General features: G+C 33.8%; 8 protein-coding genes across 11 annotated transcripts; 5 read left to right on the forward strand and 3 right to left on the reverse strand.

The window, feature by feature from the left end:
• Positions 1 to 10,632: 10,632 nt before the first annotated feature.
• On the forward strand, positions 10,633 to 12,570 carry LOC109001205 (transcription factor bHLH96-like). The gene is made up of 3 exons (XM_018978398.2): positions 10,633 to 11,457; positions 11,721 to 12,158; positions 12,315 to 12,570. The coding sequence occupies exons 1-3, from the start codon at positions 10,966 to 10,968 to the stop codon at positions 12,408 to 12,410; spliced, it is 1,026 nt and encodes a 341-aa protein (XP_018833943.1). The 5' UTR covers positions 10,633 to 10,965; the 3' UTR covers positions 12,411 to 12,570.
• A 6,613-nt stretch (positions 12,571 to 19,183) lies between these two features.
• On the reverse strand, positions 19,184 to 21,040 carry LOC109001200 (RING-H2 finger protein ATL54-like). The gene has a single exon (XM_018978390.2). The coding sequence runs from the start codon at positions 20,951 to 20,953 to the stop codon at positions 19,748 to 19,750; it is 1,206 nt and encodes a 401-aa protein (XP_018833935.1). The 5' UTR covers positions 20,954 to 21,040; the 3' UTR covers positions 19,184 to 19,747.
• Positions 21,041 to 31,416: 10,376 nt separating this feature from the next.
• On the forward strand, positions 31,417 to 34,043 carry LOC109001202. The gene is made up of 5 exons (XM_018978392.2): positions 31,417 to 31,987; positions 32,088 to 32,156; positions 32,268 to 32,350; positions 32,470 to 32,672; positions 33,736 to 34,043. The coding sequence occupies exons 1-5, from the start codon at positions 31,785 to 31,787 to the stop codon at positions 33,832 to 33,834; spliced, it is 657 nt and encodes a 218-aa protein (XP_018833937.1). The 5' UTR covers positions 31,417 to 31,784; the 3' UTR covers positions 33,835 to 34,043.
• Positions 34,044 to 40,369: 6,326 nt separating this feature from the next.
• LOC109001204 lies at positions 40,370 to 44,315 on the forward strand. Its single transcript, XM_018978397.2, has 6 exons — positions 40,370 to 40,804; positions 40,901 to 41,173; positions 43,136 to 43,293; positions 43,473 to 43,578; positions 43,719 to 43,847; positions 43,986 to 44,315. Exons 1-6 carry the CDS (start codon positions 40,613 to 40,615, stop codon positions 44,097 to 44,099), a joined length of 972 nt encoding a protein of 323 aa, XP_018833942.2. The 5' UTR covers positions 40,370 to 40,612; the 3' UTR covers positions 44,100 to 44,315.
• Positions 44,316 to 45,489: 1,174 nt separating this feature from the next.
• Positions 45,490 to 47,391, forward strand: LOC109001198 (28 kDa ribonucleoprotein, chloroplastic). The gene is made up of 4 exons (XM_018978387.2): positions 45,490 to 45,954; positions 46,064 to 46,162; positions 46,612 to 46,902; positions 47,019 to 47,391. Exons 1-3 carry the CDS (start codon positions 45,580 to 45,582, stop codon positions 46,867 to 46,869), a joined length of 732 nt encoding a protein of 243 aa, XP_018833932.2. The 5' UTR covers positions 45,490 to 45,579; the 3' UTR covers positions 46,870 to 46,902; positions 47,019 to 47,391.
• A 5,390-nt stretch (positions 47,392 to 52,781) lies between these two features.
• LOC109001199 (blue copper protein-like) lies at positions 52,782 to 54,063 on the forward strand. Its single transcript, XM_018978389.2, has 2 exons — positions 52,782 to 52,992; positions 53,384 to 54,063. The coding sequence occupies exons 1-2, from the start codon at positions 52,827 to 52,829 to the stop codon at positions 53,764 to 53,766; spliced, it is 549 nt and encodes a 182-aa protein (XP_018833934.1). The 5' UTR covers positions 52,782 to 52,826; the 3' UTR covers positions 53,767 to 54,063.
• Positions 54,064 to 60,002: 5,939 nt separating this feature from the next.
• LOC109001197 (classical arabinogalactan protein 10-like) lies at positions 60,003 to 60,764 on the reverse strand. Its single transcript, XM_018978386.2, has one exon. The coding sequence runs from the start codon at positions 60,650 to 60,652 to the stop codon at positions 60,230 to 60,232; it is 423 nt and encodes a 140-aa protein (XP_018833931.2). The 5' UTR covers positions 60,653 to 60,764; the 3' UTR covers positions 60,003 to 60,229.
• A 5,635-nt stretch (positions 60,765 to 66,399) lies between these two features.
• On the reverse strand, positions 66,400 to 100,984 carry LOC109001196 (isoamylase 3, chloroplastic). 4 transcript variants are annotated; one of them, XM_018978381.2, is made up of 25 exons: positions 100,626 to 100,735; positions 100,461 to 100,492; positions 100,306 to 100,360; positions 100,123 to 100,191; positions 99,298 to 99,455; positions 97,470 to 97,563; positions 96,290 to 96,526; positions 95,902 to 96,006; positions 94,022 to 94,126; positions 92,740 to 92,874; positions 92,515 to 92,601; positions 91,818 to 91,875; positions 90,633 to 90,696; positions 74,165 to 74,264; positions 73,045 to 73,145; positions 71,380 to 71,431; positions 71,061 to 71,123; positions 70,160 to 70,249; positions 70,001 to 70,073; positions 68,886 to 68,965; positions 68,490 to 68,594; positions 68,308 to 68,406; positions 68,146 to 68,207; positions 67,532 to 67,640; positions 66,400 to 66,864 (listed from the first exon to the last, which is right to left on the reverse strand). In XM_018978381.2, the coding sequence occupies exons 2-25, from the start codon at positions 100,487 to 100,489 to the stop codon at positions 66,751 to 66,753; spliced, it is 2,244 nt and encodes a 747-aa protein (XP_018833926.2). In that variant the 5' UTR covers positions 100,490 to 100,492; positions 100,626 to 100,735; the 3' UTR covers positions 66,400 to 66,750. The 4 variants fall into 4 exon arrangements, with proteins under 4 accessions (XP_018833926.2, XP_018833925.2, XP_035546777.1 ...); XM_018978380.2 differs by lacking the exon at positions 100,461 to 100,492 and having other exon boundaries at positions 100,626 to 100,984; XM_035690884.1 differs by lacking the exons at positions 99,298 to 99,455; positions 100,306 to 100,360; positions 100,461 to 100,492; positions 100,626 to 100,735.
• Positions 100,985 to 102,655: the final 1,671 nt, after the last annotated feature.

The following is a 102,655-nucleotide window of genomic DNA, read 5'->3' on the forward strand; positions in this document are numbered from 1 at the left end:
GCTCTCAAACCACATGTTGTATAATAAAATTCCTCTAAATCTAGATTAGTTTTGGTATTTTGTTAGGTGATGAGTTGTGCAAACATGTTGTTGATGCCGTGTTTCGCAGGCTTGGGCAACTCCACGCTGGCAGCACTTGGACTCTTCCCTACAACGAGGAGAATGAGAGCTCAGGGTCCGTGGTACCTCTGACGCTCAAATTAGTTTCAATATTGAAGATGAAGATAGAAAGTAGTAGAAATGTATCTAGATGTTCACCTCTTTATTAATTGTACGAGACATGTATTTATACCTGCCGGTCTGGCCTTCATGGTAGTGGGGTGTCGTTCAGTAGGAAATTGGACATCATGTTACCCATCTATCATGCTATAAGATGTTCAGGTCTGATGGTGTCTACTCCTGACACAGGGCCTCTCTCAATGCGTTCCAAGTCCTTGGCCACATTGAATGCGGCATGTCTTCCTCTCTAAGTCTCCTTCTACCTCATTAATGCGGCTTGCCTTCCTCTCTAAGTTTCATATTCTTCATTAATGCGGCGTGCCTTCCTCAGATATATGTCATGTCTGGGTGGCGATATTTAGAGTCGGTAAGTGTACCTGTCCGTCAGTTAGTGGCTTTCCAAACTGTCTTCCCTGCCATATATTTGCCATGGTTTCCTATCTACCAATCTTCTTTAGTTGGGCCTTTGAAGTATACATAGCCCGGCCCAAACCTCATATCTGGGCTAGGGCCCGAGTCTTCTTAGTGTGCTCGGCTCAATCCAGACTTTATGTCTAGGTTTCAACCCGAGCCCTTCTCCTGGTCCGGCCCCCAACCCGAGCCTTTCGCCTGGTCTAACCCAAGGGATAACTCCCCTTGCACATGTATTAATTGGTGTCCAGGTGCAAATGGATTTCATATTAGCCAACTTAAGCCTTAAACGTGTAAATTAGGGTTTGTGTTCTTTGCTTCTTAAGCAAGAACTCAATTACATCACCGAATAATGTTCATTCTAATCATAGTGATCTCTACTAGATTAAGATGAGTACTTCTACTTGTAAGATGGTGTGAAGGACATAGTACCATTTTGACTAGAATCATGTTCACGTGATAAGATTTGATTTAAAAGATTCAAGCTTTTATACTTGAATTAAATCTCTTTTACAAATCAAATCTTGACATGTTATCGACATCTATAAATGTGTGTTCTCCACACCAACTTACAAATAGAGTCTTTCTTAAGACAAATATGTCTTGGATTATCATGAATTGATGCATTTATACAATGATTTGAACCCTTTATATAGATGATAATTCTTAATTCATGTTGAATATTGGTAAAATTCACTTGATCAATTTTTTAATTGTATGTTTACATGCTATAAGACACTGCTTATTTGTAATCAGTTATTTCTAACGAAAATAATTATTTCCTGCCAAAATGAGTTTGTTTTTGTCGCATATAATCGTTATTATCGCAAATGCTTGGGTTGAATCCAAGCATTTGTGACGGATTATTTACGATGATAACAAACTATTTTTGACAGAAAATAAGACATTTTCATAAGAAATAACTAGCTACAAATAGATCATGAAGTGGTGAGGATTATCATTATTGAATCCATACCGTCAACATTGTACTAGATCCTGACTGAGGATTTTTTTTTATTTTTCAAGATAGTGACTGAGAATGTTAAATATATATGCCAATAAATTAATTACATACTTGTACATAAACTTCTTAATAAAAATAGTATTTTTATTAAAATAAAAACCATGTCTTCAACAACATTATTTATTTCAAACGATTAGCAACCAAAAACTCAAACTTATATATTCTGTTCAATCTGCTTTGAATTAACTAAATGAGCGTAGCGTACGTGACTTCCATTTTGGTTTATTTAATTTACATTCATAATTCGTGGAACTGTGGGCAGAGTTGCAATTAAATATATATAATTATTAGTCATTATCCTCACAATTCCTTTGCTCATTAATTAAAAAATCCATTCCTTTAAATTTTAATACATGACCCATGCCACCTAATTAATTAATAATTGATATATGCAAATTGGGTGCATGCGACCTGAAATTAGTAGTAATTATGAAAACCCCAGTATTGATAAATGATGTGAACTTGTTGAACATTTCAAAAATCAAAATCGAGTTATTAATTAATTAGGACCATTTCTACACCTTGTTATGCAAGAATATTAATTCAACTCGTATCTATTTTATTATTGCAATTTATTTTCTGTATTTTTCATTTGAAAATTAATTTGCTTGATTTTGATTGACAAGTACTGAGATATATTTTTTCTTTCACCTGTTGATTGTAGACATATCTTGTATGTATGCATAGCTATAGTTTTAAATAAGTTTTCGGCTGAATTTCACTATGGCGTAATTGCTTTTGACGGTTTATAAATTATAGAGAATTTTATTAAGATAAAAATCAAACATACAATCTCAATCTATAGTAAACTCTAATGAGTGGTTGCGTCGGATTTAGAACGCCTTAACGATTCCAACTTGTTGAATTAAGTCATCAAATCGAGCCACACACAAACAAAATCAGGTTAAGCCCAACAAATTTGAGTCGTTTGCAAACTACGAATAAAGGATCAAAACTCAAAATCAAGAAAGACTCCATCTTTACCTTGTAATAAAGAGAAAAATCGAGACTTAGAACTTGTTTTTCTCTTAATCTTTGATATTTTATTATGAATTATTTTCATGACTCAAGATCCTTTAATAGAAAAATTGATGTCACCTCCAAAATCAGACATCGACAGATAAGCTAGACTGACAAAACAAATGATAAATCAGAGTTCATAAGACAACTCGACCTAGGCTCTCAACAGTATATGAATCTTGTCACTTGGCCCGTTGGGCCTGCGTGAGAAGGATCCAACTATATGAGTTCGAAAAAGGATCAGAAATTAGTTTTGAATAGTTATAATTTTGGTGTGAAGCCCCCGATGTACGATTAGTGCTTAATTAGTCATGAAAAGAAAATTTATCTTGAGATTTCATTTAAGAAGAATTATATTCGTAAGTCGGTGGTGACTTCATTTGGATCGAACATGCACACTGATCTCTATAAAATATGAAGAATGGGGCAATCTCTAAATGCATGGTGAGTTCAAAAAAAAAATAAAAAAAAAATCTGGTTCTCCAAATGCACGGTGAGTTCAAAAAAAAAAATAATAAGCGCGTGTAACATATTATTTATTGTAGCATTCATTATATTCATTAAAAAAGGTCAAAACACAAATTCATTTTGATGTAAACTAATTATCATGTTTCAGGCATCTTTAAAATCAACAATGTGTTTGATGATCTAGGGGTGCTACTTACCCGCACCCCGCTCCCTGCATGGGTGGAGGGGTGTTTGCCCCTAAGAATCCGCCACCGCATCTCGGGAATGAAGCCCCCCGTCCGTGTGCTTAAGTGCAAGAATGGACCACTGGTCCTCCCCTATCCACGGTGGTCACAACTGAGAAAAATAATTCTAAACAAAATACACAACAAATTGGAAACAACAAAAAAATAACCAAAACTAGTAAAAATTTGGAGCAAACCCATGACCGCGGGCACACGACGGGTGCGAGAGGGAGAGTTTGAGAAGAAGATGAGGAGGAGCCGAAGAGGAGGAGGAGGAGACGAAGATGCAGGCTACGCCGCCATGGCAACTACAAGAGGGAGAGAAGTTCTGAGAGGACATCGCCGCAGGAAAGGAAGGAGAGAGAGAGTGTGTGTGTGTGCATCTTTTAACATAAACTCCAAAACGATGTCATTTCACTTTTAAAAAAAGTAGATCATGAGTATTAGGTTTTTATCATTAAATTAAGAGATTGATAGAATGTGTTCAGCACATGACCCCTCATGTACTAAGCACTCTAAAAACAAGACGGCTTAGGTGTAATGTCAACTGTCGTAAAATACTTGAAAAGTTCAGCAACATATGAAATATATGTGTACGTATGGGGTGTGTATATATGATCTTATTTTTATTGTTGTTGGAGTATGTCTTTCCTTTGTACTTTTTTATTGTCGTTGTTGTTGGAGTTTAGTTATTATTATGAATCATGATGTTGTTTAGGAAGGTGAGTGAGGAAAATACATTAAAGAAAATGGCGGATAAGAAAATGCAAGTGACAGGATGATGATGACTAGCTAGGGGGCTTGGTTTTGAATGGCCGCTGTTTCATGCGGGGCTTCGGAAATTAACGAGTTGCATGCTTCTAATAGCCAACTTGTTTCTTGTCCATTTCAGTCAGAGGAATCATCATGCTGTATATGTATATGTCCAAATCTAGAACAAACCATTTTTCCTTCCAAACTTGTTTCTAATGTCTGTCTGTTTGTCTGATCATTTCATCGGCTAGCTGCTGGTTTTGATTCTCTTTCCTCTCAATGTATGATCAAATCAGTGGTGGTTACAAGAGACTACAATTTTGATTTATTATAAGTGATTGAAGATGATGGGTTTAGAGTTATTTTGCTATCACAATCGTAATATTGTACAGACAAAAATAAAAAATAAAAGAAAAGAAAAAGTACTTATTTCCTCTTTCAATATGTTATCTTTTTATTAAAAAATAGTAATGTTAGATACAATTTTAAAATATAAAGTATGTAAATTACGTGCATTTCATTTTTAAAAATAAAAGAAAGTAGAATTCACTAAAAAAAAAATTGATTTTTGCATATAAATTCAAAATTTCCTTATTTCTTTTAACTGGTAGCATGCGATATTTGCAAAATCTAATATTATATAGTTTATTTTCTCTCGTAAGAATAAAGAGTAATGTTAAATATAATTATGAAGTATGCAAGCGTCGTACAATCCTTTTAAAAAAGAATAAGATTTACTATTAAAAAATTAATTTTTTATTATATATCTCATATTTCATCACTTTTTTCAAAAAATTTATACCACGTTTACGTATTACACAATTGTAAAAATCATTCCTAAAGATAAAAAATTGGTTCTAAAAGCTGAAAACCACAAGTATCGGTCGTTTGATTCGCGTCATATCGATGCCAAGTTGACTAGAATAATGAGTGAGAGAAGAAAATGATTGAGATTATGTAATAGTCTAAAACAAATAAAATAATCGTCATGATTGAGGAAGTACTTGGGCCGGGATTTGGGCTGTCCGGCCGAGTCCAACCTACATGTAATCTGCGGCTTGGGACTATGAACGAGAAGGTTCCATCCCCTCCTCCCTCTCTCCCCTTCAAATCGTACGGGGTGGCTTTTTATCTACAAATTTTTATTTTTATATTGGATTATTTAATAAATTATTTGTTTTACTATGAACGAGAAATATGTAGCAAGTGCAGGAATTCTATGAGATGGTAATGTTGAAATTGTAGACCATGTCAACGGTATGTTCCAATAGTTAGCTTTTGTTGAGAGTTGATAAAGAGCGGAAAAAAATGATGAGAAACAAGATCTCTAGAAGATCGGTCACCATGATGTGAGGTGGTCATGTGTGAGTACCACGAACTTTCACAATGGGACAATGCTACTCTACCACTCAGCACGTAATTGTAATTTATATTTTTTAAAAAAAAAATTAAATATTTTTTTTAAAATATACATATTTATTAGTAGTCACTTCTTTAATCATTAAAAATAAAAATAAAAATAAAATAATCGAGCGATCAAACTGAGAGTACAAAACCAAGGGGCAACTTAGCATTTTGGTTTTCATAGTAATGTGTAGATCTTGTGCATCTAAGAGATTGATTGCAAATAAGGGAGACCGTAACTGTAACACAAACAAAAAGTCAAGTTATGTGAGACTAGTGAAGCTACAATCCATGTCAACAATAGGTTAATTTTGACAACTGACTTTCTATTGAGAGTCGACAAAGAGTGGAGAAAATAATGAGAATCAGATCTTTGAAAGATCGATGCCATGTGAGATAGCACGTGGTCAGTGCCACATGTACATTTTTACAGCGACACGCAAACCTCACACACCTGGCAAATTGATGGTGAATGGTAAACATCGCATGTGGTTAGAAACAAACAAGTAGCATTTGCCCCCACCCAAAGGCAAATGGTAAGAAACAAACAAGAAGCAGGTGCCCCAAATATGAGGTATCCTTCAAGTGATTAACTTGATCTTGAACAAACAAACAAAACCTATAAATGCTACTACTGATATGTTTAGGATCAATTTCATAAAACCCTCGTAGCAAAATCATATTTGCATTACTGTTTTACACAATGGCAATATATATATAATATATATCATGAGCCCGCAACTTGTACCAGCTTGTGCATGCCTGGCCACATCTGTAGATTTACTTAAATCATAAGTTTTTGCTTGCGTGCTTTGCTCTCAAACCACGTGGTGTATAAAAAAATTCCTCTAAATCTAGATTAGTTTTGGTGTTTTGTTAGGTGATGAGTTGTGCAAAAATGTATTAATTGGTCTCTAGGTGCAACTGGATTTCATATTAGCCAACTTAAATTAAGACTTAGGCTGCATTTGGATGTTGAGTTGAGTTAAACGAAGTTGAGTTCTTTATAAATAATAGTAAGTTGGGATGACATAGTGAGTTTTGTGGGGTCTACTTTAGATGAGTTTAAATATTTTTGGATATTAAGATAAGTTTAGATATATTAATGGAAAGTTAAAAAAAGTTGTAGGTTCCATATGTAAAGAAATGTTAAATTGAAAAAGATTGTGGGTCCCACATATAAAGATGTTTTGAGTTGAGATAAGCTTAGTAATTTAAGAGTTGGGTATTTAAATGTTAGATTTAGGTTAAAATTAAACTAAACTGAATTAAATTCGGATGAGTTTAACAACCAAATGGAGACTTAGACGTGTAAATTAGGGTTTGTGTTCTTAGCTTCTTAAGCAAGAACTCAATTGCATCACCGAATACTGTTCATTCTAATCAATGTGAATTGTAAGTTAGTGTGAAGGGCATAGTACCATCTCGACTATAATCATGTCATGTGTTTAGATTTGATTTGAAAGATTCAAGATTTTATACTTGAATTAAATCTCTTTTGCAAATCAAATCATTACATGTTATCGACATTTATAATTAATGTGAGTTCTCCATACCAACTTACAAATAGTCTTTCTTGAGATTGGATTTTCTCGAGAATATTGTTATTTTAACGCAGTTGGAATATTCAAGCTGCAAAGTATTCCGAAGAAAAATATTTTTCTTATTTTAAATTTTATCATTTTCATACCAGCTAGCTAATGTATCATATTTCCCGATTGATCTATATATGAAGTCACTTGCAGGCAAGGCCGACCCAAAGGTAAGCTGGCCGCTTAGACGCGCCATTGCCTAAGACCCCACTTCAAAGCAAACCCCTTAAAAAAAAGTGAGATTTTTATTGTATTTTTTGTTTTTGTGAAAGAAATATAAATGCCATTACATCAAACAAAATTTAAATAAAGCCCTAATTTAAATCATTTTTATTGTGTCGAAGGCCCTTGATACAAAATTTTATGTACGTAAATATATTATAATTTTCCTAAATTGAAACTTAAGACAGAATTCATAACCAGACCATATTTTAAATTATTATAGCAAATATAAGACTTTAATTTTTTTTTAAATTCTGATAAAACCTCATTCTATTTAAATTTTTTCTTAGGCCTCAATCTGTATTAATGGGTCACTGCTGTCCCTTAAAATATGTCACATCAATATATATATATATATATTATATATATATATATATATAGGAAATGATTATGGTAATACAATCTAAAATGAAAAACATCATTACTGATCTTAAAAAATGTTAAGATCGAATATTCTTTATAATATGAGTAACTTATGCTTTCCATAGAGATCTTATAGAAGATAATGAGACTAGGACTATATAAGACATATAAGAATAGCCAAGTTGCCTTCTAATTAAAGGCTTAATCAGTTTTCGAATCTCATAAACTACGATTTTTGGTGATACATTCAAAGGAATATATGGCAGTTGGGTATGGATTTTAATATCTTTCTTTACACTAATTTCAAACTACTTGTTTATTATAAGTAGATCAAAGAATCATGACAATAAAGTAGTATATTTTCATGAACAGAATAGCTAATTAGCTTTGGAACAAACCAGAATAATTAAGCTGCTTTATGTATATATATAACAAATACGGGTGCAAACAACGAAACAATATTCCATGGAAGAACCCAAGAAATTAAAGAAGGGAAGAAACTATAGAGAATGTCTTTTTTCTTTAATTAAAGTGATTAGAGTAAAACGACAAGTAAACAGTAGTACTGGCTCTCTCTCTCTCTCTCTATGATCTTATCGCCAGCTCTTCGTCCACTTTCTCTTTTTCATGTTCACAATCTGATCTCTTTGCTAATTAGTCGGTCCAATATGATCCCTTTCTCTCTTGTTACCAAATGAAAACAAATCTTGTATTGCTAAGAAATATTAATGGACATGATTAACTTATTCATTCACCACATTAATCAATCTAGTCTGTACATTCACTTAACATGATACAATTTTTTATTCGATATATGCAAGTTTAAGTACTCTATGGAATGAGTTTTATTAGTAAATTTGTGTTTAATTACAAGATCACCTTATATATGTGATACCCAGATCATACGATATCATAGAATCATGTGAAGATCATGATAGCTAGCAGTGCATGATTAAATTTTGTATATATCAGTCATTTATTATAAGATGAAACAGCAAGATGATCAGGATCCTGATCTAGAGTCTCATAGGATTCTTAAGACCTAGAATTTTATAAATCTTGACCCTGTAAGGGTGTTCAGCAACCGGCCAAGAGTTGGACTTATAAATAAATAATTAGCCATCGGTCCTACGATCATGATATATGGGGTAGATCTTGCCACCTTGCATGGGTGGCTTAGAACGAGATATCTCGGCGCGATGGCAGTGATTAATTGGAGAAACAATCCATTTTTCGATAAATTTTATAATATTGTGAAATCACCACTTGTCTCAAAAACTTAACTTAGAAGAAGCTGATCACCCTCTCAAATGGGTTGATTGGCAGCATATGACAAATGATCATCCCAACCAGCTTGATCGTATGGATAGTTCCCTTGTTTGTTTTTTTCTAATTTTTCAAAGTCTTATTTTTTAAATTAATCTTCATTAATGTGTCTAAACAAATCCTAATTAGTCATGGTTAGTGGACTATATATTGAAATGACAGTATCCTAACCCTTCGTGTATCATTTTATATTTTAATTAGTGATTGCGATTTATAGAACTAGATATAAACTAATCCTTATTAAGGAATCTTGATCATTGGAGTGCACCTACACAAGTAATTTTAGGGAGTTTATACGTAACTTTGACTAGTTGTAGCCTTGTAGGGAAAAAAAAATAGTTGTAGAAGGTAACAATTAGTGTGTGATTGATGCATGACACGAGAAAAAGTTTAAAATTAATGAGATTTTATAGTGTTTTCATGTAAAAATAAAATAATATTTTGAGTGAGAAAGATCTTTAATTATTGCGATTTGAGAAAGTGGCTGTGTTGTGAAAAATATGGATTGGGCAAAAGTTCTGTTTTTTTTTATTTACGAAAATCAAAGTAGATTTTTTTTTATTAAAAATTATTTTTATGATTATTTAGGAACGCTTCAACTATAAAAAAAAATTATAAATTGAAACTCATAAATTAATGTATTTTAACGTCTATTTCTATTATAAAATAAATTTAATATAATAAATAAAATCATCTTAATTTATAAATATATATTTTTTAAAATCTAGTTTCATGCGTGACATTTTTCTTTGGCCAAAGATACTTGAAGATCATCAAGAAAATCTTTCTAAAGAGTAATGAAAAGTTTTAGTTTCCTAACAACACCTAGGTCTCTCCTGATTACCTTCGAGATTGGGAGGTTTGAATAATAAGTTGAGATAAGATAAGTTAAGTTAAGATGAAAGTTAAAAATTGAATAAAATATTATTAGAATATTATTTTTTAATATTATTATTTTTTTAAAATTTAAAAAATTAAATTATTTATTATATTTTATATAAAAATTTAAAAATTTAAAAAAAATTATAATAATTAACTAAGGCGAGATAAAGTGAGAAGATTTAGGCTTCATTTAGTTGTTAAACTCATCTGAATTCAATTCAGTTCAATCTAATTTTAAGCTAAGTCTAAGTACATCCAAACACCCAATTTAAATTACTAAATTTATTTCAATTCAAAACCTCTTTAGGATCCACAACTTTTTTCAATTTAATACTTCTTTACACATGAGATCCACAATATTTTCTAACTTTTCATAAATATATTTAAATTTATCTTAATATCTAAACATATTTAAAACTTATCTTAATTTCACAAAACTTATTCTATTATCTCAATTAATTATTATTTATAAAAGCTCAGACTCAATTCAAATAGCTAAATATCCAAACGCCTAAAGAAATTTTTGTATCGAAGATCTCCATATATATTGTCTCATTCAGCAAGTTACCAATCGCTCTTAAAAAAAATTGTGTGGTGGACGATCAAACTGCCTTTTTAAGAATTATATTTGTCTCGTCAGTAGTCTGGCAGAACTTTTGTTTTTCCCATTGCCGAGAGAATCTCTCCCTCTCCCCCTCTCTCCCTCTCTCTCTCTCTCTCGTTCTGTGTCTCCTAGCTAGCGATCGTATTGACTACTGACAAGTCTACAATATTGCAATCTCACGTGCAACACGCTGTAGCTTCTCTTTTTTGTTAGTTTGATTATTGCTTTATAAAAGGCTCTGGACCTCTGGTCTTTCTTCATGGTTTGAATATATAGTATATATATATAGATATATAGATATAGATGATGGAAAGGTGAATTTGTTTGGTCTGTTGGGTTGGTAGTTCTTTTGGGCTCGTACAAAGTTGCTTTTTTTCTTTGTTTTTCTGTGCGAAGTTTCCTTTTTGTTTGAGTTTTGTTGGTATTCTATACCTTAACTTTATCCCATAAAAAATGGCATTAGAAGCAGTGGTTTATCCAAAAGATCCATTTAGCTATGGCTGTAAGGACTTCTACTACTTTGGAGGAGGAGGAGGAGGAGCAGGAGGAGTTTGGGGCTGTGAAAATCTGGCTTTACAAGAAGATGATTCAGCCTTTCATGGGGTTTCCCACCACAACATAGTTAACATAGAGGAAGGCGTCCATGAGCATGCAAATATGGATTCATCATCTCCTTCACTTATGCAGAATGTTAAGGAGTACTACTGGGATCCCAATTCTTCTAATTCCCCAGAGACCTGCACGGATGATCAGTCTTTCGCCAGAGTAACCCCGGCGGCGACGACAGCTCGGCGGAAGCGAAGGCGCACAAAGAGCAGCAAGAACGAGGTGGAGATCGAGAACCAGAGGATGACCCACATTGCTGTTGAGCGCAATCGTCGTAAACAGATGAACGAGTATCTCGCTCTGCTCCGCTCCTTGATGCCACCTTCTTATGTCCAGAGGGTGAGTCACTTTTGTCTTTTCCCTTTCCCCAATAAGTACCTTATTTCTTTACTATCTATGTACGTAATTATTTCAGAAACCCAAGATTTTGGTGATCACTTTGTTCATATATATGTTCATCATTAAAGGAAAAAGGAAAAGGAGAGAACTCATGCAAAAGAAGACATTGTTATCTGTTTTGATCGGCCTTTTGCATCTTCCTCAAAGATTCTTTTTTTTTTTTTTCTCTGCACAAAGTCATGGATTTTTTTTCTTTATTATAGAGTGACCAAGCATCCATAGTAGGAGGTGCCATTAATTTTGTGAAGGAACTAGAGCAGCTGTTGCAGTCCATGGAGGTCTACAAAAGGAGAAAGCAAGAACAAGAATCTCAATCTTCTCCACCTTTTTCTCAGTTTTTCATCTTTCCACAATACTCGACAGGCACAGCACATCACTGCAACAAGTCGTCTGCTACAGATCATCAAAACGAATCCATGGCGCAGAACATTAATGATCATCAGTACTGTGCAGCTGTGGCAGACATAGAAGTGAACATGGTGGAGAGCCATGCAAACCTCAAGATACTGTCAAAGAAAGTACATCCCAGACAGCTATGGAAGATTTTGTCTGGGTTTCAAATTCTGAGACTCACTGTTCTCCACCTTAATGTTGTTACCAGTAAAGCTGATCAGATGGTCCTCTATTCGTTTAGCGTCAAGGTTAGTACTCAATTCAATGGAAAAGAAACGAATAAATATTTCAATATTCTTTTCTCTTTTATTTTTTGGAAGTTTTACAGCTCTAATATTAAAAGGAAAAAAAAAAAAAAACTGATAACGATCATGTCCTTGATTGTATTGTAAAATGGGGATCAGGTTGAGGAAGGCTGCCAGATGAATACGGTAGATGAAATAGCAGCTGCTGTTAATCAAATGCTACGACGAATTCAAGAAGAAGCTGCTTTCACCTAAAGCCACAGCTCTCTCTCTCTCTCTCTCTCTCTCGCCTTTTGTAATTGAGGTTCTCTCTCTTTCAGAATGAATTGATCTCATTTTGTTTTATTTGTTTCTTGTTTTCCTTGATAAAACAAAGAATTTACCCAATGCAATCCGATCGATCGATCTCTTCGAATTCTTATTTGAAATAAATGATTTAAACTTGGTCAAATTTGAAAAAAAGTGAAAATATTTTTTAAAAATTGATTAACACTTCAAAAACAAATAAAAGTTTTTTAATAAATAAGCTTTTGTATTTTTATTAACAACGATCGACTTTAAAGTATTAGCAGTGAATTCAATAAAATTAAAATTTGATCAAAATTTATAGTGAACTCAACAAACCTAAAATCATTTGTTCACTAGCCAAATCAATTCCCGCGCAAGAAGAGACGCCGAAGGAAAATACCTTCCAGCTCGAAGAAAAAATCACAGTTTTGCGCGTGAAGCACGAAGGAAAAGAAGTACTTCCTGGTTTGCTTCATTTTTCTTTTTTTTCTGGGCCAGTGCCAATCTCTATTGCGATTCGAGGGCCTTGATCGTTTTTAAAAAATATCTAATTTCGTCTCATTTAATCATTATAATTTTTTTAATTTTTAATATAAAATAAAATTAATAATTTAATTTTTTTTAATTTTAAAATAAAAATAATATTATAAAATATATTCTAATAATATTTTATTTTATTTTTTAATTTTAATCTCAACACATCTTATTCTATATATAAAAACAAACTAATTGCCAAGGAAGAACAGGCATATTACCTCATCGAAGAGACGGTCTTCTAAGCTCCCATTGCCAAAATATAGCTTGAAATAAAAACATAAAATATAATTGTGTACCACTACAAGAAAAATGAGTTTTTATAACTAATTTATTGTAACTAAAAGGCTATTCGTAACTAATTTTAATTATAAATAGTCATTTTGTTAGAATTAACTAGTTACAAATAAACAGTTTTCTTGTATGGTTTTTTTTTTTAGGGACGATGCTATAGCTCCTGCTGGGAGCTACCGCTGGAGCTATAGCGTGTTTTTATATGTTTTCATGTGTTTTTTTAAGTTATTTTTTATATAGATTTTTTTAATATTTTTTTAAAATAAAATAAATTTAGAATATTATTAAAAACATTTTCTTAATTAGAAAGTAAAAAAGAAATCATTAAAAAATATTTTCTTAATCAAGAAGTAAAATAAAAAATTATAAAAAATATTTTGTATTTTACTTCATGATTAATAAAGTATTTTTTAATAATATTATAAACTTTTTTATTTTTAAAAAATATATAAAATTATTAAAAAAATTTATATAAAAAATAACTTAAAATAAAATACATCAAAATACATATTAGAGCCTTAGCGGGAGCTCCCAGCTGGAACTCTAGTATTATTTTTTTTTTAGAGCTTGAGCAGACAGAATTCCCGGAACGGGTGTGTTACCTCGCAGACTTGCGTTCGTCGAAGGCACTAGGCTAGACAACTTGTATATTACAATTACAATTACAATTACAATTAAAATAAATAAAAAAAATTAAAATTAAAATTTTAATAAAATAATAATAAATTTATTGAATCTTTTATTTAACATTATTAAAAAATAACTAACTAAAATTATAAAATTAAATTTTATTGAGTCCAATACTAATAATACTAATACTCCCAAGAGACAAGTTGAACGCACCGGCCATTTCCACCATGATCACTTTTGCTTTCAAGACGATTAGACATCATGAGGAACTTAAAAATTCAACGACTTGCATTTTATGTGATGACTTTTCGGCTTTCTCAGTTTCCTTTTGTGGCTACAAACAAACGGCCGGCAAAATATATATATATATATATATATATATATATATATAGTTATGTTATATACAATCAGTTTTAGATATTTTTTTAGATATTTTATTAATGTAATTGATTAAAATAATTATTTTATATTAAAAAAATACAGTCAATCACTTCAGTAATATACATATAAAATATGTAAAAATAAGTAGAATTTTTTATATATATTTAATATATATGCTAGCTGGACTTGATATTTCTACCTTATTGCTGGAATTAATTTTTAATAAAATTAGGATTTACCCTGGCCAGTGATAGTGGCTCTTAACTGGACTACCTCTATTCAAACTTTATTAAAAAAAATAAAACTAAAAAATTTTCCATTCAGGTGCCTGAAGATACACACTGTGTACCTACGGTACTGCATTCGGCCAAAGTCACCTTGAGCGGGTAAATATGGCCATATTTCTGGTTCAAGATGCTTCACTACCAAAAAAAAAAAAGAATTTTTTGTAACAAATTATCTATGATGATTAGTCTTCATTTGAACAATAATTAGATTAGATGAGATGAGATGATCTATAAATAATTTATAAATAGTAATAAAATATTTGAGTTAATATGTTTTATGGAATTTTTGAAAAAGAGACAAAAATTAATTAAAAAAATTATAAAATTAAAATATTATTATAATATAATTTTTTAATATTACTTTTGTTTTAAGATTTAAAAAAGTTAAAATATTTTTTTTTATTTTGTTTGGGAGTTTAGTAATGTTATAATAATTAGGTAATGATTAGATGAAAAAGTTAAAAATTTGTAATTGAAAAGTATTTGTATTTGCGGCCTCGTTTGTTTTCAGATATGAGATGAAATAAGTTGGGATTAAAGTTAAAAATTTGAATAAAATATTGTTAGAATATATTTTTTAATATTATTTTTATTTTGAGATTTGAAAAATTTGTAATGATGAGATGAGAGGTTTTCAAAATTTTAGATTTTAGTCTTAAAAACAATTAAACCAATCCTTAAAGAAGATGAGATGAGATGACTTGAAAAGACTTTGCTATCCAAATCTACCTTAATCATTTTTGTCACAAATAACTAATCACATATAAGTAATTTTCTTGTAATGATTGTAGATGATCCATCCCATGCGAGGAGGTTCTGGTCCTCCCATGCCGGGATGGTTCACGTAGTGCTTATAGGGTAGATAACTATCCGATTTTTAAATTTTTTTTTTATAATTTAAAGATTTCTATTTAGTTTGGGTGTCTTCTTGTGAATGATGCAAATAACCCTAATTTATACCGAATCCTGAATAAAAGATAAAAGTTTATATCCGTATCACAAAGATTTTGGATGATTTATGTTCTGCCTTTAGGGGAAAAGGAGAGCTACAAGGACTAGGTAGAGGACGAGAAAGACGAAACCTAGATGCCATGCATACATGCTAAATTCATCAAGACAAGCCACCGGGTTCTTGCTCCATTCATTAATCATTCCATGCAGTCATTGATTGATTGATACCCTAACTACTTTAGCAGCGTAGAAATATTGGGCAAATGTCAATGTCCTGATCTCCTCATGATACATTAAGGTCCCACATAAATCCCATATCTTAAACCTATTTTAAGAACAGTAGCAGCAAGTTCTTGGAATATGCATGTACATGATTAAATATATAATTTTAAAGGGTGTGAGCATCAAACAGTATACTTCATAGAATGACACCGTCTTTGTGGTAATGGTTCCCATTAAGGATGATGGTTGACAAAATGTCAAGAGACACAACCTTTTAATTTGATCAAAAGGTTGTGTCACTTGTTAATAGTTGTGTCCTTTGTCAACGATTGTATTACTATTAGTTGTGCCATTTACCAATCAGTGTCTCATAGCCTATACATAAGGTCATTGATGCACAACGAAAGTACTTATTTTCATTTGTCCATCACTAACTTGTAAGATAAATACCCTAACAGAAATATCACCGTATTGTTGAAGTTTGGTTCAATTTTCATCCATTTTTCTACAAAATATTCCAACAGATTCTTTTTCCCTAGTACCAATACTTCTGCAAGTACATACGTATATAGAATCAATTCGAAGTGAACTGGTCTAAATCATTCAAAGTGATTCAAGTTTTTTAAAACAATGATACAACATCTGTTTTAAACAGCGAGGGGGGGTAATACGAGTTTATAAAGTCATGCATGATATTCAAGCAGACTTGTAGGATACGTTTGGAGATAGATGATCTGATTGGGGGAGGGGGGGTGTGTGGTTGGGTTAATATGAGGTTATAAAGTCATGCAGTAATGTTTGGCGTGTAATACGTTTGACAAGGAGGATCGATTTGGGGGGGGGGGGGGGAAATAGGTGATAGATATATAAATAGTAATAGTGGCTCTATTGAGATGTGTTGAATATAAATAGATTGAGATATGTATGTAAATATATGAAAAAGTTGATGCTATATTTATATTTAAAATGTAGAAAAAGTAATGTATCCCATCAATTGATGTGAGTTTGTGTTCCGAACGTAGTCATAGTCATTGAAAATCAAAAGATATTCTACAAAGGATTTTGATCTCAAACTGGCCTAGTATATATTTAACTACGTGTGATCATATAAACCATCAAAACGAGTTTTTATCTTTTTTCTTTTTTTATATAAAAAGATATGTTTGAATATAAATAGATTGAGATATATATTTAAATATATGAAGTAAGTTGAGATGTATTGATTTAATATTTTTATAAGAAGTAGAAAAAGTAATGTATCCCATCAATTAATGTGAGTTTGCGTTCCGAGCGCAATCATAGTCATTGAAAATCAAAAGATATTCTACAAAGGATTTTGATCTCAAACTGGCCTAGTATATATTTAGCGAGTAATGCTACGTATAGTCGTGAAGTGTGCAAGCGCTATGCAGTCGCTTTGAAAAAGAGTAAGGTCTACTATTAAAAAATTAATTTCTTTTCATATAGATTCCATATTTATTCATTTTTTTCATAGCGACTGCACATCGTTTGCATACTCACGACTGCAAATATCATTTCTCATATTTAGTTACGTGTGATCATATAAACCATCAAAACGAATTTTTATCTTCTTTTTTACCACAAAAGATACGGTTCAGCTGCTTCCAAGATTAAGCAATAGATCCCTCACAATATATACATGAGGTGTCTGTCTGTTTGTCTGTTCAAGTTGTTTTCCATTGGGCTAGGTAGCTTTTGGGATTCTCAGGCTTCTAGATAGAAAGTTCAAGGCCTGACATCTGCCCATCTTGGGTTAGGTACTAAGAAAATAAAAGCTTACAGATTGGGCCATCACATCTTCGTTTGGAATTTAAGATGAGTTTCTTGGTCCAGGCAAGATGCCAAGAACAGAAAAATAAAGGAAACTTTTGTATGTCCAGGATCATAAATTCTGTGCAAGTTTAGGGAAATTTCACATTTTAGAAGAAGAATTGGAATTCTAAGATTAAATAATCATGATTTTTACACACATATATACTCACAAAATTTGTTCGTTCTTTTAGGACGCAGCTATACTTACTCTTGGAAATTTCCGTTTGGATATAAGAAATATTTTATCTTATCATTATAATTTTTTTAAATTTTCACATAAAATATAATAAAAAATTTAAAATTTTAAAATTTTAAAATCTCAAAACAATAATAATATTAAAAAATAATATTTTAACAATATTTTATTCAACTTTCATATAAAATCATCTCATCTCATCTCATTATTCAAATCACACCTTAAATTGTTGTTACTGGTCAAAGACTTTCATACTTGATAGTGGTATATAAATCAAATTATTATAAAAAAAAATGAAAATGGATGAAAAAATTCACAAAATATAGCTGAAAAATTAAACCAAATTTGGCTTAATTATAAGTAGAAATCAAAATTAATTAGGACGAGTCAACCTTGAGACAAATGGTAGCCATTACAAGGTGGAAATGAGGCCGATATATATATATATATATATATATATATATATATATATATATATATATAATTCCTGCTCTAGAAATTGGTGAAGTGCAACATCCATAGAGCAGGTAGCTAGGCTTACATCATCTTGACTCTAGAGACTTGAAAGTCAGATAATGTCATGTTTAAATCAGACTCTAAATTATATATAGATTCATTGTATGGATATTAAGAAAACTGGCAACAGAAGCAACCCCATGATTTCAATGGGGTTTGGAAGGTGTGGTGGTTGAGATCGATAGCTGACTGGTTTTGGATATATATATAAATATATATATATATATATATATATATCTATGGTTGAATATTTCCATTGGAAACGTACGTATATATATAGTTCAATCTTCCTATGGACACCATAACGAAGCATGAAAGATGAATTAGTAAGGAAAAATGACGTTGAAATAAGAGAAATCATCCACTCATAACGTTGTTAATTGGAGGGCCAGCCCAACATTGTGCACTTTTGTTGATTGATTTTGTTGGAATTGTCAGGCATCTGCTTAGCCTAAACAAAAAGGGATAATGAAAAGAAGAGGTTCAGTTTCTTGTGAAGATCAGTAAAAGGATTTTATATATATCTTGTTGCTTCTGTTTTATGTTATCTTATGTTTCAAGCAATATCAATCTCTTGGCCATGGAACATGACAGCCAAGAAACTTTTGTCTGTTCAGAAATTAGATGGAAAATATTTTAGCGGATTATAAAAAAGTAAACTCATAAATTGATATGATTTGACGTGACACGTTATATTGTAAATCAGATTGATGTGGCTAGAAAGATATATAGTCTTGGTTTCAATGAATTCCATGTTTTACCAGGGGAAAAAAGGGAGACTAGGGATCTTGAAAGTAAGAGAATTGCAGAAGGACTCAAAAATTGTTGATGCCAACCACAAAAATACACCCAGGCCATACATACACCGGATCCAAGGATTAGAATATGTGCAGAAATGAAGAATATTTTCACAGATCCTTTATCATTGAATATATCAAGAAGCCAAAAGCCAAAATCAATTGTAATACTCCTTTGCAGAAATATAGTAAAGAAACCGATGGATAGCAGCAATGACAAAGTATGTACTTGCAAACTGAAGTGACAACGTTTTATCGTTGAATGGAAGAAGCCAAAGCCAAAATCATCAATGGGTGAACCCCTTTGCAGAAACAGAATGAAGTCAACCGCAATGGCAGCAACAATTACAAAGTAGTACTCGGAAACGGAATTAAGTGATACCCTTCTTGCCTTTTGAGGCATCAGTTCTATTCTGCATTCACATTTGTGATACAGAAAGACTTGTTCCTCTCATCTTCAGAATTTGAAACTGCAGCACCTAAACGCAGTTTATTGTTGTAAAGCTAGCAGACTACTTCTCGCAAGAACTCGATCGCCTCTTTTTCCTAGTAGCTTCGTTTGTACTTCCCCCAGCTTGTTGAGAGCATATGGGACATCGATCCCAGTATCTCAAATTTCTAACTTTGAGCTGTATTAAGTAAAAAAATATGCGAAAAGAAACTTTACAAAGATAGAACTGTCATCAAGCGCCGGTGATATTTCAATGGCGAAAACCTCCCACTGCTGCAAAAAGATCTTTTCATGGATACAGGCCTTATGTGCAGACACTGCTTAATTGAAGAGTGAACCATCAATCTATGCATGCTCGAGTACTGCTTACCAACTTTCTTCTGTATAATATGCAGATGGGACTTTTCAGCGACCTCAATTTGATTGATAATCGAGCTCCCTTCAGATTTAGCACGATAAAAATTAGCTGCAGCTTGCCAAGAATCCATTGAAACATACCTTCTCACCTGTATGCCATTTTCCAGATCCTTAGAGTTATCCGTTGCATCATCGACTACCCTCAAAGCATGATTTCCACTGCAATTCACACCCGCTTTTGGTATACTTTCACCATTAACACGTAGTATTTCACCTTCTTCTGCTGTCAATCCAGCCCGGTTCTCAGACATCTCACGGTTTCTTACCTGATAATCATGCAATTCAACATCATTCGCCGAGTTCGTCATTTGGGTCTCTTCGTTTATATCCAAATTATTTACATTCTGATCTGCAGAAGCCGGAGGATGCCCAACAATGTCTAGAGTCATAGATTCATTCACAATATTGGCACGGCACAAGGGACAGTTGGTGTGAGACCTCAACCAAGTATCAACGCAAGGAAGATGAAAGGCATGATTGCACTTAGGCAAGAGCCTAAGCGACTCGTCTTCTTGAAACTCGTTCAAACACACAGAACATTCCGTCCCTTCAATCAACCCTTCATCCTTCTTGTACTTGCAAACAGTAATCGAACTTATAACTGACTGTTGCAGACCAACAGTGGTGATGAACCAGATGGGGTGATCAGCCTGGTCAGTAGTCTCGTCGAGAAACTCTTGATGATCTGTGCCGTCCGATTGGGAGGGTGCCGCCGCTCCATTATTTCTCCGGCTGCACCAACTGGGACAGGACCTTGCTATGAAAACGTAGTAACTAACAAGAACAAGAACGCCGGCTAAGAGGGAAAGTGAGATGATGAGGTAAGGTGAGAGTTGGAGTGATTTTGAGTGATGGGAAGCTGAGGGAGATGGAGGAGGAGGAGGAGGTAGTGGTGGGAAGTAGTAGTAATCTGGGAAAGGTTCACAGTTATAAATTTCGCAGTCTCCATTTTGGTCTGTTGAAGATAGTGCAGGGAAGAGTTTTCTTGGCTTCCTAGCCATTGAAGTGAAAAAAGAGCATCATAAAGGTGAAAAAGAGGCTACCATATATCAGAGAGATCTAGAGTACCCTCTTGGCTCAGTCTTTGAAGGGAGGTTTTAACTTTTGATTCCAATTGAAAAAATGAAGAAAAAAAAAAAAAAAACTCGAATTGAAAGGGAGATGTTAACTTGTGCAAATAAAATTTTCCGAATGGCCCACCAAAAAGAAAAAACTAAAGAATTCATTTTTCCAATGCAAAAGGCTGGTAAAGAAACATATCTTTCATATATTATATATATATAAACTGTTTATTTATATTTAGTTATTTTTTATAAAAATAATTATTTTTTGTTAAAAATAATCTATTTTTATTATAAATAATTCGTCACAAATATTTATATATATATATATATTTTGTAGTCTTGTAAGTTCATGTGTTTGGTATTTGGTACCAACTGATCAAGAAGCTCCCAATTATTGCATTCCTTTGCCTAATAATTATTTTGCATCATTTCTATTTCTTTTTTCTTTTGGTTGAAAAGTCGTTTGTAAGTTTATAAATCAAGTTTGGCAGTTGTTTATAATTACGCCATCTTATTCTTTGGAGACGGCATACTTTTCAGCACTACTAAGTTTTGGTTACTTACTTCTACAAACAGAATGAAATTTTGAGAATTTAAAAAAAAAATAAACTTTTTTATGTGTTTTTATTCGGATTTTGTAAAATTGGATGAGAAGAGTTAAAAAAAATTGGATGATATTTTTGTTTTTTGTTTTTTTTCACTAAAACCTATGCAAAATGATTGGAGAATTTAGTTTGAAGTTGATTATTTTTTTTGTTCTGGAAAACCACCTTAATCAAATATGGCATTAATTAGTTCAAGTTTTCACAATATTGTATATTACTGCAATATTGTATTCCTTTTAGCTCGAAGAGAATTCATTGAAGTTCGTAGCTTATATATTTTATATATATATATTTATATCCCTCGGCCGGCCGTCAACAATTTTTTTACTTAATTTTTATATGATTAGCTGAAATAATTGAAAATAATTAAAAGTTTTTCTTTTTTAAAATATAATTTGGACTCGTCATGCATGCCAATGATTATACAATATACATTGAACTACTGGTCAACCACCAAACATAACCAATTTCAATATGAGATCATGAATAAGGCCATATGAGATAAATAACTTTCAAGTAAAGAAACTTATATCACCTAAGAAATTAATAAATTAATCAAGTAATTTATAAGGAGTAACAATATACCTACAGAGAAATTATATTTGCAGTTGTGAAGTATGCAAGCGTCGTATAATCGTTTTGAAAAAAATGAATAAATACGGAATCCATATGAAAAAATAATAATTTTTTAATAGTAGACCCCACTATTTTTCAAAATAATTGTGCAGTGCTTACGAACTTTACAACTGTATATAGCATTACTCTTAATATTACAAAATTACCTTACATTTCATATAGAGTTGTAAAATAATTATAAAGTTATTATTTCTATTTATAAGTTCAAGTTTTTTAGAAAACTATATAGATGAAACTAAATGAATTCATAAATTGTATGATCTAAACTTGAATTCGACTCGTCTTTGAATACAGGTACTTGTAATAAGAGAACTTAAATATTATTTTATAATATTCGAGTACTCTATCACAACTCTAAAGCCTTGTTCACTTTTATAAAATTTTTTATCTCATCTCATCTTATTTTATCTAATCAATACAATTTTTCTAAATTCTCATACAAAATATAATAAATAATTCAACTTTTTCAAATTTCAAAGCAAAAATAATATTAAAAAAATATATTCTAATAATATTTTATTCAATTTTCAACTTTTATCTCAACTCATCTCATCTTATCTGTGAAAACAAATGAGGCCTAAATGCATCTCATAATTTTTAAAACATAAAAAAAAAAAAAATAATAGACATATAATCTTTTTTACAACCTTTTATACAACCATTTGAGAATATATATATATATATATATATATATATATATATATATATTCTCGTCCCTTATACATTTTCCTTCGCGCAGGTCATGTGACATCTAACCAAGCCAAAAAAAAAGGAATTAATTTTGCTAATTTCTTATTAATTCTTAAAATTAAGACACCCAGCCACTTGTTATTATTTACAAGTATATGTGTATGATTTTCTTAACCCCAATATTCTCTTTCTTTTCTTCTTCTACTACTTTGATCTTTACCTTTACTATATTTTATAATTTTCTTCAGTACTCTTCTTCACCTTTCCCTTTACCTTTAATTCTTCTGCTTTATATCCTATTATATATTGTTTTCGTTATTTTAATGACTTTGGTTGCAAGTCCTAATCATGATGACTGCATTTTATCCTACAGTCGGTCCATGCGCTGATCATGAGTTTACGACTAATTATAATTAGTTGTTCCATCAGCAAGCAATTTATACAATAAGCTGGTTCTTTGAGAAACTCCATCACAACTAATCACATTTCACGAGAATGGCCATTCATGATCGTGTTTTGGACATGAAAAATACTTTATGTATAAATAAATTACATAAACTAAATTCACGAAGTAACGTAACTTGATGGAGTATGTCAAATTATAAATTTTTTTTATTATAAAATAGATCAGTAGATCTAATAGATCACATAAAATCATATCAACTTTCATAGATATATATATATATATATATATATATAAAATCATATCGACTTTCATAGATATATATATATATGTGTGTGTGTGTGTGTTCTCGCGTGTATGTGGATGTTTATAAATTATTCTATTTGGTGTATATGTATCCAACCAAACTAAACAAATATAATACTAATTAAAGAAACTGATATGATTTAACTAGTAATTAATTAATGTATAGCTCCAACTTGTTCATGTCATGCATTGTGGGGGTAACTTAGAGATTAAGTTGTTATAATTTCATACTTCAATAATTACGGACCATATGGTGGAGACTTAGGCTAACTATCAATTCGTCGAAAACATACAAATCTTTCGATCCTCTTTCAACAAGAGATCAGATACAACGATATTACAATTAATTAGACCCATAAATATATAATCTATAATTTCTAGGTAATTGTTGACTCTTTATAAGTACACTTTTAAAAGTAAATTAGACTGATGGGAGTTGTCGTGAAAATCTGGAGAGCAACGTAGGTGGGAGAGTGATAAGGGATAATTTTGGCAAGGTCCAGCGGGCTTTCTCGGCTCACTTTGGCTTTGGTATTAATAATGAAGCTGAGTTAAAAGTCATTCGAGAAGGTGTGGTTTTGTGTAAACAACTTTTTTTTTTAATTTGATTATTGAGAGTGAATATAAATTGGTGGTGTACGGGCTCATTCAGGGTCGTTATTCGATTTGGTACTTGTGAGATTTTTGGGAAGATTTACTCAAGGAGCTTGATGGAGTTAATTACATCGTGGGTCATCAATTTCATGAAGGAAACCAAGCGGCAGATTTTCTTGCAAGACAAGGTGAGGAAGGGAGGTCCATTTGTTATGAAGGTGATCGAAATTTGCCAAAATTGTTAAGGGGAATTATTCGGATGGATAAGTCAGGATTACAAAGTTTTTGACCGTAGATATTTTTGATTGTTTTATTGTTTTAGGCTCTTTGGTTTATTGTTTGGTTTTGTAATGTTGGTATTCCTCTATTTTAAGTGAGGGTTTTTTTAATAAAATTGAGAGAAGATCACTCATAGACATGTAATTTTCGTCTATTTTTATTTATTTAAAAAGTACACTTTTATATCAAAATTATACGACTTTTCTTAAATACAATAGAAGCAAATTGATCCGAATTAGAACCACAAATCCCAATAAATTGATCATAGTGTGTAAGGATTCCATGAATCCAAACAACAAATACTATAAATTAAGTTGTATGCAACATAATCTATTAATATATGTATTCTAATATTACTACAAGAAAATTGCTTAATTGTGATCAATTAATTCTTGTCAAATGAATCTATTTTCATCGTAAACAATAATTCTCGTCACAAATACTCGTTTTTATTCTACTGTATATGTTTTTAGAAGCAATATTAATACTTAGGGAGTTTTGCTCTTATTCATCCATGCATGTCATCTTCATCCGCATGCATGTACATCCCATGCATGATGTTGGCCGGATAATTACAGTCTGTATATACGTTCCCAAACATCAATAAAATCTGTTTGTTTTTCTAACACATGAAATCTTTTGGTTTTAGTTTTTATAACCAACAAATTCATAAACATTATCAAAATTTTGAGGAAGTAAAAGTGCTTTTATGTTTATATGACTATTGATCATGAGTGGGATTATTTTTACAGTACTTCATTTTAAGGTCTTTTGGTCCTCTCTCCACTCAAGGAATCATAAGATTAATGGAGTTTAATTTGTGAGATTTATCGTTACTATCAATTAGATGATCATGATGTTCAATCAAATTTCAAACATGAATAATATATAATTATGATACATTTTTAAAGGTTCTATTTATTATATAATAATTTAACAAAATATATTATTTTTAGTTAACAAAATCAATCCAAAACTTTGCTTCTAGTTTTCAGAAAAGGAAAGGCTATAGACACAAAGAGATTTCACAAAAATAAATTCATAAATTAACTGACATGTCTTCATGTGATATGTTAGATCTACTTTATAATAAAAAGAATTTTACAATTAGTACGTTTGGCTAGGGGTGAGCACCGACTGACCCGATTAGTATTTAGGACCGACCCGACCCGACCCGTCACGCAGAACAAAATAAGCGGTTTGACCCGTCCCGACCCGACTCAAGTTTGAAGAGTAATAAGACCTTAATATCAAGAGATTGAGATACAAACGGGTTGATGTAAGATCGAGTTCGAAAGGGGGTACAGGGGCATAAACGTAGAGAGAAAGCGAGAGTGAGAGGAACTAACAGAGGAAATCGACAACATCGCTGCGTTCGACAAGAAGGGACGGATGTTCGACAAGAAGGGATGGGTCGCCATGGTTGGAGCTCGCCATAACCTCAACTGTAACAGAGTGGGAGAGCTCGCCGTGGTTGGAGCTGCGTTCGACGACATCGCTGTGTGGATCCTGCGGCTCTAGCCGTGGCACTCGCGGGTGACGGTGACAGTGGTGGCCACAAGAGCCCCCTGATATCAATTTGGGTTCTCCTCTCAGGTGTTAGTTTCGTCACTTTCATGTTGGTTTTCATCGGACCTGTGATGAAATGGGCATTTTTGCAGAGCATCCGATATGGGTTTTATGGGGATTCCAGGATGGTGCTTGGACCGAGCTCCTTACGGTTGATGCAAGCAAGCCTTGCTTTTCTTCTTCAATTTAATTCGTTGGTTCGTTCGTGTATTCACAAGGTTGGGTTTTTTCTGTGATGAAATGCTCTGTTTGTTCTCTTCTTTTTTTTTCCAAATTGGCATAAAATTGAGGATTTTCCTTGTGGTTGAACGATGCTCCAACTCGTGCTTTAAATCAACTGCAAGTGCTTATAACGATAGAGAGAAATGAGGAGGGATGGCAGCTAGGGTTTGTGATCAATTGTGAAAATGTATAGTCGGTTTCAGCGGGTTCGCCTCGCAAGCTATTTCAACCCGCATTTTCGGGTCGGATCGGATCGGGTCTTACGGACGGATCGGGTTATGTACTTTTTTGCACAGCCCTAAGTTTGGCTACCAAATTTATCTCAACTCATCATTACAACTTTTTCAAATTCAACACAAAATATAATAAAGAATTTAACTTTTTCAAATCTCAACTCAGCCTATTATTAAAAAATAATATTCTAACAATATTTTATCATTTCAACTTGACTCAACTCAACTCAACTCAGTTTAACATCTAAATGTAGCTTTAATGTACCACGTCAAGTCACATCTATTTATAGATTTTCTTTTGTGAAAGCTCTTCGTGTCCAAAGCATATCTCTTTTAGAAAACGCATGGTATTTACACATGGTTTATCTCTCTCTCTTTTTCTTTTTTCTTTTTTTTTTCCATCTCCCATCAATTGCATGCATTTAGGGTTCAATTCGTTTATTATCATGATAACAACGTTTTCAAATTTAACACAAAAGATAATAAAAAATTTAACTTTTTCAAATCTCAACTCAACTTAACTCAATTCAACTTACTTTTAAAAAATAATATTCTAACAATATTTTATCATTTCAACTCAACTCAACTCAATTTAACATCCAAATGCAGTCTTAATGAACAACGTCAAGTCACATCTATTTATAAATTTGCTTTTGTGAAAGCTCTTCGTGTCCAAAGCATATGTCTTTCAGAAAATGCATAGTATTTACACATGGTATATCTCTCTTTTTTTTTTTCCCATCTCCCATCAATTGCATGCGTTTAGGGTTCAATTCGTTTATTATCATGATTACAATTTTTTCAAATTCAACACAAAATATAATAAAGAATTCAATTTTTTCAAATCTCAACTCAACTCAACTCAACTCAACTCAACTCAGCCTACTTTTAAAAAATAATATTCTAATAATATTCAACTTAACTTAATTTAACATTCAAATACATCTTTAATGTACCACGTCAAGTCACATCTATTTATAAGTTTATTTTTATAAAAACTCTTCGTGTCTAAAGCATATCTCTTTCAGAAAACGCATGGTATTTACACATGGTATATCTCTCCCTCTCTTTTTTCCATCTCCCATCAATTGCATGCGTTTAAGGTTCAATCCGTTTATAATCATGAATTAAGAGCAAAGCCCAATAGGAGCAAAAGCAAAGGGGCAGAGATTCAGGTTGGTATACATCAATTCGCGGGGGCCCATATGTATAGCAGCATTGTCATGAGTTTTCACCATCCAGTACATATTTCTCTGATTCTTTGGTTGACAGTTTCAACCTTAGCTAGCACAGTTGTACACGTTTTAAGCAATTGAATATGTTATTTGGATAAGCATGTCCCCGAGTGGCAGCCAAAAGTCATAAAGATAATGGCGTATTGGTCGGTTCATTTTTCTTCATCTTGTGCAAGCATCATTTGAAGTGATCTCCGAGGAAATGATCAAAGACGTTAAATCGCCAATATCCGGCCATGACATTGAAATCAAATGTATTTTTAAAAAAAATTATAGGTACAGTTGTGAGTGCGTAAGTATCGTATAATTATTTTAAAAAAAATATATATATACGTGACTCACATAAAAAAAATTAATTTTTTAAATAATAAATTATATTTTTTTTCAAAATAACTGTACTCCATAATTATATTTATCATTAATACTCATTTTTAAATGCGTGTCTTCTGGGAATGCTTAATATTGCCATGTCACGAGGAAAATGACATGGATCGTCTCTTTACGCCCCCAAACAGTTCTGAAACAAAGTAACTTATCCGAGGTGGTAAAATGGGCAGGCAAGCCAGTTGTGGATCCCAGGAAGCCATCAAAATTAAAAAAATTCTACTCATATTTTTATATCATAAATTATACATAACTTTTTTTTTTACTTTTTTTTTTTTTTACTAAATATGTGTTATATGTATGATAAGTAAAAAAATTTAATTAATTCAAAGAAAATAAATAAATAAAAATATAATATGTGATATATAGGCTAATGATGCATATTAGGAGACATTTGGATTCAAAGATGACTTGAGATGAGTTGAGATAGATTGTGAATAGTAATGAGATGAGTTATGAATAGTAATGAGATTTATGAATTAAAGTTGCTGAATAGTAATGAATAGTAATGAGATGAGCTGAGATAAGTTGAGATGAGCTGAAATGATCTGAGATGTCCTTCTGAAACAAAGTAACTTATCCGAGGTGGTAAAATGGGCAGGCAAGCCAGTTGTGGATCCCAGGAAGCCATCAAAATTAAAAAAATTCTACTCATATTTTTATATCATAAATTATACATAACTTTTTTTTTTACTTTTTTTTTTTTTTACTAAATATGTGTTATATGTATGATAAGTAAAAAAATTTAATTAATTCAAAGAAAATAAATAAATAAAAATATAATATGTGATATATAGGCTAATGATGCATATTAGGAGACATTTGGATTCAAAGATGACTTGAGATGAGTTGAGATAGATTGTGAATAGTAATGAGATGAGTTATGAATAGTAATGAGATTTATGAATTAAAGTTGCTGAATAGTAATGAATAGTAATGAGATGAGCTGAGATAAGTTGAGATGAGCTGAAATGATCTGAGATGTCCTGTAAATTCAAACGTCACCTAAATCTCAAATTATATTATATATATTTAGGGAAAAGAAACAAAAAGAAAAAAAGTATTATATTAATTTCTTCTGTGATGATATTAAATGATCAGAAAGTCAACACATGCACTTGAAGAGTTCTTGTTTAATTAATTGACTTCTGAGTTTTCCATCATATTAATTTCCGCCTACTTTTTTGGACAGAAAAGTAAAAAGGTTTGTATTTCATCTAGATTGTAGGGCAAATCTCATCTGGCTATCCATACGGCCAGTGGGATATTTTTATCTCATCTCTATATTACAGCCTTCATTTACATTTTGAAATCGATAACGGATGTAAACAGTAAAAAATTAAGTAAATAGTATAAAACTGACATAAACAATACAATAAACAAAATAAAATTGACATAAACAATAAAATGAACAGAACAAAACAAAACTGACATAAACAGTACAATAAACAGTACACAACTGACCTAAACAGTAAAAAGTTATGTAAACAATACACTTTTCTTTTTTTGACATCGCATTTCGAAATCATTCTTCTTTTCTGTTCACGCCTCTTGAGACTCTGCTGAAACCCACCATTTTAATTTTGGATGAGAATATAGAGTAATTTTGATTAAAAAAATATTTTTTGAGATATAAATATATTTATGGTATATTTTTTAATTAATTATAAATATTAATTTTTATTAATATATTCATAACTATTACTCAATAATTATAAAATGATCTTCAATTATTGGTGGGACCTACACCTTTATCCAAGCCTAAAAAGTAAAAATTATCTTATCTCATCTCATTTCATTATCCAAATATACTTATTTACAAATTATCTCATTTCATCTTAATTTAAAAATTTCTTTATTATTCAAAACAGATCATCGTATTTTATTTGAATTGAGTAAACAAATGAGGCAAAAGTCGTTGGCCTAAATAGAAAAATGAAGCTAATCCTCCCGGATAAAATTTGTTTAAAATGCCTTGACCAAACTAGCTTTCCTTTGAAGTTATTTTGTTTTCTTAGGACAGGTTTGGGGGTGGGATGAGACACAAAATTTCCATCTCATCATTACATATTTTTCAAATCCTCATACAAAATATAATAAACAATTCAATTTTTTCAAATCTCAATTCAACTTTTTCAAATTTCAATACAATAATAATACTAAAATATAATATTTTAGACACTAAAATAAAACATAAAATTTTCATCTCACTCCCAAAACATAAAATATAATATTTTAGTCACTTTCTTCGGAAAACGATATAGAGGGCGATAGGTAATAAGATTTAGTTTGTAAAAGAAGTTTAAAATGAAGTTCTCTTGTAGCCAAATCTTAATAATGTTAACAGTGTATCAACTTGAAAATATAATTTGTCATTTATGAATACTTTTGTATTGTCGCACAGAGCTTATAAATGTTGTTCTATGCATAGTTTTGAATTCCATTTTGTTACGATCGAAATGATCCAAATCTTTTGTTTCAGTGTAGTATCAGGTATACTATATATCCTTATTCTGTTTCGTTCTAAATCCCGACCCATTCCGGTCCGTTTCAACCAATTTCGTACTACATTATATTCCGAACTGCTTTAATGGAAATTTTGTATATTCATGTGTTTGGATGGTATTTTTATAGATTTCAAATCTAAATGGAATTACAATTTTAAAATCTAAAAAGTCTATATAATTTATATTTTTCAATAATTTTAGGTTCCATTCACTTTCACAAAATCTTTTAAAAAAAATCTAATTGTAAGTAATTTTACGTACTAATACGCGCACCTATTTAATATGATTATTCTGAAAGTAGATTTTATTAAAAACAATATTAATTTGAATTTAGAATATGAATGAAACAATATTAATACGTAAATTAGTACGTAAACTTGCTTGTACATAGCAAAATTTAATTTTTTTATCTCATATCATCTCATCATTAAAACTTTTTCAAATTTTCATACAAAATAAAATAAATAATTTAATTTTTTAAAATTTTAAAATAAAAATAATATTAAAAAATATATTTTAATAATATATTATTTAACTTTTAATTTTTATCTTAATTTATTTTTATCTCATCTTATCTAAATAAAAATATTTAAATATTTCGTTCCAATAGCATAATCATAGAAGGGAATCTGCCAGCGCAAGTGCAAGGACAAGTTGGCCGAAAAGAAAAAGGTAATGAACTTTTCAGGTCGTAGATAAGAGCACGTTTTCGGTTTTACTAAATTCTCTGCAACCCGGGGTGGACTGTGTCTTATTATTTTACTGATTCTCTGCGAGAAAATTAAGAAACTTCCACCTAATGTCTGACTATATTATGAACAAAAATCATCAAGTAACGTGAAGAAAACGAGGATTAACCCAATTGACCTTGACTAATCTGCAAACAAAGCGTGTCTTGAGAAACCATATTATGTATTTCTCTCGATCGACCGTTCCTGCAAATCATATTTTTCCCAACACTTTCTCTGCTAGGCACGCTTTTTACCTACCTCAAATTCTAGCCCCTTGCAAAGTCTCCATCTTGATCGAAAATTTTCTGTTATTTTCAGAGAAACTTAGATCAGTTTGGCTCTTGCAGAAGCTGTAGAGTACCAGAAAGTAGATTATGTCGGCTTCAAGATCAGGTTTTCTTTGTTCTGGTATTCCCGTTGGAACTTCTCGCAGATGCCCTGTTTCATTTCGTAATCCTAGTCGTGTTCTGATTACTTCAAAGCGCGATATCAGAAGCTGTTTTCTTGGAAACGGCCGGAGTGTTCAGTTTCTCAGCATCGGCCTGGGAGATCTAATTGCCAGCAGTACAAAGCTGGGGTAATCATCTCTCGACTTTAACCCAAAATCTTCTGGATGATCATTATATTATACAAATGATTGTCAGCTTATGTTGATCTTTATGAATCTAATCATGTAGGGACATGGCTGTTGATAGCAGTTCACAACCAGGACCTCTGGTTCCTTCTGATCCTTCTCCTGATTCATGGTAAGACTTTTCTTCCCCGTTTTTTGGAAGTGTCAATAAGACATATATATCTTCTTATCTGTTTGGTTTCTTGTTCTTTCTGACAAAAACGTTTATGGCAATATCCACCAGGAAAATCTGGGTCGTTGGGGTGATTGCGACTGTGGTTCTTCCATTTCTGGGGATCAAATTTGGGCCGTTCATGCAATTTAAAAGTAAGGAACTCAAAGCTGTTCTTGTCCATTCTACCAATAATAAAGCACATTAAATTTAGTTTTGCATCTTTATGAACTTGTCATTTTCATTGCCATTGCTTCGATTCTTGAATGTATAGAGCAAGTTGACTCGGCGGTGCAGATGGCAGAAGATGTGGCAGAGGCCGTAGAAAAGGTGGCTGATCAAGTGGGGAAAGTTGCAGAAGACATTGCCGATGACCTCCCGGGCAGCGGCAAACTTAAAGATGCTGCAACTTTTATTGAAAACTTAGCCAAGGAAACAGCCAAGGCTGCCCATCTTGCAGATGAACTAATTGACGAGGTATTTACCTAACCCACTACTTTTCTTGAGCAGTTGTAATTGCAGATCTTATTCCATTACTCTCAGATGATAGAATGCAGCAAAAGTTTCATGTTGCTTTTTCTTGGGGATTTACTATTTAGTCACATGCATCCCCTAGAATCACAGGGGATACCATTAGAAAACGAATCTTAAAGGGTCCATATCCGGCTAATAGTCTCATGGTTTGCGACAAAGGGGAATATTTTTAATTGTAACATACTTTAGTCACAAAAAAAATTATAAAAATATAATCTCACAAATTGATATGATTTGACGTCAAATTTATAAAATTATTTTTATTATAAAATAGATCTAACGCATCAGTTTGTATGATTACTTTCATATAATTTTTTTTTCGTATAATTTTTTTTTTGTGGAAGGTAGCAGTATTTTTTTTTGGATAGTGATAAGGTTACTTAAACAAAATTAAAAAAATATATAACTTACTTAGAGTCAGTGATTCTTTCTCGCAAGTTGCACCAATAAGAACTCCAACTTCGTATTGGGCCCATTTTATTGGGACCATTGACAAGATCGATGGCTTCCTTCATTTATGGCTGCGATGTGGTTTTCGAGTTTAGCACATAGTTATGAATTAACATATAGTAGAGGGATGGGGATTTTGGACACCATTGAGTTCACATCATCCATGGACAAAAATTTGATACAGTGAGCTTTGCAAAGTATGTTTATATATTTGAATTGCGAAAAGTGTTTGGATAAAAAAAACTTCTAGAGAAATCTCAAATAAGAAATTATATTTACAGTCATAGAGTGCGTAAGCGTTACACACTTCTTTTGAAAAAAAGTGAGTAAATATAAAACTCGCATGAAAAAATTAATTTTTTAATGATAGACTTTACTCTTTTTCAAAAGTGTAGTTTGCACAACTCATAACTGTATTTAATATTATTCATTTCACTATAAATTTTAGAATCATATTTAAATTAAAAAAAAAAATCTTAATCCAACAATCATAAAGCTGAGGAAACAAACAAAACATTTCTGGATAGTAACAGTTTGTGTCATGCACCATTTACAGGTTCAGGAAGTGGAAGAGAAGGTGGACTCATTCATCGAACCAGGCACTGATCAAGTGAAAGAGACGCCTAAAGAAGCAAATAGTCAAAAGCAAAACTAGAAATACCATTACAGAGCTGGTGGTGGCCTTGACATGTAATTTGTTGAACAGAAAATATTATTGAAATGAGATGCTTCATCATTATCTCTCTAATTGTAGCTGCAATTCAATTAGAAATTCCTGTATTCAGTATTCAGTCATAATCGTTGTTAAAGATGGAAATTATTTCCAGTCATAATACATAAATAAAGTACAAAGATTTAACCATTTCTTGATGGACTTTTCATCTTTTCTATATATGCATAGTGGATAAATTAAAAAGTGTTATAGCTTAAAAAGATTCCACAAAAATAAGTTCATAAACGGATATGATTTCATATAATACGTTAGATTTACTTTATAATAAAAGTAGCTTTATAATTGCAAGTTTTAAATCAAATCACATCATTTTTTAGATTTACTTTTATAAGATTTCTTTGTGGTTCAAGCATTTATCTTCTTTATTATATACCCGTCGATTTTCATTTTCTTTTAGAATTAATATCCAAACTTTATAGGTCCTTGAAGATTTATTAGGAACTTAATATTTTTTTTCTTTTAGAATTTAATCCAAACTTTATAGGTCCTGGAAGATTTATTAGGAACTTAATATTTTTGAAAATTTTCGTATGAACAATAATAAATATTATAACATCCACTTCATATGTTTATATTTCTCCTAGTCAGCTTCGTTTATTTTCATATATGAGATAAGATGATATGATATGAGATAAATTAAAATTAAAGTTAAAAGTTGAATAAAATATTATTAAAATATATTTTTTAAATATATTTTTATTTTAAAATTTGAAAAATTTGAATTGTTTATTTTATTTTGTGAGGAAATTTGAAAAAATTGTAATGATTAAATGAGATGAGATGAAAAAAGTTGAGAGGAGTTGTGAAAACAAACGAGTTAAACCTATTGATTGGACAAGAATTTCAAAAAATTTTAAAATACCATACAATTTGCAATCCAAATTCGAACTTATGCATTCAGTGCAATAAAAAAAATATACAAATTTAAATATGAACGACAATAAAAAGAAAAGAAAAAAAACATCTGAACAGGTTTTACATATGATAAATCAATTCTCACCAATCTATGACTTCACAATTTTTTTTTTTACTAATGACTAATTTTTAGTTTAATGATGCTATTTTATTGTTCCAAACGAATAGAGAATGCAAGATTTGTAAGAGTAATAAATTACTAGGTCCGTTTCAATATAAAAATAGTTTCATCTCAATTTATCTAATCTTATCTTATTATTATAATTTTTTTAAATTTTTACACAAAATATAATAAATAATTCAATTTTTTTAAATTAAAAAATAATAATAATATTAAAAAAAATATTCTAATAATATTTTATTCAATTTTTAATTTTCATTTAAAATCAACTCATTTTATCTCACTATTTAAATAGGTTCTAAATCTATCAATCAGTTGATCACCAAAACAAAATCTAATATGGAACTAAATATTTTCTTTTTTTTTTTACTTAAAAAAAAAAAAATATATATATATATATATATATATTTATATAGAGGAGGCAAATTGCATCCATTAGCCCTAATGGCCACCCCTATAGCCACTACCCCGCCCCCCAATTAGCCCTGATGAGTAGCAGCCACCCCTACTGCCACCATAGGGTGACCGCATTTAATTATTTTTATAATTATTCCTACTGCCACCATAGGGTGACCGCATTCAATTATTTTTATAATTATTATTACTTTTAAAGTATTAAATATAAAAGATAATTATTTCTTAGGTTTCATTTGGATAAAAAAAATATTTCATCTCATTCAATCTCATCATTATAAATTTTTTAAATTCTCACATAAAATATAATAAACAATTTAATTTTTTCAAATTTTAAAATAATAGTATTATTAAAAAATAATATTCTAACAATATTTTATTCAACTTTCATATAAAACCATCTCATCTCATCTCACTATCTAAACCGCACCATATTATTTTATATTTTATATAGTTAATAATAATAAATTAGTTAAAAATTAAATCATTAAGTTATATAATTTCTATATAAAATAATATATTAAATTTTTTTAAAATATATATAGGGGTTCGGTCTTCGGTCTGGTCCAATCCAAAATTTATACACTCTGAGATCGGACTGAATTTCATCAATCCACATATTTTAAGATCGGGACTGATTGGTCCAGAATTCGGTTTGGTTTGATCGATTTTGCCGATCCGGACCGAATTCTTTATTATCCTAAGCACAATTAAACACAAGCAATAATGTGTTATTTTTTACTTTTTTCAATTACAATTTGTAATTATAAGAGAAACGCTCTTATTTCACAATAGAAGGTAAGCCCGATTAGTTCCCTGTTACTTATCAAAACAATAATGTGGTAGAAAATATAAATAAAAATTGAGGATTTGTTTCTCTCATAGGCTAACTGCTAACACATTTGTAAAAACGATTTTTATTTATTTTCAAAAATAATTTTTTGAAAAATATAAATAAAAATTGAATATTAAAAACGTTTGGTCTAATACATTTTTTCTCATTAATAGAAAAGCATACCCATCGTTTATGGGCTCTTTTCTGGACAGTAATATAGACGATAGGTCTCTTACCTGGACAGTAATATCGTCATGCATCTCATTACATTTTTCTTGTAGTTTACATGTTTTCTCATTGCTGGTTTCCAACAATTAGGATCGTCTTGTTTTACATATATAAAAAAAAATTATAGCAAATACCTTTCAAGTTTATTGCAACGGTACTGAAATAATATATATTAATCCATCCAAGGCATCATGCATATATATATGGTCAAGCAGCAAGTATGATCAGTCTAATTAATTATAGTAGATGATAGTTGAGAGGTTGATTATCAACATAATTATCTATATTATCATTTCTTTAATTTATTGGTCAAATTGAGCGTCTTCATCAGTACTAGTTCGACCCTTTTAATTTGATATATATAAGTGAAAGCATACATATAACATAAGCTAGCTATAAACTAGTCTATCAATTAAACTTGATTTGACGTGATTTATGCACTGACTTTTTGTTTCTTGCTTTTTAACAAAAGATCAAATTTGGAGTTCTTATAGTGATGAAGTTGAAGATGTTGTAAATTTGGAAGATGCAGAAGATGTGAATGTAGAAGATATTGTGAATTTGAAAGATGAAGTTTGTCTGAGTGACGACGTGAATGTAGAAAATTTAGTGAATATGGAAGATGTAGTGAATTTGAGACCTTGTTCGAATAGTAGTCTGAATGAGCCATTCATCGGTATGGTATTTGATAACGTAGAAGACGCCCAAGCATTTTACAAGACATATGCAAAGGAAAAAAAAAAGGTTTTGTCATTCGGACCCAACATACTCGATTGTTGAAATAGGTGAAAAAACTATGTGTTGTAGACTACGTTTGCTCAAGGGATGGATCTCGACGAGAAATAGGCAAACAAAAAGAACGAATAATTCCGGAACCCGCTGAGACAAAGATTGGTTTTAAAGCATTGATGTGGATAAAAAAAATGTAAAAAGTGGATAGTATGTAAGTTTGTGTTTTGACATAATCACATGCTACTTATACTGAGAAGTACTAGTTTGGCTCGTAGATATAGGGGAGTGATACGTGTCCAAAAAAAATTTATTATAATTTTAAATGAATCCAATGTACCGACAATAAAGATAATGTCGGTGTTGAGTAAAGAAACAAATGGTGCTTTTTAATATTGGGTGTATCGGCAAAGATGTGGAAAATTAATTAGGGAACCAAAGGAGGAAACTTTTTGAAGAAGGAGATGCACAAAGGTTATATGCGTATTTTTTTAATCGACAATGCAAAGAGGGTAGCAATACAATTGTTAATGCAGAATTAAAAAAAAAAAAGAAAAAGAAAAAAGAAAAAAGGTTACTGAGAAAACATTAAATTAGATGGTAATGTTATAAAGGATAAAGAATATCTAAGTTCATAGATAAAGAATTTTAAGACTACCTTTTACATGCTTTCTACTTGGAAAACTCAATAATAAGCAAAATAACATAATTTGATTCTTTGCATTTCCATATAAAGTTACTCTCAGCCTCTTTTTCTCCCCAAGTATGTTATTGCTGAAAATCAAATAAGTAAATTATGGTAGCCATCAACTAATAGATAAGCTAATAGTAAATTATGCCAGATGCCTTGCTTCAGTTTTTTCAATTGAGACATTATCCTGCATGGGTTACTCTTAAACTAGTAGCCATGAACCATTAAACTATTAGACTTGGAATCTACTTCACTAGAGGTTTCATTCTAAAACAGACCCAATACCATGATATTGCAAAACAATAACCATAAAGTGATTGGAATTCAAATTGAATCATCAGATACTTGCAAAAAATTGATATTGCTAGACTAGAGTAGTTTCAATCATATCAATAATAGGTAATGAGCAGTGGCCAGAGGGCCTTTGAGATGCACGTATAATAGATAATGAGCAGTGGCCGAGATGCACCAATGATAGATAATGTGCAGTGGCCAAAGGGCATTTGAGATGTTTTTACAAACAGTTGGTATTCATGGAGTAGATGAGTTATCAATCCATATGCCAAGATAATTTTCATAGCCCAGATTTCAATCACTTCGAAATGAGATCTAACTCCAATACAAGAACTCCAATACAAGTTCTGTTAAGATTGAAAATTTTGAAATATAAACATTTTACCAGTTGGCGAAAATCTAGCAATGCGACGTTAGGGGTGCCGTCAAGAGGCAGTTGCACCGATTCTCTGTTTTCAAGGATGAGTGGGGTGCCGTCAAATTTTGGTTGGGATGGAGTGGGTGCCATTGCGTTTGGGTTGAGATGGAGTGGGTGTCGTCAGGTGGTGGGTTTGAATAGGAAGAAAGTGGAATTGGATGGGTTGTTCGGGTGTAGTGGGATGCATGGTAATGATGCTAAGCAACTGACGTGTTGCATTCTGATTGGTGTGTTGATATTTTGAGATAAGCAGATGGGCTGTTTCCCAGGTTTTCTCTATATATAAATATAAAAAATTCTATTCATTATCCTCACACACCACACTTTTTTTATTTATTTTTTATTAAAATTTGTTAGGTTTGTTCACAATATTATACATGTCAAGCAGTGACCTCCTAAGCCAACATTTATATAGGAGGTCAAGACAATACAAGAGTTTTACTTGAACAATGTGGGACTCACTTGTAAGCAAGTCTAACAAATTTAAAAACTGATAACATAGTTTTTATATTATCAATTTTTAAATTATTGTTATAAATAGAAATTTTAATTTACAATTTTAATTATATAATAATTTGGGTTTGGGTCTAAAAAAATATTTTTGGACCGAAAAATAATTTTTAATCCCAATGAGGTATCAATACCCTCGAAGTGGGCGGGGGCGAAATAGATGGGATGTCCGCCCCCGCCCCCACCCCTTGGCATTGGGGCAGGGTGCAGGGGTGGAAAACCACCCCTCGCATATGCAGGAAATGGGTGACCCCGACCCCAGCCCCGGCCCCGCATATGCGTGTATCACCCCTAATGAATGCCCTCTAATGAGTGGCTCGATCATCCGTGGATTAGTCTCGTATAATTTGGCATATGCTAAGTTTTTTTATTTAAATTCGATAGACTATAATTTGTATTAATCACTTGAGAATTTCTTTAATTTTCGATGAGTTTGAGGCCTGGTTTGATTACACAGATAAAATTATCTTATCTCATATAATTATTACAATTTTTTTAAACTTCTACACAAAATATAATAAACATTTCAACTTTTTCAAATTCTAAAATAAAAATAATATAAAAAAATTATATGTTAACAATATTTTATTTAACTTTCAATTTTTATCTCATCTCATCTATATAATTAATCTAAAGTCACTTAAATGTGAAGGAACCCTTGTGATTTCGTGCCATTTAAGGGCTTGTTTAGGAACACAAATCATCTTATCTTATTTCATTTTATTTTAAATATAAATACTTTTCAAATTTAAATCTTTAATTTAGTTATCTAATCATATTGTATTACTTATTATAACTTTTCAAAACTTCCAAACAAATTATAAAAATAATATTTTCAAATTTCAAAATAAAAATAATATTAAGATTTATATACTAACAATATTGTTAGTTTATAATAATTTTATTCAATTTTTTTTTTAATTTAATAAAATATCTTAACTCAAATAATTTTATTATTATCCACCAATTATTTTATTAATATTTATTAAATTTTAATTTCATTTCATTCCTCCGAAGTCCCCTAAAATCCCTGAAATCCAATTCTCCGTGAATAAGATTCGATCACAGCCACGGCCCACGCCTAGGCAGAAGCCCAACTCCGGTTTCCTCTCGTACCAATTTTATTTAGCGCCAAAAAAAAAAAAAAAAACAAAAGGGAGAAAAGGAAAAGGAAAGGGAAAGAGAGAAGTTAACTTTTGAATCCTGATTCCTAACGGCTAGCCCTCTTCTTTTCGAAATCCGACTGAGAAAAGTTGCGAAAAAAAGACTACTTTCATACAAGAAACCTCGACGATTCGATTCGATTCGATTCGATTCCCAAAGATTAGGCCTTGCCAGTGTAACTCTCTCTAGGGCTTGCAATCTCCTATCCTCTGCAAATTCTTGGCCTTCATTCGCCCTCAAAGAAAACCAAGACGCCCTTGTTTTCGTCCTCCAAACTCATACCCTAAGTCCATTCACCGCATTTGAGAGGTTCAGTTTTCTCTTGTGAATTCGGGTTCTCGAGGTTATAGGGTTTTGATCGGGGTCCAAGAATTCCTCGAGATGGACACCTCCCAAGGAGTCGACGACTACATCAAAGAATCCATTGATCACTCCCTAGGGCTCCCCGTATCCACGCGGACTCTGGATTTGAAGCTTCACTCCTCCGAAGAGGCACAGCGCCGACTCCACAACCGGTGCCTTTCCCTACAGACCCAATTGCAGGAGAAAGAAGACGTCATCGAGCGCGTTAGGGTTCGTTCGTTGCAACTTCCCGAACTAAATATGTATTTTTTTTATTTAAAGATTGTTTTTTCGTTCCTGGTTTAATTTATTCGTTTGTTTTTTCAGGCTGAAGCGAGTATGAATGCGTTAGCATTGAAGAAGTTCGTGGAGGAGAATCAGAACTTAGCTATGGAGTGTGCAAATCTTTTACGTCAACGTAATAAGTGGGAGAGGGAGTGCTCGCTTTACGATCGTGACCGCCAAGCCTTGATGGAATTTGGGAATGAGACCGATCAGCGTGCCAAGGAGGCCGAGATTCGAGTTCATGAGTTAGAGGAGGAGGTCAGAAGGATTTGGGACGAATTGCAGTTCTACAAGCATGAATACAACATGCGTGCGGTAATTTCTGTTCTCTCTCTTCCATCCTTTTCTAAATATATCTGTGTTTTTCCATCTTAATTGTGATAGTTGAAAGAGAAAGGTACCTGGGAACTTTGATGGGTGATATCTTTCAGTGGATTTCGTAGGATTTTTTTTTGGTACTGTAAGAAGAGGAGTTCGTAAAATCATTATCAGAATCATTTGAAGACGAATGCTTGGGTAACAAGATGAGATGATAAATTTTTAAAATTTTTTATAATTTCTTTTTTAAAAATTATTCAAACACAAAATATTTTTTAATTTTAAATCTTTAATATTTTCATTATAATTATCCAAACACAAAAATCAAGAAGGGGATATTTGAAAATAATTTTGATCTCATCTTATCTCATCTCATTTTATTTTATTTCATCCAATCTTATTTTTTTTTCAAACATCATTCAAATACAAATAAGTACTTTTAAATTAAGTATTATAACTTTTTCAAACTTGCAAGAGAAAATAATAATAATAATAATTCAAATTTTTTTGAATCCCAAAATAAAAATTATATTTTAACAATATTTTAATTTTATAATTTTTTTTTATTCAATTTCTTTTTCTCATTTTACAAAACTCCATAAAACATTAACTCAAACCATCTTGAATAATATTATATACAGTCATGTGCGACACTTTGGCATTCTATAACTCCATCTTACTACTAATCATAAAATTTTCATCTCATCACATTCTCCAAGCATCTCTTGACTTTTCTAAACTTTCAAACAAAACACAAAAATCAATACAACTTTTTCAAATTTCAAAATAAAAATTATATTCAAATATTTTTTTAGCTTTATAATATTTTAATTCAATTTTTTCTCTAATTTTTTAAAATATAATAAAATATCTTGAGTCAAACAATTTCATTACTATTCATATTCACTACTATTCACAGAATTATGAGATACTCTTGCATTATCTGAAGAAATGGGCATAATGTGCTGTAAGACATTTCAGTCTTGCAATATCTTTCAGAATGGCTGGTTGAATCTTTGGTACTATCTGTGCATATTGTTACAATATACATGCGTGTCATATCCACACACACACGTGCGCTATTTACATTCAAATCAGGGATGCTTTTAATGTAAAGAGTTGTGAATGCGTAAGATATGATTTTAATGCTTTTAATATATGCATTTCCTTGCATTCAAGTTTTTTAGTTTTGTATTTGATTTAAAAAGGAAAGGTAAAGAATTACATCTTATGGTAAACCTTTTCCTTTGTTGTATGTGTAAGGGTAGTGGTGAATTTGTGAGTCATTTATTACTTCATTGTAAGGTGGCTAGGGCCATTTGGGATGATATTTTCTGCAGGACTGGACTTGCATGGGTAATACCTGGGAGGGTGGTTGATCTCCTTGCTAGCTGGAGAGGTATTCAGGGTAATCTCCAAATTGCAGCAGTTTGGAAGATTGTACCCTTACTTCTAACTTGGTGCCGTTGAATGGAGTAGAATGACTGGAGTTTCGAAGATGTGGAACAGTCTTTGGAGGACCTTAGAAGATTTTTTACGTTACTCTATTGTTATAGGCATCTGTTATTGATTTCAATGGAGCTAGTTTTCACGATTTTCTTATTTCTTTCTCTAGCACTTACGCTCTATGTAGGTGTTTTCTTTTGTATAATGTGTAGTTGGGTCCTGCCTATTCTTTTGATTCAATAAAATTTTATTTTACCTATAATAAATAGTAAATCTTTCCTTTTTATATTACATACGTCCTCTATCTCTCCGATTTAATATTTCTCTTTGCTTCTTCCTCTTGGTCAGTTCTTTTTCAGGTACTTTGAAGAAAAGTAAATAGATGCAAATGATTGTGGTGATGTCAAATATTGCTAATAAAAATATTAACTAAAAATAAATTTATATAAATTCGTAGAGAGTTTGATTCTATCCTGAATTAAATTGAGGCTAACTTTTTTTTTTCACTTGAAGGTTGATTCATCTACCGATGAAACAGTTATAGAGAACAATTTACTTGAGTCAGTGCTAACAACATTGATCATTAAAGATGATGTTGCATCGGTACATGGTTTCTTGGAGGCCAATAGCAGGCATGAGTCATGTCAAACGATGTTAAAAATGTGGAATTGGTGAGTATTTTTCTTTCAATTAGGTATTGTTCCTTTTTCTTGGCTGAACTAGTTAGTTCTCACTTTGTATTTTGTGCCACTACAACATATTTTGGAGATTTTTCCATCATATATTGTTGCCCGTTTGAGTTGTCGTTGCTGTTGATTCTTACTAAAAATTTCGTATGATACTGTTGCAGCTTGAGGCCATCAACCCAAAAAGTCCTTTCATTAGCTGCTGAAGTGAAGATACTTGAGAAAGATAAGGAATGTCTAAGGGTTAACCTTACTAGAGCTAAAGAGGAGGTGAGAAGTGTTGCAAATCCATTCACCGTTGGAGGAGCTCCCCGAACACTCCCCCCCTCCCTTCCCCGGGCAGGCACCTTCTCTGTGTGTGCGTGTGTTGGATTCTGTGTTTCCCAAATAAATGTTGATGATATATGTAGGTAAAAGTGCTGTTTGAAGAAAATAACATATTGAATGAGGAGAATACAAGGTTACTGAGGCAATACCAGAAAGAAAGAAGCCATGGTTCTGGTGGGAAACACTCCGGCAGTGCTTCTGCCACGGCCAAGGTGAGAAAAAGTAGTGAAGTAAAGCTTGCAAGACATCTTTACTTATTACAACCAAAAAGAAAAAAAAATATCAAGCTTTCATCTTCGCATAATTTTTCTTCTTTGTGTGATCTAATATTGTAAATTACTTCTTTGCAGTCAAACAAGCGAAAATCAATCCCCTCGATGAGCAGCCCAATTGAGAAGAAGCTTGATTTTAATGATCTAGATTTGTCAAGACAGCCCCTGTCAATCTTGCAATATAACTCCTGACCCTACAATGCACCGGTTCTAACAAAATTTCGCAAATAAGTTTGATGTTCTAACAAAATGTCAGTGGCAACTACAATTTAGAAGATCTTGAATTAAGATTTAGTTTCCTGTCACAATGACTTCTAGTAAAGGAAGGGCTTTCTTCCTTATGGAGTTTGTCATTTGTCTGTGGAGGTATACTATAGAGAAAGGTTAACAGTTGAATTATGATTTTTGATGGGGATTCTCTGCATGATCTTATTTAGTGCTCAAATCTTGTCACAGTATCCGCTTTCATTTTGAACTTATCTTGCTTTCCAGTTCATTGATTTATCTGTTAATTTTTTCTATGACCTCTTTGGGGCTGGAAAATGACCTTAAAGTACTCCTTATGTGCAATTCTTGAAATCTTTTTACCAAGTCTACAGAAGGCTTTTCATAGCCCATAGGTGTTTGAATGCCGGCAACCCTCACCAGTAAAGGGCATTTCGCTGGTGAAATGATCATATTAATGCCTTTGTTATCTGCAATTTAGTGAGTGCTATGTTGATGCCATAATGCTTGGCATTCTGTCGAGTTCTGGCATGTGAGCCCTGTCTATTATACCTGTACAGGCAGTTTATTCTGGGGAAATGCCCCTTTGTTGGTGTTTGATTGTTTTATCTATTTATTTATCTTGTAAGCAAAGAAGACAAAAAGAAGAACAATGTGGGAATTCTCTGTCAGGATGTGAACATGGTAGCATTTTTACTTGGCCACTATATGGGGTGCATTCTCTCAAAAGAGATCGAAATTAGAATAATAGGCAAGACTTTTTTTCCATCTCCCTAGACAAATTGAGTAAGGTTGCGTTTGGATGTTGAAATGAGTTGAGTTGAGTTGAGATAATAAAATATTATTAGAATATTATTTATTATTATTATTATTATTTTGAGATTTGAAAAAGTTGAATTGTTTATTATATATTGTGTTGGGATTTGAAAAAGTTGTAATGATGAGTTGAGATGAGTTGAGAGAAGTTGTGATTCCAAACGAAGCCTAAAAGTGAGAGGATTTGGTTCAAGAGTGATATTGGAACTAATACAACTTTTATAATATTGGCATTAAAAATTAGATATGTTATATTGGTAAGCTAACCTGTAAAGCATACCATCCACGTCACTTACGTGATAAATTTGATTTGTAATATTTAAATTTTAAAATTTTAATTCTAAATTAAATTATACCATCTAAGATATTTGCTAGATGTGTTATTAAACCGGTTTCTAAATAGAATTTTCTTAAAAATTATTGTGTGGATAATTAAAAAATTAAATTAAAAATAAGTTCAATAAATATTTAATGTTTTTCTTATTCAAAACGACGACGTTCCAATTCGATAGCTCTGCCCGGCCCCGACGTACTTCTCTTATCCAAAGCCAGTGTATGTCCGTCGGTGAAAACACTACCAAAGCAACACTGTTGCGAATCTTCTTCCAAGGAACACAGAGTGCAAACGTTAATGGCGCTTCTTCGTTTTCTACACTCTCCCTCGACGGCTCACTTTCCCTCCGAACAACACCTCTCCCCAACGCCTTTATCCAATATTCCTAGTACCTACAATCTTTCTTTTTCTTGGTCTCTCCCTTCGCTCTCTCTCGCCTATACACATTCCCTTTCCGTTAAGAGTAAAAGAGTAAAGAGCTTCGTCTTGCACTTCTCTTCCACCGCTCAAGAACAAGCTCTCGATTCTGTTTCCGCCCAAAGCAAAGAATCCGAGCCAGCGGCCGAAGAGTTTTCCCGAAACAGATTGATTGCCCAGAACGTACCTTGGAATTGTACCGTTGAAGACATTTGCGCTCTTTTTGAGAAGCACGGGACCGTGCTAGATGTGGAGGTTTTCTTTTTCTTTATTTTAGCAATACTGTATCTGTTGTCTCAGATGGGTTATGGTTTTTGTTTGTTTTTCTGATCTGGGTTTGTGGTGTTTTTCTGTGGTGGTGAAGCTTTCTATGCATAACAAGATCAGAAATAGAGGTTTGGCGTTTGTCACTATGGGTTCACCTGAGGAGGCTCGTACGGCTCTCAATAATCTCGAATCGTATGTAAGCATGCTATTTTTTTAGTTTTAGTTTTTTTTTTTCTTATACCTCTAGGTTTTCGATTAGTCGGGTTGCTGAGATAAGAGTAATTCGGGAAAGAAGGCAATTAGAATAGTTAGTTTCAAATTCTTGCATCATTTGGCACACCTGAGAAAACTTGGAAGACTAGTCTGTATCAAGTGTTTTTAACAATTTAACTCATTGATAATGGTGGCCATCTGTTTTTGTTTGTGTTTTTTCAGGTGGCTCATTCATGCCGCTGTGTGTGTGTGTGTGTGTGTTTTGTTTTATAAAAGTTCGTTTCTGCTGGTTTTTCCTTGTCAGGATCTTATTATTAGAAACACTGAATCGGATTCAAACTCTAGTTAACATTCTACCACTTTTTCTGCAACAATTTTGTTTCCTTTTCTTTGTCTTCTTGTTGAATTACTGGTCTTTCTTCTGTCTGCTAGGTGTTAGAGGGCCGCACTATAAAGGTCAATTATGCCAGGGCACGAAAGAAGAAACCTTCCCCTTCCCCTCGTGTGCAACCAAAGCCAGTAACATTCAACTTGTTTGTGGCTAATTTGCCTTTTGAAGCAAGGTCTAAAGATCTTAGAGAGTTCTTTAGTTCAGGAAGTGGTAATGTTGTTTCTGCCGAAGTTATATTTCATGAAAATCCAAGAAAGTCTTCTGGGTATGGATTTGTGGCTTTCAAATCCAAGAAATAGGCTGATGAAGCTCTTCCTGCTTTCGAAGGGAAGGTAATTTGGCTGTGCTGAATCATTTGCATTTATGAGTGGTGAATATGCTTGGGAGCATGTTTATTGATTTTCTAAGGCTATTGCTAGTTAAGAGCTTCTGAGAATTTTTCCTGCAGATGTTTATGGGAAGACCACTTCGGGTGGCACGGAGTAAACAATTTATTAAACTACGAGCAGAGGATAATGTAGAGTCTGGAGACACATCAATTGAATCAACCTCTAGTGTGGAGCAAGCAGACGCTGCTGATGAGAATTGAAAGTGAATTTTCAGGACAGTGAATCTGTTTCATTTCTTCAATTTGTGATTTAGTTGGTAAAGCTTCTTAACTTCAATCCTGTGAATCAGAAGCTATATAATGATTGATGTAGTATGCGTATTTCAATCATTTGATAGCTTTTTTATTTTTTATTTTGTTTGTTGAATGTAAGGTCTTTAAGTGAGATAGAGCATTCCTATGTCACAGGTTAAAGTTTGTCACATAATTTACAAGAGTAAGCACTGCTGTTTGAATTCCACTTTGCTAGTTCTGGGTTCATTAATTCAAATGAAAGATATTTGTGGAATCCATATATTAGCAAAAGAGAGCACCTTCTGTCGGGATGGGTTTTCACAAAAATGCACATACAACTACACCGAATCATTCCGAAATAGATGTTTGTCCATAATCTGTAGTTACGAGGCCCATAAAGTGTTTACATTTCCACTTCTGAAATCCATTGGTTTGGAGTTCTTAGAGAAGCAATGGAAAGTTCGTGCTATGGGCCACAACAATCATTTCTATTTTGTGCCAATATGTTTCCAAACTGAGATCTGTATAAGTGAGGCTCAACTCAGAACCTGTTTCCTTTCCATCCATTTCCACAACAATCAAAATTTTCATATACTCCATATAGCACCCAAGATTCAGGGAATAAGAATGTTGCCTCAGAACCTGTTTCCTTTCCATCCATTTCCACAACAATCAAAATTGTCATAAACTCCATATCACACCCAAGATTCAGGGAATAAGAATGTAAAACCACAAAACACAGGATGCAGGATGGGGCAGTAATAAAGATTGAATGAATTAGTTACTTTTGGCAAACCTAAAGAAAATAAAACTGGGAAAATGAGGAGAATGTTTATTTTGACTTTTCCCCCCTTTGGAAAGGGTGTTGGCCGCTGAACTTGCAAGAATGAACAATATAATGCTATAACTTGTCTCCTGATTTCAGCACATTTCTCAAATAGATATAATGTGAGCTTCATGTCCAATTTCCAGATCTTTTAGTCTTTAAGTTTCTGTTTGTTCTCATATTGCACTTTTTTGTGTGTTCCTGATTATGTTACTTTATGTTGCTGACTAAAAACAGTGACCGCAAGAATGAAAATTCTTGAATCTTGTCTGATCAGGAGAAAAAGAAAAGTGTCTTGATGCAGTTGATAGAAACGGCCCTCTGAGAACTGAGTTCCTGGAGAATCAATCTCAAACTTTAGGATATCTATTCTATTTACAGAAAACTTAAAATTTCCTGATCATTTATGTCTGTAGTCAAATACTTGATCAGAAACCTTGGCATTTAGGAAATTCACTTTCCTATGATATTTTTTAAACCTCAAAGTCTTAGATCAAAATGCATGGTGTGATATCATGTGCTAACTCTTTTGGTAATTATAGTTCTAAGAAGAAAGTAAAATTACACTTTATCCCCCTCAATTACCCCTTATTTTGCAATATAACCACCAAACTATCAAAGTTAATATTTAGTCCCCAAACTACCACTTGTTTGCAGTCTATCTCCTCTTTTAAGATCCAACTGTTAAGATCGGGTGTCTCCTATCCACCTTAATAGTAATCTCTTAACAAGGTGATAAATTACATCCTATGATAAAAATTAGGGTGTTGAATGATAATTCTGATAGTTTGGTGGTCATGTTAAAAAGGGGGTTATAGTTTGGAAGGGGTAAAATGTGTTTTTCCCTATGAAGAAATAATGAAGGACATCCTACATGCTAAAATAAACTAACTTCATTTAACGGTTCTCTTTTCTTTTCTATCTCTAAACTAGCATGCATAGGCATTGCGCTTGTATATGTTTCGTATACTCGGGCATTTTGCATTCTTTTGATCAATAAAAATTTATTTACCGATCAACAAAAAAGGGTTCTCTTTTCCAATTTCATGTTCTGATGCCTTTCTAGTGCCTCAAAACGCGTGTTGTTTTCCACAAGGAGCTTCCTCGACATGGCTATCTTCATTGTGAAGTTCTAGTTGTCAATTTTTCTTTTTTCCTGTTTTTTGGTGCCCCCCTCTCTCTCTCTCTCTCTAAAATGCTTGCATAACTCTGAAAAGTGATTGCTACAAAACAACAAATGGATGTCAATTTGATTTCAGGTGTTGAAATTTTGATCATCATTTGATAATACGGAGACCAGAACAGAATGGGCGAAATGGGATTTCTGTAGCTGTCCGTATGTAGCTGGGACAGTGATTTGTTGGGTTTTCTTGATGTTTCAGTACCTCATCTTTTTTCAAAAGAGGGGAGAAAAACAGGAAAGGAAAACTGGGGGTGAAAATCCTGTTGATGTTGAAATTCTACCAAATCATTAGGTATAGGCTTATTGAAGATTTCTATGGTCAAAGTATTCATGATAGAGAGGTTCACCCTAACTTCTTGTCTAATTCATTCGTAAAACTGCAGGGACGACTACTAATCAGTGGATTCGTGGTAATGATGCAATCAATTGTTTCTTTGGCTACAATACCAAAGAAGGGTAGGCGTAGGCCTTCTTCTAGCTTTTAAGCCAAATATTTGATAGATGAGAAATGATAGTTGCAATTATGAATATGCAAACGCCGCGTAATCACTTTGAAAAAAAATGAATAAATACGAGACTCACATGAAAAGAAAATTAATTTTTTAATAATAGATCTCATTTTTTTTCAAAACGAATACATGTCGTTTTGCGCACTTTATGGCTATAGTGTTAGAAATACTAGATCAGAATACGTAGTGGAAGTGATATTACCTCGTTAGTAAATCATAGATCTAGTGCGGTTGTTCCACGGATTCTCCAACATCGTTGTTCGTCCACAATCGTCACATGATGGTGGTGTGTGCTATATGGTAATACCAAAACAACACTCACATTCCACAGCCTAGCCCCTCTAGTGTAACCTCCTAGCAAGGGCCAGCCATCAAACCTCAAGAGAAATGAATGTGTGCCCACTATGATTGTCCATTTCTTACATATAAATAATTTCAAGAGTCTATAGATAATGCTACATATTCTTTACGTATTCTTAGAGCACAGATGGTGTGGTATTCCTATTAGGACATGTCATGCAATTAAAATTTTTTATGCAAATATCAATTTTAATTAGTATAACATCTTATGATAGAATAAGAATATCACATATCTAAATTTTGAGAGCAAGGTTGGAGGTGGGAAGATTCTAATTAATAAGCAAGAAACAAAGCAAAGAGAAGACATGGGACGCTCAAAATGGACGCAGTTGGTGACTGTCTGACAGATAGACCCCAAGCCCCCCCCCCTAACCAAACCCTACGACGTTACCGAACCCCCCACTTTTTCATGCCACTCAAATATGATGGTTATAGTGGGTTCGAGAAATTATGCAACACTTCATGCCCTTCACGAATCTCACCACTTTTTGCCATGGGTTAGGTGATGATTTGGACTAATATCTTTGACACTCCAACCCCTTCATATTATCTGTCCCAAAAAAAGTGTGATTTCCACGAGTAAAGCAAGTAATTATTTTGTTATCTTATTTGGATGGGACAGTGTTTAATAGTTCTTATATTTTAAAATGTGTAAGCGTTGCTTAATTATTTTTTTTAAAGAAAGTAAAATTTATTATTAAAAAAATTAATTTTTTATTATATGAATCTCGTATTTATTATTTTTTTTAAAGATATTCTACGGCACTTGTGTATTCTATGATTACAAATATCGTTTATCTTATAAATACCATTACGAAAGAATGTGACGAGATAATGGTGTAGTTTGTAGTATTTTTATTTTATTTTATTTTGATTGAAATTAACAAATTTTGTGATATTGTTTATTGGGTTTTCTTGTCTGGTTTTGATTTTTCTTTGCTTGAAATACAAGCAATTAATGACATTCTATGCTCCATACATACATACAACTTGTAAAGGGGGGTTGAAAAAGGTGTGATTTATGCTGTGCATTTGTCCTTTTTCAAATTCTTAATTGAGTAATTGAGCATTGGAAGATAATATTATTAATTTCATTCTTTTTCTTGGTGGGTACGTATTCAAGTGGGAAAACTGTTTGAGTTTGATAGCCATGGAGCCGTCCTTTCTATTAGCGGTGGGTTATACCTAACGTCCACTAAATCCCATTTAAGCTGTTAATGCAAAATACTTAGGTCATAATTCTTTGGCCATGAGGTCATAATAGAACAGCAATTTTCTCCAATTCTTAGGCTAATATCAATGGAAAGTAAAATAGTTATAGTTGTTTCATTATTTTTATAAAATTGAAGTAAAAGTTATAAAAATGGTGTATTTATTTCATTTCTCAATAAAATTGAAGTAATAGTTATAATTGTAAAATAGTTGTATGAATATCATGATTATCTTTGGTTAAGATTTACATGAGCTCTCTCCCCTTCATGATCTTATGAGAGACATGTTCAATTTTTTTGAGTTGTTGTAATGTAAATACTAAGGTCCTGTTGGGATTTAGAAAGTATCACATGATCTTATCTTATCATTACAACTTTATCTAATTTTTACACAAAATATAATAAACAATTCAACTTTTTAAAATTCCGATTCAACTTTTTCAAATCTCAAAACAATAATAATATTCAAAAATAATATTTTCTACGAATATTTTATTCATCTTTCATCCAAAACCATCTAATCTCATCTCTGATTAATCCAAACCAACCCTAAATGGATAAGGGATGAAAAAACCTCAATCATTTGATTTGAAAACAATGATTAAGATTTATAAAAATCCATACGATAAAATGCCTAAAATTGTTAGGAATATTGGCAGGAGAGTGCCTTTATTTCTGGCCCCTAAAGAAGAATCATGAGCTTCCTTTTACATCCATATGATGTCTGCTTGCAACAAACCCAGCTGGCCTTCAAAGGACCCATTGTGTTTTATATATATATATATATATATATATATATATATATATATATATATATATATGTCTTTTCGTTCCTTTAACAGCTCATATTTTCATTAACTTGTAAACTAAAGTGCGTAGGGTTGAAGCAAATACTCTTTTATCTGTTTCCTGGGCATAATAATGTCAATCTATTATGATGTTTAAGAATTCCAATCAATTTGGACAAGTCTCTGATGAACTCGCAGACCTTAATACCATAACCACAACACCGAAAGCAACGGCTGAAAGCAACAATTCATTAATGGCTAAGAAGGAAAAGGATAACAGAAACTTTCTTTGCCATCCTCCACTCATTACACATCATTACTTAGCAAGGATTGCTAAAAAAAAAAAATTACATTTACGAGTCTCTACTCTTTGCACTATAGTCTATTGACATGACAGTAATTGATTTGTAAGAGAGTTCGTAACAACTTAATCCAAGTAAGTTCTAGCTTTAATATTTCTTTACCAATTTAATTACTGGTTTCTGAAAACATAACATATAACAATGAGGATCTTCATTCAACAACCACATTTCAAGTGAAGCTTCTAACAGGAAAAGAGGACCCACTTTCTGCAGCATTAGGTATAGAGTATGATTGAAGTCATCTCTTTGGAATGAGTTCGTACATAGAAATCATGCTAGTGATGAGAAAAAGTGGACCAAACTTTACTAACTCCGACCCTTTATACCATTATATAAGCAACCCCAATCCTCGCCAACTTCTGCACAAGCCTCATTTTCTTTGTAAGTTCCTCAAAATGGCCAGCTTCAATGCCGGAGTTGTGTGTGCTTTGTTAGTCTTGTGCATGTTTGTGCCAAGCTTGGCCACTGTTTACACCGTTGGAGATACCTCAGGTTGGGCCATAGGTACTGATTATAGCACCTGGACTAGTGGCAAGACCTTTGCAGTTGGTGATAGCCTTGGTAAGTTTTCACTTTTCAGCCCCCTATGACGAGTATTTTAACATACCAAAACATGACATTACCACCACAAATTTTATCATTTCCATGAATAGTGAGATGTTTTTGAGTGAATTAAGCATAATATTCCACAAATCAATCTGCCTCGTATGAAACACTCTGCTCCATTCTCAAACTTGTACCTTTCCAAAATTTCATGTGATTGTTTGCAGTGTAAGGAAATGGGTGACATGTATTTAAGAAATGAAAATGTCTTCTACACTTCGAATGAAACAAAACTTCTAGTTTCCTAAACTCGAGTGTAATCACAAATCAAAATGCCTTCTGCATTTCAGATATAACAGTGTGATCCATTATTGCTCTCTACAACTTTCAAATTTTGTTTATGTGACAGTGTTCAACTATGGAGGTGGACACACGGTGGATGAAGTGAGCGCTAGCGACTACAACTCTTGCACTGTGGGCAATTCCCTCTCCACCGATAGTAGCGGCACCACCACCATCCCTCTCAAGACCGCCGGGACTCACTACTTCATTTGTGGTGTTGTTGGCCATTGTGGGAGTGGCATGAAGCTTGCTGTGACTGTTGGTAAAGCATCAGAGACTGCACCATCTGGAACAGGAACACCATCTACACCAGCGGGTAGCACGCCTACTACCACTACCACTACCCCCACCACCACCTCAACACATTCGTCTTCAGGGACTACCCTCTCCCCTATTGTGGCTCTATTTGTAATGGCCTGGTCTACTTTTTCTGTGTTGGCTCTCACATAAATTTTGGCTAGAATGCAGAATCTAGCCAGGTTGGAGGCAGTGCTCTTTCTAATTCTTTCTTTTGTCATCTTTGTATGGTGATTTTCTTAGTTTATGAATAGGCTATTTACAATTCAAAAAGACAGAATAGTATTGGTATGTAAAATTATGATGCATCATTGAGTTCGTGTCACTAAACCTGTGTGGGTTTCTTGGAATCAGAGCATTCGCATGAACATGAGAGATATAGATCAGATATATGATGTGATCATGTAGTGCACAAATAATTTAAAACATACTTTGAACTTTGGAGTTTTACACCTTACTATTACAAAGTTGCAGTAGCATTTAATTTGACTAAATCAACAGATCAAATACATCTTTCAGTTGTTGTTATGTTTTGTAAATTTGGAAAGATCTCAATTTTGTTGGGTGGTTATACTACTTTTTTCTATCTATTCACATCCATAGCAACGAATAAACACTCTGTTGGCTTAGAGTAAATGTACTAGTCCTTGGAAGGAAGGAGGGTTGGTATGGGTCCCTACCTGCAGGTTCACGAATCTGAATTGAACTGGGTCACATCCTGGAGAAAATGCCATTTTAGACTCTGAAAATTCTACTTTCAAAATACTTTGGTGGGGTTGATGCCTTTCACCAAATCCATCGACGTTACAGATCCACAAGTTACAACTTTGCAGCCCTTGAACAAGAGCTGGACCATTCTTGAAAAGATGGGGTCCACTGGTTGATTAACAGAGGGGAACTCTGTCAACTTCTGCAACCAGGATTAGACTCGGCTCCAACCCCTAAGAATTTAACAGAAGGCCCACTGACCCAAACGACAGAAATACTTCAACCAATCATATTTTCCTCTTTTCAGACTGGGCTGAACCAGGAGGTGTTTCTCAAGCAAAGATTTCTTCACAGATCATTCTCCTCTAAGAAATTATTATTGATTCTCTCTTGGGATATTTGACAGTTAAACAGTTCTCTTTTCCAAACAGAAAACATTTACGGTATAAAAGCTTCTTATAGTATTTTCAAAAACACAAAAAAAACTCATCTTCCAAACAACACAGCAGCCACCACGGGGTAGCCAGATAAATGCCTCAAACAGAGGGAGATCCACAATTATAAAAAACCTCAAAAATAAGGTTTGATCTCTTATCTCAATAGACAGAGAAAGCTTTATCTTCGCCCCTCAACTAACTTAGGCATCGGAGCTACGCCCAACAAGCCTCATTGCGATATTGCCTCTACAGATAACTCAGAACTCGAGAGATCAACTCCTTGGTGGGATTCGAAAACTGTAGCTACACAAAGAAGTAGTGCCTAAAGAAAATAATGGTTGGAGTAGGTCCATTCCTACAACATACTCAAAAGGGAAAAGAGATTAATAGATGGGACAAGAAGCCCGTGACTAAACTTAATGCATCATACTTGGTCGAACGTGTTTGTTTCCCAGACAAAACTACCTCAAAATATAACTCAGGCCTTTTCCCCCACAGTGAAGATGCTGAGGCAGGACCATTGTAGAATCAAAAACCATATGTGCAGTCATTTTTACATACTTTTTATCCACTCTACTAATATAATTGACTGCGTCACTTTTTTTTAATATGAAATGACTGTTTTAATCATTGATCCATAACTACAGTTCTAGACTTTGATTTGTAGGAAGTCATATGATCCTTAGATTTGTCTCATGACACAAGTTGGAAGTGTCACGCATCCCCAAATCACCATCTCCTATTTATAGGAGAGTATCAAAATTGGTTTGGGAATGGATAATAACAAATCCTAGATTTGAAAACATTCATATCTCTTATACTTTTAAGATCTTCCACCATTGCCTAATAGGGTGTAACCGAACCAATTTGGTCCAATTTTGGACATTTTTTAGAACTGACACCGATTTTGAAAATTTAAGAATTGATATTGTACTAATTTACCACTAAAACTGAAACCTCTTATATTTTTCGGTTTTGATCAAGTTTGATTTTTCCAGTTTTACTGATTATCTATGTTAGTAATAATATGATATTTACATATAATAAATTATTAGTCTATTTGTATTATAGTATAAATATATTATTTTATAATAATAAACACATACTAGAATAATATTAAATTTAATTATACTCTATATAAATTCTAGACTTTTTATACGAGTATATAAGATAAAATATGTAAAAATGTATTTATCCTTGATAAATATATATATATATATATATATATATATATTAAAAGTAAGTTTATATTAATAACTTAATATTAATGTTCATGTTTAAAATTGAAATTTCATGTATATTAATTTAATATTAATTTTATGTTATAAGATTAATAGAAATGAATAATAAGATTAAAATTTTATTTTATATTCATTATCAATTTAGTATACAAAATGTCTATAATATAATATAAAAAACAATTATATAATACAAAACAATTATATAAAAAATAATATATATGTATATATATAGAAACTAATCCGGTTCAATTCAAATCAATTTTCAAAATTTAAAAATTGGTACTGGACTAATTTCCAACTGGTTTTTGTTTTTAGAAACAGGAACCAGATCGATTACAAACTGGACTAAATCTACCAGTTCGGTCCGATTCAATCGGTCTGAATCGGTCTGACCAGTTTTTGATATAGTTTTACTGCCCTATCTAATCCCAGGTTTACTGTCAGTTTTGATGACCACCATTTCAAGTTTTTGACTTCTGTCTTCCCCCTTTTTATGCATATGCTAAAGAAAATAAAGTCTCGTTTGGTTACACATATGAGATAAAAAATAAATATTAGTAAAATAGTTTGAGTTAAGATTTTTATGAGATTTTAAAAAATGAGAGAAAAAATTAAATAAAAAAATTATAAATTTAAAAGAGAGTTAAAATATAACTTTTAAATATTAATTTTGTTTTAGGATTTGAAAAAGAATTATTTTTTGTGTTTCATTTAGAAGTTTGAAAAAGTTATAATAATTAGGTAATAATTAGATGAAAAAATTGAAAAATTGAAAAAATATATTTAAATAGTATTTAGATGTTGAGATGAGATGTGTAATAAACCCAAGTGGATTGTAATAGAAAATGAGTAGGAAAATGGATAGAAACTGAGAAAAAATCACACGTAACGATACAGCTCTCTTAGAGGGAAGCACCTCCAAGAAACAAAGAAAAGTTTAACAATAATATTCTAACAAATCTCTGTTGTGAGATATAACAATTTCCAGACATATTCCACTACATGCCCTCTGCCAATAGGTAAATAACAGTAAAATACTACTTTGTGCGTAAATAGAACTGCAAATGATAAGATAACTTTGGGCTTGCGAGAGCCCATTAAGTAGACGGCCCAATCTTCCATAAGCCAGCATCCTCTTGCAATCTTCTTGTCCCTTCTTCTATTCAAGCCCGAAATTCCCTAAGGCCCATGGCCCAAGACCACACTTCACTTCACTTATCTTCACATGAACCCTAAGGCTAACCCCCTTTTGCCATGCCGTGTGACAGTATGAGATGGTAAGAAAGATTTCTCAGATGAGACGAAAGGTTTGAAAGAATCTAAAGCATCATTCGTTTAACTGTGTACGAATCTTAATCAAAGAGGTTACATCCTCCTCCTATTTCCTTTTGTTTTAATTTGAGAATCGAATCGGGTTTTTTAATACCCATCCAGATTCCACACCCACATAAATACAATATATATATATATATATATATATATAAAGCGTCATGTTAGCGGGTAACCCAACTATCGTACTGCTAGTAATAACTTTTTTGTTCTTTTTGTTTTGATTTTATCTTTAAGTATTTTTTTAATATTTTTAATCATTAGGAATAAAAAAATAAAAAATAAAAAAAATTACAATTTCACTAATAATCATTTTTTAATTATTAAATAAAAATTAAAAATTAAAAAACTTAAAATATATTAACGATTGAGAGATTTCACATTTTTTAATATAAATAAAGAAAGATAGAGAAAGAAGGAAAGGCAATGCAAAGCTGTGGTCAACATCAGTTTGGACATGTGTCTCTCGTGGCTGTGGCAAGGCACATGGGTCACTAACATGTAAAGCAGTTTTGACGACAGCTGTGACCACGTGACGCAGGTAAAGTCCTACTCCTCCCTCCATTTCTTTTTAATTTTTTAACTATTTTGCTTTCCACCTTTTTCTTCTCATAAAACATAATTCATAGGAAATAAAAGTAGGTCCTAAAAACTAATACTTTATATTTACATATATATACATATTCTTAAAAATGTTTTATCAATTTACAAATATAAACCTTCTTTGCAACAATGAATAAAAGTATTTTTTTTTTCTCATTTCATTACTACTCCATTTCACTTGTTTGCTATTTTCTTTATTTTTTATTTTAATAGTTAAAAAAGTAATTGTTAATGAAATTGTATATATTTTTAATAGTTAAGCATGTTAAAAAAATAATAAATAAAAAATTTCAAATACACTAAAAAATAATAAACAATGGTAGAAAATAATACCTTCAATTATCTTATCAATGATTGGAAGACAAAAATATATTTAGTCATCATCCATCAACAAATCCATCCGTCCATCCAAAGCAAACAAACAACCATTTCCTTGATTTCACAAACAAACAGAACAATTTACGTTGATTTCAGAAAAACCGAAATGGCGAAACACGTTGTCTTTTTGCCAGCTGTCCTAAAATATCTGACACAAAAAGACAAAGCACAAAAACACCTGTTTGTGTAAACACCGCTCTCACTGTAATTACCCTCACCTTCTCTTCGGTTGCGTTTGGATGTTAAAATGAGTTGAGTTGAGTTGAGTTGAGATAATAAAATATTATTAAAATATTATTTATTATTATTATTATTATTTTAAAATTTAAAAAAGTTGAATTATTTATTATATTTTGTATTGAGATTTGAAAAAATTATAATGATGAATTGAAATGAATTAAGAGGAATTTTAATTCCAAACGTACCTTAGAATCATTTAATACAAAGACTATAGAGAATGAGCCATAAATATAAGGAAATTGGTACTTGGTGAGTTTAGGGTCTGAAAGTTATTGTTTAGATATTCTTTTTTTTTTAAAATATATTTAAAAAAATAAAATAAAGAACATAATTTACACCAGTAATAAGTTTAAGAAGATAATCTAGTAGCACACCCTCAAAATCACAAGGACTAAAATCTTAAATTTCTTCTATTCTTTTATAATAATTTAAATTTATTTAATAAATCCTACGTGATGTCACAACAAAAGGCATAAGAGTAGTGCTAGGGTGCTCCTAGCACAAATTTATCTTTTTTTTTTTGTTTTCTTTTCATGTTTTCTAACATATTTAAAGATTTAAAAAAAAATACACCAATAAATTAAAAATTACTTTCTTAATTATGAAGTAAAAAAATTAAAAAATAAAATAAAATACAAATCAAAATATAATTTATCATGAGTTTGTATAAAGTAAGGAAAATAGGAAAGTTTTCCATATAGCTAAAACAAAAGATGAAAGTTAGGTTAGAAATATAATATAAATAAATAAATTTATATATATGATATTATTGAAAGGAAAATGATAGGATTACTACTCTCTTACTACTTATTTACTACTCTTTTTATATTTAATTTTTTTTATAATTTTTTATTTTACTTAATAGTTAAGGAAGTGATAATTAGTAAATTTATATATTTTTTTAATTTTTTCTTAATGATTAAGGATGTTAAAAAAATGTTTAAAATAAAATAATAAAAAAATAAAAACACTATAAGTAGTAGATGGGTAGTAAATAGGTTGTAAGCCTATCACTACCCTTATTGAAAATCACGGAATCCACGATCTACATCATTTAATTAAATATTTTATTTATAAAATAAACTTCTATTAAATATTTCAGGAAGAAATATGGGGCATGAAAAAATTGTTAAAATATAATTTAAATAAATAAATCTACAAGAACAGTAATTAAGGACAGAATCCAGTGATTTGACATTCAATATTTTAAAAAAAATATAGGTTGAATTTAGATGTTGAAGTAAGTTGAGTTGAATTGAGTTGATAAAATATTATTAAAATATTATTTTTTAATATTATTATTATTTTAAAATTTGAAAAAATTGAATTGTTTATTATATTTTATATTAAAATTTAAAAAAAATTATAATGATGAATTGAGATGAATTGAGGATGCAAACTAAGCCATAAACTAAAATGCAAACTCGACGTAAATTAATGATAATAAAGTCAATAAAAATGAAATAGACAAGAGACTCAAATAATTAATAATAATAACAACAACAATCATGCATCACTATCTCCTGATAAATTTAAAGTACAATAAAATAAGAAGGAACTCCATAAAATATAGAGATTATAAAGGGAAAAAAAAAAAAAAAACTAGTACTGAGAGCAAACCCTAGCAAATCTGGGACTACGGTGGCGTGGCGGAGGAGAGAGACGTGGCTCCGATCGGATCTACATCAACAAAGTTGCAGCTAAGATGACCGAAGCTACAGATCCTGTGACAGAGACTGTGTTCAAGGCTGCGCCATTGCCAGGAGAGCCGGTTGGGGACTCGGACGACGGCGGTGCGCTTATCGAGGGGCCCAAGCCCGGAGCGCTAGCAGGTGATGTGGGAGGAGCCGGAGGCGAGCTGGACGGAGCACCGGTGGGCGGCGTGGCAGAGGAGGTCGGAGCGGGAGCTGAGGCCGGTGGAGACATAGTGGGAGAAGGAGTAGGGGTCGAGGTGTGAGTCGGAGGAGGAGCAGCTTTAGGAGAAGAAGCCGGCGGGGACTTGGTCGGCGAACCTGTCGGCGCCACTCCCGGAGCTTGAGCAAAAGCCGAACCAGCCACTAAAGCGAAAAGCAGCATCAACCACACAAAACCAGAGCAAGCCATTGATGTTCTCTTTCAGCGCTCGTCGTCTCAGACCTGTAGAAGGAAAAGTTCTGGACAGTAACTAGAAATGTAGAGAGAGCAAGCGGCGTACTGCAAGACGGTAGGAGTACCTTTGTGTAGAAATATTATATATATATATATATATATAATTTTATATATAAGCCGTCTCACGTTAATAATATAATTTGATTTAAATTAAATTTTTAAAATAAAAATATTATAAATTAAATATTATTATTATTAAAGTGGTAGGTATGCTTAAGTAAATGTTTAAAATGATTTTTATGGGTACACTATTGTGCCCCTGACTTCAAATAAAAATAAAAAACAGCATTTTTGAGAGAAAATGCAAAGCTTCCAAATAAAGCTTAAAATAAATAGGACGCGTAATGGTTTCAAATAACCTCCAAAGCAGTTTTTTTTCTTTTTTTTAAACCACTTATAACAATATTGAAGGGTGAAATGAGACGAAAATTTTATGAATAATAATAAAATAATTTATGAATAATAATGAGATAATTTGAGTTAATATTTTATAGAGTTTTAAGAAAAGAGAGAAAAAATTAAATAAAAAATATCATAAATTTAAAATATTATTAGAATATAATTTTTATTTGGATTTGATTTACAACCACCATTTTTTATAGGTTTCATCCATTAAAAGAGCAAACTTCTTTCAGCTACAGTGTTGGTGAATTAATAAAAAATCATCTCAACTCAGCTCTCATACAAGAAAGGTCTTATTTGGATTCAGAATTCAACTTATTTCATCTTATCTCATTATTACAAATTTCTTAAATTCTTAAATAAAATATAATAAACAATTCAAAATTTTCAAATTTTTAAATAAAAATAATATTAAAAATAACATTATAACAATATTTTATTTAACTTTCAACTTTCATCTCAATCATATCATTTTAACTCACTATCCAAACCTCCGAGAGAGCGTTCACCAAATTTTCATTTGTAAAGGGATTCCCAAATAGTTGAATGGTGAGGTAGGAGCTTGTTTGGATTGTGAAATTAGATGAGATGAGATGATTTTAAATGAATTGAATAAAATATTGTTAGAATATTATTTTTTAATATTATTATTATTTTGAGATTTGAAAAAATTGAATTGTTTATTATATTTGTATAAAAATTTAATAAATTTATAAATTTGTAATGATAAGATAAGATGATGTGAGATGGTTTATTCAATTCAACCCAAGCAGAGGTGTAATTAATCAACCTCCAGGTCAGTTTGCATCGGAATGCGACGTCATGAAAATTTTTGAGTGCCATGTCCACCTTCATCCAAAGATCTACAAATCTGGTTTCAGGAAATCCACTTCCTTTGTTGGCGTTCCTTGTATTCCTCCCAAAAGGAGATAGCAAAAGATAAGTGTAGGAACTAAAGCACCTTTTTTAGATTCATTGTGGATTGTATTGATGGACAAAAACCTCATAAATGAACATTTGAATAATTTTTTTTTGATATATTGGGAGAAGGAGTCGAACTCATGATCTCCATTTTTGAGATGTGGGCTTGTGCCATCAAGCCTTTCGCAACATTTGAGTAATTAATTACATGAGAGATAAGCTTAAGAGGTGAATTTTTGTTTTTATTAAACATTTAATATTGTTCGCAGCAATTTTCACAATACATGTAGAACTTACTTTATATATTTATCACTTTATTTTATATATTATTGACAACATACGACAATAATCACTTTTTTTTAACTGAAGAAAATACTCTTCACACTTTAGGATATCTCAACCCTATTCCATCATTGCCTAGTCTTTTATTTTTTTTTTTTCTTCTCTTCCTAAAGTGACTTCATTGGTGAAACAACATTAATACAAGAGTAGTAGATCATATTACAAACCATTTCATCAGATCATGCTTCTTGTACCTAATGGGGGGATCCTTCCCACTATGAAAATCTAATAAACATGGTGGGATTTCTATAAGAGGGATTTTTCCAAACTTATTGTTAGAATATGCCCATTGCACTATTAAATGCACACATGGATTCTATGATTGATGTATCTTGACTGCTCTCCATTCTTCTAGTTCTTTTAATAGAAGTCTGGTATCCCTTGTTACTCTTGATTCCCAGTTGCTTGCTTTTTGGAGATGATTAATGTTGTTGATAACATTTAGTGAATCCCCTTCAATGACAACTTTTCTGATATTTCTTTTAAATGCTTCTTGAACTCCTATGTAAGCTGACATCGCTTCACTTTGATTTGGGTCAATGCTCAATACAAATCTGGTCACTACAAATTGAATTTCACCATTTTTTGATCTGCAAGCTGTTGTTGATGTACTGCCTTGTTGCCTCACTGCAGCATCAAATGTAATGGAGTAGGTGTCCTCAGATTCAGGAGGGTTCCAATTGGAGTTGGATTCTGAACCTTTTCACTCCCATGCTTTGCAATGTTCTTGATACATGTCTAAGGTTTTTTTGACAAATTGATCTACTACTATGTTGCTGCTTGTATGAATTTTCTGGTTTCTAATGAACCAAATATTATCCATTGCCACAATAGCAAATATCTGAAAATGATGTGCTTCTTGATCAAAGAGATTTAGCTTGGTAGGGTTAAGAATATTTTCAATCCAAGTCCTAATCCCTAGGGGTTTGAATGCTTCTATGTCTAATGGCCAAGGTGATTGTCTCCAAGGAATTCTTGTGAAAAAGCAACTTAGAAATAGGTTCTCAGTAGTTTCCTCCTGATGACAAATGGGATAGATCTTTTGATCCTAAGAAAGTGCTATAAATCTACTAAGGAGGTTCTTAGTAGTTACAATGTCATTTAACACTCTCCAAAGGAAAAGCTTCAGCCTGTCTTGGGAGTTTTAGGGATCAGAGTTTTTTCCATGAGTGAATAAGATTTGTTGTATTTTGGTCATTTTGTTGGAGAACAATAGTTGCATAAGTCGATTTTACCAGAAAAAACCTAATGAGTGCTGAGTCCATCTTGGATTGTCTTGCTGATTGTGATAATGGTGCTCAGTTAGATGAATTTTTTGGATTTCAGTTACTGTTTCTTGAGTAAAAAAAGCATGTAGCAAAATTATGTTCCATCTTCTTGACTCCTCAAGAATGAGTTCAGATACTTTTAGTTGAGGATCTTTCCATGTATCGGGTGTTTTTGGTTTTGGAGTCAATCTATCAAGAAAAGGTACCCATGGGTCTGACCCAACTTTAGTTCTTGCCCCATTATTGATCTGGATGCAAAGATTCGAGAGAATGAAGTCTTTTTGTTTGAGAATGCTTTTCTAGAATCTAGAGTCCGTTGGTTTTGCAGATATATTGTTCCAATTTGAGTTTCTCATGTATTTTTGGATGAGCATTTCTTTGCATGTGCTTATTTCCTTATTAATAAGGTGCCAGACAGCTTTGCTCAGAAGGGCTTTATTGAAATTGGCTGCAGTTCTCATTCCTAGACCTCTTGAGAATTTAGGTTGATAAATTGACTTCCAAGATTTTGGTGTAAGATTGTAAGTTTTGTTAGCATTAAACCCCCACCAGAACTTCATTTGAACTCATTTTCTTAGGAAGTCAAGTGGTAGCCATAGTATAGGAAGGGATTATGCTAGCTACTGACTTGATAAGAGTTGTTTTGCCAGCTTGAGAGGGGAGCTTTGATTTCAATCCAATTAGCTCATTTTGGATTTTCTCTATGATTTCTTAACAATGTTGTTTCATATGGACCACAACATTGAGTGGCAGACCTAACTACTTATTTTTTTATTGTGATAGCTTAAAGTTAAAGATTGCTTTAACTTCTCTTATCAAGTTCTGTCTACTGTTCTTACTAAATTGAATGGAGGACTTGGCTAAGTTGATCTTTTGGCCAGACCAAGATTGCTAAATCTCAAGGCATTGCTTGAATGCTTGAGCATTTTGAGTATGTTCTAGATTTTAAGACCTTTAAGCTTTTGATTGAGAATGAAAGGTGTGTCAGGCTAGTTGGTTTCCCAAGCACTTTTAATCACATTGACATAAGAGGGATCCCTTGTCAGAATTCTTCAAATTTGAAAGTTCTAAATATTTGATTTCTACCTTGAGTGTATAAAAGAATTGGAGAGTGATCCGAGTTATGACATCATTGCCTAGTCATTAATGAAAAAATGATTATAGACATTCAGGCTTAGATTGTAATGATGCCCATAGTTATATGCATTTGTTTTCTGATATTGTATCTAAAATTATGTACCCTGATCACTCTACTATATATATTTATCCGACTAATCCTTGAACATGAAACAAGTTTAATCTCAACGTCTCATTTCTACTGGACAATTATCGGATCCCTGATGTTGGTCCCAAGAAAATAGAGTTTCAAACTCTTTTACCAATATTATAGAGATATTTATAAATAAATAAATAAAAAATAACTCGCTTTTAATATTAACCAGTTAGGCTTAAAATTTCATATTGACAGCAGTACTTGAATGTGAGGAGGTCGAGGGTCCATGAGTGTCAATACACCTATCAATGCTTTAAAAAAAATTGAGCTTTCTTACTAGTCAGGGTATTAATATGAAACCAACTTTAATAAAGAGATTTTCTATACATAAGCCATTATCCCCACTCCACGCTTGATAATTTTTTTTTTCACTATCCATACCTTACACTTGATAGTTTTTTTTTTTTTTTTCTTCATAGGATTTGAAGTAAGAGATGAATAATAACTGATAAAAAAAATTATTTTTAATAAAATAAAAGATAATATTATATACAATCTTGAGATATATAGTTTCCGCATATTCCCTTTAAAAATGAGTGAAGACCACTATGAAAAAAATTATTTTTTATATAAATCTTAGATTTATTCACTTTTTTTAAAAAAATTGAGCTTTCTTACTAGTCAGGGTATTAATATGAAACCAACTTTAATAAAGAGATTTTCTATACATAAGCCATTATCCCCACTCCACACTTGATAATTTTTTTTTTCACTATCCATACCTTACACTTGATAGTTTTTTTTTTTTTTTTCTTCATAGGATTTGAAGTGAAGAGATGAATAATAACTGATAAAAAAAATTATTTTTAATAAAATAAAAGATAATATTATATACAATCTTGAGATATATAGTTTCCGCATATTCCCTTTAAAAATGAGTGAAGACCACTATGAAAAAAATTATTTTTTATGTAAATCTTAGATTTATTCACTTTTTTAAAATCAATAATCGAAAACTATACATTTCAAGACTGCAAATATCATTCCTCTAAATTAAAACACCAATCGTTTTCTTATGTTTGGTATATAAAAAATATAGCTTCTAAATATAATTTTTCAAAAAGTATTCCATCAAAAAGACTATTTTCTTTTGTCATGTTTCCCCCAACGCACGAAAAAGACGTGACCTTCCTGCAAGAACCTTCCACGCACATTCACACCGAAAGGGTCTGAGAACTTGCATAAGAAAGACTAGTCCTTAATTTTGCTTGTGGTCCTGTTGAGCTGTGAATTATGATCGTTTGTGTGAGGGCAGGAAAGAGAGAATCAGAATCACTTTACCCTTTGCTAATGATTTCTCTCTCTTTCGGCCATAGTCAGAGAGGCCACAACACCTCAGAAACCTCAAAAATATTATAGAAGATGATCATTCTCAGAAACCCAATTATTTTTACCTGTTCAATTTTCCTTGGACATAAACCCTAGAAAGTCTGTCCTAAAGTTCGATTATAAAACCTCATTTGGTTGTGATCAGTTTGATCAATGGACACACACAATGATGAATGAGATATGAATAATAATACATTGCTTCTAAATCTTGATGATCTATGCACCAACATAAACAGATAGCTTATATCTCTATCTAAGGTGTTTCTTTATTTTTGTACAAGAGCAAATACTTATATTCCTCCATCCTATACTATAAATGGCTGCTCTCTTATTCACTTGAAATTCAAGTGTGGGTTTTTATTCAATATCTGCATTCCGTATGTGGCAGTTTTTCTATCGACAATTTTCAGTTCTAATCAAGTCCTTGATGCATGGGCCCTGATTCTACTCTCACCTCATAATCTAGATTAGAACACGCTGTTTGAGAATTTGATCAGCAAGAACTTACTGAAATAATCTCATAACTTGGCTTCAAGAAGAATTGAGGAGTAAGGAGCAACATTGTAGGTCCTTCCAATGTCTGGAACGCCATCAGGTACGAAATCGTGGGGAGAATGGAGATTAGTATCAGCCTACAAATTTAATGAGCATGAGTTTAAGTCAGTCAAACCATCAATTTGAGCAGTCCAAGGTCATAAAAGAATCTCCCAACAGATTAAAAAAAAGAAGAGAGGTAGAAATTGTGTGATTACTCCAGTTCTTTTTCCTAATCCATTGTACAGAGATAGCTGTGTCGTTTGTGGATACGTCTCTTATATAAGTATAGTCTTCATTGAGTTAAAACCAATGAGATTCTAATGAACAGACAATCGAACCCAATAGGTCTTCTACTAGCGCACAAACACATTCCCAAACCGAAAAAGAAAAAAGCCAAGGAGGATTAAAGAACGAGGGTCAGACATAAAGGAAAGCTTCAATAAATACTACTGTGAGGTCAAACACCCTATTGGTCCACAGAATAATTCTTTCCAAAAATGAATGGGACAATGTGAAGATCTAAACTAGTGAACAATCACTGAGCCACCTTTAAATTAATGTGCATTGAATCCAAAGAACGAATGGGAAGAGAATGAACTGACTAATTAAGCAAGTTGATGAGACATGTATGATAATTAGAAACAGAAAAATCGGTGGTTTGAAGTGCTTTTCCAGGGGACAATTAATAGCAAACATTCAATTAACAATCAACTGAAGCAGTAAAAAGCTTGGCTTATGTACCAAAAAGGGGAGAAAACTAACCACACGAAACCAGCTCCTCTTTAATGGTGGTCGAGGTAATGAAACTCGGACAAAATAATCATGAGCATTGAATGCCAAATAGATGTCCCCTCCACCCTTGTCATGAAGCCTGCAAAATTAATAGTTAAATCAAAGTTCCCAACGCACCGTGTTCAGCTCTCCATTTTCATGTCCATAAGGCATAAGCTAATATATAGATTTCTGCGATGAAATGATATTCCATGCATGTTTTCAACTCAAAACATCTTGGAAACATATATGGTAAACCAAAACTAGATGTTAATATAAAAATTTGCACAAATTTTGCCAAAAGAAGAAAAACGAAAAAAAAGAATGCCAGAGTACATGGGAGTATATCAAAGGTCCCCTGAAAATAAAAAAAGGGAGAAAACTACAGAGCTATATCTAAAGAACCTAAGGTACCTTAAAAGGGAAAAGAATGAAAGCAGCCCAAAGCAGATACCCAGTCAAAGAGAAACTATGGGAACATATGCTTTAAGCTTATTACAGGAGATCTTAACACTGTCAAAGGTTCTACTATACTTAACTTATCCTATTAAACTCAGAAGATATGGTTTCTTATTCTACTTGAGAAGATATTTATAATTGCTTACGTAAATGCAAGAAATTTGCTGTCATAATTCTCCCAGTTGTCTTCATGCCATGTCACATCATCCTGCATAAAAAACGTGTTTCATAAGCCTTACAGAGAATACTTAAAGATACAAGTACAGTAATAATATGATTGATTTAAGAGAGAACTGAAAGGAGATTACTTTGCTAAGAAAACTTTCCCGCTGAAATAGGTGATGAGTTCGCCGAAATTTAATGACCTCTGAGAAAAACCTGAAATGATTACTCTTCTTTGCATCCAGCTGTTTTACAAAATAATAGAAAGAAATTGGTAATTAATATTGATTCAGGTAATGAGAAAGAAAGAACATAAATAGAAAATGACCTGTCCCCATTGGAAATGGTTAATGCTAGTATCATGTCCATAACTGTTGTTATTTCCATAGCGAGTATGCCCATATTCATCCCCCATTAGCATCATTGGGGTCCCCTGATTATATGTACTCAAAATTAAATTGTTGCTGCAAGTTCACTAGTAGCATGAAACAGACAATTGACATCTTGCAATGACAGTTAACAGTGCTAAATTTCAAAAGCAATATCTTAGTGAGAAAAAATGATTGAGGTGGCGGGGTGTGATAACTTGAATCTGAATTGTGTAAACCATTTGTCCAGTCTAATCTTATTTTGAAGGTTGTTTTGTATAGCAAGAAGAAGTTAAATAGAGAATGAGACCGTAAAGTAAACGAGACATGAAGTTGAGTTTCAAACACATTTTTACCTGAGATATCATTAATACCAAGTGGAAATTTTTCATTTGCCGGAAGCGTAAAGATTTGATACTGGGATCATCAGTTTCTCCTATCAAATTAATAAAAATCAATTAAAGCAATACATCTAGACAGCAAAGGAAAATAATACCGTACCAATTTATTGAGTTCTACTGCATTCAAGTCATTGTGTAAAAACATCACTTACTACGGGCCCCATTAGTCATTAAAAAGAAATATTCTATCTGCAAGATAGTATAAAGGACATACCCTCCACATTGCTGACACGTCAGATTGTAAAAGTTCAAAATTCAAATTTTTAAACTTCTCATGCAAGTCAGCTCCTGCCGTGTACACAGTGTTGAAGGTGTGTCTTCCACATCAGTTCAAAATCCAAAACACAGATACTTTCTTATGCTAGCTGATATGTTAGGCTTCCACATCAATAGTGTGTTTGGTGTGTCAATAACGAGCTTGCAAATAAATTTTCCAGTTTCTCTATCAAACAATTGAGTAAACCTAGCTGAAGTGACACTGGTTCCATGTATTACAGCCTCCAGATTTAGGCACAAGCTTCAGAACCCATATTTGTCCCCACCCACCGCTCATTCTCCCTCTCCCTCTCCCCAAAAAATTTTCCAAGAAAATCAGACAATAAGTGCTAGCGCATTTACCATTGCCTGTAGCCACAAGACTTACCAATATTTAGTAATTGTTACTCTAATTTAATCATCTAATATTAGCAATAAGAAATTATGAAACTGTATACATTATGCTGCTTGACCAATACAATGACCATGATAATAAATGTGCCTATCAACAAATGTGCAGGGAAAAGAAAGAAAGAAAGAAAGAAGCAGCAATACTAACAGGTCGGGAAGACAGCAAAGCATCACCAGTAAGTGATAAATGTAACATGATTGCAGTTAAAATCCATCATTGGACAATTGAAAAAGACAAATGGTGCTCATTGATAAGTTTTTAAGATTCTATTGAATACAGAAATAATGTACTTGTGTGGCAGTGTAAAGGTAAAAATGCAAGAGCATGGAATTTTCATCATATCAGTACATATATATTCAAAAGCTAAAATCAACAATTAATAATATGACAAAGTATGCATCACCTTCAAAGCCACAATTCCAGCTAAAATTATCATTGCTTCCATCATTTCCACCTTCTCCATTGGCATCATTGTGCTACAAAACCAAAACTTTCAAGGGAAATACCCCATGCTATAGGATAAGACAGAAAATAAACTGGTGGCCAGAAAATTAGAACACACCTTTAAGTTGTATGAAACAAGATCATGTAGTGTGAAGCCATCATGTGCAACCACAAAATTAACACCATGATAAGGCTTGCGCTTATTTACCTGTTGAATCAAGCAAAAAATAAGAGAACAGTAGCCACATATATTTGAAATCCATAATGCACAATGACAAGACTGACAAGAACAATAACCTGATGCAGAGGTTTAGGGGCTTTCTATTTTCCTTCCAGTAATCAAATGGGGATGGCATCTAATTCAAACTACTAAGAACGTAATCTAATTCTAATAGTATTTACAGCAAGCAACTAACAATAAAAAGCACGTCCCTACTGAGCACAAGCTACATCTTTCATCTATTGTGGGAAGGAGGGCACGTTATATTTAAATTATAATTTGAAAATAATGAGTTGCAATGTGGAAAACAGGACATTTGGTTTTAAACAAAATTTAATCACGATGAGTGTGAGTAGAATGATGTTCTGACCATGTGATCATTAGTATTAGCCATTGACTTCAGCAGCCTATGGACACAAGGTGCCACAGTCGATCAAGTGGTTTGCTAAAAAAATCCCATCTGGGAAAATAAGGGTAAGCTGGATCTTTGGGATTTGAGAATATTAAGGTTAGTATTTAACTCCAATTTTGTCACAGAACACCAAAACTGGACATAACAGTCTCAATATTAGTAATGAGCCCATAATCTCTACATTAAATCTTATCTCTAGATCAGATTATGAAATTTTGATGGTAGACAATTTAGTCCTACGTACTAATATTTGTGAATGCCATTCATTAATTTCAAAGTTTGCAATAAAATGAATGATGTAAAGTTATTAATCAATCAAGAAATTGAATGTAAAATATAAATAGCTAAAGATAACCATAATGATACCACAAACAAAATGATGCTTACTTTGTAAAGGTCAGCAGAGCCAGCAACACGAGTTGCAAGAATCCCCTTCATGCCACATTCACCCTATTCGACGTGCAAATAAGAAGAAAGATTAAAAATCAATTTAAATCTAAAATTTTTAATAAAACCAACCAAATCATAGAATTTACAAGTGAGGCTCAGAGATCCCTTTCAATCAGGATCGATGGTTCAATTTTTAGACTTTTTTTTTTGTCTTCATACATGTATATTTTGTTATTGCTTTTAACCATTTTAAAAAAAGTAAAATAAAAAAGAAGCTATAAAACCATCTGCAGTGGACAATTGCTTCCATGTATACCTTAATAAATCTTCTTATGTCATCACGGTACTTCCCGTTCCACTCAGCCCACCTGCATAAGAAACTCATAAGTAACAGAGGTAAAATGCCACACATGAAAAAGAAATATTCACATAATCTCAGTACAGGGTAAAACTTAGATGATCTGAACCAAATGTTAATTGCGAGAATTGTTCGTTACTCAAGGTGAGGATGCGCATTAAGTTGAGAAAAAATAAGTTCTCAAACTCAATCGATCGAGAGACTACAAGAAACCACTAGAATCCCACAAAGCAACATTTTTTTTTACAAGTAAGAAAGAATTTTATTCATAAAGCAACATTAAGAGCATCTGGAAAAATTCCAGGAGTAAATATTTCAAAGATTGACAGGTTGCCCATAGTTCTCAAGAGAAGTGCTACAGTCACAAAGCGATTTCACAAAATAAACCTACAAACTGATGTGGCTTCATGTGATACATTAGATCTACTATATGATAAAAGTAGTTTTACAATTTGATGTACCACATCAAGCCGCATTAGTTTGTGGGAATCTCTTTGTGGCTAAAACATTTCTCTATTATTTTACTACATTTTTTTCAATGGATGTAGGGACAGGACTACAAAATTTTTAAAAGATGACAAATCCAAATATATGAAGACATTATATATGGTCAACAACCACATAGCACACTCTCATACAGTTTTCATTTTTCAATTAAAAAAAAAACACTTTCGTTTTACTCCAAAATTTGAAGTAAAACTACTTCATAAAAACACAAATAGAATGTGTATCCATGGGAAAAATATGTAATTAGGTGCATTAAAGCTCAGTCTGAGATATGACAAGCTGGCCCAAGAAAGGCACAATGATACACCATTCACAAAGAAGTAACAAGATACTAAATGCCTGTTTAAAAAAGGAAAAAAAATGCAAAGAGCAAATGAATGAAGATGGTGTAATATGAGGAATGTAGTGGCAACATCAATACTAATAAAAGAAAAATACACCCTTTCTGGAGCCTGAATAAGAAAACTTCACTAGCCTAAAGTTTTACCAATTACAATGACAGCAATCATATTTCCTAATAGAACTAATTAAAATGCCAAGGAAGATAAGCACGTTATGTTCCCATGATATGATGGGTAGGAGCAGGAATGATGGCAACAAGAAGAAGGAAGGATACTCCTTTAACTCACAATAATTAGTAATTTGATCTCACTAAAACAACAGATCGATTCCCTAATTGTAGTAGAAGATTCTAAAATTATATATTATTGTTAGAGGACATGATTGTAATAAGTGTAACTTGTGAAGGTATAATCATCAATTGTATGTAGTATATATATTGTTTTACATCAATGAATGAAGTATGAATTCCCTCCAAGAATGTCTACATGGTATCAGAGACGTGTAGTCGGTTGGTGGTAAGTGGTGTACAGTGGTTCAGCTAGGAGCGACTGAAATCGAGCTCACTGTTGTTTCGCAGGAGTGTTGTAGTAGTCGGTTAAAGCTTATTTGTAATAAGTGTAACTTGTGAGGGTATAATCATCAATTGTATGTAGTATATATATTGTTGTACATGAATGAATGAAGTATGAATTCCCTCCATGAATGTCTACAATTATGAATACCCTACCCAGTTGAGAAACAAGAAAATAAAAATTGATACAAAATTAAAGTTACCTGTCCCAATTTGGAAATCTTCCAACAAGATAGAGACCCCCACAGTCCCAAGGTTCTGCAATAATCTTACACCTTGATAGAACGGCATCTTTGGCTATTGCCTGGTCAAATAAACAATAATAAGATTAGTGCTAAACCAAGATACCAAATGTCTTTATGCAGAGCTATTAGAGTGAGTAGAAGGAAAATCTGTATAAACGTTGCATATGATGCATTCTTCAAATGAAAAAGGGAGAGAGAACTCCACAACAACAGTGCATTACATTGGAAATTCATCAAGATGTGGAAAAAACCAGAAAACTTTTTACATTAACATAACTCCACATGCTACACAGAGTTATTGCCAGCTATCAAAAAGTCCACAGCAGTCTTTATTTGAAAATTAAGTTATGAACTGTAACGGCCCGAGCCACATTTGGGCCCATACTCTAAAATGACTAGTCAATATTACAATTGGAGCCCACTAGGATCATTATAAAGGGTGAGAACTTCTTCTTACGGAGCAATGTGGGAATCTTATTCACCACCTTCCTATATAGAATCGGGGTATTACATGAACAAATCAAATCCACATCTCAAAACATATTTTTTTATAAGTAAGATAAGTATTATTAATGATTGATAAAAAGAATGTAAATGAGAAGTATACAACAACTAGAATGAATGCATCTCAAAACATATCATAGTAACTCTCCTTTATAATTTCAACGTAGTAGCTTAAATGCAAAACAATGCAGATACACAATCAATAAAAGTATTGTAATCATTTTCCACAAGAATTTACATGTCTATATGTAAGATATCCAAAGAACAGTTCTAGACTGTAAATGATGAGGAATATACAGCAGCATCCTATTGCTGTAGTCAGAGATTTTTTGTGTGTATGAATGCAAGTAGAACTAAATATACACAGCACGCAATCTTAAAAAACAAGGTCAAAGTTGCTTCAATATAACCTTTGCGATAATATGCAGATCTATATGTATGAAGTATCACAGAGAGGTGTTTATTTCTTTTGCTGAAAAATTTCCACCATTCCACTTATTCCTTCAAATCTCCACAAGTTTCACTACATTGCTATGCTTCATTATTTCTTGTAACAATATATATAACTTCTTACCCTAATAAGTGGGGGAGCATTAAGTGGGGAACCATTTGTTCCTCGACAAAGAACACTGGTAAGGTCAAACCTGAATCCATCCACATGATACTCAACCACCCTGCACATAGTTGACAGAAAAGAATTAATAAATTTGGGACATAAATGTAGCAATTCAGTTATAAATAAATCAACAATGAAATCCAACATATGGAACAATGAAAAATAATATGTCCATCAAAAGGAGTCACAGAGTCAATGTCATCATTATTATCTATTTCCCGCACCAACAAATTAGTCTTGATTATCTCTATAATGGGTGGAACAAATGTTTGCAATTCCTCATAAGGGGGACATATAAAGTAATATTGAATCGGTCTAAATTTCGTGCCCCATCCCTGTAATAATGTACACTTGAAATTACTAAAAGCATGGAGGATCAACTCTTTCTTTGACAGAAGAAATATTCGGAGGTTCCCAAAGGATGATTGAAGGATACAGATAAAGTTAAACTAAGTAATCAACCACATTTATTGTTTAGTACACATTATTTAACATAAATTCTAGTAACAAACTCAAGTAACGACTCATGGAGGCTTTCGTATGGTGGAGGCTGTTGTAAGTGCCACGGGTGGTTCCTCTTTGGTTTTTCAGTGGGAAATGCTAATGATGGTTTTATCACACTTTCTCATCCTCTTTTTGCAGATGACACTCTTATTTTTTGTGATACTGATCGTGGGCAGATTCAGCCTTAAGGGCAGTGTTATTATGTTTTGAAGCTGTATCAGGCCTTAAGGTGAATTTGGGTAAGTCGGAGATGGTTTAAGTGGGGGAGGTGCAGAATATTAACTGTGGTGGCTCTTTTGGATTGTAAATTTGCTTCTTTACCTATGAAATATCTTGACCTTCCGTTTGGGGGCTTATTTCAAGGCTAAGGGGATGCTTGGAGAATGAGATGAGATGATATGAGAATTTTGTAAATAGTAGTAAAATATTTTGAGTTAAGTATTTATTGGATTTTGTAAAAGGAGAGAGAAAAAGTTAAATAAAAAATATTATAAAGTTAAAATATTGTTAGAATATAATTTTTTAATATCAATTTTGTTTGGGATTTGAAAAAGTTGAATTGTTTTTTGTTTGAAATTTTGAAAATGTTGTAATAATTAGTTTGAAAAAGTTGTAATGTTTAGTTTGAAAGTGTTTGTATTTGAATGATATTTGGGAAGAAAATGAGATGGACTAAGATGAGATGAGATGATATAGGATGGGATGAGATATGTTTCCAAACATCCCCTAAGTCTATTTGGGATGGGGTAGTTGACAAGATTGAGAAAAGGCTAGCGAGTTGGATGCGGTTATACTTATCAAACGGAGGTAGAATTACTCTTATTAAAAGTACTCCTTCCAACCTCCCAACTTATTACCTATCTTTATTTCCATTTACATGGGTGGCAAACCAGATTGAAAAATTATTTCGTACATTTCTGTGGGGTGGAATGGGGGAGGAGACTAAAAACCACCTTGTTAGTTGGAATAGAGTTTGTTCTCCTATTTCAAATGGAGGTTTGGGGTTCATAATTTGAGTAGTTTCAACAAGGATTTGTTGGGGAAATGGTTGTGGAGGTATCAATTGGAAGGGGAGTCATGGAGGGGGCTATAGATCGGAAATATGGGAGTGATTGGGGGGTTGGTGTTCTAAGGAGGCTAGGGGGCTTATGATGCGAGTCTTTGAAAATTTATTAGAAAGGGATGGGAGAATTTTGTTAAACATATTAACTTTGTTGTTGGTGAGGGTTCAAGGATCCTTTTTGGTTTGATGTTTGGTGTGGTGATCGGGCTCTTTTTAGTGTGTTTCCGGTTATTTTTCGTATGGCAGCCCATTGGAACACTTCCATTTCTAACATGCTAGTCCGTTCAAATGGAACCTTGCAATGGAATGTTTATTTTGCTAGAGTTGTACAGGATTGAGAACTTCATGAGGTTTCTGATTTTTTCGGCTTCTTATACTCCCTGGTTATTGGGGGGAATTTTTTTTTTTTTTTTTTTGTTTTATTGGCACTAGGTATTAGGAAACAGCATCCCGACTAATCTGGGGATACATAGGCCCTCGGCAAGGAGTTTCCTGCAAGTGCACCTCGGTTAATTCAAGAAAAAAATCCTCCAGTCCGATGGCCCTTAGAGATTAATTGCACCCAATGGGATTTGAACCTTAGACCTGGGGGGAGCATACCCTCAAGCCCAAGGCCTTTATCACTTAAGTCAACCCCTAAGAGTTGGTATTGGGGGTAATGAGAGGGATAGAATGTTATGGAAGCATACGGGTAGTAAAAAATTTTCAGTACGATCTTATTATAAGGCGTTGACTGTTCAACATTGTTCTCCTTTTGCTTGGAATCGTATTTGGAGGTCTATTTTGCCTTCTAAAGTCATTTTTTTCATATGGACAGCATTGCTCAAGAACATTCATTTTTTTTTTATAAGTAAACAAATTTTATTGATCAAAGAATTAGGCAAAGCCCAACGACAGCAAGACCTTCCTGATGTAGGATAGAAGTGAGAACAAGGAATAGAAGCAGAATAATAGGGGAATAGAGAAGAAAAGGAAACCAAAATAGAAGAAAGGAAGAAGAAAGCAAAGAGAGGGGTTGGAAGGAGGCGGCTGTGGCGCTCAAATCTTAACTCAAAACCTACCATTCCAATGTTCCTTACAAGTCCTTAAGTAGTAGGGTAATACAAACCCTAAATAAAACAAATAACACATTAATAAAATAACAATAATAAAAGATGTCCTTAAATGGTAGGGTAATACAAACCCTAAATAAAATAGATAAGACATTAATAAAATAGATAAAACATTAATAGGAGATGTCCTCATCAACTCTCCCGGGGTGAAAAAAGCTCGACTCTGTCGAGTTGACAAGTCACACTAAGGCTGCAATCAATCACCCAACCATAAGCTAAGTGGTTGAGCACGCTTCTTCTGACGGCCATAAACAAGTGTGAGTGGAGGCCTGAGTCTGGTGTCCCTACCCACTTCTCCGGAACAAGTGGCTAGTGACCCGGGCAAAGGAAGATCCTGCTGGCTCCGATAAAGCTCCAATAAATCTGGATCAAGCTGCTGGAGTGTCTCTCTGGGAATCCATGTACAGTCAGAATCTGGTCGATCGACCCAACGAACAAGGAAATGCTGAACCTCTCCATCATTGGTCAACACCATCTGTTCATCTAGAATAGTATCAATTTTATTTTTGTGTGTTGTGATAGATGGTATTGGATTAGGAGTGACAAAAGGTTCAAGGTCAGGATCCACAAATGGAGGTAGAAAAGGATCACTGGAGGGATTGAAATGGCCTTTGTAAGCAACTAAGTCCTCAACATTGAAAGTAAAGTGGTAACTAAAATGTGATGGAAAATCAATGATATATGCATTTGGACCAACACGCTTTAAAATTTTAAAAGGACCAGCACTACGTGCCTGCAATTTGGAAGTGGATCCAGGTGGATGCCGTTCCGGTCTAATTCGGATCATAACATAATCTCCAACCATAAATTCAACATGTCTTTTATGCAAATCAGCTCGAAGTTTATATGATGCATTACTGGCCTCAAGTTATTTATTGATCTCAATATGCAAGTCATGAAGATGTTGAACAAATGTCTCAGCTGATACAGACACATTAGCATGTGGAGACATGGGAATAAGATCTAAAGGCTTCCTAGGCTTGTAGTCATGAACAACTTCAAAGGGACTCATACCTATAGACTGATTCACCGAACTGTTATATGCAATCTGAGCTGTAGGGAGGATCAAATCCCAATTCCTAAGATTTTCCTGGACCAGACATATTAATAAGTTGCCAAGACTACGATTAACAACTTCAATTTGACCATTTGTCTGAGGGTGGTAAGCAGTGAAGAATTTCAATTTAGTGTCAACCAAATGCCATAGGGTTCTCCAAAAATGACTAGTGAAATGAACATCCCCATCTGAAACAATAGTCTTAGGAAGACCATACAACTTGACAATCTCATTAAAGTACAACCTAGTAACCTTAGCCGCATCTGAAGTTTTGCTACAAGGGATAAAGTGAGCCATTTTCAAGAAACGGTCCACTACAAAAAAATAGAATCATACTTCTTTGGAATGCGTGGGAGTCCTAACACAAAATCCATACTGGCGTCTTGCCAAGGACAGCTAGGGACAAGAAGGGGTGTGCAGAGACCAGTATTCAGTCGCTTTTGTTTGGCCAATTGACAAGTGTTACATGTGCTAACTATCTTAGCCACATCTTTCTTCAAGCTGGGCCAATAGAATTGACGTTCAATCTCTTCTATGGTCTTATCACATCCAAAATGTCCAGCCAAGCCTCCGGCATGAATTTCCCAAACTATAAAGTCTCTAACTAAAGTCCGAGGGATGCACAACTTGTTGATTTTAAAAAGATAACCAGCCTCCAGACTGAAACCATCAGTGGCTAAGACAAGACTCATACTCTTTCTTAAGTATTTCAAAACCTATGACCTTGACATTCATGATAGACAAAAGGGAGATGTGGCGGCTCAAGGCATCAGCTGCTTGGCTCTCAACACCCTTCCTATACTACAAAGCAAAAGAATAAGCTTGCAATTATTCAACCCAACGGCAATGCCTAGAATTCAATCTTTTCTGGGAGTTAAAGGTAGCGGAGGGCCTCATTGTCCGAATAAAGAACGAATTCTGGGGCAACAAATAATGGCGCCAATAGCACAAAGCTTGCACAACTGCGTATAGTTCCTTATCATATGTAGAGTACCATTGTTTGGCATCATTTAACTTATCACTAAAATAAGCAACAGGGTGGCGTTCCTGGCTAAGAACTCCACGTATTCCTACCCCTGAGGCATCACACTCGACCTCAAAAACTTTGGAGAAGTCAGGAAGTCGCATGACAGGAGCTTCCGTCATTCGCTTCTTGACAAACTTAAAAGCCTTAGCCGCTTCCGATGTCCACTGAAATTCTCCCCTCTTCATGCACTCAGTGATAAGAGCCATGATTGTGCTAAACCCCTTAATAAAACGACGATAAAAGGTAGCCAGACCATGAAAACTCCTGACGTCATGTATAGTCTTGGGCTCAGGCCAACAACAATGGCCTGAATCTTTGTGGGGTCAGCAGATACTGCAGTAGAAGACACAATGAATCCTAGGAAGACAACTCGATCGGTGAAGAAAGAGCATTTCTTCACATTAGCATACAGATTTGTTTCACGAAGGATGGAACAAACTTGTGTGAGATGATCTAGATGTTGTTCCTTAGTCTTACTGTAAACGAGAATGTCATTAAAGTAGACAATGAGGAACTTACCCATGAAAGGCCGAAGAGCTTGTGTCATCACTCTCATAAAAGTACTTGGGGCATTAGTTAGTCCAAAAGGCATGACCAACCACTCATAAAGGCCATCCTTCGTCTTGAAGGCAGTTTTCCACTCATCACTTTGGCGAATCCTAATTTGGTGATACCCTCTTTAAATCAATCTTAGAAAATATTGTGGCACCAACCATCATATCCAACATATCATCAAGCCTAGGGATGGGAAATCGATACTTCACAGTGATCCTATTAATGGCACGACTATCAATACACATCCTTCAAGAACCATCTTTCTTAGGATTCAAAAGGGCAGGAACTGCACAAGGACTTAAACTCTCACGGATAAAGTCTTTGTGAAGAAGTTCACCCACTTGCCTTTAGAGCTCAGCATGCTCAGTGGGATTCATTCTATAATGAGGCAAGTTTGGAAGGGACGCTCCTGGGACAAGATCTATAGCAAGTTGAATATCTCGTAGAGGGGGTAAGTGGTCAGGGAGGTCTTTAGGGAAGACATCCCTAAACTCCTGAAAAAATGACTGGGCCTCATCAGGGGCCACTATTGGAGACTCCAACGGAACCTCCATAACAACCACAACAAACACAACAGAAACACCCACGAGTGCACGCTCAAACTCCGTAGAGTTAATGATATTTAGCCCTTTTTGTTCCAAAAGTTTCTTTCTTTGTTGTGAGTCAACAGGTTTTGGGGGTAAAGGATTAAGATGAATCTTCTTTCCATTAAACACAAAGGAACATGAATGGGATCGACCATGGATGGTCACATCTAAGTCGAATAACCAAGGCTTGCCAAGAATGACATGACCGACATCCATAGGAATGACGTCACACCATATGCGATCCTTATAACCTAGGAACTGGATAGGCACCAGACAACGCTCTTTCACATCTATGGAAGAAGTATCAACCCAAGAGACACTATGCGGCTGAGGGTGAGGCACTGGTTGCAACCCAAGACAGGACACAGTAGCCACAGAAACTGCGTTAATGCAACTCCCACTATCCACAATGATTTTACAACCCTTATCGATTTTGATATAAGTATGAAAAATGGCATGATGACGCCAATCATCAGCACCTTTGGGTTGGGTAAGGGTACAATGTACAACACTTAATTGGGGTGGGTCAGGAGCAAGGGGCACAGAACCTAGATCCACAGGAAGGGTCCGGATACGACCTAAGAAGGTATCCTCATCATCACCTAAATCACCAAACTCCTCAAGCTTAGGCTCATAGACTTGATCTTCTAACGGTTCATCAATTGTACCATCATATTCTTCAATGACTAGGGTTCGACTAGGACAATTGGAAGAAATGGGGCCAAAACCCTTACATTTGAAGCATTGCAAGCGGGAAGAAGTCCTAGGAATTTCAGGACCTTTACCCTTATTTTCCCATGCGGGGGAAACATTAGATGGTGGAGGCCCTAAGAGTGACTTAGGGGAAAGAGTGGGTGCTGGGGTGATGGGAGGGCAGTTGTCACCACGCCTTTCATACGGATTCCTCATAACAGACTCATAGTCTCGGACTAAAGAGTAAGCGTGGTCAAGTGTAGTGACACCGCGAAGGACAAGTTCACGTCTAAGATCATCTTTTAGGCCTTGTCTAAACCTACTCAAAGTCATGGCCTCATCCTCAACAATATGACATCTCATTCGGAATTCATCAAATTGAGTGACATACTCAGTCACTGGCCAATTGCCTTGTGTAAAGACATTCCATTGGTCCAGCAAATTACCCCTGTAAGATTGGGGTAAGTACTTCTCTTGAAGACGACATTTCATTTCTTCCCAACTTCCAACAGGAAGCGCATGACGCCTCTCAAGAAGATCCTCTACACTTTCCCAAAAGAGTTGGGCAGTGCCAGTTAATTTCAGACTAGCAAATTGAACTCTTCGATCCTCGGAGACTCTATACCAGGTAAAGAAACGGTCCATATCCCTAATCCATTGAGTAAAAACTTGAGAATCTAGGCAACCATCAAAAGTAGGGGCCTCTAGCTTAATGTTTCTAAATAAGCGCTCTTCATGGCGAGTAGGAGACTGAGTACCCTGACGGTAATGGTCTCGTTCTTGCTCACGATCATAATCCCTACCCCCACGATCATGTCGAACATGTTGTCGATACCTCGTCGACGACGATAGTGTCTATTATGGGACGCTTCAAAGTTGCCAGACGAATGAAGGGGTTCTTCAAAATTGTTCAACCTAGCAGCTAGGTCCCTGTTCTCCTCACGAGTAGCAACCATCTCAGTTTGGACAGCCGCTAATTGAGTTTGTACACGTTGCTGGTTAGTGGCTAATTGAGCTAATTGTTGGGTGATGGCATCAAATTGGGAAGGATCCATGGTAAAGGTACTAGAACTAGAGGTGACAAGACGACCACTACGCAATTGCATGCAACGCAACAGCAGCTAAATGAAGTGTAATGAAGAGATCAATGAACAATAAGTGCAAGTCATGAAAAATATCAACTAAGCAAAATCTTTTTTTTTTTTTTTTGAGATTAAGTAAATCCAAAATACGGCAAACAAATAATACTAATGTTTAAAATAACAAAGCGATGGTTAAATGCTAATCGAACAAATCTAGTCACATAGCAATTCTGATATTTTTGTTTGAAGAAAAAAATTTTTTTTTTTGGAAGGACAATCAATGTAAAGATGAAAAGTAAAGGTTCAGGCTATGGAAGTGAGAATAGGAACACAGGAAATAGGAAGTAAAACAAAATCAAGTGTTGAATAAATTTGGCCATAGCAAATGAGGGGTAAAATTATCCATGGAGACTAATTCAGCTAAGGGGGTTCATTCAGATGGGTTTTGAATAAAACTATTGTGGATAACAGCAGCACATAGAAAAAAAAAATTGATACCCATTTAAAATGAACAGTTAGTACAAAAACCAAAAAGAGATAGGATACGGTGACTCCCTTTTTGTTCACTGAGAATTTGAGGTTAGCTTTCTTTCTGGACGCTTGGTTGAAAATAGTCTACACAAGGTCTGCGCTTTTCTTGAAGCTTCTTCTGCTGCTATATATATATATATATATATATATATATATATATATTTATTTGTTTCTCTTTTTTGCACCTGTTGTCTCTGGGTGTTTCTGCACTAGGGGAAAAACTCGCGCGCGAGAGGAGAGACCAAAAGAGGGAGAGACGTCTACTGGAGGGAGAAGGATCAGAGCTGAGATTTCGTGTTTCCAACACCGTCTGTCTCTGGTTTGGTAGTTTCGGCAAAGTATGTCTCGAAGGGGAGTTGAGCTGTGGTTGAAGGTCACTGCCGACTCGACAAGGACCGAAAATCGCAAGGGAAAAAGTATAGAATTGGGTAACGACGGGAAGGAAGTCGAAGGGAGGGGAAGAAGCTCGTAGAGGCTTATCGGCGTGGGCTTGTGGTCGGACGTCGATGAGCTGGCGACGGTAGTGGTGTGGGTCTAGTGTCATTACTGGTTGCAGCTCGAGCACAGGGAAAAAAAAGTCTCTGGTTTGTCGAAACTAATGAACAAAAATCGGGGATCGCAGGTTACTCTAGTGTTTGGGAAAACAATAGCAACTGGCTCTTGATACCAAATATGATGTAGGATAGAAGTGAGAACAAGAAATAGAAGCAGAATAATAGGGGAATAGAGAAGAAAAGGAAACCAAAAGAGAAGAAAGGAAGAAGAAAGCAAAGAGAGGGGTTGGAAGGAGGCGGCTGTGGGGCTCAAACCTTAACTCAAAACTTACTATTCCAATGTTCCTTACAAGTCCTTAAGTAGTAGGGCAATACAAACCCTAAATAAAACAAATAATACATTAATAAAATAACAATAATAAAAGATGTCCTTAAATAGTAGGATAATACAAACCCTAAATAAAATAGATAAGACATTAATAAAATAGATAAAGCATTAATAGGAGATGTCCTCATCACTTCCTTATTTAGCTTTCCTAATCTGTTTTTATATACTTCCTTACTTAGACATATCATGTTCCTTACTTAAACAGATTATGTAAATAGTCCTAGTTTCCTTTTGTAGATAGATTTGATTGCTGTAAATTTGGCCTGATTCTAGCCTTGTAGCATGCACACTTATGCCTATATAATGAAAGGAAATCGTCACAAAGGAGGCATTCAATCCAATTTGACATGGTTTCAGAGCCATCACTTAGAAATATTTTTTGTTCTTTCTAGTGGGATTTTTTTTCGCTGGTGGGCAATAGTGTTGACATTGTCAGCACTTTCTATGAGCAGTTTGCTTGTGGCTGGGCTGCGATTTTTTTTTCATTGGTGGGTGACAGTTTCAAGACTGTCAAAACTTTCTAGTAGGGGTGATACCCGCATTATGCGGGGCGGGGTGGGCCCTTCCCCGCACCATGTGGGGTAGGGGTTTTCAATCCCGTCCCCCTCCAATTGGAGGTGGGGGCAGGGCCACAACCCCGATGCTGGGGGGTGGGATCAAAATCACCACCCGCCCAAGCCACAATCCATTAGGTCTAAAAATTATTTTTTAGAATTATATTAAAATTTATAAATACAAAAAGAATTTAAATTCATTAGAGCTGAATTTTGTATTGCCTTGGCCTCCTAAGCCAACATTTATATAGGAGGTCAAGGCAATACAATAGTAGATAGCTCTAATGAGCTTAAGTATGACTATTGTATTGCTTTGGCCTCTTATATAAAGGTTGGCCTAGAAGGCCAAGGCAATCCAGTAACTTGAATATAATTTCAAGTTTTCAACAAGTTATATATATCTATATACAATATATTTATTTAATAAATATTTATATAAAAATTTAAATTTAATTTTTTATATTAGGGGACGCAGAGCGGGGGGAGTGGCATGGCAGGGCCCCGCCGGGGTCAGCTGGCCCCCACCCTCTCTAGGGTGCTTCCATGCGGGGAGGGGTAGTAAGGGGCGAGCCCCCGCTGCCCACCCTTACTTTCTGGAAAGTTTTTTTGGCTTCAATAACTCTTGAAGATCAAACTGGGACCTGTGTGTTCTTGTTTGTGGGCTGTCGGCAAGCACTCTGCAGGTTTTTTGGATTGTCAGTGATCTCTGTGCAGTTCCTTGGGCTATCGGCAATTGTTGTCTTGGTTGGGTGTGGTTCTATCAGCACATTTGTGGAGGTTAGGCTTGGCTTGCAGCTGCTATAATTCTATCGGCACCTTCTGTGGTGCTTGGGCAGGTATTTTTTTGGCTACACCTGTGGTTTTTTATTTCTCTCTTGCGGGCATCATGTCTTCCGATTCTTTTGCTAAGAAATTCACAGGTAAGAACTATTATGCCGGGGAATTTCAATTTCGTTTATTTGTTCTGGGGAAAGAGTTATGGGGTCATATAGATGGGAGTGATCCGGCTCCTACTGAGCTTCCTAAGTTGGCTCAGTGAAAGATCAAAGATGCTTGGGTGATGACATGGATTTTAGGATCTGTCGATCCTCTTATTGTTCTTAATTTGAGGCCATATAAGACTGCTAAATCTATGTGGGAATACTTAAGGAATGTGTATAATCTGAACAATATTGTCAAGCATTTTCAATTGGAGTACGAGATTGTTAGTTACACTCAGGCCGATTTCTCCATTCAAGATTATTTTTCTGCATTTAATAATCTTTGGGGATAATTTACTCACCTAATTTATGCCAAGGTACCTGAAGAAAGAATATCTATTTGTTGTGCAGGACATTCATGAACAAAGCAAGCGAGATCAATTCTTAATGAAGTTACAACCTGAATTTGAGGCCACTCGCTCCAATTTAATGAACCGTGATCCAATGCCTTCTTTGGATGTTTGTTTTGGGGAGTTACTTTGTGAGGGGCAGTATCTTGCGACACAGGCCACTTATCAGCACGATAAAATGATACCAAATGCAGTAGCTTATGCTGCTCACGGGAAAGGCAAGGGACGAGACATGCGGAAAGTTCAATGCTTCAGCTGCAAGGAATAGGAACATATTGCTGCCCAATGTGCGAGGAAATCTTGCAACTACTATAAGAAGCTGGGGCATCTTATCAAAGAATGTCCTATTCGCCCCCAGAATCGTTAGGCTATTGTGGGTTCCTCTTCTTCCACTACTGTTGGTGACTCCTCGGCTCTCACTACTGAGATGGTCCAGCAGATGATTATTTCAGCATTTTCAGCCTTAGGGTTGCAAGGTAACGGTTCACTTCCATCCTGATTGTGGCTTGTTGATAAGGGTGTGTCTAATCACATGACTAGTTCTTTTGATACACTTAGCAATGTTCAGACTTAAAATGGCTCGTCGCACATTCAGATTGCTAACGGTAATCAATTACCTATTCATGCTATTGGGATGTTAATTCCACAATTAGAGATTTTCTTGTATCTCCTGAGCTTTCCACTAGTCTTATATCAATAGGTCAGTTCGTTGATAACAACTGTGATGTTCGTTTTTCTCATGATGGTTGTCTTGTGCAGGATTAGGTGTCTAGGAAGATACTCATGAAGGGGCCTAAAGTTGGGCGTTTATTTCCTCTGCATTTTTCCATTCCTGCTGTTATTTCATTTTCTTGTAATGCTGTAAGCAATAAGGATGAAGTATGGCACAAATGGTAGGGTCATCCTAACTTTGTTATTTTATCTCATTTAATAAACTCTGGTTTGTTGGGCAATAAAAATCTTTTTTCTTCTCTCTTTTGATTGCTCCATATGCAAATTAGGTAAAAGTAAGTCCCTTTCTTTTCCCTCTCATGATAGTCATGGTAAAAGTTGTTTCGATTTGATTCATAGTGATGTGTGGGAAATTTCTCTTGTTATCTCACATGTGAATTATAAATACTTTGTTACTTTCATAGATGATTATACCAAGTATACTTAGATTTATTTTCTTCGTTCTAAATCTGAGGTCATTTCTATTTTCCAACAATTCATCGCCTATGTTGAGACTCAATTTTCTTCCAGAATCAAAATTCTAAGGTCTGATTCCGGTGGTGAATACAAGTCTCGTGAGTTTTATGATTTTCTCTAACAAAAAGACATTGTTTCTCAACAGTCTTGTCCTTATACACGTCAGCAAAATGGTGTCGTTGAACGTAAAAATAGACATTTGTTGGATGTTGTTCGTACTTTATTGCTCCACTCATCTGTTCCACCTTAATTTTGGGTCAAAGCATTATCTACAGCAGTTTATTTAATTAATAGATTGTCGTCCAGTGTCTTGAATGACTTGACTCATTCTCCTGACCGATTCAAACTTGGACTTGTATATGAACGACAACGCCCCACTTTGCCCCTTCCTAAACCTGATCCGCCACCTGAGCCTACTCAAACTGTATCTTCTACAGGTGATCCGGACAACCCCACAGTTCCTTGACGTTTGACCAAAGTGTCTCGTCCACCGGATCGGTATGGTTTCTCGCTTACCTCTCTTCATGTTACTTTGTCTTCCATTCTCATTCTGTCATTGTTATTTCGAGGCGGCTAAACATGACTGTTGGCATGAGGTGATGGCCGAAGAGCTTCGGGCTCTTCAGGATAATCATACATGGGATGTTGTCCCTTGTCCTGCTAAGGTTAAAGCCATTGGTTGCAAATGGGTTATTCTATCAAGCTGCGTTCTGACGAGACTTTGGATCGGTATAAGGCACGGTTAGTTGCACTTGGCAATAGGCAAGAGTATGGGGTGGACTATGAGGAGACTTTTTCTCCGATTGCCAAGATGACTACGGTGCGGATTGTCCTTTCTGTTGCTACATCCCAAGGTTGGCCTCCTCATCAAATAGATGTCAAAAATGTATTTCTTCATGGTGATCTCAAAAAAGAGATATATATGACCATTCCACCTGGTTTGTCATCCTCTTCTTCCTTGGATGTCTGTAAGCTGAAACGCTCGTTATATGAGCTGAAACATGCTCCCCGAGCATGGTTTGATAAATTCTGATCCACCTTGCTTTAGGTTTCTTTTAAGCAGAGTCGATATGACTCTTCTATATTTCTCTGCAAGACATCTACTGGCATTGTTCTTCTTCTGGTTTATGTTGATGATATTGTTATTATTGGGACGGATTGTGCCTTGATCACTCGACTGCAGCAGCATCTTCAAGCCTCATTTCATATGAAAGATCTTGGTCCTCTTACATACTTCTTGGGCTGGAAGTTCATACTGATCCATCCGGAATTTTTTTGAATCAGCATAAATACACTCAGGATTTGATTACTTTGGCTGGCCTTCAAGATACTTCTTCTGTGGATACTCCTCTGGAAGTAAACACGAAGTATCGTTGGGAGGAGGGTGATCTCCTTTCCAACCCTACTGACAGTTAATGGGTAGCCTGAATTATTTGACTATTACTCGACCTGATATTTCATTTGTTGTCCAGCGGGTTAGTCAGTTCATGCAGGCTCCACGTCATCCACATTTAGCTATTGTTTGTCGTATTATTCGATATCTACGAGGATCTCCTAGTCGTGGCCTGTTCTTCCCTGCTGGGATTTCTCTTCGCCTTGTGGCTTACAGTGATGTTGATTGGGCAGGATGTCCTAATATCCAACAATCTGTTACGGGTTGGTGCATGTTTCTTGGTGACTCTTTGATATCTTGTAAGAGTAAGAAACAGGATCGTGTTTCCAAATCTTCCACCGAATTTGAATATCGTGCGATGTCTGCTGCTTGTTTTGAGATTCCATGGTTTCGTGGTCTCCTTGCTGAGCTTGGTTGTGTTCAGTTCAATCCTACTCCTCTCCATGCTGACAACACTAGGGCCATTCAGATTGTCGCAAATCTTGTTTTTCATGAACGTACAAAACACATCGAGGTGGACTGTCATTCCATTCAGGAAGTCTTGGACACTTGTATCATTTCTCTTCCTCATGTTTCTACTGACCTCTAGATTGTTGATGTGTTTACAAAGGCCATGACACTACAACGTCGTCAGTTTCTTGTGGGAAAATTGATGCTTCTTGACCGACCAGCATCAATTTGAGGGGGGATGACAATAAGACCTTCCTTATTTAGCTTTCCTAATCTGTATATATATACTTCCTTACTTAGACAGATCATGTTCCTTACTTAGACAGATTATGTAAATAGTCCAAGTTTCCTTTTGTAGACAGATTTGATTGCTGTAATTTGGCTTGATTCTAGCCTTGTATCACGCACACTTGTGCCTATATGATGAAGGGAAATCCTCACAAAGGAGGTATTCAATCCAATTTGACATCCGATACAAATACAAGAAACACTATGTGCCCTAATTAAGAAGGCGCCAAAGAGACAAGAAAGTCATGTAGGTCCATGCCATTGAAATCAACAGAAATGGCCCAGGTACATGGAGAACTGTAAAATAAAGCTTTAAGTTCCTCTAACGATCTCTCTATGTCTTCAAACGTCCTCGCATTGCGCTCCTGCCACAAACACCACATGATTCATATAGGGATCATCTTCCAAACCGCTTTAGGCCTTGTTTGTTTTCATAGATGAGATGAGATGAGTTGAGATTAAAGTTAAAAAGTTGAATAAAATATTGTTAGAATATACTTTTTAATATTATTTTTGTTTTGGGATTTGAAAAAGTTGAATTGTTTATTTTATATTGTGTGTGAATTTGAAAAAGTTGTAATGATGAGATGAGAGGTTTTCAAAGTTTTGGGTTTTTGTCTTGAAAGCAAACCAGGCCTATCTGTTGCATGCCTCCTACATTTGTCCAGCTAGCCAGCACTGCCACTACAATCTCCGACATAACCCAAGCCAGCTCTACTCTACCGATCACCTCATTCCACAAAACCCTTGCTGTCTCACAATGTAGTGGAAGATGGTCCACCGACTCTTCCCCTTCCCCTACACATGCAACACCAATCCGCTATGATAACCCTCATTTTCTTCAAATTATCGGTTGTGAGGATCTTGTCCAAAGATGTTCACACGAAGAATACAGCTTTGGAGAGTGCCTTATGTCTCCAAAGTCTTTTCCAAGGAAACTGAATGTTGGGCTCTTGAGTGTGAGCATTATAAAAAAGAGCGAACCGAAAATACACCTTTGCCAGCGGGTGACCACCAAGAAGATGATTGCTCGGTTTAACAGAGTACAAGAGGCTGTAAAAATCAGCAACACTGCTAATCTCCCAATCTTGTGTTGCTCTACTAAAACTGATGTCCCAATGGATCTACCCACCCGATAACCCCATGACATCCGCCACAACAATATCTTTAGCACTAGCAATTTGGAATAGTGAAGGGAATGAAACTTGTAGGGAAGTATCCTCATACCAAATATCTTTCCAGAATTTAATCCTGGACTCCATCACCCAACTGGAGTCAAGTATGTTGAGTAAAAACCCCTCCTCTTCTAATGTGTTTCCACAACTCCACTCCATAGGCTCTAACTTCTTTAGTACTCCATCCCCCCCTATGCCTCCATATTTATGCTCAATCACCACCTTCCTTAGGAACATTCTGATGATCAATAACTTGAGAAAGTGGTTTTGTTGTTATGGAGTGGTATTTCATATGTAAGAAACATGGAGAATCTATGGATCATTTATTTCTGCACTACGAGGTGGCAAAGGCATTGTGGGATGGTGTTTTCAGTAAAGTTGGGTTGGCTTGGGTGATGCCTATGAAAGTAGTGAATCTACTTGCATGTTGGATTAGGCTTCAAAGTTCTCCTCAAGTGGTTGATGTGTGGAAGATGATTCCTTTGTGTCTTATGTGGTGTATTTGGTGGGAAAGGAACGAGCAATGCTTTAATAATAATGAGCGCACTATGGAGGAAATTTGGAAATTCTTTGTGTTCTCTTTATTTCAATGGTTTTCTGCTATAGTGCTTAATGGAGCTTCAGCTCATGATGTTTTGTTTTCATTTTCTTCTTTATAGAATGTAATTATATGGTTTTATACTACATGTGTACATGGGCTTCACCTATTTCATTCGATGAATAAAATTCTTTTACTTGTAAAAGAAAAAAAGCAAAGTCCAGATAACAATGCTTTTTTATCCATAATAGTTGGTACAAAGTAGAATATGATATATTCAATGTACAAAATACTAGAAGATGTGACTCAACCAGAGGTTAAAAATGTAGTTATATATGTGCCAAATACCAGCAATGAAACAAAAAAAAAAACTATTAGAAATGTGTCACCAGGAAATTCCGATGTGAATTGTCATACCAGTGTCTTAAGCTGTCAAGGATCAGTTCCATGACCACGGGATGGTTACAGTTTAATGTGTTTCCTGGAGACCAAAATACTGCATCTGAGATTACTCTAAAAATATTACAAGATTAAATTTAAAATTTGCTTTTAAGAATAAACAAGCTCCAAAGGTAAGCATGTTATACATTCAGCACAACATTAATGTGAAATGAAATTTGGCATAGCAATTGTCCTTCAAAGCAGAACAGAGCTTGAAATAATGGAGTTTCAAACTGTGTATTACAGCAGAAACAAGCACTTGCAAACAATTTAGACATAAACTTCAAATAGTGACTTCTAGGTCCTTCTGCTTTCTCAGATGTGAGGAGTCATTGCCTCCTCGTGATACTTTAGGATGCTTCATCCATAAGGGCAGGTCAATTTTATTGGTTTTTCCTTCCTATAGACCATATTATCAAAAGTATAAATGTTTTTAGCGACTTCTGGACCCTTCTGCTTTCTCAGGTATGAGTAGTTACTTCCTTGTGATACTTTAGGATGCTTCATCCATAAGGGCAAGGCAATTTTATTGGTGTTTCCTTCCTACAGACCATATTATCAAAATGTAAATGTAAACATTTTAGACACTTCACACAAATCCTGGGATTTTACAGTCGGGCGTGAAATTGAAAAAATATTGTGTTTTGGTAAATAGTTAGTTTTGATAATTTGGGGTGCAATTTGGAAAAAGGGTAGTAATTTGGGGTACAAAATGAAATTTTCCCTAATAAGTAAAAACGCAAGTAAAGCTGTTTTCATTTTTCACTATTAATCCAGCTATATATCTGTACACATTCTATACTAACGTATCCTTTCCGTCAAGTATATAACTGTTTCTGTATATATGTCCCATGTTTTTATGAGGGGCCATATCCACACATCACCATTACATAATTTCAATTCTTGATTTCTTCGTGCATATATGCATACTAGTAATGGACTATTGTTTGCATATTTAATGATCAGCTTTATAACTTCTATATAAGAACCAAGATATAGTTTCAGAAGTAACATATCCAGAAAGGTCTGAGAAAGTAGTCTAAAAAAAATTAAAAGCAAGTTATCTTCTTAAAAACAAGATTTTATTTACTTATTATATAGCAGCAGAAGTTTATATCCTTGGGAAGTGTAAGAAAAGACACTGAGAAACATGTGGATTACCGCAGCCAGAGAAGTTCAGCAGTTGGCAATTATTGTTTACATCCAGCATGTAATAAACCTGTACATGGATTGGGGGCATATATCATTGAAAATAAATGAAAAATATAATGAAGAATGACTATAATTAGATAGGAAGAATATGTCAGTTTGGATAGTGAGATGAGATGAGATGGTTTTAGATAGAAGTTGAAAGTTAAATAAAATACTGTTAGAATATTATTTTTTAATATTATTATTATTTTGGGATTTGAAAAAGTTAAATTGGGATTTGAAAAAGTTGAATTGTTTATTATATTTTGTGTGGGAATTTGGAAAAGTCGTAATGATGAGATGAGATACTCTCTAAATCCAAACGAGCCCTATATGTTTTCTTTCCAGCCACTCATGACCTTCACTTATTACAGAAATTATTTTGAGTGATAGAATTTCTACCTCAATTGTTCTATAAAAACCTCAATAAGAGTGACTATATATGGCCACGTAGATGATAATAGCAATGTAATAAATCTAGATCATAAATTAATATCTCGAATTATCTCTAAACTAATATAATTGATATCTTTAAACTAGTATAATCAATATAAGAGTATTCCAGCTTCATAGGAAAGTATAAAAGCGTCTGTGCCCACAAAAACAAGAATAATTGAATGTGATTGTGCAAGGTTAGTAAAATCTCACGGCAGAAGTGAAAAATCACCTTGTTATCTATGCCACGGAATGAAGTAGTATAGGGGTTGGCATCATCAGCCTCATTAGTATGATTATAAACAACATCCAGAATGACCTGTTGAGAGAAAAGTATCTCACTACAGTGGCATAACAAGTATTTGAGACTTCTGATCAGGAATACAACGAAAGGAAAGCACTTGTAATTAATAAGAATATACATCTTACTTCCGAGGGAGGAAAACACACAACATACCTCTATCCCAGCACCATGCAAAGATTTGACCATTTCTTTGAACTCCAGCGAAGCAGTAATGGGACCTCCTCCATCACTAGCATAGCGACTCATAGGAGCAAAGAAATTTATCGTCGAATAGCCCCATGTATTAATCTTGAGAAGAAAAAAAGCCCCAAAGAACATATTACCACTGTTAAGTCAGGTTATGAGACAATGACATGCATGTGAACTTAAGCATCAATCCCACCACCCCCCCCAAAAAAAAAAAAAGGAAAGGAAGCCCCTAGGGCCAAGAGAAAGAACTATCAGGCTCAATTTGTTTCAACAAATTTAGCACTTTCTTATCAAAAAAACAATTTTCACTAATGAGTCCATGGGACACTGACTTAAACTTAGTAGTCACACAAAAACCAGAAGCACTTTCTTTCGTCTTTTTATAAGTAATTAAAATTTTATTAAAGAAATAAAAGGGTGCCACACCAGTAAAATTAAAAGCATTTTCCTGGAATTAACTCACAATATGCTCGGTGGTGCTTTATTGATTGATTGTTCAGGACTTTACCTTCTTTTTATTTCATTTTAACAAGATTGTCCGAGTCCTTACTAAGATAATCGATTTCAGTCTCCATTTATTTTATCTCCTAATCCTGACGAGAATTCCATAAATTTAACAACTAAATTAATTCAGAGAAACTTGTTACATTTGGAGATAAATGGATACTCCCAAGAGAACAGAGTAATAATTTGTATTTGGTCCACCAAGATCTGACTCACTGTTTCCATCTATATAATCTCTATGATTTAAAATTTACAGATGTGTCGGTTCCAAAGTTGAATCCTCTAAACACCACATCATAATCTCATGTATTGCACTTGTGAAAAAACATGTGTTCAACTTAAAAAGCAGTATATATTTCATACACAAATTAGGACAGTGATCCGTGTTTTCAAATTCAGCAACATAAATACATGTAAAGAGATCAAAACATGAACATGGCTAAAAAGACTTGCATGCATCCCAAATTATGGGGTGTGTTTACGCAAACAAGTACATTATATTGGCGTTGCAATCATTCAGAAAAATGTTATAAATAAGTAAAATTCCACAACTTCACTGACCCAAGTAGTGACGGAACTACAATCCTAAATCAAAATATACTAAATTATTTGAAACAACAAGAAGAAGAATTTTGGAAAGGTTTACACAATAACATGAGTATAGCAAATAGATATACATTATATGTCTTTCTTTGCATGTGCAATAACATGAATATATAGATATGAAGTGAAAAGGTTTTACCAGGTGATCTCTAGGATTTGGGCGCCTCTGAAACTCCAATTCATCAAATTCGAAGACAGGCAGCAACTCCACTGCATTGATCCCAAGCTCTAGAAGATGTGGGATCTTTAAATTAAAATGAGAAAGTAATCCGTCATAAAAATATGATGTATCTGATGGTCAAACAAGCACTAATTTCCACAGAACAAACTACAGAAAGATTATATAACTCCAGGTTGGTTAGAGAATCATAATTGGAAGTCCTTCTGTCAACGTTATTTATGCAGGCATTGTTTGCTCCCACAAATTCTGAATTTGACCATTGAAAAACTGGTTAGCAAGATGGGAAAAGACCTATGAAACCTATAGCATTTTTTTTTTTTTTTTTTGATAAATAACCAAAGATTTTGTTAAAATATGCAACAGGCATAGCCCAAGTACATAGCTAGTACACAAGAGGAAAACGTTATTAGAAATAGGAAAAGATTAAAAAAAAAAAAAAAAGCGTGGAAACTCAGCCCATTACAATCTATAAACACCATCCAAAGGAACAAAGAACCAAAAAAGAAAGTCTTAAGCCCCTCCAACATCAACTCGCAATCCTCAAAATGTCTACCACTCCATTCCTCTTTCCAAAAACGCCACACTAGACAAATAAGTACCATCTTTCACATTGCTGCAATTTGTAAACTACTATATAACCATCTCCAATTGGAAAAAATCTAAAATCCTTCTGGGCATAACCCAAGCCAACCCAACTCGGCTAAAACGTTATTCCACAATGTATTGGCAATCTCATAATGGAGAACAAGGTGGTCTATAGATTCCCCAATCTTTTTGCACATGCACATGCAGCACCAATCTGTAACAATAATATGAAGTTTCTTTAGGTTTTCCAAAGTGAGTATTTTCCCTAAAGCGGTTGTCCAAGGAAAAAAAAAAACTACTCTAAGAGGTTATAGTCTGCCAAATATCCCTTCAAGTGATTTAGTTACTATCTTGAGATATAACGATCTTATCAAAAGATAGAGAAATTTTCCTGTTGGTGGCCCAAAGCATCTTATCTACACATCCAAGATGTAATCTAGTAGTATACAAGAGGTTAAAGAAATCTGGGAAGACATCACCACCCAGTTATGGTCCAGTTTATAAAAAATTAATTGAGAGGAGCCACTGGAGAACTCTAACTGATTAGCCACTGAAACCTGCAGTGCACGTGTAATACTATACATTTATGGAAAAACTTCCTTGAAGGCCCTAAACAACACTATAAATCATGCCAAAGTATATTCCTTGAGTTTTCGCCCACCTCAAGTGCTACATCAAATAAATGCAGCTTACACCTTAGGTGGATAAGACCTTCAATGAAGAAAAGAGGTCTTGAGGTCCCCCCCAGGTTGGTTTGAAGAGCTCTACTTTGGTGAGGATCCACGTCATCAAAAAGAAAATTAAAGCCACAAAGTTACACTTTGCAAAATACATTACCGCCATTCACATCCTTTCTGTTCTCACTGCTGAGAACTGACGAGTAGTGTTGATCCTCACCATTGAGTTTCTATCTCCCTCACCTCTCTGCCTCTCCAACTTTCATCTCTTGCCATCATGGTGCTCAACCACCTGATCTACACCCTGCAGGTCCCAACCACTAGATTGGCAATTCTCACTGCCCCCAACAACCAGATTGGGAGAAAGGTAAACAAAAACTCATCACGGTCAATAGGTTCAATAGCCATGCCCTGATCAGTCAGTCTAGGGGACAGATTGTGATGGCCAACACCAGTTGTTTGACAATTGCAAATGGATGGAAACGACCCAAGGGGTCTAGTTGCTTAATGCTATTATTGAAGCTACAAAGTCTACTCACTAAAATATTATTCAGTTTAAGATGATAATATCATTACCTTCTCAATTACCCCAAGATAGCTTCCACGTATCTTTGGATCCAACCCACTAGATTCATCTACTGTATATGCACGGACATTCATTTCATACATAACAAGATCTTTCTGCAAAGACACCAGAAAATATAATAAAGGTTGAGATGTAAAAGAATATACTATCTAATTGGGACACAACAGAAAGAGAGTATAATTGACAACTTAAAAAGCCAGTGAGACTCTTTGATAGCAGCCACGGTATAAGTAAAGAAAAAAAATAAATGTATGCATTTAGTTATTGGGTTAATCGTCAAACCAAAAGGAGGAAGAAAGATTTCAATCAGGTAGAAAAATCTTTCAAGATAAAAATTTACGAGTTGCATGGACTAACGCATATAAGTAGTTTTATCACCTCAGATATATTTGGAAGCTTGTAGTTCTCTCCCCAGTCAAAGGGAATGCTATCAAAATCATAAGTTCCAAGAAATCCAGAAAGCTTGCTGTTAGCATCTCCAAAATATCGGCTACCCTCAACTAGCTTTGCATATGGATCTACAAGCACAAGGCTGCTGTCAAATCGATGCCCTTGATGCCAACCTCGAGGCCCATCTATGCAATAACCATAGAGAACATTGCTCCGAGGCAAATCCTGCAGAAGTAATTCTTATTAATGTGATAACTATGCGAGTTACAAAAATAAATGATCTTAATGTATCTCTGCATAAGTGGAAAACCCATTGTGTCACCATCCGATGGGCGTAGATGCAACGAGTGCTCCAGCAATCATTAAACAAATTTATAACTTGAAGAAAAGTACATCAGTTCCGTAATCACATCAAATGATCATGCATTTTGGTTTGTCCACCAAAAAAAAATCTTTACCAGAAATAGCATGCTTTCACAGTAGCAATATGTTTTTTCACAGTTTAGGCATCATAAATTTCAGATCATTTTCAAATGAATGTCTTAAGTATGCAATTCATACACTGACAACTCAAGCAGCTACTTTTCTAGTAGATTTTCTCAGACATATGAGATGTATGAGTAATTTTTTTCAAATAAATGCTTCTTTTTTTAATCATGGCGAGGTCCACAGGTGGGCTTGTTATAAAAACCAGACCAGCACTGTCCCCTCTCCGAACGACAAAAATAGGAAAGATAAAACATATAGCAAAATGCACACACAAAATGGTGTAAAAATTGAATAACGATACTGTAAATGCATTAACTTGCAGTGGAACTTGTATCATACTTTATCTCTGTGCACCCATGTAACAAGCAATATTATAGGCAAAACATAACTGCAACATTGTACGCATCAAAATAAAGTTGCCTAGGCATGAAATCAAGTTCCAAAACGGATAGAAATATTTTCTTGCACACGTGAAGACTACCACCCATAGGCAGGAGAACGCTCTGCCATGCATAGGTAGACAAAAAGACAAACAACTTGTCACTACCATGAAAAAAAACAGTCCGAGAGACTATCAGTAAGGTCTTGAAGCAAGTTGACATAGAAAAGACAAGAGAAGCTATCAATGTCAAACAAAGAGAGGATTGTATTGTTTGGAGAAACCTAATAGCCAGACTACCTCAATACATATGTGCCAAATATCTCCCGTCTTGTTCACATGAGGATCCAAAGTCAGTTCCATCATTCCATCATCCAGTCTTTCGGACCCTCCCCTGATAATACCAATCACGAGCAGTTCTTTTAAAATCTGGGATTCCATACTAATTGTACAAAAAAGCCAAAGCTGTCATTTACAAAAAAAACTAACATATAGTTAACTATAGGCAGTTGCAATATATTTTTCATTCAAAGTATTTCTCTTTGAATGTAATCATGTCCCCAACGCTCCCAAACTTCAATTTCATCTTGAAAAAACTTATGTTATGCACACAAAAGTAATATCAATTCCATCACAACAATTATTATTATAACACAAGCAGCATATAGGATGCATATATATATACAGGTACATTATATGTGACCAAATGACACCAACTCTAGGGAATACATATGAGTCTTGCACAAAACAAAATCTTTTACACAGTAAAACTGACAGGTTGAGGTATGACGAAGTCTTTATCTTTCTGTCTTCATATCACTCATCTTCCCCGAAGCACCAGTACTTCCTTTTGAGCCACATCAAGATTTTTCTGCTTTCAAATCCCTCAAAAGTAGTTTAAAGCTCATGATCACTGGTTCTACATTCATAGATGTGCTTTCATTTTTCAATAAAAAATCTCCATATCACTTCCTTGGTGACGCCATAACAAAGTAGAGCAGTATTTAAGTGCAGATCGCTAACCCTCAGAATGAAACAGGAAATATCACTTTTTTTAAACAAGTAATAATTCTTCATTATTAAGCACAAAACAAGTACAGAGTAAGTAAAGTATGCCTATCTAGAAGAAGATAAAGATACAGGATAGTCATGTAGGTTTAACCCATTAAAGTCAATTGAAACAATCCAAGATAAGAGTAATGGTAAAAACAAAAATTGTTATGAGCACCACCAATACTGAAGAATATCTTAATAGTTAGTAAATGGGTTGGTTTGAAAATAAATGAATTGCTAGCTGTAGAACATTATTCTCGTCAGACTTAAACCTAAATAAAATAAAACAGGGGTTCGGACAATATTTTTTTTCTTGTTTTTATGTAGTTAAGTACCTATGGATGTACATTGCATATATAAAAGACCTTATCCAGTCCAGACCTTTTATAAAAGAAGTATTAGGCCTTAGCCTTCAAACTCTCATTCTTTCCTTAGACTAATATATTAACAACCAAAAGGAAAGAAAAGTCATTGGCAGAATTACAATGTGTAAAATTCAAGGTCTTAACATCTTATAATTACAACAAGTTTAGAATTTAGAATTAGGACTCATTTGGACACTTGGAGTATCTCATAATTCTGTGAATGGTAGTGAAATGGTTTAAGTTAAGATATTTTATTGGATTTTAGGAAATGAGAGAGAAAATGCTGAATAAAAATATTATAAAATTAAAAAATTGTTTGAATATTATTTTTTAATATTATTTTTGTTTTTAAGTTTGTAAAATTTGTATTGATTTTTATGTATTGTTTTGAAGTTTGTAAAAGTTGTATTTGTTTTCTGTTTGGATAATGATTAGGTAATGATTAGATGAAAAAGTTGAAGTTGAATATTTGAAATTGAAAAGTGTTGTGTTTAAGTGATGTATGGAAATGAAATTATGAGAAGTTTTGATAATTTTGAGAATTTTGTATCTAAATCTGGGTCCAAACGAGCCCTAAACAGAGTAAAATAGTTCAAACTTCCCTAAAAGGAAACCAGCTTATTTTGTGAACACCGAAAATGTGTGTGTGTGTGTGTGTGATATACCAGAACTGAATTTTAACCTATTAGTTGAAAGTAAATGCTTGTCACCTCTTGGGAAGTAATAAGCAAAGTTTGACAGCAGTTGCATGCTGTGAAAAAATAGCAAAGTTAATCCCATTATCAACCTCTGACACACCCAGTGGAAATGCCTGACCTGGGAAAATTTTCAACGATGGGGCAATCTGAGACACTTGAGGGGCTTCTTCCTACAATGGCATACATGACGATGCAGATTATATTCCCACTCGGCCTAAAAAAGTAAAATGATAATCTGATACCCAAAAAAACATGTGGCGCATCTTAGTTCAAATAGCAGTATAAAACCAAAAGATGTAAGAAAAGACACTGAAAATCTTTTTTTCAAAAGAAAGATTACACTTTATCCTTTAGCGAGCAAATGACTAAGCAGTATGCAAACCCAAGGAAATTTTTACTTTTAACATTAAAAAGAAATATGAAGATTCTTTTCTGCACCGTAACAAAATAAAGCAGAAGAGATTTTGAAAAGGGGGGAAAGCTTCGTTTGACTATACTATTCCTAGTTGTAAGAGTTACACAGAGTCCACCACAACAAGAGGCATCAAACGTCACAGAAACCATTAAAAAAATGAATTTAAGCACGATACAACTAAAATGTAACTTATGATCTCTTCATTTTCATAACAGAAACCCAGTGGAAGTCGATGTAATCAGAATCATTAGTTTATTAATAAAAGCTCTCAACACTGCTGCAGTTCTTTGAGAATCATGACATCTATCATCGGTTTTTAAAGTTTTTAGGTTCTGCCTTCTCAGCTGCTTTCACATTATAATATAGGAGCGCAAGGTGATAGAAAGCACTGGTCAACAGAGATAGCATGAAATGAAGAGTACCTCAAGTACACGTTCCGGAGCACGCGGACCATAAGCATTGGTTGCCCTATGCTTTAGACGATCCCAAGTCTAATCCCACGCAAAAGAAAAATTTCACACAAGCATTCAATTAATATGAGAATTCTAAACGAAAAAGAAAAAAGAAAATTCGATATGCATAAGATCATCGAAACGTGAACTTGCCTTACTAAAAACTCCAGGCCCATTGCCACCCGATGCCCGCTTACTTAATTTTAATCTGATAAGACAACCACATGTCAATGAACACCATCTTCAAGCTTTATTCTATTTATTCATTTTTTATCATGAGGAAAAGAAAAGAATGAATTAAAGCTCACGCTGTAAATGAATTACTCTCGTTTTTCATGGGCTTGAAAAGAAACAGTATCGAATGAAAGACGTAAAAATGTTAGATTCAAAGGATCAATAGAATTCTAATCAAGAAGTTGTTGAATGCAAGAAAAAGATACAGAAAGCAGAGCAGATACACCGGATTGGATTACCCCATGTCGGAGATAGAACAAGGTCCAATACAAGAACGAGCAGTGTTAGTCGAGCAAAAAACAGAAGCAATGAGGGAAACTTTAGTAGCAGTGTTGGAATCGCAGAGAAGTGGATGAGGCATCTTGAATTTCAAAGTTGAACCCAAAGAAGAAAGGAATCCGAATTTTCTTTTTCCTTTTCTGAGAGAAAGAGAAGGAAAGAGTTGGAGTGTGAGTTACAACTACTACGCCTTGGCAGTGACAGAGCTGAATCTTCTGGATGGCTTCTGATTCCGAGGGCGGCATCGAAGCTGGGAATGCCTTTTCATGTTCGCCACGTGAACGGATACGAAATGGGCGGGGTTCAATGCTTTCCCATGCCCCGACAACTGTCCCTAAAACCCTTTCTGATAAAATATCCCACACTAGTGTGCTGCTATTATCATATGATGACATTTGTTGGTTGTTTATTGGTTTGTTAGGTAACACGGATTTTGTAAGCGTCGCCAAGTCAAAAGTGGGTTCGACTTGTTTAACAAAAAAAAAAAAAAAAATTGGGTTGGACGAAATTGAAGCAATCCTTTTGAAAAATAACGAGATTTTTATTAAAAAATTAATTTTTTATATATTTTATATATTTTTTTTAAAGTGATTATATGATACTTACACATTCTACGATTATTAATACTAATTCTCTTTAAAAAATAACTTTTTATGTAGATTTTTTTTTTTTTTTTCAAAATGAGTTCGATATTTATATTCTTTATAACTGTAAATATCATTTTTCATTCTATTATAGGATCAAGAGATCTGATCATGTTATAATTAACTTTTATACGTGTGGGCTAGTTTGGGTAGTGAATACTTCACTACTATTTATTATTTTATTATTATTTTTTATCTATTTTTTACTACTATTCAATATTCTATCATTATTTTTTCATTATTATTTACAGAATATATGAGATCACCTCACTACTCAATCACAACATTAAACTTGATTAGATAATTCCTCAACTTGATACGAGATTAACATGTATTGGTTAAGGGATTGGACCCGTTTTGATTAAAATGAGTTTGATTACAATAAACGACAGAAATCTGATACGACAACACGGAATGTATGCATTTTCTTCCTTTTTAATTAAGTAAAATGAAGTCTACATTTGTTGATGGTCGGAAGGTTATTGAGGATAGTTTAAGGATCAGACCGGGAATTACAATACCATGTAATCCTTAGATTTTAGCATCCCAAGTTTATGCCAAGTTTTCAGTAAAAAAAGACGATGAATGAAGGTGCTAAAAAAATGATCTCACATATCCGGAAGTGAAAAGTTCTTAGGCATTTATAAGAAAAATTATTCTTATCAGTCATTATTTATTATCTCACGCTTAACATTCTATGAAAAATATCCACACCTTATAAAAAATACTTATATAACCTATGAAAAAGCTATAAATATAAAATGTAGAAGTAAATAATGACTGATTAATTGCACTCCTCGGATTTATAAATGGGGATGCTGAACTTTCCAGAGGTCCTCTCTATACCATCAATCAAAAGAAACAAACACATACAAGGTTAGAGTCCGAAGCAGACATTTACCCAGTACCTTGAACAAACAGTCATTTTGCTCAGTTCCCATCAAAACCTCAATTTCCATATATCATTCCACGTCAAATACGTGCAATTCATGATTGTAGACTTGTAGTTTGTAGATACCAAATGTGTAGGGATTTCATAATCTAATAAAGATGAAATTTCACCAAGTATCTATAAATCTGAAGTGTAGGATTCCGGCTGCACAGGACTGCACCGGCACCATGTTGCACAGGGATCTGAACACGGTGCCCAGTGCCTTCTATTCAGGTTCATTGAGTAGTATCTTGACTAACCAAGATCAATCTAACATGTCCAATCTTAGGCATGAATTAATGGCGTGCAGCATTTGAACTTGATGTTATGCTAAACGGTTCTTGAAGTCATGTTCACAACTTCATAAGACATAAACTGTATCTAATACATTATTCTGGCGGATGAGGGTTGTGTA

This window comes from Juglans regia, chromosome 6 (assembly GCF_001411555.2).
Source record: "Juglans regia cultivar Chandler chromosome 6, Walnut 2.0, whole genome shotgun sequence".
Taxonomy (NCBI): Eukaryota; Viridiplantae; Streptophyta; class Magnoliopsida; order Fagales; family Juglandaceae; genus Juglans; species Juglans regia.

Excerpts from the sequence above, each read along its gene's own strand:
- LOC109001205 (XM_018978398.2), top strand. The coding sequence starts at position 10,966 with ATGGCATTAGAAGCAGTGGTTTATCCAAAAGATCCATTTAGCTATGGC. Across the intron at positions 11,458-11,720 it reads CACCTTCTTATGTCCAGAGG|AGTGACCAAGCATCCATAGT; the intron begins GTGAGTCACTTT and ends TCTTTATTATAG. Across the intron at positions 12,159-12,314 it reads TCTATTCGTTTAGCGTCAAG|GTTGAGGAAGGCTGCCAGAT; the intron begins GTTAGTACTCAA and ends AATGGGGATCAG.
- LOC109001200 (XM_018978390.2), bottom strand. The coding sequence starts at position 20,953 with ATGGCTAGGAAGCCAAGAAAACTCTTCCCTGCACTATCTTCAACAGAC.
- LOC109001202 (XM_018978392.2), top strand. The coding sequence starts at position 31,785 with ATGTCGGCTTCAAGATCAGGTTTTCTTTGTTCTGGTATTCCCGTTGGA. Across the intron at positions 32,351-32,469 it reads GCCGTTCATGCAATTTAAAA|AGCAAGTTGACTCGGCGGTG; the intron begins GTAAGGAACTCA and ends TTGAATGTATAG. Across the intron at positions 32,673-33,735 it reads CAGATGAACTAATTGACGAG|GTTCAGGAAGTGGAAGAGAA; the intron begins GTATTTACCTAA and ends CACCATTTACAG.
- LOC109001204 (XM_018978397.2), top strand. The coding sequence starts at position 40,613 with ATGGACACCTCCCAAGGAGTCGACGACTACATCAAAGAATCCATTGAT. Across the intron at positions 43,579-43,718 it reads TTACTAGAGCTAAAGAGGAG|GTAAAAGTGCTGTTTGAAGA; the intron begins GTGAGAAGTGTT and ends TGATATATGTAG. Across the intron at positions 43,848-43,985 it reads GTGCTTCTGCCACGGCCAAG|TCAAACAAGCGAAAATCAAT; the intron begins GTGAGAAAAAGT and ends ACTTCTTTGCAG.
- LOC109001198 (XM_018978387.2), top strand. The coding sequence starts at position 45,580 with ATGGCGCTTCTTCGTTTTCTACACTCTCCCTCGACGGCTCACTTTCCC. Across the intron at positions 45,955-46,063 it reads GGACCGTGCTAGATGTGGAG|CTTTCTATGCATAACAAGAT; the intron begins GTTTTCTTTTTC and ends GTGGTGGTGAAG. Across the intron at positions 46,163-46,611 it reads TCAATAATCTCGAATCGTAT|GTGTTAGAGGGCCGCACTAT; the intron begins GTAAGCATGCTA and ends TCTGTCTGCTAG.
- LOC109001199 (XM_018978389.2), top strand. The coding sequence starts at position 52,827 with ATGGCCAGCTTCAATGCCGGAGTTGTGTGTGCTTTGTTAGTCTTGTGC. Across the intron at positions 52,993-53,383 it reads TGCAGTTGGTGATAGCCTTG|TGTTCAACTATGGAGGTGGA; the intron begins GTAAGTTTTCAC and ends TTTATGTGACAG.
- LOC109001197 (XM_018978386.2), bottom strand. The coding sequence starts at position 60,652 with ATGGCTTGCTCTGGTTTTGTGTGGTTGATGCTGCTTTTCGCTTTAGTG.
- LOC109001196 (XM_018978380.2), bottom strand. The coding sequence starts at position 100,747 with ATGCCTCATCCACTTCTCTGCGATTCCAACACTGCTACTAAAGTTTCC. Across the intron at positions 73,146-74,164 it reads ATGCTCCCCCACTTATTAGG|GCAATAGCCAAAGATGCCGT; the intron begins GTAAGAAGTTAT and ends TTATTTGACCAG. Across the intron at positions 70,074-70,159 it reads TTGTTTCATACAACTTAAAG|CACAATGATGCCAATGGAGA; the intron begins GTGTGTTCTAAT and ends TTGGTTTTGTAG.